Raw genomic sequence first — 128,879 nt, 5'->3', positions numbered from 1 at the left:
TTACTGTCTTTTCATTTGTGCTCTGTGTATGTTCATAAGTACTGGCTAGACAGCAGCTTGAACAAGTCTCTGCCAAATACATTCAAGATCTGGATTCATTTTCAGCATTTTCAGCATCGAAGCCATATTCACTACCTCCTACCTACTGTGACACAGGGTTGAGAAGACATAGAAGGCCAAGTAACTAAATTTCTGGACAAAGGTAACTGCTGAGGTATCTCCAGGGAACTACAAGCCTTCAGCCTGACCTTGATGCCAGGGAAGGGCATGGAGCAGAGCATCCTGAGTGCTGTCATGCAACATGCACAGGACAGCCAGGGAATCAGGCCCAGGCAACAGCAGCTAAGGAAAGGAAGGTCCTGCTTGAGCAACCTGAGCAAGTTTTGTGACAAGGTGGGTCACACTTGGTGGGTGGGGGAAAGACTGTGGATGTAATTTCCCTGGACTTCAGTAAAGCCTTTGAAACTGCCTCCCATGATGTTCTCCTGAAGAAACTGGCTTCCCATGGCTTGGACAGCTGCAGTCTTCACTGGGTTAAAACTGGCTGGATGCCCAGGCCCAGAGAATGGTGGTGAATGGAGTTACATCCAGTTAGCAACTGGGCACCAGTGGGGCTCTCCAGGGCTCAGTATTGGGGCCAGGTCTGTTTAATGTCTTCAGTGATTTGGACAAGAGGATTGATTGCACCCTCAGTAAGTTTTCAGGTGACACCAAGTTGGGAGGGAATGCTGATCTGCAGAGGCATCTGGACAGGCTGGATCCATGGGCTGAGTCTGGTGGTATTGAAGTTCAGTAAGGCCCAGGGCTCCATGTGGGTCACAATAACCCCACACAATGCTAAATATTGAGGGAAGAGTGGCTGGAAAGTGGCCTGGTGGAAAAGGACCTGGGGGTGCTGGTCAACAGCTGACTGAACGTGAGCCAGTGTGTGACCAGGTGTCCAAGAAGGCCAATGGCACCTGGCCTGTACCAGCAATAGTGTGGCCAGCAGGAGCAGGCAGTCATTGTCCCTCTGTACTGCACTGGTGAGGCTGCACCTTGACTGCTGTGTCCAGCTCCCCCTGAGAAGGAAGGAGCAGCAGAGATATTTGTGGAACTGACTACAGCCCCCATCTCCCGGTGCAGGGGCAGAGGAAAGGGAGAATTAGCCTTGAGGCTGGGAAGAAGAGAGGGGTTGGTGGAAGGTGTTTTTTAAGATATGGTTTTATTTCTCACTGCCCTACTCTGATTTCAATGATAAGGAATTAATTTTTCCACAGGTTGAGGCTGTTTTGTCCATGACACTAAATGAGTCAGTGATCTCTCCCTGTCCTTATCCTGACCTACAAACGTTACGTGCTATTTTCTCTCCTGTGTCCAGCTGAGGAGGGGAGTGATATGGGTTTTGGTGGGTACCTGCCATCCAGCCAGGGTCATTCTACTACACAAGGTTTAATGACAGTAGCCCTTCCTCACTATTTCCAGTCCTGACTTTTATAAGGAGATTTTGGGAGTGGTTTATGAGTGGATTAAATACTGGTTTTCTTTTGATGCTGTCAGGCATTTTCCCTGGGGCTGGATCCACTGAATTCAGAGCTTCCCCTGCCCTATGGCTCTCTGTGGCAGCTCTGCACACCCAGCACACCTTGTGCCCCACTCCTCTCCCCATTAATGTGGGGTGAACCTGCAGCATCCCCCAGTGCACCTGGCTCTGATGACAGTGCCCAGTGTGGGTGGCAGTCATGCTGCAGTGAGGCAGGGTGTCAGCACCAGCCCTGGGCTTAGGGGCTGCTGTGAAACCCCTGCCAATCATGGCTGTGGGTACTGAGGCTCTCTGGCTCCTAGCAACCTCAGGAAGAGACAGGAATGCCCACCAGATTCCTTCTCACAGTCCTGTTTATCTGGCCCATCATATGCTTGAGGGCATCCTTGTGGGATCTCACATGGCAACAGAGTTTTATTCTCAGCTGCTCCTTTTTCATCTGAAGATTTCAATAAAACACTGGGGGTTTTTCTTTTTGCCTCTGGAAGATGTAGCATTTACTGTAGCAGTCGTTATCAATGCCTATTTGGGTCTCTTACTGCTGGTCTGCTGGGTGTCAAGCCAGCTTGCTTTTTAACAGCTTTTACATTGGTATCTTGCTGCTTTGAATAGCAGGATTAATTTGCTTTGCATTTCAATAATGTAGTAGCTGAAAGTCACCTTTAGTATAGTCCTTAAAAGTAACTAACCTTTTGATACCCTAGGGCTTTGAATCAAGGGGTTTAAATGAATATTTTCTCTATAAAGTTACTCGTTTTGTTCACCCTGCACTCTATGGACTGAAAATTGCTGGGGTACATTTGGGAATTGTAGAGAACACGGGATAGGCAAAGCATTAGGTGTTGTGTTCTTTTGGGAAAAGCATGAAATTAAGAAAATTAAGTGGCACTCATCTCAATAAAACCTCTAGTATTATCATTGTTTTCATGCAGTTTTGTTCTTAAATATCTCTTGGGCACTCATTGAAAAGGAAACAGAATTTTATTTTCCAGGATGAGTGAAATCTCAAACAGCAATTAAAACACAGAGTGGTTTGGCAGTCTGTAATGTAATTGGTTCTGTGGACAGGAAGAGCTCACAAACTGCTTTGCATTTCCTTCACATTTGGTCTTAATTTTAAGAGACCATTACTGCTTACAGTCATCTAGGAGCCCTAGATTCAGCAGATTCTCAGGGGAAAGGGAGCACAACTGTGCAACTTTAATAGCATCAGATATATGTTTATTTCCAGCTTTTTAGTTTGCTTTCTAAATCTGTTATATTAGGAGCAGTACTACAAGCTGTGTACTACAAGCTATTCTTCATATGTATATTTTTGAGAGAAGTTACTTTGTGCAAAACTGAGTTTTCTAAGAAAAAACATTAATTTAAACATAACATTAGTTTTGGTTTTCTTGTGTGTGAATTCAAAACTTTCATGTGGTCTGGAGTAAAACAGAAAGAACATGGCCATGTTTTTGATGCCCAAAGCCTTTGTTTTGTTAAAGAAGGTTTTCATGATGGATTGTTTTTTGAAAACAGGAAACAGTTGCTGTAGACTTTCAACTGGTCACTCACTCCAGTGAAGTGATATAAACCCAGAAAAATGAAAAAAACCCCATGTAATTCAATAGGTATGACAAATAAGGTGTTTCTAAATCTCTTTAGCCTCTATAACTGCAGAATAAACTGAATGATACAATTTTGATTTTGTCACTTCAGCTGATGTAAAAAAAAAAATTTATCCAGATGTTTTCATCCCAGACTAGAGTGAAGGATCACAGTCCTGCATTTCTCCAAGGAAGGAGAATGAGTTTTCCTGTGCTCTCTCTTGGACTTCCTGAACCCTGTGTAAGTGCTCAGTGAAGGAGAAGAGACAGAGGAGTGCTGAAATTTTTTGTATTGAGGTCTCATTTTAGGCTGGAATCTGCCTACTTTTGGTGGTGTTCTATTTGTCTAGTTGTTTTCACCAGTCACGGACAGCTTAACTATTAAAGTAAAATCCAGTTGGTAGTCTCCCCTTGACTGCTACTCCTTTTAATCTCCTCTCTGGATTTATTCCCTTGTTCCCCTGACTGATGGGGGCTGCTGGCTGGGCCACTTCCACAACAGGCTGCTCTGCTTGGGACTTGTGGTGCTCCCCTGCCAGCATCCTCAGTTTGCTCCGCCTGCCTCACACCTTCACCCTACACCTGTGTGTCCCCCTGTGGTCTGTCCATGGCCTCCAGAGTCACCATTCCATCCTTAGGGTCACCCTGGTGGGAATGTTTCCACTGTTACTCAGCCTGTTTTCTCAGTGTGGGAGGCTGTGATGGAGGCTGCAAACCCACCTGTCCGCTCCCCTCTGCTTCTCATTTGTTTCAACCTCTCCTCATGTGCTGCCATCAGCCTAATCCACCAGTTCATGGCAAAAGACAGCTCTTTACTGCTTTATACAATTCCAGCTGCTGGGCATCAATTCTGACATAAACTAACCATCATATAAATGGTATCTTGACACAGCAGCAGCCCACAAAGTCCAAATGAAATGGCAATGACAAAAGCAGCTCTGTCCAAATTAGGATGATGATGATGGCAGCTCCATCCAGTTAAGGATTCCCTACAGACCAGACCGTGACTGCCCTTTCATTCTGGAGTCTTATCCAGGTGCTTTTGTAAACTGTACCAAACTGTGGATTATAGATCTCTGCAGGCTATTAACAGAGCTGTCTGCCTTGGTAATGATTGGTATGAAGTAAGTTATGCAAAGAACTCTGATTTCTTATTTACACAGGCCTGTAGAAGGGCAGTGACAGCGGCAAAGTACAGCTTTTTCCTCTAAGAGAAGGAGTCAGAAATGGCCTGTGTTTCTTCTGTCTGGTTGGTGCAATAAAATATCCTTACATATCATGGACATAATTTAGAGCTGAGGGGAAGAAATCAAAACATTTCTACTGCTCTTAAAAGTAGGCAAGGGTTGAATCAACCTTTTTTCTAATAGGTTTCACAGAAACCATGCTACATGGAGACTGAGGGGAGACCTCATTGCAGTCTGCAACTTCCTTGTGAAGGGAAGAGGAGGGACGGACACTGATCTCTGCTCTGTGGTGACAGGATTTGAGGGAGTGGCCTTAAGTTGTTTCAGGGAGGGTTATGTTGGATATCAGAAAAAGGTTCTTTACCCAGAGGCTGTTTGGGCACTGGAACAGGCTCCCCAGGAAAGTGGTCACAGCACCAGCCTGGCAGAGTACGAGAAGTGTGTGGACAATGCTCTCAGGCACATGGTGTGACTCTTGGGGATGGTTCTGTGCAGGGCCAGGAGATGGACTTGATTATATTTGTGGGTCCCTTCCAACTCAACATATTCTGTGATTGTGTGATTATTGCTGATTTGTATTGCTCACTGTTTAGTGGACAATTTAGAAGAGCCTTGGTGACTCTTCTGAGCCACTCCTAAAGGGAGATGATCATATCTTGGGATGTCAGGCTTATGAAGAGTCCCTCATTCCCTGCAGGACTGGGAAGGATCCATTACACACTTTATGTGCTCTTTCAGATGGTGATTTTGATGTCTATAGTCTGTAAAAGAGGCAGTTTTTCCTCATCTTCTATGTGAGATGGTCTTGATGTTGATTTGGGCATTTGGAAGTGTGAAATGTGAAGTTTCTTTCCTATTCATAGGACAGAAATCAATCACTTTCCATCACTCTTGTGCTGATCAATGGTTCATGTTGGACGTGTTGAAGACAGGTTACCCTCAGGCTTGCTGGGTGTTTCAGGAGTCACTGGCATCACTTTTCCTAATTCTCAGATCCTCTGCAACCTGTGATGTGCATGCCTAAGCCTGATCTGCTTTTTGAGATTCCCCCAAAGAACTTCAGCAAATAAGGGCCCCTCAAAAGGCTCATCTTCAAATGGCTACTGACCATGAGCAGGATTTGCGCAGAGATGTGGGCCCTGAGCATATAATTTTCCTTTTCCTGAGGTGTAGGCATACTAACACAACTTCTGAGTGGTTTATCATAGCAGTATTTTAGCCTGAGCTAGCAGGTCTGCCAGATGCCATGTCAATATAGTAGCATATAGATATACATATACAGGCTGTCAAATTCTCTACTTTTAAAAATCAGAGCCATGCTAGTCCCTCCAAAGAAATAATACTACATGCTTTTCTCTCCTTGCAGGTTTTGACAACCTGCTGTGAACCCTGGGTCTTCATGTGTCTCTCTAATTTTAGACTCTCCATCCAAAGCTCATGGTCATGTATTGTTGGATGACAATGACCTTCCATATATCCTATTTGGAAAACTTAAAGTAAAGATTTTTGCAAGGTTTTCTTGCAGCTTTTGTTCTGAAACATTTGCAGGGCTGTACAGCAGATGGTGCTCTGTTTCCCTTTCTGCTAGAAGCTGTGGTCATTCACTAAACTTTTCAAACTGGAGATTATTAATAATGTTTTCTGTACCGGCTGAGAAATTGGAGCCCCATATTTTCAGGGATGGTTTACTTAACCATGCACTGGTTTTGTTTTAAGGAGCAAGAGAGCATAAAATCTGTTTGTAGGTTAATTTACAACACTAATCTATCTTCCCAGTGCAGTTAGAGCAGAGAAGTGACTTACATTTATTAAGGTATTCTTTTCATGTTTGCAAAACCAGTACTTGTTTTAAATGGGTAATCATTCACTAAAATGAATGAATCACAAAGGCAAGTATAGATTGAATTTAAACACTGAATCACTAAAACTATCAGAATCTCTAAATCCAACAAAGAATTTCACAACTTAATTAACCAAAATATTTATCCAGCTACCTGAAGTTGAGTGAAATAAAAATGTGTTCTTTGTTTTTATGCTGAATAGTTGAATTCCTGCTCCAGCTCTTTCAGCAGAGTAAATTCAGTTTTCTGGCACTTGGCACAGTTGGCCCAGGCTTTCAGGGGCTTGTTTCACAAGTGATAGCTCTTAGATGACTAGAAGTGGTGTGGAAAGTCAAATCCTTTTTGAGGATTTGGTGAGATACAGCTCCATAATCTTTGAAATATTGCAGACTGCAGTAATACCATAGTAATCTTCAACAGCATTAACAGCTTAAACAGACAAGCTATATAAATTGGTTTAAAATCAATCAGGTAGAGAACTTCACTAATTCAAATTAATAACTCTATGGGCTGTACTGTGAATTATCAGATTTTACAAATTAGAAAGTAAAAGCATGATGCAAGGCTCATGGAAATCAAAGGAATTACTTCCATTAGCATTACCCTGCTGACATTATCCCCTTACTTGGATTTCCATAACAAAGACACCAAGAATACTGAAGCACCCTAGGTAACTTGCTCATATGGACAATTTTGCTCTATTTGCTATCATTTCATGATATTACCTATTTCACTCTGTGACAATGTACTTGATAAAAAAAGTATTGCTCTTTCTGTGGTGTTACAGCTGAGGACACCAGTCATTCCACTCACCTGAGCCAACGGTAGCTACTGTGTAAACATGAAGTGGAAGGACAGTGCCTGACCTCACTGCCCAGCATTTTGCCACTGGTAGGCTGTCTTGTGAACAGCCTATCAATCGGACATTTTTCTCTGAACTTCTGTGATTCTATATATAGTATTTCACACAGGGATCCCTACATTTGTAATTCTATCAGAAAGAACAGCCTTATAAATTTATTATTTGTCTTCTTCATTCAGAATCTTGGAGTCAGTCCACCTATGAAAAGATAAACAAAATTCCATTTCTGTTAGTTGATATCTACTCGTTAGCAGAATATATATCTCTTAAATAGATCCAAAGTGTCTGTTTCTCATAGAATATTTTATTTTCTAAAATGAAATTAATGGGTTTTGTCTTTTAAGAAGTGAGGAAGGGTAGTATGAACATCATCAATGAGAAAGGAATCAATATCTGTATTTGTCTTTTCAAGACAATAAAAAAATTATAAATTAATTTTTCTGACTTGGAGAGCATTTCCTCCAAGCTGTTACCTAAGAAATATGTCTTCAGATGGATAGAAAGTGAACTATTAAATATATATGTGGTTTGTCCCTGACTTAGAGACACGAGGAACAAGACATACAGAACAAAAAAATAAAAAGAGGAGATGAATTTATTTTCCATTTTAACATGGTTCCATGTAGACTTATAATTATCAGGTGATGCGTTACACCAGTGTATAATTTCCACACTTTGGGGAGCCAGGACAGCTGATTTAGACAACTCAGATTAAGGTAAAATTAATCCGGACTGGCAACAGATAGAACATGGGGAAAGAAACATGGAATTTCAGAGTGCAGGAGATGGTAGAAATTAATCAGGCATTGAGTTCATTGCATAGGGTTTAAGACTGGGACCAAAGGGGCCTGGATTTTCCCTAATGCTTGGCCTTCATTGAAACCAGCTGAAATACAGTAAAAGTGTCATATCTCATATACAAGCTGTACCATGGCCTTCAAAAAAAGCACTAAATGGATAAATTGCCTCTGTCACCCACAAAGGAAATCTTGTGGACAATGAGAAGGGAAATCTTATTCCCTTTGAGGCCCTTTGAATTCAATGCCAATACGTTTTAATCCAGCAGAAAATGGTGATAACTATATTCCTCCTTCCTCAGTTGATTTGATGGAAATTAACTTTCAACATCCACATCTGATCAAATCACAAGCTAAAATTATGTGCAAGCATGAAAAAGATGACGGCTTATTCCATAAATACACACTTGGTTGTAAGTTTCAAATTATGTTAACAGAGTTCACACAGTATTAGTCAAATCCCTGTCATTAAGAAATAAGAAAGGTGATAATAGGATACAAAGATCCTAAAATTATTAGATGATGACTTGTTAATGGGAATTACTTTTTGTCATAACCAGTGATTTTCAGTTTACTCTAAGATATCTCTCTGATGGGAGATGGTAGTATAATAAAAATCTGGAAATTGTGTAAAGAAAAGAAAGTAAAGATTGAATAATAGGTTCAATGATTTTGTAGAATGAGGATGATTCAGTTTTAAAGACATTGTTGGCAAAAATAAGGTAATTCTAGGGCAGAGCCTATGCCACTGCACAATGTATATCTGTCAAATCCCTCCTACTCTTTTCTCCTGTGGGCATGAAGTATCTCCCTTTCAAAGCATCACTGAAATCCAAAGAAGCTTTGTGCAGGAAGATTTCTGCCCCCTCTGGAGCAAGAGTTCTGGCTGGCAGTCTGACCACACTTCAGGCAATGGCAAAGGTCTCAGAGAAAGTTCTCTTACAGTTGATGAGAAAACTTTATTACAGTTATAAACTTTATTAGTATTACAATTTTTTCCAGGGATTGAAAGTCTATTTTTCACCAAGTCTAATTATTTGAGCTGACCAATATATCAGCATACCTCTCTCATCAACATTTTAATTTTAGCTTTGTAATTATAGGTCAAAATTTTCTGGTCTTACCTTTCTTTGTTTTGGGTATATTGCATTAACTAAATATCAGGAGGTCAGGTTTCATTGACAATTTTCATGTGCAACAAAATGTTTGTGAGGACAAAAGAAATGCACCTTCAGATTGACATAGGAATGCTCCCCACTCTCTGATGTCCCAGCAGCACCAGCTGAGGCTTGAGCTATGGGTTAAGGAAGGGCTTTTACTTTACAGCCTGCACACACAAATAGCATTGGTACCTCTGTCTTCCTCAGTGGAACCTACCTGCACTCCTTTCATTAATTGGCTTTAATGGAGGAGAAGGAATGTCATCTAAATGATTTTGGCTCCTGGGTGAAAACCTGTATGATTTCTGAAAGAAAAACACTGCAGTCACTGAATGTCAAAGCAGTGATTAAAAAGCAAAAAGCTGACATGCTGACATGGATACCACTGTAATAGGGTATGTCTCAGTGGGAACCCACTGCCACCATCAGCTTTTCACGGTTTTTGTATTGCTAATATGAAACGAAATGCACCACTAGGAATACTGTTGCATATCAAACTATCTTATTTCATAAATTATTACTATATTACCCTTTAAATGTCCCAGTGAGTATAGCAACATCAAAATATGATGTAAAAACAATAAAACCAAGCAAACAGCTATTATTGAAGTGTTAGGTATGTCCAGTAGTTTTTAAATTCCTTTATCTTTGTTTTTATCCAGAATAAATTAACAGTTTGCCACAGATAGGGTCATTCAACAACCTCTGTGGTACCCTTGTTTCTGAATTGGAGCAGGGTAGGTAATTACTACTGGGAATGTGTTGTGACAGGCTTTAAGAGTGGGTAAACTGGAGAATGACTTTTGATATTCAAATTTCCTCTCGTTTCCCTATTCTGCTGCTGGCACTTAGAAAGGAAGATGTATGATGTGTCTCATCATGCAGCTGGAAGGGCTGAGAACTCACACATCTTCTCCCTTCTCAGCTCTCTATCTATGAGCCAGTTGGAAAAAACTTTAAGCAAGAAAGATGAAGAAAAGTATATATGAAAAGTCATATTTTCTCATTTTCAGGAAATCATGGAGGATAGTTGTTCAGGAGCCATAATCTCCGTGGGAAGAAGGTTCATCAGTCAGTGGCCTCATAAAACCTACCTATTCTACTTCATGGGAAGCTCTGCAATTTGAAACAAATTCCTAATCAGAGCAAATATGTCAAATAAAAATTCTGGATAATTTAATTTTGACTTGTTTCTTACACAATTTTACTTCATGCTGGGTTATTAAGTCAAATACATTTTCAAATATTTAAGTATTTGAAAAGAAGTTCATTGAAAAATAAAGTTCTCCTCCAAAAGATTGAACATGTTCTGTTGTTCCTTATCAGAAAGTATTTCCAAGGGAAATTAGAGTCAGATATTGTTGAAATAATCAATTAGACCATTCACCAGTCATCATTTTCCAGAGGAGAAATACTGTATCATAAGATCTATGAGTGTATCATTCATTCAGAATAATCTCAATAAAAACAGGACAGTTAAGATTTATATGATTTGTTGGAAGGTGAGAAGTTCTATTTAAAACTGTGTCAAAGTTCATTTGGGAGATACTGTCTGATCTTTACATATAGACCAGAATATAAATAATGTTCTGGCAAACAGTATTAATAATGTCTTTGACAGAGATATCATTAATAATCATAGTTTATATGGCCAGAACTCCAAAATTAAAGGTTATCATGGTGCAATAAACCAAAGAAGTACACTCAACTAGTTTATGGCTTCATTAAAGTGGTAAGCTATAATTGCTACCTTGCAATCAGCAAATGCAAACGCTCTATTTGTAGTGCAGTCAGCTTTATTTAATGTGCAACTTTCTCTTCAGAAAAGGGAAGCTTATAATATTTTTCTTGGATTTCAGTGCACTGAAAGTTTATTCTTTGGCAATATAGTCAGAACCCAGAAATGAAAATGGAATTATGAAGTATCTGATGCCCTTTTTGTACATTTATGATGTGCCTCAAGCAAGAGCACTGCTTGTAAAATACAAAAGGGCTAAAAAGAATGTAGTTGTCATGACAGTATATGTGTCCAGATTGCAAGCCAGAAAACTGTCACTGATAGTTGGGATATAATTGACCACAGTATATGATAAGCACATTATTGATTGATTAATGTGACCCCGTTGTATTTGAAATGTCAAAGAGGAAAATTGAGTTGTCATTTTATATCATGTTCTTTTTTGAGTAGCAGATAAATACCATAATTAATGACTTTTCACTAAGGTTATCTAAAAAATTTAGGGAATATTAAGCATCACATTATTCACAGTCACCCTAGGTGAATATATCATTGATGAATATTGATAAATCTTTGCTTATGTGAAACAGGCATCAAAAGAAGTTCATGTACTTGAATACTGCTTTTTAATAAGACATCTTTTCTGATTACATTTTTTAGTCTTTTAACTAGGTGAATTGACTCAATTTACCAAATTACTTTTACAATTTAGTAAGGTTTTATTTGTCTGTGGCAAACTGGAATATTGAACTTGAAGGTTTAAGATTGCTTCTGTTGAAATCCATTGTAAACTCCTGTTGTCTAGAAAAGGATTGAGTGTTGACACATGCCTTGATACCCTTTTTCCCTATTTACACAAAAGAGCCCGTAATTTTCTCAGTTATTTTTAAAAAGTGTGCTTTTGCAAATGAATTTCCAAAAACTTTCTCAGCCTTGCAGTAGATCTCAGAGTCCTCTGAGCTATTATGGCTAAAACAAAGCCAAAAAGCATCTGCAGGAAAACACTGAAATGTTATCACTCACCATTTGCCTGAAGTATACCTATAAAGGGAACTCTGTGTCACTAGGGGACTTTTTTGCCAGAAAATGCAAAGTCTCCAGCATTTTGAAGGAAAATGAAAAAAAAAAGAAGAGTCAGACGTTTAACTGAATTGCTTCAAACTTCATATTTAATTTTGGCAAATTTGGATTTGTGTCATGTTTTTCAGGTCAGATATTGTTTGGACTTCATAGTAAGATAATAAATTCAGTTGATGGTGATATCTTATGATGTCCTGTGAAGTCCCTGGGTGTCCAAAATTCTTTCAATGTTTTGACTTTGTATCAGTTCAGCTGTGTAAAATGCAGGATTCGTGTGTGACTTCAAGTGGCCCCATCTTGGACGTGGAGTTACAGCTGTGACACCTGAACCCTGAGAGATATGCATCCTCCAGGATCAACACCCAAAAGGCAGCTGGGATCCCCCAGGGTTCCTCAGGTAGCTCTGAGCACCTGCATTCAGGTACAGACCTGAGCCCTAAAGTGGCTATAGTACACTGGGCTTAATCCTCCTTTTCTCATCTGGGTGTATTGACTGAAACTTCAGAGATAAAATGGAAGCTTGGCCACCTAGTTCACATGTAAATGTGTATTCATAGGCATGCAGATTCTCATGTTTTAATCTGGGGCTGAATTCTAACCTTTGTTATGTGGACAAGCATTTTTCAGACTTATATGAATCAGTGGAAGAGTGTTCTGGTTTTTCTGGGATAATTTAAAAAATATGGGGCTTGTCTCCTTTGTCAGTATCCTTGGGAATGAAGTGGGCTTCATTGGAAGAGTGAGTGCATCAGAGAATAAGCCAAATTTGCCACAATACATTTTAAATTTTCTTAGATTATCCATTTTCCAAAGCAAAAAATAGCAGGTGGAGGTTTGCTAACTTGTTCTCTAAAAAACAAAGCCCAATCAGTCTGCCTTCTCAAATAATTTCAGAATTTTGACGTGACAGGTCACACACTATCCTCAGGTACAATATTACACAGTCAACATAGTCTTGACTTGTGCATCTGGGAGAAGCTTAATTTTTCACCTGAGACTAAATGAGGAAGGACTGGGCAAAACCTCAGCCTCTCTCAACTAGTGCAGCAGGCATGGCATGCAGGGGCCAGGCTGTAAGCAGGAACCAGTTTACATTGAAACAGTTGCTGTTCTTATCCACTGTCACTCACCAAGGCAGGACACAAAAAGCATCATTATGGTCAAGGGGTTAATTGTCTGGTAGGAGAAGGCCATTCCTCATCAAAGTGATGCCTATAATACAGCCCAGCCCACAGTTTATGATGAAGATTGTGAGGATCACAGATAGTGCTGCACTGGAGTAGAGGGGCCACTGACAGAAACAAGGGAAAAGAACAAGGGTCAGGTCTGTTTCTCTTAGTCTGAATCACCTCATCATCACCCCCCAATTATCTGCAACTAAGTCAAAGGACTTGCCCCAGGATATTCTCCAAAATTGCTGATTGTGTTTTTACTTCTCTGTTTTTCCAGTAGTGGGATGTTTGCATGCAAGCATGTGTGCAGGAGTGGTCAGCAAACAGAGCACAGGACCCCTTGGGTGGGAAGGAAGATCAGAGGGAGACCTCACACAGCCTCCTCCCAAGTGAGCTGGTGAAAAGACTGGTGGGAGCAAACATGTGCTTGTTCTGCCCTGAACCTCATCACCAGGAGCCAACCTGCCATAAAGCTCCTTAATCTTCCAAAGAGTTGGAAAACAAAATCGTATCTTTCTAAAGGATAACCAGTTGTTTGACACAGTTATATACTCTGGGTAATGTTTTGAGCAAATGTTTAATTACAAAAGGATGGTACCTAAATTGCCATAATTAATCTGAACCTGTGCTAGAGTTCACAGCAGCCAAGACTTTTTACACTGCTGAATCACTCTCATTGCAATACTCAGTCCTTAAATAGCAGGAAAAGCTGCTATTAGAAATCTCTGTAATAGCTTTTATGAAAGCTATGGCTAATTTAGAGCCCAATTAAACCCAGAAATCCAATTATTTCTGAATAACATAATTGCAAAAATGTAACTAGCACTGTAAGTATGCACTAGCTATTATGGAAGATGCTTTAATAAAAGAAAATCAGCTCTGAGCCACTGAAAAGATATGTTCTTATCATAAGGATGGTCTGCAAATTTCAAAATTCTTCTATTTGCACTGCTTTGCATTGAGGGTATGTAAACCTTGGTTCTGTGTAACTGCTATTACATGCATTTTATGGGTCCAGCTGGAGAGCAGATAAAAGATGCTAGAGCAGAGCCATTTATACAGGCGCTTGAACCATCTCTGTTGAATGAGACAGTAATTATTAACTAATTGTGGGTGTGATTGTGAGTCTGGCCACCTACACACAGAAAGGTCAGAGAAATCAAGGCAGACCAAGCTCCTACCACAGTCTGACAGTTTTAGCTCCTGCTGGGAAGGAGAATCACTCTTAGGCTCCCCTGGCTTTGCTGCTGTCCTGGTGGGCAGTGGTGGAACTCAGCACTGAGCTCTGCCCCTGGAGCCCGTGGCTGCCCTGATGACCCCATGGGGCCACGGGCTCGTAGCACATTTACCTCAGCTCTGCAGTGCCTCGGCAAAGGCAGTGGTGTGACACCCTGCTGCTCCTCAAAAGCCCTCCCAGGCAGGCAGCACAGAGAACCTCTGCTTTCTCAGCACCGTGAGACACTACAATCAGTTTTGTGCGCTCAGGACTTTGCATGGATTATAGGCATGGACGAGTGAAGAGGAATTATGATGGCATTGGAAAATACTTCATTGTGGTGGATACCCCATGAGTGGAGACGCGAATCTTGACTCCATGTTTCAGAAGGCTGGTTTATTATATTAGGATATATATTATATTAAAATAATGTACTAAAAACTATACTAAAAGAATAGAGAGAAAAGAATTAATCAGAAGGCTAGAAAGAACAGGAATGGAATGCAATAACAAAGACTTGTGACTCTTGAGAGACCAAGCCAGCTGACGATTGGTCATTAATTAGAAACAACCAACATGCACCAATCACAGGTGCACCTGTTGCATTCCACAGCAACAGATAGTTATCGTTTACATTTCTTTCCTGAGTCTCCTCAGCTTCTCTGGAGAAAAAAATCATAGCAAAGGATTTTTCATAAAATACCATGGCTACACTTCATAAACGCAGGGACAGGCTTTTGCTTTGACATTTCCATGGAGGTAAGTGAAGCAGAGGTTCACCTAACCTATCTATTTGCAGTAACTGTACACTTTTTTACCTCCAAAGCAACATTTCAAATTTCAATTACTATTTAGGAGAAATTTCCCTCCTGAATCAACTGGTGTTTAGCTGGAGTGAATATTTTCCTTGTTAAAATTTAGCTTACTGATTTCATTGCAATCTGTGTTGTGAAAGACAGCATGAATAAAGCCCTGGCCCTAAAGGAAGGTGGAAGGAGGAGAAAGAATGGCTTGTTGAAGGAGTAAGGATTTTCAAGTTGTTATATATGTTAATCATCTCATCTGCTCAGTCATATGCAAGGAAAAAATATTTCATTAAATGATTGAGTTCTATTATAGAAATACCTGCTAAAAAACCAAATAACTTCAAATGAGTAGAGGGCTGGTGCAACAAGGTTATCAGCTCAACACTGTACATAAAACTTTACACACCATACCTCCTAGTTGATGGAGTTCAAGGTCATTCAAGATAAAATATTTAGGTTTTTTTAAAGACATCTGAGTCATGAGCATTTAAAAATTTATCTGAACAGAGCTGACAGAAGGAATTTGTTATTTCAAGTCTGGAAACACAATAAAAGAAATGAAATAGATTCTAACTCCAGAGTATAAGGTAAGAAAAGAAAGTGCTCATTTTCCATATAAGATCCTTTCAATTTGGCATGCTTAGACACAGTAACTTTGTTTAATATGTGTTGGAAAATAATTGCCTTAAAGGGAGTTTTAGAGGGTTAGTAGATGTTTAGTATTGAAAAAATAACTTCCTGTGTACTATTTAAGAACAGAGCTTGTGATCCCAATTTGAGACCATATTGGTGCGAGAAAAATACATTTTTGTTAATGATGCTTTTAGCATGAGGGAATCTTTGAAAGCTGCATTTTCAAATATCAAGGTTAGAAGAAGGATTTCTTCAAAAATTGTCAAATCAGTGATGAGGAAAAGATTGCACAAATAGAGTGCATTAGCATTGTTGCCTTGCAAAATCAACTAAAGAAATAATCTCAGAGAAATGGAACGTTTCTGCTACTGCAAAACGTAATGATTTGTGTGGTTGGACAAACTCAGCCAGAATCCAGTTTGAGTGAATTATCGGTCTTTATAACCAAGTACTTAGTCGAATTTTTTTTTAATTTGGTTTTGCCATCATGTCAAATTTACATGTTTGAGGTATAATTAGCCAGTCTGATTACAAAAAAAACCAAACAACTATAATTTAAAAATATAAATTAACATAAAATGACAAGCATTAAAAGTTAATATCAACTCAACGTTCATTCTTTTGCATTCAAATGAGTCTTATTAAGTTATTATGTCCATCTAAATATCAGTATAATTTTCAAGTAATAGACAATGTGCTTCATAATCTGCCTCTCTCCCTAGCCCTCTATTAGCTGTATTGTTTCTCTACAGTTTGTTACTCCAAGAAACCATTTTAGAATGACATACTTTCATTTTTCACATGAAGTGCATAACTTGAGCTTAAAAATACAATTTTGATGTGCCCTAGACCTTTAGTGACCATGTGTTGACTCTAAAAATACTGGTACAGGCAATGGCCTTTATTTGAAATGCACATAAAGAAGCAATAACTGAATTTTAACAAGCAAATCAACCCAATTGGTTTAGAATTATGATGCTTGGCTTTCTAATGCATATTCAGAGTGGTAGAAAAGAAAGTATGAAATTTAATTGTACCATAAAACTGTCATGAGAAAATATATACTGAATATCAAGCAGGATTACATTTCTTCAGTAGTGATCATCTGTGGAAAACTACTTAAAGAACTGCTGCATTTCTAATGCTGAATTTCTGGTCAGAGAACAGTTCTAAGTGCTACATCACTGAAAAAAGTGACAAAATATGATTCATTTGGTTCATCCTCTAAAGTTGAATGTTTCTGCACAAACTCTGGTACTAATGTCTGTTTGGTACAAAAGGCAGAATAGTGAAAAAAGTAAATGAGCTCCTATAGTGTTTTCTGGTTTTACAACACTAGCACAAGACCAATAGCAGTCTGGAAGGTACAAAACCAGAGAAGTATTGACTGATATCTACAAGGGCCCTTTGAACAATTTGTATTATTTATTTGCCACACAGCATAATCATAAAATTTATACTGTCCCTCATTACATGTGGAAACACACCGTATCATAATTTCTATTACACTGCAAGCAATTAATTTTATGCACATACATGAATTCAGCCATTGAAACTATTTTTTATCTTCACACCCTTTAAGAAAGTAAAATGAAAGGCTGATGTATACAAAATAGAATCATTGCATAGAACATGGCATGAGTACATGAGTATGTATGCATCAAGACATCTCTGAAAAACAAGGTTTCATATTTTAGTAAAGTGTTTTTACATCAATGGACATGCTGCATGAAACTGACTCAAATGTCTTGGAGTCCAAGGAAACAATCCTGAGCTGACTTGGGTGGCCTTTAAACTGAGTTCTGCCTGTTGCTACTGATTTCACCAAGATGAAGATAGAGATGAGCCAATTAGACAACCAGTAAATTAAATTTACTGATCATACTTCCAGTTATACATATTTAAGTGCACAACTAGTTAGTGCAATCTACTATGATGACAACTAATGATCCAAAACCATTAAAGAAAAATAATATTAATGATATTATGCCTTGTCACTTCACCAGAAGTAAGTTTAAAGAAAAGAAGATACTGTTGTCCTCATTTTTTCTCTAGGCATTATTTTATCAAGCAAGAAACTCTTGTGGAGTCAGTATTTGTAGCCTACTGGGGTTTTTATCTTTCTTTTCTTAAGAGACAGATAGCATTCCTCTATTATTTTTATATATGACAGTATTGTGAAGATGTTCTTTACTGCCAGTACCTTGATCTCAAAAGCACAGAACCCAGTTTGAAAATGTTCCTGAATAACCTGTTGTTAAGTGATACATTCCTCCTCTTCCCAATACGGAGACATGGCAGCGGAGAAGTTGCATTTGTTGTGCCCAACTCTGCTTCCAGAGCTGATTGAAAATAGGAGGTGTGGGGGTGCATAAAAGCATTCTCCGTGCTGTTCACAAAGAAGTAAAATCTGAATTGATCTTTGATCCAGCTGGTGCTGACACAGTTTCATCAGGCAGAAACAAAAATCCATAATGAAAAAAAATTGTTACGTGAATTTGCAGGAAGACACTTATGAGGGATTCTGTCATCTCTGTCCAGCTGAGAAGTCTTCTGATCACCTGCCAGTGACCTTGTCAATGAACCCTGTGAGCTGTGGAAGATATAGTGAGTATCCTGATAAGCAAAATTGTCTGACCAATAAAAAAAGAACAATTCAGTCAATGATGATCTTAACCTCACAGACAGAGATCAGTGTGTTCATAATAAGTGGCTTAACTTGCTGGCATAATTTTCTCCTTACAGTGATTTGCATCACTTGAATTGAAGGCTGCCGTGCCTAATCAAGTGCCTTAGGTCTTTGGACGCCTGTGGGATGTATTCAGTGGTGAAACTTCTCATACAGTCTTTGCTTTTCAGTATGCCAGACCAGAGCGCAGTCCCCCTGTCAAATCAATGAAAAATAACACCTAACACTAGGACACATGGGTGCTTCTACCCTCAGGCCACTGCTTCAAATCCAGCACAGTGTCCAGTCCTATTCTGCTCCAAAGACTGTTACCAAGCAACAGGTGTCTGGTGGTCTGGTTTCACTGAGGAAGTTGTATTGGCCTTTTTCTAGGGAAAATGTGCTTACATGGCTGCTGACATGCCCTTCTCACAGCAGAAATATGGAGTACCTGAGGGACTCCAGAGAGTAAATTGCCATTTCAGCCCCAAAGGTAGTCCTTCCATAGCATGTTTTGTTGGAGGCACAGGCCTGTATGCCCCAGTCTAGGTTGTCTTATGCCTTTTCTGAAGGATGATAGGACTCTCATCAGGGAATTTTGTGAGAACATGGAATAGATTTTGAAAGAAAATACTTCCATTTTTTCCAACACAAGGAAATGATATCACATCTATGATACCTATGCAATTCACCATTGATATTTCTGATGTCTTTTTGCCAATCTGCAGTCTCAGGGGTTTTGAGAAGACCTGTGATCTCCTCCAAGCACTTGAGAATCTGAGAGATGCAAGAGGCACTGTGAGAGAGATGAGACCAAAGTGAAATAATCCACTCACGGTAAGCTGTGTTTTGATCCCATGTTCTGTTTCTTACTGTGCACATGGTTTTGGGAATTTTTCTTAAACATGTAGACCATTAGAAAAAGCTTCTCTCATCTGACAGGTGGAGGCTGAATCAAGGAGACTGAGGAAGGGGATATATAGAAAAAAGCTTGCAATTACACTGTATGATGTAGTAACATACAAGGCTAACAGACGAGTGCATGAACTTCCTTAGTACCTCCCCAAAGAAGACAATTCCTGCGCACTACTTTCACACATTCCTTCACTTCCCTGTGGGAGAGGACACACACAAATACTCATTTTTCTTCCCACGGTTGGAGTTGGATGCCTGTTTTTTGAGCAAGTCTTCCCTGTGAGTTTCAGCAGACTCAGGACAATGTGGTGAGCCAACACCCTTGTTAGCTGGGAAAACACCCCTTAAGCTTCCTTAAGAGCAAGCTACAGACCATCACCAGCACACCAGAGCTGCAGAAACTGCCTTACTTGTTAAAAGTGTGGTAGTGTGCTTGATTACATTTACATTCATAGTTAATTGCTGGCATTGCTGAACATATGAAAAAATAATTATGACAATGGTGCTGGTTATTTTTAAATGGCTATATGAATATACATTTTTTAAATGAAAATGTTAGGCGCATGTCTTTATAAAATGAAAAATGTATGTCTGCTATTCATTCATTAGTGAAAAATTTGCATCCCCAGTAAAATATTTAGCTTTGATTAAAAGAAGATTCATTACTTTTCTTAAGCAAAAACACAGCATGAAGTGGAAATACTCCCTGAGTTTTTGTTGGCAGTGTGCTAGAACGGTGAGCAACACAGCTGGGAATGCTGAAGACCCCAAAGATTCCTAGTGCCTACGACCCAGATGTTGTTCATGCTTCTGCTACTCCCATCAGCAGAAGGTAAATGTGTTTGTGTAAGGAAAGGGCAAACAGACCACTCTGTGTGTATTGAATTTTTAGAAAATATATTATTGAAAATATACACTGAGACCTGTTTCAAAGGATACTAGCAGGACACTGAAAGTTATGTTCTGAGGCTCTCTTAAGATCCTTACTTCTTAATCTCCTGTCAAAAAGATTGCTGACTGTCCTTTCGGTGCAATGCAAGAGTTAGAAGGTTGAGTGATAAGAATCCTGATCTCTGTGTCACAGATGCAGACTTTGACCCAAAGGTGAAAGGTGTGTGAGTACCTAGCTTAGGAAAAGAACTTCATTGTCCAGCAAGAAATTAAGAAATCTGTGAATATGCAAAGAGTGTCATTGAATATTTGTGACTCTCAGGCAGGAAAATTGGCAAAATAGAGGAGATGAACAAGGAGTGTGTAGGGTGGGGGAGCATCATGCTGGAAAACATGATGGAAAGGATCTCCAGCAGTGTGATCTCTATTTGCAATGGTAATTTTCTACTCTGGAGACTCTGAGCAGCAGTAACTTAAAAAAGGTTCTTCAAAAATCTCTTTCTTCTTGTACACTGAACTGACATGGGGCAGGGAAAGTGAAAAACAGTTGCCCTTACGCAGTTACTGCCAGCATGCAACGCACTAGCATTATTGTCCTAGAACACATGCCCTTCAAACTTTCAGTTATTTCTTGGTTTTGAGTACTTCTATGAAAAATTGTATGCTGGGGGAACTTTTGGCAAATTCCAATTAAATATTTTTCTTCGTGATTTCTTTCTCCAGACAGTGCTGTGATGTACTTGGCGAGGCAGCAAGGCCCCAACATTGAAAATGTAGGTTTAATTAGTAACAGTGAACTTCTCCTACATGCTGTCACTAAGCTCTCTCTGTGGTGTTTTATTGGTGGTAGGACTGCTTTTATCACCACAAGGATATCTGCAAAGCCCATTGAAGTCAGGGCATATTAACAGGCACAGTGAAGGCAAAAATGACATCCCTTGAAATGGGAGCTAATAAGACACTTCTAAAGCTGTCATTCTGTTTTATTTGCTGAAAGCTGGAACTTCTTCAGACTAGGTGACAGTCCAGAGGGAACACATCTTTTTCATAAAGTTCTTCAAAATTCATTTCTGTATCATGTAATGATAACAAAAATAACCTTTCAGTGTATTCTGGCTAACAAGTCACTTGCAGTTTTGCTAGTGAAATTCAGTGGCAATTGGATCAGCCTCACAGTGAAGAAAACCTTACAATAGCAGCTAAGGGAAATAAGAGGAATGAACTCTTCTGGTCCCTAAAGACTTTAAATCTTCCAAGCATTTGCTTTATCCTTGTTCTCTTTTGGAGGTGAGTGGAATTCATCCTCGTTGCTGAAGTTGCAGTAGAGCTCTGCTCCCTGGGTGATTGCACGAGGGATTTAGAGATCAGGATCCAAACCAAGCCTCAGCATCTCAGTTCCTTTCTTCGGTAAGTGCTTCTTTTGTATGAAAAGACAGAAAGCTATATTGTTGAAATGAATGACAAAACTCCTGCTGCCTTCATAGAGGCTCATTTTCATTCTAAAAAGTATATTTAGTGCTATTAAGAAAAAAATTCAGTAGGAATCTCCTAGTAAACTAAATGTTGATTGATCCTGGCCATAATCTTAAATAAAAACTTATTTCATTATTCAGATCACAAAGAAAATCAGGTGAGATTAAAGATCCTGGGAACTTTAAAAGTAAATACTTATGTGCCTTAGAGGCAGTCATCTTCTGGTGCTGGAGCTATCCAGACTCACATAGTTACCTGCTGAGAATGCCCTCTCACTCAAGAGCACTATAAACTTGCTTATCCTACAGAAAAAAAAAAAAGGAATTTACTTTCCAGCAACAGACGGACAACTAACACTTTTAACCTAGAGATAAAATCGTGATGGCTGGCAGGTCACAAACCCACAGGTAACAAATTTAGCATGTGCTTTCAGTTGTGTTCCTGGGCACAGGAAGGGGAGTAGGAGCATTGCTTCTCTGCTCTCAGTGCTTGGCTCTGGGGAGGAGGAGGACTATGGGCTAGGATGGTGAGAACCAGGTCCTTCATGAGGAGCAGGTGCTGGAACAAAGTACCTGGACAAGCAGGACGTGCACATGAGATCCTGAAGGACAAGGATGACAGTGAATAAGTATAAGCTAGGGCCTGTGGATATCAGCAGGACAATGGGCTTGTGAGGTTTGGGGAAGCAAGGCCTGGAAATATATGGGACCCAAGGACCTGCTCTGAATATTACAAGACAATGAACACACAGATGGCAAACTCATCAGTTAAATGTGGGCTTCAGTAAATACAAGGGCAGCTGGGAGAAGAAGGAGGCAATCTGGCTGTGAAAGCAAGTACAAGCCTGAGCTGATTATTGTACATTCACATCCACCTGAAGTGTGAGAGGTAGCACTCGTGACAATCTGTGTTCCACTCACCATGCTGCCTGTGCACACACAGAGGCACTGCGGGCTGACCCTGGCCAGCAGCAAACCTCCCACAAAAATGCTCACCCACCCTCCTTTCCCAGGAGGGCAGGGGAGAGAACAGGAAGAGAAAAGGCAAGAAAACTCAGAGATGAAGATAAAGATGTTTAATAAGTGAAAAAACCCAGGCAAAACATAGTGATGCAAAGGCAATAATCACTCATCACCTCCCACCAGCAGGCCGATGCCCAGTCAGCCTCTGAGCAACATCAGCTTTGGAAGCCAAAGCCCTTCCACCTCTTTTTTACTCTAACTCATTGCTGAGCATGACCTTGTATAGCATGGAGCATCCCTTTGGCCAGTTGGGGTCAGCTGTCACAGCCACATCCCTTCCCAAATTCTTCAGCCTACCCACTGCAGGGTAATGAGAGGGCAGAGCAGGAGAGAGAAGGCCTTGATGCTGTGCAAGCACTCCTCAATAATAGTCTAAACATTGGTGAGTTCTGGACATTTTTTAGCTACAAATCCAAAGCTTAGCACCACAGACTAAGAAGAAAGTTAACTTTCCTTGGGGCAGACCTGTTACAGTATGACATGATGTTTAATTGTATTATGCTGGGAGTGTGAAAAGCCTTACTGAAGCCTTATTAATTCAGAAAAAAAAAATAGGAAAAATTATGCCTTCCTTTGTGGAATAAATAGAGGAGACAGTACTGTTGTACCCCAGAGCTCAATGCTACCTTCAAGTCTGGCAGACATTGAGCCAGAGCATCTCAAATGTGGCTGCTCTGTGTCTGAGGGATTTCATGGACTAAATCTGTGCATCATTACTCTGACACTTTCAGTTCACATCATACTTATTGTATGTACATGAACCATCTGTGTACCACACATGTCATTAATTTGGTAGGCCCTGGGGCTGCCACATTTCTGGCTAGTCAGATGAAGCTACTGTGTAGGTATTCCCATAAGCCGCCACATATTTGGAAGTCCAGCAAATGTAACAATCTATTTCTTTCCTCAAATTCTTCCCAGCTTAAATTTCCAGAAAATAACCAAATACAGCTGATCTGTACAATACAATCTGATATATGGTACCACACTTGCAAAAGCATTTTCTGTTTTGCAGTTTACCATTTCAGGGGAAGATATTTATGAGAGACGTGGAAAAATATGTGTACTTTATACACAGAAGCAGTGTTTACTGCAGTGTTTTTTAGTTGATGTCCTCAGTATTCTCAATATAAATTTTTGTAGCAGACTTTGGTGAATGTTGAGAACGCATAATGAAGGCTTGAGAGAACAATACAGTACAAAATAAGAACAGGACAGATTGCTCTCTAGAAAGATAAACTAAGGAAAGGAAACAAATTATGTGCTATGTCTTCAAACCAGAAAAAATGGCAATAATGTTGTGTAAAGCCTTCTAATTTTCTCTTGTGTGCTGCTTTGCAGGTGTTCTGTGGTTGTCTTTGTAAGCTTGAGTAACTAGTGAAACCTCTCCTATCAACTACTACCTGGACACACCGGAGCTCTTTTGCACATTTATCTACCTTGAGGGTCAATATGAAAGAGCTGTTTCATTCAGCTTTAGCATAAAGAAGAGTGAAAGCACACAATTGTACAAAATATTGCCATCACACACTTCACCAGCCTGAACACATGAGCACTGGGATTTTTTTCCTTTCCTCTTATGTACTGCTTTTACTGCCTGTGACAGTCTGAGAAACTTTGGGAACAGCTGGAAAGTCCTGCAGAGAACTGATGTGGAGATGTCATGTACTTCCAGCTCCTGTGGGGTGCAGTCAGAGTTGTCCCTGCTCAGTGCCAGGGACAAGGCTGCATCAGGAACAGGAATGGATGGACCCCACTATGCCTAGCTTAAGGAATGCCCCTACAAAGAAACAAAAAAGACAAGTTAGTCAGCCAGTAAAACACTGCATGACTCTGGTATAAAATTAGCAGTGATATTTAGGGAACACATTGCAGAGTGGAAAATATATTTGATCATGCATAAGACGAAATAGGACAAAAGTATTTTTTCTTTCTTGTTAGAGACACTTAGACAAATATCTTTTCCCTTCTTTAATTTCTTCTTCTCCTAAGAGAAACAATCCACCAAACCCTTGAAAACTTGCTAGCAGCTTAGGCTAACAATGGCACAGTCAGAGGCAGGGATTTTTTCCAGAAGGCCCTGAGTCCATGCAGTGCAGAGGATAATAGTGAATCAAGGCAAGAAAGAATATACATTTTGCCTGAAAGTGCTGTGGTTCATTTATTAGTCTGGTCATGCTAGACATCCTGTAATGCAGGTATGAGCCTTACTGTCAGCTTCAACACCTTGTCTGCACTTGCTGCTTGATTGATCTGTAAAACTCCTCTTGGCTTCCAGGAGTTGGAAAAAATCATAGAACAAGGACCTGCAATTGAAACTTGCAGCATGATACACAGGCAGGAGGAAGGATAAATGGATGTTGCACAGAAGTATCATAAATCTCTTGTTTTCTAATTTCTACAATTTTTTTGTTAACATTTTTGTAATGCTTTAACACCACTAAGGGAATGGCAGAGAAGGGGAGAAATGATAGATTAAGAGTATCCAAAAGTTTGGAAAGGTCATTTAGGAAAACTTTTACAAACGGAGTTTAACATCATTGGGAGAAGGCTGAGGGTCAACAGTTGACAACATTTTTTTTTTGAGGGCTTGAAAGTTAATAAACACTGCTCATGTAGCAATAGATGTCTGTATCTTTGTTTGTTTGCATGTATTCTTCATACTGTTCATGAAAGTTCCATTTGAAACCACTTTTCAAAAGGATTAAATTTCGTGCTCATGGATTGCTACTGTTTCATACCCAGTGAGACAGTGTTATTGATTCATAAAATTAGGGCTTTTGATTTAATTGAATGTGAATGTGTGTTGATTAATATTTACACACTCCTCTGAGGTGTATGGTGCTGTGCAGACTGTAGAGATTACAAGATCCCTGCCCTAGGATGCTTACAAAACAGACAACACAATGAATTACATTGGCTAAGAAGAGTCACAGCAGGGGTGAAAGAAGAAAGGAAACAACAGAAAGCGAAAGAAAGGGAATTTGTTTCATGAAATACTCATTATTTACAAAGCATGACCATCAGGTAATTTGATTCCATTTGGCTTTTATTTTGGATTTGTTTTTCACTTTGTTTTGTTAGGTTTAATGATCAGGCATGGGTGAGATAGCGTATAACACTAGAGCTGAGATTAATGATGAAAGGCCAAGAGAAAGCTGTGGCTCTTGAGGAGGGATTTCAGAAAGAAAAGCATTTGGTTTTGCACTCATTAGAAGCAGGCAGGCTCAGGCACAGAAGAGTTTCACACTTGCGTGAAACTTTAAATTAACCACATGTGTAAGTCTTTGTGGGAATAGGGGACTAATTGGGTAGATTAGAATACAATTAACTGTGAAGTCTGGCTAGCACTAACTGACAATGTTCAAAGAGTGGAAAAGCTGATAAAATCCTGCCTAGTTAAAAAAAAACTATGAAGACATCTGGGGAGGGAAGGGAACCCTTTGCCATTACAGGATGAGTGCCAGCAACACAAGTGAGATGAATTTGGTGCTCTCTACTGTTGCTATAGCCTTACTCAGCTACACTGGTTTTTCTTCCAACATCCATTTCAATTATCGTATAGCAACTAAGCCCACTGCTGACCTACAGAAACCTTCAGCATCCTCAGTCTTCACAAACAGGAAGATACTATGCTGCCCCAGAGCTGGCAGAGTTGGGATGGCTCATAAGCACCTCCTCCAAAATCGAGCACACTTCATCACAATATCTACTGAAAGGTACTAAATGATTTTTACTACTACTTTAGGACATGATCACAGTTATCCAAGTGTTAAAACTTTGTGGGTATATTTCCTGAGCATTCAGTCATCTAATGAAATATAGATAAAAAGTCCTGCCAGAACTTTCTAAGAGATACCAGGTAGTTTATTTGATTCATACATAAAATTTAGTAATACATTAAAATGGAGTATCTTTCTAAGGTACTCATATTACACCTGTCAAAGATGTTAAAACCGTTCTTCATAGTTTTGAATTGTCTTAAATTTTATGAGTTTTTAAATGAAAGGCTGACTTTCCTAAGGTCATCCATCAGATAATATGATTTATAAATAGAGTTTATGTGCCCAGTATCTGCAGAAACCTGGACTTCATGCTGTTAAGTCTTAAATAATTTGCAAAACACTTGAGAAAAGTGTTTAAGCATTTTATCTTTTGGAAAGATAGCATGGAAGAGTTGGACCCTGTATTTGAATCTGTTTGACCTTCAGTGCTTAATTGCCCTTTACAATGCAGTGTCTGAAGCCTTTTGTGTCTAAATGGGATCTCTGACTGAAGGGGTGTGCTGGGTTTGCTTAGCCAGGTTTTGGGGGGTGTGTGTGTATGTGTGTGTGTCTGTGTCTGTATGGGGTGGCTTCTGTTCTTCCCCCATGTCAGAGAGGGTCAATGGCAGTTGGCTCCAAATGGATCCACTGATGACCAAGACTGAGCCCATCAGCCATGGTGGTAGTGCCACTGGGATAACAGATTTAGGAAGGGGAGAAAGTTTCTGCACAAGAGTAGTTGCACCCAAAGAGAGTACTGAGAATATTTCGGAGAAATAATTGTGCAGACGCCAAGGTCAGTGGAGAAGGAGGGTGAGGAGATGCTCCAGGTGTCAGAGCAGCCCAAGGTGAAGACCACGGTGAGTCAGGCTGTCCTTCTGCAGCCTGTGGAGGCCCATGGGAGAGTAGTGATCCACCTGCAGCCCCTGGGGGGCCCCACACTAGAGCAGGTGGGTGCCCAGCAGAGGCTGTGACCCCATGGGAAGCCCACACAGGAGCAGGCTCCTGGCAAGACCTGTGGCTGTGTGGAAAGAGGACTCCATGCTGAAGCAGGTTATCTGGCAGGATTCGTGGTCCGGGGGGGCCATGCTGGAGTAGCCTGTTCCTGAAGGACTGCACTCTGCAGAAGGGACCCACAGTGCAGCAATTGATGAAGAACTGCAGACTGTAGGAAGGATTCACATTGGAAAAGTTTGTGGAAAGCTGTCTCCTGAACTGGGAAGTGTGAGGAGTCAAGGAGCAGCAGGGACAATGTGTGATGAACTGATCAACTGATCTCAGCCCTCATTCACTGTCTCCTTATGCCATTGAGGAGAGAAGGGAGAGCATTTGGGAGTGAAGACAGTAATCTTCCCCAAGAAGAAGGGATTGGTGTAGGGGAGATATTTTAAGATTTGCTTTTATTTCTCATTATTCCACTCTGATTTGATGGGCAATAAATTAAATTAATTTCCCAAAGTCAAGTCTCTTTTGCCTGTGATGCCAATTGCTGAGTGTTTCCTTATCCTGACCCACAAACCTTTCATTCTGTTCTCTCCCTGGTCCAGCTGAGGAGGGGAGTGATAAAGCACATTTGGCAGGCACTTTGCACGCAGCCAGTGTCAGTGCATTGCAAGGAGGAAGGCAAATGTTGTAATGTCTACAATGGTGGCAGTGATTGAACTGAGAATCTTTTCAGTTCAATATTGGTGAAAGTGTAGATGCTTGGAGTTGAAAAAGATATAAATAACCTACATGGATGTTACTTTGAGCACTGTATGTCAATGGCAACTTAGGTATTATTTTCAAGACAACTAAAAAAAACGAAAGTAATGCATATAAATGTCTGACCCAGACAACTTTTCTGCTTCTTATAGATAAATAATTAACCCTGTCTTTTTTGCTTTTCTTCCTAAATATGCATTCAGAAGGATATATGACCATACAGATGGTTGCATACACAAGTGTGTGGTCAGATATTATCAAAGACAACCATCTCCCATTCTTATATCCTGAGTCAAGGTCACGACTATCATGCATCTAAAGAGAGGACTATATGTTCCTGCACAGAACTGAGAACATGTTGAAAACAATAGTTACAACATGTTTTAATAAAGCACAAAAATTGTATCATCTGAAATACAGGGTCAAAATTACTTCTGTTGTTTCCTCTACCCTCACTGGAAAACTGACCAATCCATGAAGCATTTGAAAACTAGTCACTCCAGTTTCACTGTGGGTGTTGGAAAAATAATTTGAAAAAATATTTCCAACAGAGTTACTATTGTTTATGAAGATTTTTCAGAGACTCAAAACTTTGGCTTTGTTAAACTCCCCATTGGACAATAAAATATTTTGTAAAAGTGGAGCCCTGAGTGTTATGTATTAATGGTGCTTCACACTGACCTCATTGCATGCTGTCAGAAGGGTCAATTTCAAGAACTTCTTTGCCCTGTCAAGTACTTATCTGTTGAAGAAATGTAAGTGAAACCAGGGTGCTTCCTGCTTCAATACAGGCTGAGCAGTAAAAACAAGAGCTCCATGATCTAGTCCTGAAGACTAGTTAAAAAACAGAGAGGAAGCAAAGATTTCTTCTATGTTATCTGAATTTTATGATAATGTTCTTGTTTTGTACACCATCTCTGATGGTTAAAAATCACTTAAGAAGAGTCACCTCTGATTTTTTGTACAACATATAGAGAAACGTAGCATATGATTATGTTTGTATAACATAATATAAACATGTTCATGAAGGCAATATCCATAAATGTGAGCTGCTGTTGAAGTAAATGCTCTTATTTTAGTATGTTTCTGTTGCTGTGTGTTTTCTATTTCCTTACTCCCATTTGAGCCTGCCAATCTCCATCCTCTATGCTTTTCAAACTGAAGTAACTTCTTTTTGCCAGAATCTTTATTAATTACTTATCATTAAGCTGCCAGGTATTATATTGATTTAAAGAAACTCATGCAAAAGATTAATCTGATGTGACTTTGAATTATACTAATGGCCACAAAAGGCTTGAAAATATTGTGTATGCTCTAGAATATAAATCCCTATGTGCAAATATTTCACCACTGGATTCAGCTAGAGTAACTTATATACAACCTGGGAACATTCTCATTTTAAGCACAGCTTTTCCATTTCTGTCAACAAAGGGCAAGATGTTTGCAGTTGAAGTGAGTAAAATTCTTGTCCCTCAATTTTTCACTCATTTAAAATATACTGAAATTATTTTTTAAATACTCCTTTTCACAATAGGCATTAAAGAAATCCCCAAAATCTGACAGTCTTAAACAGGACATTTTTTTTTCTTTTTGCTGATATAAACATCACTTCTTAATGTGGATTCAAGCATTTGACTAATTTAAAATTTATTTTTAAACCGCTGTGAAGTTATATTTGCAAACAGCTGCTAAGCATGGCCCTGTAGCTACCTTTAGCAATGTTTTATTATCTTGACTAAGCTTGTAATGGTGATTCTCTGCTCTACCACTGACATCTTAATGGCTGCCTCACCAATACTGATGTTGTAGGAAGTATGTGGGACTGACTTTTACATCTGTAATGATATGGTAATGTGAATCATTACACTGTCAGTGGTGGTTTATTGGCATTATGGTTTAAGATTATGAGGGTATTACAATGTCAGTGCAAACAAATACTGCTGCTTTTAAAGTAAGCAGATGAAAGACAGAAAAGTGCTAAAATAGTTGTAATATTAAATTCACAATAGCAAGATAGTGTTTGCTTAAGGCAGCCCCTACCCTAAATTCATGTATTATCTGCATAATTCAGCAATACATACTGTGCAGCTGTCTCCTGGTGATTCCACAGCATCAGGCAGAAATAACAAATGACCCAGGGCAAATATGTTTGCCCATTTTGAGCATTATGAAATTCACTCTAATTTAGACCCTATCATCTGGAAGATCAGAGCCTGCAGATATGGGGAAGAATACCTCTGAATTTCCAAAGTCAACAGTGTATAAAATAGATTTGTTGTTGTTATTTTGTTCCTGACTTTTCAGTTCCAAAAGAAGGCAAGTTAGAAGAAATAGGAAACAGCAGAAATCAGCACTGTCTGATAAGAACATTTGTAGATCTAACATCAGATCTATGAACATGAACTCTGGTAAGACTTCAAACTGATCTGAAATTCATATATTGAGGTTTCCAGAGGAGGGTTTTGAAATGCAATTGAGAAAAGTCTGTTCCCATGGAATCCCTATTTGCATGCTCCATCAGGCTTTCTTATCTAAACTCTTCACACAAAATACAATTAAAGAGAACTTTACAATAGACTTGATAGTAAGTACTTTGATAATACTTTGCAGGATATTTGTAGTAGGCATAGTAAAGAACTGCTAAGAAAAGGACTAAAAAAATCAGTTTTATATAGATTTTGTGTTTTGAAGGATATGGTGATTTCTATCTGATAAGAATGAGCAGTTTTATCTACATATGCAATACTGTGGTACAACAGGAATAAATCTATAAAGCAAATCAGTTGGTTCTGTGGATCCAGCAGCCCAGACCCATTCTTCACATTTTGGAGATTTGCTGCAGATTAGTTTGTATCTGGCTCTTCTGGTCTCAAGGACTCAGCAATGGTTATGATGGGAGAAGATCCATGTACTTCTTGATTACATCCTCTGGTTTAGTTTTATCTGAAATGAATCCAATTCTTGACTGTATAGCTCTGCACAAAACACTTCTAAATTGGTGCAATCAGGAGGTTCACTTCATGGATGTGTTACTGATCTGTGCAAAACACTAAAAGAGATCACAGAATCACAGAATATTCTGAGCTGGAAGGGACCCAGAAGAATCATCAAGTCCAACTCTTTAGTGAATGGCCCATACAGAGATCAAACCCAAAACCTTGGTATTATTGACATGCTCTGACAAACGGAGCTAATATCAGAGGATGTGCATCAAGTGAATCCCATGCTCCTGATCCAGTCCTACCAATGTCAATTTCTTGTGTAGCTCTGATGATTCTTTTTCTCAGTGTCCTCCTATCTCCTCATCTCCTAATTCTCCAGAATACACGTGGTGTGGAAAATGAGAGCTGATGAAACTATCTCAGCCTTGAATTTGAGGACAGGATCACTTCTGCAGAGAGTTCCAAGTGCAACAGCACTGAAGGCAGCAGGAGGCAGTAATTGTAAGTATGTGTGGTGATGTATAGACCAAGGAGTAGAGGATACAGACAAACATTTGGTATTGAGCCTAATCCTATCTGATCACTGACTTTACAGAGCTCTGAATAATTCTGGTGCAGAACTGATCATTGCATCTTAAAAATAACGGAGGTGTTTATTATTTACCCTTCTTTCACTCAGAGGTGATCCCACTGTTAAGTCCACCAGGATAAATTTTCCTTACTGGAGCTTGACCCTGCTGGAAATACTGGTATATCCTCAGATTCCTCTGGAGTCTTTTATTGTCATAATATACTGGCACTTCACAGTCACCATGCACTCACCTAGTATAAGCAAGTTTATCTCTTTTCTCTTATTTCTAATAAGGGTGAACCCAGCTTTTAACAAAAACTTTTTCTGTAATAGAATATCTTTGCAGGCATGACCTTTCATGTCTTTTATTAGTTCTTGCCATTACTTAAGTCTTCAAGGTTACACAGCCCCTGTATGACACTCCACTCTGGATCTCCTCTGCAAAGAATGCCTCAGCAAATTTTAGCAGCTTACTTTTTTTTTCCCCCATACTTTGTTCATGCATAAAAATCCTTCCAGCCCAGGATTTAATTTTTCTATTACAAACAGGATCATCTCCCCTTCTGCTAGTTAGCTATGCAATGTAGACATCTCATATTAATGTCCATCTTTTACTCTTTAATAAATAATTCCTCATTTGACATTGAAGCTTATAATTTCTAAATACTCTCTGAATAGCTCTGTTTAATCTGTCTTGAAAATAACACACAATATCTAAGAGTTTAACATGTAAACTTGTAAGCAGATTATATTAACAAGTTGAGCTACTTTCAGCCAAGAAAAGTGCTCTGGAAAAACATGAAGCCCGTACATAAATCCCCAGTTCTAGCCATGTATCTGTTAGGAAATACATAGTCTTCCTCTCAATGAAGGCAATAGTGGACATTTTACTGAAATGTTTTGGGTACTCAGAAAACTTGAAGAATCTGGAGGCCCCCAAAACCAGAAGCAATTGATGAGCAATCTGGTCTGAGGATGAAGGAGATGCTGAAGATATTTTTGCATCATTCACCTGTGTTGTCAGGATCATTTCCGGTTCTGCTTATCTTCTAAACTGGATCTCTGATTTCCAGTGTTTGGTTTATAATATCAAAGGTATTTCCACATGACTTACTACAGTGAAAGTAACAACAGAAACAACAACAACCCCCCCAAAGAACTAATAACTCTACTGTTATATTAAGCTCACTGTTCTTATATTAAAGGTGGAACCGTTCTTTCAAGATCCAGAGTAAACATATGGCAAATAACTGCAGAATTTAAAGAGTTCTCTACAGCCTGAAGAACAGAACAGTTCAGCAGCTGCTTGTTGATCACTGGTAATGCACTCAGCAGTTGGTTATTTGCAGGCAACTGCCTTCAGAAATAGTTTGCCACCATCAGAAAGGTTTAATCAGTAAAGAATCAACAGTAGCGTTCAGTGTTGCCCAACAAAGTACACAGTGTTGCCCAACACAGTGCACAGTGTTGCCCAGTAGTGTTCAGAACTTTGCCCAAAGGCCAGTTAACTGTAATGACTGAGTTGGCGGCTTGAGTGATATCTGAGGAAGGCAGCTTCAGGATTGCTCTGCAGATTCTCTGCTTTGGTCTTTGCAGTCATATTTGAAAAGGATTTTAATTCTAGGTGGAAATCTGTGAGATGGTATGTGGTTAGATAAAAGGTAGGAGAATAGAGATAGTGGTGAAAGTAATCTCACCCCTAAAGAGTTACAGCTGTGCTAATTATCAAGCATGAAGAACAAGCCTGCCCTTAATAGGCCACAGCTGGATCCAATTAACGGGGTATTATAAAAGAGCAGGTTGGCTGGTTGAGGGGGGAGATGGAGTTTGTTGGCTGTGCTGAGAAGAAGGAGTCAGTGTTGTGAGGAGCTGCTCGTGAGATATCATCAAGAAGGTACGAAGCCTTTCCAATAGGACAGCAACAATGGTGCTGAATAGTTAATTTTCATTGTTAAAGTCTGGATGGAATATGATTGGAAATTAATCCTTGATGCTGGAGATATGGAAAATGTCTATGAAAAGGCATCTTTTGAACATCATGGTTTTCCTTTTGTCTCCTTTAGTGGCTCTCAACTCTTTAGAGGTGCAGACTGTCTAGGTGTGTGAACTTCCATAAACATTTCTCATATACAGCCCCTTCTACAGTATGTAGAGTTTAGCTTTTCTTAATCACTTTTTGCAAACTCTTCAGAAGCTGGGCACAACCTCCTACAGGTCTCTAATCACTGGTTGAGCTAACTGTGTTTGGTAATGAAGGTATTCTATGTTAAGGGATCCTGTTTTCAGCTTGGAAGGTAATTGATCCCATCATAGGCTGGACACTTATGTGGCATAGATAATTATGAAGATTGTGGTAGGAAAGGGAGACTGTTTGTGTTATTGCTCTGGAAGCAGGAAAAAATTGAGCCTGTGAGGACAGTGAAACTGGACTGGTACCCGCTCTGTGAGGATGGCAGAAATGCTGTTCCAGGTACCATGCATCCAAGAAAGGAAAGCTCAGGACAAGAGCAAATTATGAAAAGTAAGACTGTAGTTATTGTGAGGAATCAGACTAAAGGAGGAATGTGGAGAGGAGCATAAGGAGGTAGTGTGTCCTTTTTCAGAGATGTGGGAAACCAAGGATCTTCTTGTCAAGAGGTAGAAAACATATCTATAACAAAGCTTTGCAATATTTGATTAACATTTTTATATTTTTTAACAATTCATTTATGAAAAAAATTATATAGCAAACCTCCAGGCAATATCTATGGGAACAACAGAGGTGCCAGCAAAAGGGAAAAGAGAGGTTCAGAGGCTAGAATAGGAAACCTACAGAGTGGCATAATATGCCTGGCATGTAGATACATATGTATAGCTCATCAGGTCTTTCTCTTTGCCTCTGTCTCAGCAAGGAGTAGCTAGTTATCTCACCCACTGACCTGTGTCTATCAGCAGGCTGCTTGGCACAGGCAGCCAGGAAACTAAATCTTCACTGCAATGGGAGAGGTGGGAATGCTGTGAGGGACCGCGTGACACAGTCAAATAAAATGCACAAGTACAGTAAGAGCCTGTCTGCAGTGCCTAGAAAAATCTCCACCATTTTCTTCAGTCCTTGTATCCTGCTGAGAGCAAACAGCCCAAGCTCTGTCAGCTCAGCTGGGGGAAGTGTTCAGCAGAAATTGCAGCATAAAGTGCAAGGGACATGGAGAAGGGCACCAGCGGGCTCTAACGTGCCATGTGTGTCTGGCTGCCACAACACTGGACTCCTACTCATTTCTCAGAGAAACAAACTGAGCTTGGGAGCTTACAAAACCCTAAGTTTGTGTGGGGTTGAGTGTCCTTTCAAAACCCCAAGATGTCTGTAGCACACAAACACAGGTTTGCAGCATCACTTGCATCTGGAAGCATTGCTCTGCAAACCCATTGACATGATATCACAGCCAGCTTTAGGAGAAAATTAATTTTCCCTGAAAGACCCAGCTAGCATATCTATTTTTACACAGTGAGTTGAAGAAGAAGACATTAGTAATTTTCAGACCTCTACTGACTCTGAGCAGGTCAGACTGACAAAGGCTAAGCTACTTCCAAGGATCCACAAATCTCACCAACAGGATCTAGGCTGGGGAACCATCAGGTCATTTCATATACCAGGAGGCCACAGTAAAGCCATTGCACACCAACAGTTTTCAATAATTAACATGTTTGATTATATTTCAACAGTTGAACATAAGTTTAAGTGCTTTTGCACTCCTCAAGATGACCCTTGCTCTTATTGTTCTGGTGGACATTGTATGCATAACCATACTCTCACATGGATAGGCATGCACAAATAAATCAAGAGCTAATAGCACAGGGTCAGCATCATACTTAATCCAGCCGATGAAGCATCCCTCCATCTGAGACAGTTATCCTTGTCTGCCAGACCCTAACTCAACCCAAGGAGAGATGCAGAGGTCAGGCTGTGAGGGTACATTATTTGCTTGGGCACACTGATTAAAGAGGGAGCTGAGGATTTTCAATGTAAATCTTTCAAAGCCTTCCGGAGGTTAGGGTGCCTAATTCTATATAATTCTAATAAGGAGTGACTTTCCAAATCCCTCAAGATTACAGTGTTCCTAAACTTCAAAGGAAAATCCTTTTATAGTTTACTCCTGAAAGCCGTTGAGATGGAATTTTGACGTGAGTTGTCATTAGCTTAAGAGCATTCAGAAAAATTTACCAACTTCGTTGTAATATCAAGCAATTTGTCTTATGTTTTGCACACTCTTCTACTCATTGTTTCTAGTCTACCCCATAGCATTATTAGGGGCTTCCATTTGGGACTTTGGATATTTTTATTCCCTTGTATTTACCTTTGGTGCATTCATATACCTATAGTCTTTTAGTCTTTAGTTTGATTACAGAGTTTTAGTTTGACACAGAGTACTGAGAAATAATTTGTTGTCTTTGTGAGACAGATATTCCAGAAACAGCAGACCTAGAAGGACTAGAAGCTTTCTATAGTCCTATACCTTTGTTCTATGGACTAAGCAGTTATTCTATATTGCTCTTGATTGCTGGGAGCTTGACTCAATGATCTGTGTGATCTTTTGCAGACCTATGCTCCATATTCCCATAAATGCATGAAGCTTTTAAACATCTGCTTCTTGTCTGAAACAGCAAACGCTTCCCATCCCTCTCATTTTACCCTATGAATAACGAGTTTATCGAATACACCATCTTATAAGTCAAATGGCTCGAAGTTCAAGTTCTATATTTCAGTAACAATATTAACCATTAAGCTGGTGGTTAGTGTGGATAATGGCTGGCTAGTGAGATCATTACCAAGCTGTGGCAAATCTTCTTTGCTCTAAGTATCTTGACGAAAGATATTTTGTCATTACTGCTGATAATGACTGCTTTGTCAAGAATTACTGATAAAAGTATTTTTAAGGGATAAGAAAAGGGATGTGAATGAAGATGGTTCTTTTCTTCCATAGAAATATCAGTACTGTTGAAGATGATGGTGAAAAATTAGGAAGTGGGAAGCTGGCACTGACAATCAGTTTTAGGGTTACTGAGTAGAGCAGTTGGTATGTAAATGGTATGGAAGGTGGTCTGTGCTGTGTCACAACTCACAGCTACACAATACTCATCCTCTTCCTTCTTTTCTCTAACACAAAATTAAGAATGGTAAATTTTTGAAATGAGAAGTTCAAGTATTAAATGTTGAATTACTTGAAAGTTATGTTCCTTTTCATTGTAGCTGCATACATCAAGAAGCAACATTGGCAGAATCACAGATTAAGCTGAGATGGAAGGGACCCACAAGGATTATTGAGTCCAGCTCCTGGTCCAGCACAGGACCATCCCCAAGAGTCACACCATGGTGCCTGAGAGTGTTGTTCAAACACTGCTTGCACTCTGTCAGGCTGGTGCTGTGACCACTTCCCTGGGGAGCCTGTTCCAGTGCCCAGACACCCTCTGGGTGGAGAACCTTTTCCTGATATCCAATATAAACTTCCCTGACACTTCAGGCCACTCCCTCATGTCCTGTCACTGGGCACCACAGAGAAAAGATCACTGCCTGCCCCTCCTCTTCCCACAGAATACCTGTGCTGGCACCCAGAGAAGTCTGGTTGCTGATACACAAGTGTGTGTTTGTCCCTTGGGGTTTTCAGGAACAATGGTTAAATCAGAATAAAAAATCTGTCTCTAAAACTCAGCTGAAGGGAGCAGAATTGGCATCAAATCCAGATTTTTATTTTATTGATGTTTTCCAATTCTTTCTACATAGTTTACTCTTCTAGACAACTGTGATAATGTGTTTTTTACACAGAAAGATATAAGATGCTGTCATGAGCAAAAAACTACAGAAATGATCCTTGCAACTCTCCAGACAAATCCTTCAACCTGGAGGTGCTGGGGAGTTTTGACAGAAATATATTGCAGAGGGAAGGGAAGAAGAGCAAAGCTCCTCTGGTTGAAAGTTGTTTTCCATGACACAAGGACTACAAACAGACATTTGCAGGAAGATGTTGGCCACCCATTGATGCCATTTCAGTGGCCCAACACACCAAAGAGCAGTGCTAGGATTTGAAAAAATACTTTTTCCAAGAAATCAAAGTGATGATTACTCCTCTGTTTGGTCTCTGTGCTTTTCACACCGAGTAGGTTAGATTGCATTACAGGAAAATCATATTACACTACAAAAATAACATTTGTTACTTGAGTGAAATTACTATAGGTTGTTTAAATCTAGCAAAGGCCCAAGTAGAGCTTTGTAGCTGTTACTCACCACAGCAAGTTCTTGCTGTCTGAGAAATGAAGTTTGCATCCCTAATTTTTTTTTCACCTTTGATAAAGCGCTGGGCAGCAGTACTAGTGGGAATCCTTCTGTCAAGACATTTGTTCAGAATCTGTCAGCTGTAACAATCAAGTCCAGTGATTGAGTGGGACAGGGGAGCTGTGCTAAACAGTTAAATCTCTCTCACATCTGAATGACACTTGGCAAACACTGACACATTTTCTTATTGATGTGCTTACTAACTTCCTTGAATGTTATTGGAGAAGATATGTGCTCACTGAGGAATGAAAAAAGACATATCTCATTTAAGGCAGAACCCCATTCTTGTTGCATGTATTCTAACACATCTCACTTTGCAGCCAAGAGCCACAGGCTTGCCCATCTCTACTGTACTGACAAACTGTGATTGGGTTTCTCAGGTAACATGTTGCCTAAAGTAGTATCTCACTAGGTTTCCTTGCTTTTCCTTTTTCTGCACCATAGGTTAAATATTACTAATTCAGTTTTCATAAAATGAAAGGGCTTCAGTGCCCTTTCTTTTCATGAGGGTGTCTCAAAGACTGCTGTGTAATATCCTCTAGCAGTATGTAACAGCAGGGATTGACTGGACTGACTATCACAGAGGATTTGGAGGTGGCTTTCTTTGCTTTCAAAACGTTTAATTGTAGCCATGCTTTTTCACAAGACCTTTAATTTTGAGGCTAATGGTTTGGTATGCTGAGACACCAGACTACATTATAAAGTGGCAACACACTCATGGGAGTTACCCACCATCACACAGCCCTTTCTCCTGTTTGAGGCAGGCTGTGCTCTCTCCCCCATTCTGACTCAATAAGCCAAGCAGTCATGCCCATCAGTACCACGATTTATGGAGCATCTTTGTATTGTGGGTCCAGTAGGCCTAGATAAGCTTCAGGATTTGAAATGAGCCTCCTGTCTGGTGGCTGAAGTTCCTGTGGTCCTTGGGGTCTGCCTTCTTCCCTGCCACAGCTGGCAGGCGGGAGGAAAGGATTGGCAGCTTCATCTCCAGTCCTTCATCCAGCTGCTTGGGGTGATGGAGGAATGCAAGAACCACCAGAGTTTGCTGACATTGCCACAGAGACAAAGAGAGGTGTGGGGAGGTTGGGTGACCTAGAGCCTTGTCAGGAATGCATTGTCCCCCCAGGCAGGGCAACTCTGGAAGCCACAGCTTCCTCCAAGCCATGGGTAGGTCTCAGTCTCCCCCCACAGGTTGCGTGAGACATGGGAGAGGCACGTTCCCAGGTTCTAAGTCTCAGAATGCAAATTTTCAGTCTAAAAATGGACGCAAATGAGGTAAAAATAAACGAGGTAAAAACAAATAGAGTGAGTGCACGGGTGAGTCATGGCATCAGACTGTCTTTGGGAACCTGTGTTCTTGCAGAGCTAATTCCTCTCCCTAATATTAAGGGCCCCAAATCTTATCTGTATATTGACTTATTCATTAACAGTTTGTGTCTATGAATAATTCAGCATCTACATACTATAGCTCCACTTTAAATGCATTGCAAAGCATATATTAGACAGAGATTGACCTCTACTGTGGTTAACATCATGATTTATTGTTCGAGGAAGCTTCAGATATATTGACTTGAATCAAAGCCTGAAGGTTCAATTAAAGTTGATACTGTATTAACAAAAGGCCACAAGTCACATTTCTTCTGTACTCTGTGAAAGATGTCAGCTCTCTTTCTTTAATTTTTTTTCTACTGGGGCTGGAGTATAGCTGTGATCATAAGCTGCTTGCCTAGCTCAGTCTGGCCTTCCTGTTTTATTTAGCTGCCTCTGGGATCCTTGCTAGAACATTATTAATGGGATGTCTTGCTCTAGCCTGAAAATAGTATTTGTGTTTTCATCTATGCTAGTAAATGTTTTTCTTTCTAAAGCCATTATTTCAGTGTAATGTGGCAGATTCTCTGCCTTTTTCACTTTAACCCAGGAGCAAGCCTACATTGAAAAAAACACAAAGAAGTTCTATTCCAGTGTGCTAAAATGGAATGGGATTGCTAACAGTAAGGCAGGACTGGGAAGAAAACACTTTGAATTTGCCTCTGCTTTTGTCCCTCAGAGTTGGAGGTAAATGAGGAAAGAATATTTCACAGACAGGCTAGGGAGTATGACCTCCTCTCTAGCTGCTGCATCTGATAATGTTCCCATTTCTCTCATGATTATTAGTGTGACCTTTTTATCCCTTTCCTTTTTCCTTTTCAAAAAATGCTCTGGTATCTTTGCACCATCACTGTGTGCTGCACATTTCATTGCTAAGCAACAATCAGCAGTGTACAGCCTGGGCACCACACATGAACTTTTACTTTCATCTCCAAAGCAGAAAAAAACTTTCACTCTGTATTGCTGAAGCTCATCCTTGAAGGATGTGCTCCTGAGGTGGGGGTGTGTGGGGAGCCAGCACTAAAGGGTTGGTTGTGTGTGCACTCCAGGTCCACAATGGTGCTCTTGCAGGGAAGTCTTCCTTAATTAGACAGGAACACACACGCTCCCACCCATGCTTCATTTTAGAAAGGATATTAAGGGCTAGAGTCACATCCCAAGCACCCAGATAACCCAGATTTGAGGATGGGAACTGTCATGAAAAGAATAATTATTAAAACCAAGGAAGAGATAAAAGTAAAGGCGCTTCAATTTATTTCAATTTAAAGCCCTCCTAAAGGTGCCAACTCGGATTTTGCATGAGACCTTCCTGTACTTTCAGCAGTACAGAGCTAAAACAGGAAGGAGAAACCAAAGAGTGTTCAATAAGAAATAAATCGAGCAGGATCTTGAAATTATGCAAGGTAATTATGAGATTTACAGTTGTTAAGGAGAATAGATGTTTTTTTACTGCATATTCATGCACTAAAATCTCCTCAGATACCACTTACTCCTAGACACAAAACACACAAAAGGGGGTAAGGAGTAGCATTTTCATGGCAAATACTTGTTCTCCTTGAAGAATCTACTGAGAAAGCCCCCAAACTACAGACTGGTGTCTTCTTACAATGTTATGCATATGTTATGCAGTGACATGGTATTAAAAATATTGTCCAAGTAAAAGGTAGCTAGAAGTTGATTCCAGCTAATAGGAATGGGAGAGTTGCTGTAAGCAGTAGTTATCTACATGAGGTCACTCACCATTACACTTAGCTAGAGTGCCTGAACATATCCATAAATCTTACTCAAAGTTCAGATCCTGGTCTCACAGTGGATGCTTATGAGTCTCAGTGGGAACTGGTGTAAGATCTTTTGTATGGCACTATAGGGAAAAATTCACCTTCTTGCCCAATATAAAGCAAGAAGGAGAAATTCCAGTACCTGCAGGACAGATTCCTGATAATGAAGGGTGTCTGATATATTGCTTGTTGTAATGGATGGCTCCAAGCAAAGTGTACTTAGGCTGCTTTTAAGTATCTGCTTTAATTGCTTCATCTTGCACTCAGCTTGTGGCATATGTGGCATCCCCCTGATTGTACAAAACTAGGAGTAGATAACTGCAAACCACAGGCCATTATCTATAGCTTTTCTTCATGTTGAGGGCACATGGGGAACTTCTGAATCCATTCCTTCTCTTCTGGCCATGACATGTCCTTGGAGAGCAGGTGTTTGCACTGTCTCAGCTAGAATTTAAGGGCGTGCTAATGGTTCTTGCTTAGTACACCCACGTGAGGTGTTCTAAAAACCTGCCCTTCTGAAGGCAATGCCCCTTAGCACAGGTGGAACTGGTGGATACTCTTGCTAGCAGAAAAGGCTGCACAGCAACTGTTCTGTTCCTGTCCCTTGAAAAAGGGAATGCTTTGGTACTTGGCTCATTCTTTAAAATATGAATTCCCATCTTCTGTGGGTGTGCCAGTACTTTAGATTTGTTCACAAATATCCCGGAAAGCATGGCTTTTTGAGTGGCATGATGCTGGGTTTACAAGAGCCTATTAGCACAGTGATGGTATTTTTTCTATTCCTAGTAACAATTTGGGCTAATGCTTTTGTGAGAAAGAAGGCATATAAAGGATAAAATCCTGTTTTGTTACTTCAAACAGGCAGCTGTCACAGCAGTTTCAAAGTCACCACCACAGTCATATCTGGGCAAAGAACACTGTTAGGTTCTTCCCTGTTCACTTTCAGATGTAAAGAAAGATTGCTATCACTAAAATCAAGGCACAGGCATAATCTGAGTTACCTGTTATCTTTGGTTCAAGTGGCACACACCAATAATCATCCTTTTATCATGAACAATTAATTGTGCTTTGCAAGCCTAACAGGCTTTGGCACAGCAGACACTGGAGGCTACCTAAGTCCCAGGGCTCCAGTGGGGGGGAGACCCTGGCACAGGGTCTGATGTGCTGGCGTGGGCCTGAGGCCACGGTGGCTCACTCAGAGAATGCTGATTTTATCAGAAACAGCCCAGGACTTAAACATCTGTTTGTCTATAGCTGTGTGGGCATTGCAGAATCTCAGTTTAACATGCTGTTGATAGGAAGGTAGCTTGTTGACCTCTGAAGCCAAAATAAAGTTTGTCTATCAGGATTGTCTGACAGGTGCATTAACCTTTCCCAGTCCTTTCCAGAAAGTGTGAGCCATAACCTCCTGCTCCAAATGTGCAGCTGTGCTTTGTGATTTCTGTATAAGATGAAAACCAAGGGCAGAGGGTGTAAGGATGTCACAGCTCTTCATGGGTTGAACACGCAGATGAAAAAATGTGTACTACCTCCAGAACTGCCAGCAAAAAAAAGCTTTAAAAACAATATTACAGGCTATTTTGTTCCACCGGCTCTGAAAAAATTGAGGTTGGATGATCTCTGAACTAAAATTGTCTGATAACATTCTTTGTCAAGCTTTTCTCTACACATCTGTTTTTTTGCATTTTTTACTTAGACTTCTGAAACAAGAAAGCTATTAGAGCCTTGACTTTGTTTATATAGACCCTTGACTGCAGAGGTGCTCTTGCACTGCTGCAGTAAATGCCAGGCACATCTAACATATGTGCAATCCAGGAATGCTCTGGCTCCTTGCCAACAGTCTACTTTGTGCCTGGTTTCTAATACTGCTATGGCTAAAACAGTTGGGGAATTGGATATATTGTGAGCAGTTTTTCTCTTTAGTGGGCATGTGTGTATCTGGAATGCTATTGTCTCTACATTTTAATTGTTCCAAATAAGTGAGAGTAATATATTAACTTAGCTATTTTTTATTTTTATTTGTCTTTCTAAAGCTTTTTAGTACTATTCTGTTCTCCCCTAGAAATTAGCAGGAAATCTTTCTCAAGATGTGGCAAAGAACATCTGGGAGCTTCTGTCTCCAGTGAAGCTGGTGGGAATTCTGCCATTGTCTTTCATGGAGACAGATTTCTCTATGGGACTTTTCTGCCCAGTTTGATAAGCTTTTCAAATCACTGTAGCTTAATACTTCTTTCTGGCTGTGTGTAATGGTGTATCACTTAGGGTGAGCTGATCTAAATGGTTGCTGTCTCTCCATCCCCATTTCCTGGTTTCAGGTTGTGCTCTCCTATGGATTCCCAAATAAATAGACCAGAAAAGAGACAATACCCCCTGCTCTTCAGGTTTCTGTCAATTTAGTGAGCTGAATGCTTATAGAGGCATCTAAAAAGTGCAAGACACAAGGTCAGGAGTTGGAGAGTAAGTAAGCGGGGTATTAAGGATGCTCTCTGAGCGGCACCTAGCCATCATGGCAGCTCCATTGACACATGAAGCAACACCCTTCAATACATACAAATAAAGGCATTTTCACTGCTCTTAACTCATTTGTTTGTATAAGGAGTATCTGGATGTCCTTAACTACGTGTCCTTTTTTAATTGGGTGCTTGAGACCTGAGGTCTGTGCTCTGGCTGCTTTGCTGCTCTCAGGTCTCTTCTGACCCACAATCCTGCATGTGGTGGGCAGCTCCTGAGCTGGTGTGAGTGCTGCCCCTCCTCAGCACTCAAGAGTTCTCATCCTGTCTCTCATTTGTGTGGCAGAGCTGTGCAATGCCAGAAATGCATAGTGTGTAAACTACATATGGGTCTAGAAGCTGGTAAGTGGCCTGTGCACTCAGTACCATCAAGATACATCTGGGACTTCAAGAAGAGCTAGATGCTGGATCTGGGTGAATTTCACCCCTTTTAGTGTCTATATGCACCTCACATTCCTTCTCCTACCTGGTGCTTATATATTGTGTCTGGGCTCATACATACAAGGGTCTTTGATTCTAAGGGAGAAACCTGGATTGATTCTCAAGGGTTTTTAATGAAAATTTTAGAAGTACCTCCTTGATTTTGTGACTGCTTTACAAATGCTAAGCACATTTTCAACCTGGCTGTGAATTTTCTGATACGTTGACATTTTCAGTCTTTTCCTTTGAGATGAAGAAGGGTTGTTGGTTTTTACCAGCGTTTAGAGTTCTGTAGTTTCTTTACCCTACCCAATCTGTAGCTTTGATCTACAAAAGTACAGATTAAATACTGTTCAATCAGCATATATAAAAATACCTCCCCCCCCTAGAATTTGTAACTGTCGTAATGACCTCAGCCTTGGACCTCTCTTGAAGTTTAATGGCCAGTTGGGTTTAATGGCCCAAAGTTCCACCTCAGGCTATTAACACTGTCAGCAGTCGTTAATTCTCACAAAATGCCCAGGGTCTTTATTGCTGTTGCTTAAGTGATGCTCAAATGACTGTGAATATTTACACCCCTGCTGTAGGTGTAAGAAATAGGCCCAGTGCACTGTATTTCAAATTTCTCACTGCTGAGGAAGGTCTGAGTACCTGCTAGTAATCTCTTGCACATCTGAGGTTAATAAAGTAACTGTCAACTGGCCATCAACAGTAGTAATCTAAAATTGTGGTTGCTCTATAGATGTGTACTTTGCTTTAAAAAAGATAAATGTACAGGCAGACTCCTTTCCCTGAACAGTTTACATGCCAAAGTCTGTGTAAACATATGATTATCTTTGTTCAGAATACTTTCAAGGGCTTGCAGACATGTTCATGTTGTTATACAGATGCTTCTAAATATAAGTCACAACACCTTACATTTAAAGCTTTTTCTGAGATGAGATGCAGGACTGAGCTGATCAAGCTCCTCACCCCTCTGCTAAGAAGAAATCATAGCACTGCTTGACAAGTTGTTTAAGCAGTCAGTTTTTGAAGAGAAAATGTTGATTTATTAATAGATATTATTATTTAGGAAGAAACATAGGACTGGAACCAACCTTGTGGGAAGAGTCAAGTTTTTGTTCTCCTGAACAGTGATGTTAGATCACTGTTAATAAATGGACTGATTTCAGTTTGAAGAGACTCAAAGGTTTTCATTCAAACAGCTTTCTCAGAGTCTGTTTCAGATACTCAATGCTTTGGGGATTGGAGATTTTCTTAAAATGCCCAGTAAAAATGTATTCATAGCCAGTTTGGGTCTATTTGTACTTGTGCCAGCACTGGCTTTTAGACTAAAGAGCTTTTCCTTTCCCTGGTGCTTATATATTGGATGTGCTTACAGAGAGGCATGATATCCTCTGTCAGCTTGTATTTTCCCAGCATTAAAAGACACATTTTTGGCTTTCTGTTCCCCTGATTATGATCTGCTCATGCTCCTAGCTGACACCTCCAAAACAGTACACAACAGGCTGGGGAGCTCTTTCCAATGCTCTGGGTAGGGAAGCTACAAAACCAGAGGAAGGGAGAGAGGCAACAAAGCTACCTGAACACAAAGATGGAAGAAGTAAGGCTTATTGATGCATGACATGAAACAGGATATCAGAGGGATAGCAGAAGCAGGATAGAATACTAATTGCAACTGGAGTGCAAGTACTACAGGGTGCACACTGTGAAAGGAATGCAGGAGGAATTATAAAGATAATGTGGTAGCATTATATATTAAGAATATGGCTGGCAGTAAAGAAATGTTAATAGTATGGATAAGACAGGATCAATTTATGTCAAAGCGTGTTGGGAAAGGGTTCTGTAGTGGGAATGGGTATGGGTTCTACAATGGATGTTGAACTTGGGTTACTTTAGCATCATGGGAGAAATAAAGCTACCTGGTGATTGCATCATTACAGGAGAGTTTAAATCCACATTTACAGACCGGAGAACAGATGTTACATCAACAGAAGAACCTAGTAATTTTTCTGAGTGGAGATTAGAAACCTATTTGAAGAAATTAATGGAACTGCTAAGACTTTATAGTATTTTAAGTTGGTGCTGGGCAAGTTGCAAAGTTATTATGCAGAAAGTAATAGAGAAATTAATGCACTATCAGGTGATGACAATACTGACCCAATTGCAATTTAAATGAAATAGCAGTATTCACAAAGACAAGTTGGTAGTTGTGGTGTTAAGGTGTAAAGGCTCTAAAACTATATTATAGTAATTCAGTCTGAACAGCAAAGACTCTGAATTGGGGTAGAGTGCTGGTCTGAAATTTGTGTTCTCAGGCAATAGAACTCCAGGCCTCTCTAGAAAAATAATTCTGAATTGGCTGCTGAAATTTGTCAAAAAGTGTTTGAGATCAGAGTCAGAAGAAATTAGCTCAGGAAAAGAAACCAGAACTTGGAGGACTGAAAGTGGAAGACCAGAATGTGAACTGTGGACTGCAGGGATAATTTAGACCTTGAGAAATCGAAAGTAAAAGATTCTTCAGTTGTAATAGATAAAGAGCTAGGGGAAAAAAGCAAGGACGCTATCTAAGGCTAGTGTATGGATGGTCTCCAAACACATAGTACTTTTTATCTACCTCTGATGCCAAGCAGGTGGAGCAGAAATGTGACAGCAGGACTCCTTATGGGAAATGATAATGAAAGTGGAAATGGCTCCACAAATATTGGCTCAGAACTCCCCAAGTTGATATGCCCAACTGAATGGAAGCCAGCAAGAGTCAGTTACAAAAACTAAAGGGCAAACTTAGCAGCCACAGAGCAACTATTCTGCTGTGCAATATTTTAGGGAAAATGAAAGCCATGGGGAGTAATAGACTAGTAATAGTAATTTCCTAAAATACAATATCAGCTTACTAATGGGGACCAAGTTTTAGGTTTCTTTAAAGACTGCGTTTTTTTCTTTCCCCCTAAGGAAAAAACAGCAACAGAGTAGCTGTAGACTACCTGTTCTTCAGTAAAATATTTCATATAGTGGTTCAGTATTCCTTGGCATGAGAATTAGTACGAAGAACTCCTCAAAGGGCAGACAGTGATGGATTATGCTGAAAGAGAAACTAGCACTCTAAAACAAGATTCCAAAAGATGTTCCTTAATTACTTTTATTAGTGATGAAGTCAATGTTCAATAATTAAATTTGTTGAAGGTACAAAGCATATCAACAGGACCAATTCAGTAGAAATCTGGTTAACTTGATGCCAGCAATTATAGACTGGAATTAAAAACCAAGGTGATTTTTTAAAGAAGGAATAACAAGAACTCTTCTACCCACTGAGAATGGGTAGGAAAAAAGAAAAAAAATAGATGGGTTTGAATTTTTCAGCCACAGGATGACTCTGAGCCACTGGTGTGACAAAAAAAAATTAAAAAAAAAAATCCTACACTAGGCAGTATCAGGAGAAGTATTTCCAGCAGGGGGGGGGAAAGCACCCATAAACTATCATATGTCATTTGGAATCACTATGCGCATTTATGTTCACCAACATTCAAGAAAGAAAAATTCAAAGAAAGACATACAGAAAGGTGCTGCATCACAATATAATCAGAAAAGAATTCACCATACAGGTGTAAGGGGCTTTTGTTGGGTTTGGTTAGTCTAACAAAAACGGAGTTAGAGGAGATAAGACTACTGCCTATAAATGCATTGATGTGGTAAAAAAAGGACAAGAAAGCTGTTTAGCTGGAACAAAAATGTTCACAACACCCAGCCCCCAAAAAATCTATAAATAAATTTATGCTACACATTGAAAGAGGGATACTGTTTACCAGAGGAATTTGTGGTGTGCAAAATCCTGTCCATTTTTTTTTTTTTTAATGGAGCATGATAAATGTAAGGAGGTGACTAGGTAGGTAGCCAGAAATATCGAAGGACTGGATATACCCAGGAGTTCCCTCCCAGCTTATCCCTGGATTTTCTAAATTTCTGTAATGAATAAATTCTGTACTTGGAATCTGCACCAGGTCTTTTGACCTGGGGGAAAAAGTTATTAAGGGCTTCATTTAGCTGAGCTTGGTCTTAGCCACAATATATGCAACCAGGACTAAAACTTGCTTGTGTTGTTCTGGGGAAACCATACAATGATATTCCTCTGTGCAAGGCTGAAGCCTGAAGAATGACTCCATTAGAAACCACAGTTTCTAGCTGCACATCCCCTCATGTGCAGATGGAGTGCAGAGCACTGTTTCCTAGCAACCACTAAGGACCACTGGCTTTATAAAATCAATCTCTGCCAGGATATCACAGAAACCACGAAAAATAGGAAACATTTAGTAGTCAGAAAGCTTTCTACTTTCTCCACTTTCTGGTCTGCACAGAAGAGTCTTTTCAAGAAGTAGATAATATCAGCATTTCTTCATAAGTGGACTGAATTCAAATCCTTGTTCAGGTGACTTGTTTTTCAGCTCCCCTGGGGTACACATTCTCATGTCTATGAATGGTTCTTCCTTAAAAAGCCAGTTGCTGCTCCAAGACAAAATTACACGAAACTTCATTTGGGAAAAAAAAAGAGAAGAAAATGAAATGCAGATAAGGAAGGAATGAATAGCAGTAGGAAAAACTCCAGAGCCCTGGGAAGATGGGGTGTGACAACAGTCAGTCAAAGGCTGCAGGTGCAACTTTTCCCTTCTGTACAATAAATAAACTTTCAGTGTCACATTCATCTATAAAATTCAAGTAATATCTGATTGACTGCAACATCCAGTTAACTTGATTTTTTTTCACAAGTAAGAATTTCTACTGATTTCTCTGTTTGTTTATCCTCCTCATTTTTCAAGTTTCCAGCATCCTCTGATGCAGCTAACAGTGTGAACTGGAATGTTCTAGGTTGTTACTACATTGGAAAATCCCGTTAGCTTTTTGTGTAAAGCACAGGGGAGGGATGGCTTTGTGTTCAGCAACTTTCACTAGGGTTTTGTATCAGAAATACAACACTCTGGTAAAACCAGGGTTACAAAGTCCTAAGAAGCTCACAACAATATGTAAGGGGAGAAAAAAATCTCTTCTAGTACATTTAGAAAAGAAACATTACTGAAGGGGTCATTAGATAAGCAATTAATATTTTAGTCTATAGTTTGCTTTATGTTTTAACAGCCTGTTGTGCCAATCTCACTTCCAGTTGGGGAACAGTATTGATTATTTAATTTCTAGCATAGGGTGGTGTCCATTGTGAAATCATAGCATCAATCTGAAAATGCTCTGTATGTCATCTTTTTCCATGAGCACTAACACAAACAGGAGCAGTAGGTGACTTAAAGATCAGTTTCAGAAAAGGAGTACTCAGGATACCAAACTTTGTGACTGATGGTATCATTGGAGAAATCTGATGCTTGCACTGTGAGTTCTTTAAAGTCAAAAATTGCTTTTATATCACAGAAAAGAAGCTATGCACTTTTGTTATGTCATACAAATAGTGTGCACTCTTTCTACTTCTGAGTTGGAACTAAATTTAAGAAGGACTGACATTCTGTGTTTCAACTTTTTTTTCTTCTGTTTTTAGAAACCTTTTAGAAGTTTCACTGAATTATTTATGCTTTGTTATTATTAGTTATATATTGTTGTAATCACAGAAGTTATTTCTTCTTTTACTTGTACTGTTTATAACTTCGGCTGAATCACTCTATTCAGAGATGGGTTTGTGTTATACTACCATCTCAGATTATTCTTTGCCTTTTTGAGTTCTTTTGAAGAAGATATGCTTATATCCCCACTGTTCAATCAACAAAGTATGCAATTACACATTTTTTGTCTTCTGATGTGTTTAGCAAATCTTTTCAGTGTATGATTTGCCACCTGTGGCTTTTTTTCATCTCTCGAAAATGCTATTATCTTAAATGGCCTATTTCTAATTGCAGTGGGTTTAATTGCTTGGATACACAAGGGTCTCTGTTGGCTACTGCTGCTTTCTGGACATGTTGAGAAAAAATGGGTGTCTGTGTACAGATGTTTCCAGAAGGGGAAACAATTTTAATGCATGTTTCCCCTTAATAGGAATGGATGTCAGCAGGTTTACAACAACATTCCATGGAATTATTGCCCTCCTGAGAAGAATTTCTATTCCAGACCATCTCTGTTGGAGATCTCTATAAAGATGCTGCCCTGGCCATATTTCTTGTGCTTGGTACTCTCTTTGAAAAGTGTGGTGGCACTGGAAACTTTGTCTTGAGCCAAGAGTGCTGCTGCTGTTTTCAGGAATATGTTTGACAGTGGCATATGTGGTAGTATTTATTTTAAGAAGTGAGATGAAAAAATCATTCAAAAGGGAGAAGGTTTGTTAGCAGAAAGCACCTGGACACATGTAAAATTGAACAGTGCGTCTATATATTCTAATTTTTTTCCAGAAATGTATGGTGTCATCTTTATTTGTAGAGTTATGTTGCTAATTTGCAAACATTTGGAGAACTGTCAAATGTTTTTGTGAATATTTATGAGTCCTCAGTGTTTCAATGCTTTTAGCACAGGTGGTCATTTGCCCAAAAATTCCTCTAGGAAATGTACTGTTTGCTGTTCACCATTCATCTTTCTATTGCTTAAAAGGTTTGTCATCCAGTTAGGGAACAAAATAAGTGGCCTGTGAGGCAGGACACAGGGACAGGACCTTTGCAGTGGACAGCTGAAATAAATAGCTTGAAACAAGCCATACACAAGTGCAGAATATTGTTTATTTAAACAACTAAGCAAATATTTATCAACTGTAAGGCCTCCAGGGCACATATTATCATTTTATTTTCCTACTTATCCACCATCTACTACAATAGAATTTCAAACCTTGTAAAGGTTTTAGGCATATAATAATATAATAAAAATATACAATGACAAAGATAACAAATGCTATTTAAGAAATCTATATTGGATAGTTGACAATTCAGAAATAAAGCTAGATTAGAAACAAATTTCCAGCAAGTAGACTTACTTCAAAATAAAAATGCCAAATCTTTCTTGCTTTATTCACGAGTCCTCAAGCTGAAGAAAGTCTTCTAAGGCAGATTATAAGATTTCACTCCATAGACTTGGAATTTGTATTTTAACAAACCAGAACGAAGTTTTCAGGACTGTGAGCTGTGTGAAATTAACTCCAGGAAGTATTTTTAATGATCAGGAAAAAGAGAAAATATTTCAGAACACAGACTAAAAATTGAAATTTATTTTGGTGTAGTATTTTAATTCTAAGTTTTGATTTTCATCCAGCCATTAACATTTAATGACTACAAAGAGAAGGAGAAAACTGTCTAAAATATTTTTTTCTGGATAAACTTAACGCAGGGGAGTCTAGTGCATAAATTGTGCTTGCATTGTAACTACTCACACACCCTATGATGACAACCAGAGATTAGGTATCCCTATATGTTACATCCTGTTGTTTCAAATGTTAATACTTAGCAATATTTACTGAATTAGTTACCTCCTGCAGTTTATGAATTGTCATAGTTCTTTTAGATTTATCCACATGTTTTTGCAGCAAGTTAAAAAAATTAATTTTATTTTTCATTTTGCTGTTAAAATTCCAAGCCCTTGTTACCCCAGGTTGATTTAAAACTGTGGAGAAATTTTGTAATCACACATTGCAAGAGTGATCAATCAGGCTTTTATTAATCTTCCTGAGAACCAGATCCCCCAGACAAAGACACTTAAATCACTTAAAAGACAACCAACTTCAACCTTTGCCTTGGCAATCCCCCACGCTTCCAAAGGAACATATGGTATGCAAGCCTTGTCCTAACTCCATTCAGAGGAGCTAATGTTCAGAGATCTTTGCTTCCTTTCTTTCAGATGTTTGACTGGATGACAGATAGTACCTTTGATAAGGTCAAGACCTTGAGGCCTCCGGGGTCTGGTAGATGTCTGGTTTTTAGGCTTTCCCCACTCCATCCAATTGTGAGGTGATGTCCCAAGGGATTTCAGTTTTTGTAAATGAGCTGGGTTTGTGATCTGCGTGCTGCCCCTACAGAGACAATGTTAGTTGCACAGAGTTCTTTTCTGGTATGTACCTGGGACTAGCACTGAATAAAAGCCCTTATGAAATGCTGCATCCATGTTTTTTTTTTTTTTTTTTTCTAGGGATCCTCTAAAACATTAGTCAATTCAATCATGTGATCATAGACATCTTCTTGAGACGCCCTGGGGTGCCACAGGCCTTTGCTCAGGATGGCACCTCTGACAGAGTGCCTGCTGGGGACACACCCTTCTGGGGAACAGGGATAACCCAGGCCATGTCAGGCACCACCAGACACTATGGACAGGTAACTCAGACAGTCCTCATCAGCACAAGGAAGGGAACTAGAGAAGCTTTCTTGGGTTGGGTTTCTGACAAACAGTCCCTACACCTACTGGGTGTCTATAGCAAATTGAATCCGTCTCCAGACTCCCAGTGTCTCCTGGCTATTCCTCAGTGGGAATTTACATGTCTAGGGCACAAACAAACGCTCCTTATGCCTTTCCCCAGAACCTGTTCTTTGCTCATTTGACCACTTATAGTGTACTTCTTTGAGATGATAGAATCATTAAGGCTGAAGAAGACCTCCAAGACCATGAAGTCCAACCTGCAACCACTATGTCCACTAAACTGTACTGTAAAGTGCCACATGCACTCAGTTTTTGAACACTTTCAGGAATGGGGGCTCCACCACTTCACTAGGCAGCCTGTTCCATTTAATTCTTAACCACTATTTCACTGCAGGATTTTTTCCTAATATCCAAACTGAGTCTGTTTTAGTACAACTTGAGGCCCCTTGTCCTATTGCTTGTTATCTGGGTGAAGAGACTGAGCCCCACCTTGCCACAGCATTCTTTCAGGTAATATGGTAGTACAACTATCCATGTCCTCACAGACATACATACACAAGATTTATGAGTTTGTTAGGCCTGTAACTGTGTTACTGTTGTGCCTACAGTAAATTCTATAAAAACTTCATTTAAATTTAAATTAAGCCATTGATTAAATGTTTAGTATAAGTGCTGTTAAACCCTGGCAAGTCCAAGGATACTTTTGGTAAGAAGGTTCACACTGAATCTTGTGACTCAACAGGAGGGTCTCCCTTATTCCTTTTTATCCTTACTCTTTTTTTCATATTGTTATCCTTTTCCATCCCCAGACTCCATGTATATAATTTTTGATTGATTTTAGTTCTAGATTGATTGATTTTAGATTTTAGTCCAACTTTTCTCTGTATCTTTGACCACCTAGTAATTAGAAAAATGAACTTTGCCAAGAAACCTTGTCACACTTTCACTTTTATATTAAGCCTGCTGTTGCCGATACTTTTGTTGGTGATTCTTTGAGCAACCTAAAAATTCATTTATGACAGGTGGTTGTAGAAAGAAAGAAGGTATCCCCCGAGCTTCCTTCTCTCCAGACTAAACAAGCTGAGTTCCCTCAGACATTCATAGTCCTGGATGCAATTGGTCACTTGGGCACTCTGCTGGCTCATGTTCAGCTTTACTGAAGTACAGTAAAGACAATACCCACAGCTTTTCCTTCACTCACTAGGTGGATCACCTGGTCATGAAAGGAGAACAAGTTAAGTCAAGCAGGAGATACTAACAAAGGGCACAATTTTACCTCAAAAGCATAACATTTCTGCATTCAGTTTAGATGTACAAATTGGTCCATCAATATGTATTGCGTGCAAATGTCTTATAAGACAATTTGTCCTTCATGGCTTCAATTCTTCCACATCCAGTTCCATATCCATCCAGCACTGTAAGTGTCTTATGAGTACCAACATCAGCAATAACCTTGCTATTACTTAACACAGGGTTCTACTCTCCTCCCTGTTCCAGGTGTCTGCCTTAGGCTGAGGCCAGTTGGGAAGGCTGCAGGAGCACGCTGGGTACTAAAATATGCATGCGGGATGTGCAGGTTCTTCATTCAACAATACTGTTGTTCACTAAGAAAAAGGACATTGTCTAGGGGTGGGATGGCATCCTTAGCAATGCTGATCTAACTGCTCCGAATGCTGTCAGGAGATGCACATCAGCTGTGTGAGATACTGTAATGCTTCCAGAATAGCTGCTGCTTCTGTGCAGCCTGGGTAAAATGCCACCTTTCTCACTAACTTTCTCACACTTCAACATACAGAGCCAGCATGAGTTATTTTTGTTGGAGCTTCTAAATCCTACTTTGGTTTCATGTAGCCAGACTGAGAGTAGCCATTTTATCCACACTTCTTGACAGTTTCAGAGACTATTGCACACCGCATTGTGGTTTTGCACAGAAGTGGTAAAATTCAAATGTATTGCTTTTTTTAAGGGCGGGGGTGAAAAGGCAATGCAAGGATAAATTTGGAACACATTTCAAATTCAGTTGATGGCTGCACAGAGGCAGGGATGGAAAGTGGAAAGAGAAAAGATGTAAGGTATTTCTTACATCTCAAGTGTGATCTCAGTCCCACTGAAACTGATGGAAATCTGACTGTCTTCAAGGCTCATTGAACCAGGACATACTGAAGAGCAATTAAAGCTCAATATTTTTTACAGAAGAGGATCCTGCCCTCAAGCCAGCAAACAAACCAAAGAGAGGCTAGTAAATCCTCTCCTGTATAACAATGGCTCTCTGCTTATCATCCCTTCAGAATTCCTGTTTATCAGCACCAGGTTGCTGCTGGACTTTTTCGATTTTGCTTGTTAGTGTCTGATCAGAGTCTGCCTTTGTCCAGCTTTAATTATGCATGAAACCCAAACAAGCATACCATAATGGGTAGAATTTCTTTCATTGTTTTAAAAAGGTTTGTATAATCTTGCAGAACAAGAGAAAACCACAATTACTGCCTTACATCAAACATAAGAAATAAAACCAGGTTTGGCTGTAAAAGCAGATGTCTTTCCATCTTTTAAATTTTTTTTTCATGTCGTTGCAGCTTCTGTTTTTAACAATCTCCTGGTGAGACAGATAAGCTCCTAATTCTATTCATGTTGTCATCAAAATTTGTAAGGCAAGTGATGCTTACAATTTAGTGGTTTATGATCCTAAGAAATGTTGGTAGAATATGTCTTTTATGTTCTATAATCAGCACTAGAAGACATTATACTCTTAAGGGGAAAACTTTCTATTTACCATATCTACTTGCACGAAACTCTTGATCAAACAAGCGAAATATTTCTCTTTGGCTGAGATCACTTTTAAATAATAAAGAATCTAAGTAAAAAATTACATAAACATGGACTCCAGTGATGTCCTCTTGTGTTGATGCAAGGGCCTGTACTTTTCTGAGAAGTCAGAAATGCATCAGATCTAGAAAATACTGCTAATGCTTCAAATTCAGTCACATCACATTTTCAAGCTCCCCAGTCTGAAGTAGGATTAGAAGAACCAAGTCCAAATCTCCTTTGTACATGCTTTTCAATCCTCTCACATCAGGCATTTGTTAATATAACTCCACTGGTTTTACAGACATACATTAGTGATATTATAGGAAATGGGGGAGTGTTCTTAATGAATACCTCTACTGGGCACTCCTGAGGGACTAAATAAACTCCAGGAGCTTTAAAAATCTTTTATTTAAATGTCAGTTATATGGATAGAGAATGCTAAGGCCTAAAGATTCTCACAGACCTTGTGATATAGGCATCATAGTCTGCAAGAAAGGACTTTGGTTTGAATATTTCAGTTATGCATGGCCAGGTGTGTGATCAGGTCAGCCACAGAATCATCACAGAATCATTAAGGTTGGAAAAGACCTCCAAGACCATCAAGTCCAGCCTGTGACCAAAGACCAGCATGTCAATTAAATCACAGCACGAAGAGCCACGTCCAGTCAATTCTTAAATACTTGCAGGGATGGTGACTCCACCGTTTCCTTGGGCAGCCGGTTCCAATGCTTGACAACCCTTTCAGTGAAGATTTTCTTCCTGATGTCCAACTTGAACCTTCTGTGTCACAGTTTCCTCTTGTCCTGTTGCTACTTACTTGTGAGAAGAGGTTGACCCCCACCTTGTTGCCAGCTCCTTTCAGGATGTTCCCTGAGCTTGCTCTTCTCCAGGCTAAATAACCTCAGCACCTCCAGATACTCATAAAATAGCTTGCCCTCTAGACCCTTCACCAGCTCCATTGCCTTTCTCTGGACATGCTCCAGCACCTCAATTTCCTTCTTTTAGTGAGGCAGTCCAGAACTGGACACAGAACTCAAGGTGTGGCCACACCAGTGCCAAGGTCAGAGGGACAATCCCTCCTCTGGCCCTGCTGGCAACATCATTTTAGTACAGGCCAGGGGCTATTGGCCTTCTTGACCACCTGCGCATTCTGCTGGCTCATGTTCAGCTGCTGTTGACCAGAACCCCCAGGTCCTTTTCTGCTGATCACGTGGAGACTAGTCAGATAAAACTGTTATTTTTAAAGGATTTACAGTGCCTGCCAGATTACAAGAAACAAGCCCTGATGGTAAATTCTAAACTCATAAATTGGATGTTATCGATACTTGACATTTTCTCTGGATTATTGTAAAGTTCAGGAATATTTGTTGAGATCCTAGTGCAGTTGCAAATATAATCACAGACGTTGCCTCTAGATATTGATTATCTGCAGAATCGTCTCTTTTTTTAAATGCTTTTGTTGTGTGATGAAGCTGTACAAAATCCAGCCAAATTCGTACTGGTGCTTCCTGCACATGTTGGTGTATGTGTTTGTTGACCAAGTTACTCAAAATGCACATGGACACACTAAATCTTTGTTTGTCATCGAGGACTAAATTAAAAAATCAGATTTTATAGGGTTATTTCTCTGTATAGAAGGATGATATTGGCTGATTTTATTTATGTCTATAATTCATACAAGGGATGCCTTAGCGGATATTTTTTATATGCAGGAATCCAACCTATGTCAATTGGAGTAGATGTAAAATATGATCCCCACTATTTGTGGTCACCAAAGGACCATTTTTTATAAATCTGCTGATGTAAGTTTCTCCTTGGCTTTACAAGCGGCCTGCCTTAACTATACCTTTCAGGATCACAATTTTCTAAATTATTTACCAACATTCTCTTTAAAAAAAATCTATGGCCATATTTTTGTTAAAATTCTCCCAAATATTTTAATAATAATCAGAAGATGTCTGTACATATAGCAGTTTGAGACCTGTCAGATGGGAGGTACTTCAATAACAAAAGGCAGTATTTTTATAACTGTTTATGTTTTTTTAGGGGAGTGGTATTACCATTTCAGAAAGTTCTGTCTTTTGACATCCTATATGATCACCTTCTGTTGGTATATTATATTAAATAAAACCACTTTCAAGTCTATAATGCATTCTCTTTTTAATGGGATCCACATCAAAATAGAAAATGAACACTTTAAGAACAGAGAGAGGTAGTAGTACTTATGAAATTGTTCTCATAATTCTTATGACATTTTTTTCTGTGTCTCAGTGAGGTGAATGCAAAGATGAAATTATCTTTTACAATCAACATTACTTAGAATCTTGAGGTCTCTGCTATATTTATTCCACTGTACCACCAATATACAATGATTTAAACATTTGTTTTGGCTTTTAATCTTTGCTCATATATATACACCTGCAAAATAAAAACCAGTGGAGTATGCATACCCATAAATCTGTCCAACCTTCCACTCTTCTGAGATATTTCACTAAAGGCTTGACGCTTGTAATCAGAACTAGGTTTGGATACTGCCTTCAATTCATTTAACAAACACCCTTCCCCCTTTTCTCCATATTCCAGCCTCCCTCTTTGTTTCATTTTTAAACCTGAAGGTTTCAGGGAGCAGAGAACTCCTTTGAAGGTGTCTGAGGAAGAAGACTGGCAACAGTAAGAGGTGCATTCTTAGACTAAACATCAGTTATTTTATTTTGCACCATAAACATGCTGATTTAATATGTTTAATGTACTTGTACTGTAGCAAACATTGCATAGTTTTACTCCTCAGAGCTTCCTATCTGTAAATACTGTGTGATGCCTACTCCATCTTTTCAGCTACTGCTACCCCACAGTGCCTTCTTAGCTCTGCCTGGGAGGCTCTGCTGGGCTGGTCAAGTCTGGTGAGGTCCTGGGACAATCCAGCAGCTGCCCTGTGAATACTTAAAGCCAGTTTCAAAGATGGTGATGAGTTCCTCATGAAATGGTTAATGACGCAATACGGGGCAGTGGCCACAGACCACAGCTCACGAGGTCTGGTCTGGACATTGTGAGAAACATCAGGAGAACATTGCAGCACTGAACACATCACCCAGAGAGACCATGGAACTTCTACACCTTGCCTCTTTGTAGGGAGCAGAAGTATGAACCAGTACCTTAGCACAGCACTCAGCTCTGCAGGCAGGAGGAGACCACCAATGTCTCCCAGGCCAGCTGGAGACACACAGCCATGCCAGGACAGTGTGGGTAGTGGCAGAAAGGGCAGTCATGGGCTCATGGGGATCATTCAGACAGGTGGGATTTTGAAAGCTGTTGGATGATTCAAACATGTATTTATCTGGGAAGGATGGGAAAGCATGTACAGGGTTTATTTTTTCACAGGACTCTTCCTTGCAGTCTCACTTCCTTGTATTTAAATAGCATTGAAACCAAAATAGGAAAAAACTTGTATTCCACACAAAAAAGGACAGCATTTAAAACAGTAGAGCAATTGGTCTGGCTAGGCAAATGCTCAGTTAAGCAAATGTTATGTGTTGTGTTCAGTAAAGAGAGTTCATGGATTGAAACATGAAACTGACCTCTGTGTAATCTGTTTGTGCAGCTCCATTGGTCAATAATTTCTATTTAACCCAGAGAAAATGCCTCAATTGAAAGGAATTTTTTCAGTTTAGTTACTCTGGATTTGAACAGTGTATCTGAGATCAAAACCTGGCCCAGAGGCTATAGGAATAAATGGGATTGGGAAGATATATTGTTTTGAAAAGGAAAAGGTAATTTGATATACTGGGCAGCAGGAGAACTATTACTGTGATTAAAGGCATTTTTCCTTCTAAGTTTGTGTTTGCAGGATATATTATTTATTGCTGGGATATGGCAGATTATTAGATCTTTCAAATCATTTTGGTATTTGATTATGGAGTCAAGTTTCCCTTTTGAGATTTTATAGTGCTTTTTTGTTCAGCACAAGATTGTCATTGGTTTGTGCTCTTTGAAAAATAAATAAATGCTTTTCTGTTATTATTTCTAATATTGAAGAATGAAACTTATATCGTATTGGGAAATGTTTCCTTCTTCTAGGATGACATGTTCTTACTCTTTGAAAGGTGAAGGTAAAAAATAAGACCAGATAGCATTTTTTTTAGTTCCCAAAAAATTTAAGCACTAATTAATGATCAAGCGTTAAAAACTTTTTTCCTTTCATGTGTCAAAGTTGTAATTTATTGTCTCATAATTTTTTCAGATTACTTATTCCATACCTCATATTTTTCTTGGAATTCAGTCATACCGCAGAAGATTCTGCTGTAATGGACTAAATTTAAATGACAGCTTAAGAATATCACTAGATTTTAGTTGCCATCACACAATAAGCCTTTTAAGTTCTTGCCACATGGAGCAAGTAAATTAGAAGTTATCTGACAAGCACCACTGTCAGAGCACCATGGATTTGTCTCTTTCATTTCCCTTTGGGTAAAAAAAAATCCCATAGAACTTTTTCTGTCAAAGCCTGCTTTGACAAAACTGGACAAAACCATGTTGATGAACAGTATTTTCTCAGAGATCAGTTCCATTCCCACTGAAACACTCTGTGACAACTCATCCATTTCTAATGTTTCTTTTTTGTGGGAAAATTTTAAAATTATGACGTTTGATTTCACCATTTCATTTTGTGGGGATTTTAAGCTCATACATTTTACACTGCAGATGAAGTGGCCTGAGAGTGTGCATCCAGTCACGTACCATTTCTCATTGGACACACAGCACCTGGTTAGGCAAAAGGAACTTGATTGTGTGTAGTGATCTCAGAGGCTTTGTCTGTGGGTTTGGAGGACAAGGGCTTGAACTGGTCTCTTCAGAGCTCACAGCACTGACTGTCCATCAATCAGTGTTCAAGACTTGAAGTGTTCTCTTTCAAGGAGAGGAGACGGGCAAATCCTATGAATGTGGGAAAGGAGCTTGGCCATTTGCCTTGTTTAATGTCATACTGCTGCTTGGTGCTGGAGCCACTCTCTTCCCCTATTTGAGAAAAGCTTTACTAGTGCATGTTCCTCAGTTTTATCTTGATGAAATCACCAGGACACAATTTGGGACTTTAATTACTTCCACAGAAGAAAAAACCTCCTAAACCCCAGTATTTGAAGGGCAGCGGTTAAAGCTGACACTGAATTAGTTGTACCAGCCCCAAGCTGCCTGTGGTGCCGAGGGAGGCAGGAGAATGATACTGGCAAGCTGTCCCAGGCAGCAAGCCGGTGGCAGACTGAGACTGTGGGGCAGCTGTGAACAAACAGACCTGAAGGGATCCCACATGGTGCACTCTGGAGAGCCCCTGTGATGCTCCTGTCACTAGATGCAATGGACTGAGCTGCTTATGTGGTTAGGCACAGCCCTGAGCCTAAGTCCCTAAATCCCTTGCAAGGCCTGGGAGCCTCTAGCTAGACGGTTTTCTCCCCAAAAGCAGACTTTGCAATCTGTTCCATGTTCTGTGTGTGTGTTTGGAGAGAAAATGGAGAGAGCAAGATAAAGGAAAGCAATTAGATTGGGCTAAGGTGCTACTTGAATGCAATGCTAAAGAGTCCTGCTATCTCTTTATCTATTTCTAACCATCCACAAATTCATGCAATATTTAAAAGAGAACTCCTAACCTTTGATACAACAATAATTTAATTTCTCAAATATATTTATAATGCAAGTTTAATCTGCCAATAGATCTTTTCCAAGAGGCAGAAGGCAGGGAGAGAAAAGGAGAGATAAAGTCATTGGAAAAAGATCACAAGGTTGATAACAGAAAAAGCTGCAGTCAAACTTATGTGTTTACACACGAAAAAAACAGGAGTGGCATTTGTTCCCTATGCTTCAGAGATCCTCACTGTGTCTTTGTCATTTCAAAAAAGAAGTCTGTGTCACTTCTCTCAAGGCACATCTGCAGCTCTTTCACTGCAGAACATGAAATCACACCAGCATAGAGCAAAAGAGTAAAGGGAAGCTGAAAACTTGGAAAGAAAACATGGAAGAGGTGAGCTGAAAGAAAACAACTTCAGTATTTTCCTGATTCTCTGATCCACAGTTTTCTGCTCCTCCAAGCCCCCAAACAGACCTGTGCCCAGCTTAGCTGTGGTGGTTAATCACCTTCTGCTTTATTTTTCCCTTTATTGGACCCACCTGTTGGGTGCCTGAGGTACTAATCTAGTTGCTAATGCTGGTGTTGTGTCAGGGTGCTGGGGAAGGGGACAGAGGGTAAACAAAACAAAGCTGTGCTTGTGCCTGCATCTGCCTCTATATCTATATATGTATTTGTCTATGCTTATTTCTATATGTATTCAGACATCTATTATCTATGTCTATGCCTACATCTCTATCATCTATATCAACATACCTAAATTTTTATGTATATCCCGATGAGATTTGCCCTGTTTGTTATAAAAATAAAAATGGATTTGCCAGCCAATGCAGAGAAAAAATGACAAAGGCAGGAACTGGTTTTGGTGGCCTGAGAGGTGGGACATTTTTCATTCACCTCTCTGAGTACCTGGTGGCAGTACTGCACTCTCTACAGTTTCCCTAATCCAAGACTCAGCTCTCCTCTGAGTATGGCAGAGTAAAACTTTCTGTGTCCAAACAAGTGATAGGAGAATTTGTTCTAGTAGCACAACATCACTCTGGGGCCTTACCTCGCTCTGTATGACAAAAACAGACCCCGCATAGGCACGACCTCGGTTACTGACCCATCACAGCACATTTTTATAGGATATTCCATTATACATCTCCACAGAAAAAAGTTTCCCTTTCCTATGCTTAGTCTTTTCTCCTTATTGAAAGAAGATACACATGGAAATGTTATTCTTCATTATTATTTCCCCTGAAAGTAGTGTACAGGAACTCTTTATTGGTGCATCACCAGCAATTTTGTATTGAGTAGTGACTGACCTGTGACCTGATTTGCACTTGGTGTTCTGCAACAACATAAGATTTGCAAGTTATGTTTACCAAAAGGCACATTTCATACCCATTAAAATTCCAAGTGTTTCAAAATTGTAATATAACCAGTACAGAGATTATACAGGCAATACAACATCATATGTTTTACAGTAGACTATAGGTCCAATGACAGCCACACAAATTAAGAAATTTCAGTCAGAGGTTAGCACAATAGTCACTGAGTAATTTTTCCCAAAAAATGCCCAGTAATTTTTAATTAAAATATGCACATTTCAAAGTTTCCTGCACGAATTTATACTTAAGTTAGAAGAACAGGTTTTACTGAAGTAGAGCAGTGCCAGTATCAAAGCAGGCTCTGTTTGCTTATGAGCTGCAGGCACTAGATTTAACCTCTCCTACATGTAAAAGAACTGTGTAGGAGATCTATACAGGGACTGTTTCCAAGCATAAGAAACCTCAGATGAAAGGGCAGGTAATGGATGAATAATTCAGGTGTACATGATGTACAGAACTGAGTGCTTCTGACTAGGCTGTGAAAACTAAATTTCTCATATGTCTTATACCATTTATATGACACTGGTCATTTAATATCTACTTTTTAGTAGGAAAATCCCTTGCACAAAAAGCAGCTTTATTTTGCATTTTTCCCCACATGAAAATGAATGAATGAATTATTCCTCTGTATAATTTCAGCTATGCAGGTGAACACTGCAGAAAAAAAATATAGCTGTTCAAGGAAATATACAGACTCTTTTGAAAATACCTTTTCTAACCTGAATTTTATCTCCATGGTCCCATGTCTCTTCTACATGAAAGTATCTCTTCAGAAAAAAAATACATTTTTGAAAAATATATTGCATCAATCAGTCTTGAGTTTTAAAGTTTCTAGACCTTGACACCAACCCTTGCAAAGAGGAAGGCAGGGAGGGAGGAAGAGAGAAGTAAGAGAAGGAATGGCAAGAGAAAGAAGCTTGGTAAACTGAGAAGGAATGGTAAGAGAAAGAATCTTGGTAAGCCAGAGCTTCTCTGAAATCTTGCTTCAAGGCTTGATAAATATTTTCTTCACTCTTTTGCCTGGGCTGGATCAAAGCAGCCTTTTGGGATGGGGTGGGAGGTGAGCACAATAATTTTGTGTATCCCCAATGCCTAGAGCCTGATAATATTTTTATATCTAAAAACATCTGAGTAGGAGAGCAAAAACATCCTCTTCTTTTTGCCTGTCCCTGGATCTATTAAAAACAGAGCAATTTGGTACATGTTACATCCTGACCTACACTGGTCTGAGAAGTGATATATTGCTTCATAAATCATTTGACTTATGTACATACTAACCAACTTTATTCTATATATAAAAGAAGACTGATAACAAAGACTGTGTATTACAGAAACATTGCTCTACACTTGATCACTTTTAGATCCCATTAAAACAAGCTGTGTTTTTCCTGTATGTAGAATAACTCTCTCAGAAGACTCTATTTTGTTCATTGTATTTGGCAGTCACAGCCACATAGTAAATGATCACATTATATGCAGCATCCTAATGTGCAGAATGTAAATGCTGAGGAGGATAATGAATAGGGCAATTGGAGAACAAAATTACATTTCCTGCTCACGGCTCTGATCAGCCCTAGTTAACATGCTCATAAGTAAAGAGTTAGTTATGGGAAGGTGGTTGGTGATTAAATGAGTGAAAAAACACATCCATTTTTACTAGCAGAAGACTGCTAAATAGATGTGTGTGCATCAGAGCTCCCAGTGGATGGGCTGTACAGGTGAATGTCATCTGGGCTACAGAATAGCTGTAGTTCATTGGAAGGTCTTTCCATTGTCAGAGTGGTTTCTGCATACCACTCAACATATTTATTCCCATACATCTCCAACAGAATTCAAATCTCTCACTTGACCTCCACAGAGATTCTTTGTAAGAGTCTGTTTAATCCCATTTCTTTGTGATACTTAACTTCTGAGCTAATGTAGAGAATCAAGAAGTGTCAATGCTGTTTGAGGAGAAAAAATTAAACTGACTCCTGTGTTAATTTGGTACTGTTATCTCCCATAGTGAATAAAAATGTCACTGATTTCAATCTACAGTATGTGTGTGTGTGTGTGTGTGTGTGTATGTGTGTATTTGGGTTCTGGTTGTTCTCCACACTTATGAATTCTTCCTGTTCAAAAATGTTCACATTTTTGGCCAAGAACTAGAAAGTCAGACATAAGGTAGATCTTTGAAAGGGGATGAGAGGCATGGTTCATAAGCCAGTTTCATGTCCTCATCAACAGCTACTGTACTGCTACAGCAACAAATGGCACATTCTCTAAGATGTGACAGAGTTTGTACAACAAGAAGCTGCCTTTGTGTGGGTTGGGATGAGGGAAGGAGACTGAGGAAACCCTGAAGAGTAGTTGTAACTGTTTTGCATCCCAACTCCAGCAACAACAGCTAGTTGTGGCACTGCAGTGAATGTGATGGAAGGTTTATATTGCATAGTCATCTCCTACACAAACTTGCTCCTCTCAAATACCAAAGGACTGCCTTACAGATCCAATGAAATATGTGTTATAGATGTGTAACAGTGGTGCTGCAGACCCCGACGTGCACCATTCATCTGGAAGAGTAGCCACCCTTCAGGCACTGATGATGTCTAAAATGTGTTTTCATGATGTACCATTCCCTGAGAGCTCCTCTGTGTAAGAAGAGCTAGAAAAGTACATTTGAATTAAATGATAGTATTGGTTAAAATAGGTTTGTTAAACTGCATTGATCCTCATTATAGACATTCTCATTCAACATTAAAACAGCTCTAATTCAATTTAGTTTGATCCATTTTGGCAGTGAAGTAGAGAAAACTGACTTGCACTTGTTAAGTGCTCAGACACTGCCAAATTCAGGCACTGAGTCTGTGCAGACATCCTAGATATTACCTGCACATATCTAGATTCCCCTCCCAGGCTGGATATATATCCCTTAGATCAGCTTGGGCCATTTCGGTTTGAAGTGTCTGCTGGGGTTTCACATGAGAATGTCTTTGATGAATTTCTGTTTACATCAGAAAAGATTAACCAGTTGAACTGCTATGGCTATGTTATTTATCTTACAGACTGTTTTAGCCTCATTCTCTTGTGAAGTATGCACCACAGAATATTTTTTTCTATGATTATTATAAGAAGATTAGAGTATTCATAGAGATGTTTATACTTAAATGGATCAAATCCAAGCAGATTATTCTGGCAGAATTTAAGACACAAACAGACATCAAGAAGGATCATGAAGCCTTCAAACATCTTCATTCTGCTAAGACATTTTGGTTTACCATGGGGCAGTTCTATCCCTTTACAAACACACTACTGTGAGACAACTCATCTTACAGTGCAGGATGTTGTGTTAGAACACTCAGATGACCATTTGTCCAGCACTGAATTTTCTCATCCATTTTTCTTAGACCCCTACATCATATGGATCATGTCTGGGAGGTAGTGCTGCTCTTCTCCCTCACGTTATTGCAAAGGACATAGAGTTATCTTGGCTGGAGGAAATAACCCCAGGAAACTAGATGTAATCACTTCCAGCTCCTTCCTTTCCCGAGAGATGGAGCAGAAACAAATAGGCAGCAGCATCCCTGCTATTGGTAGAGGTTCTGGGGTGTAATAAAGGCAAAAGTACAGGAAGAGAAAGGCCAAGTGAAGTGAGGGCAATGGGTTGGGTTACAGAAGATGATGCAGGATGAACCATAAAACTAACAGTTATGATATTCCAGTGGTATTGATGTTAATTACTCTGGCTACTGTTGGGATTCTAGGAATTTAGAACTGCTAAATTTAGAACTACTGGAAATATTTTATAACCGTTTGAATAAAAATGCCTACTCCCTTTCTGAAACACCTAAACAAATAAATTCAAATCACACAAGCATGAGGAGATGCTATTTTCAACTGAAGCTAGCAGCTCTGAAGCAGTGTGCTTTTGCTGGTAAATTAGTAGCTGCTAATGTCAAAGCTTTTATGGTCTCCAATATTCCTTATGTTTTGTAACAGTAACCATGCTGCAGATGACAGGTAGTGCCAAGATGTTAACTACTTGTTCTTTCTCCTTCTGATTTGTGTAAATTAAATTAGGCACATCAATTTATATTAATTTTTCTGCAGAATTCTTTCCTCTTTCTAAAATGCACAAGCTGTGCTCATTTCTGCTGCTGAGATCTGCCAGTTACCCCTTTCATGGTGCCTTTGGATTACTGTTTTCTCGCCAGTGAGGGGGGCTGCTACTGTTAGATTATCTGTGTTCATAGAAACTGGATTCACACTTCAACAGATAATGCTCTGTATTACCATTTCTTGGATGACCAAATGGGAAAAACAAGATAATCTAACTGCAAAAACAGTTGCACATTTAATACATTTCTGTAAAGGAACACAACACAATTAAACCTCATGGGCCCAATCCTGCCTCTAGAAAAGTCAATGGAATCCTGGTGATTATGAATCCAAATTGACTCCTACTCCCTGCCCTTCTTTCTGTGCCACAATGAGAAGTCTGAACTCATTTGACTATACCTGTACTGTCTCTTCTGACTAGAAAGAAACTTTTATATCTCCTGTGCCTACAGCAGCTCCCTTCAGCCTGAGTCCAGTCAGGGAGCTTCCCAAAATCACTTTTTGGCCTTTGCTCTCAAACTTGTTCATAAGTCTCTTAGCCACTAATGGGACAACAAAATGACTAATAATACTGTCTTTGCATTTCTCTGTTTTTGTAAATACATTTTTCCATTTTTCAAGTAAGTTTCAAGTGGATATGTATCTTTTATCTTTTAGAGTTTCTTGTACTAAAGTGATGGAAAATATAATCCCAGAAACTGTTTTCAAATGTATGGAGGACTAGAAGCTGATTGTGAATAATGAGCATGAATTTATGAAGGAGAAATCATGCCTGATTAACCTGATAGATTTCTGTTACGAGATGACTCGCTTGGTTTTTTATCTTGACTTTAGCAAAGCTTTCTGCACTGTCTCCCATAACATCTTTATAGAAAAGCAGGTTAAATGGACAGTGAGCTGGGTTGAAAACTGGCTGACTGCCATGCTCAAAGAACTGTGTTCAGCTGTACGTGTCCAGCTGGAGAACAGTCACTAGTCTGAGACCCTAGGGGTGGCTATTGGGATCAGTACTCTTTAACAGCTTCATTAATGATCTGGGTGATGGAGCAGAGTTCCCCTTCGATATATTAGCTGGTGATACAAAGCTCAGAGGAGTGGTAGATAGACCAGATGTCTGTGCTGACATTCAGAGGGCCACAGACAGGCTAAAGAAATGTGACAACAGGAATCTCCTGAAGTACAGAAAAGAGAAATGCAAAGTCCCGCATGTGGTGAGGAATAACCCCAGCTGCCAGTACAGACTGGCTGGAAAGTAGGTTGGCCAAAAATCACCTGGGGGTCTGGTGCACACCAGTTTGAATGTGCTATATTCAGCAATGTAGTCTTGCAGTAAGGAAATGTAAGGGTATTCTGGGCTACAACTCTTTTCCCCCCAACTAATATATAACTATTGTTGCCTAGTTGTTAGATGTATAGTAAATTATTTTGAAGAAAACAGTGACTAAATGAAATATGAATTATTGTTCCAAAGAAATACCTTATTTACATTATGATAATTTTCTTAATTTTCTAATATTGCAGGAGTCTCTGATAGAATGTACAATGTTCTGCAGAAATATGAGTTTAATATAAGGTATGCTTGTGATAGACTGGCTACAGAAGACAGTGGTATATTTAACAGCATTGTCACATTTTACGTTAGTACCTCAACATATGTGAATGCTGTTAGGGTCATCAGCTTTTAAGTTGGACAATCTCAGGTGTTGTTGATAAGTCTTTAAGCTTCTCTCTGTATAACCAAATCACTTTACTCCATTCATTCTAGGAAGTCTCTCTTAATAATTTACACTTTAGAATCTTTCTACACATATTCAAGCCATCTTGGCTACAGTCACCCCTTTCTGCCTCTCCTGCAGTATTTTGTGAAAGCTTGTAAGCAGAACAGTTTCTTAGTTCAGCATGTCTTACTTGACTTAAGTAATGTCCATTACTTAACATTACTTTCCCTGATCAGGGAGCTGGGAAATGTGATGAGAACAACTTGCTCCACTGAGCCAAGGTACTGCACTGTTAAGATTTAAGTGGTTGTTTCTGGGGGACTTCCAAAGACCAGCCAGAGATAAGCTGCCATGTTGGAATCGACTAAACTGGTACCCAGGAATGAATAAACAAATGGCACTAAAAATTCCTTCTCACTACACTACCTGAATTAAATTATATTGTCAGTTTATTTGTCTGCTGGTTGCTCTTCTAATCCAATTAAGGCTTTTGTTATGAATTTAAAAGAAAGGATCACCTTATTGAATTTGAGACTTTTTTTACCTGGGTTATTAATAATTCCTTACATTATTAAATCTGGATGAAATTTTATAAACTAATTCACTATCACCATGGATGCTGCAGTTCATCTGTTTCATCAGTAAATGAAAATAGATAATTTCTTCCTGAGCTTGATTCTCTCTTGAACTGCTCCTTTGGGCCCAGTCTATCTGATTCAAAAATCAGGTTAAAAGTTCTGTTGTTCTGAATGGATCCTGATCAGGCCAATGGGACAACTTAAGTCAGTATGCAGTTGCAGGATTAGTCTCTTTCTGGCTTGTATCCATTGGTGCAGCACTGCTCTTTCTTCACCAAATGCTGTAGTGCATCCTAACAACCTTATTTTCTGTGTAATTTATACTTATTCCCAAGAAACTGAGAAAAAAAAAATCACACAAATTAATTTTTCTCCTAACAAAATTTCCAGAATAAAATAGCTCTGTCCAAATACTTTAGTTGTGGATTTAATGATATCTTTCACCTTCTTCCAAACTGTTTTTCCCTTCTTCTCAATTTTTGTTTAAAGTACAACACAGTTAATTTTTAAAAGATGTGGGAAATTAATGTGAATTTAAAGTCATTTGGGGAAAATCTGAAATTATAAAGTAACTTTAAAGCATAATCCAAAAAAACCAAACATTGATCGGAGAAGGAAAATATTAATAAGCCTTTATGAAGAATGTATTTCTTTCGTTTCCAAGCTAAATCACAGGCCTACCTAGTTGAAAGGTGAAGATGGCTCATCTGTTAAATAGCTATTAGAGCTATCTGATATATGATGATTAATTATAATATGCAAAGTTTGTCCCAGGTGTACAGACCTCATAAAGCTGAAGACAACACAAGTGCATTATTAGCTCCAATCACAGTGGTAAAATAAGCCAACTTGACCTAATTATAATTTTTTAAAATATATATGTGATTATAATGAGTGTTCTGACAGCATGTAAAGAGAGAATTTAAGTATTCATGGCTTTTTCCTGTAGTCCTTTATTTGATTTAGTTGGAAAATGCTTGATTTGCCAGAAAATCTGGAAAATATGGTTCCAGACTCAGATAATTTTTACTGTATTACATACTGAGGCTGCCCCTGGGAAGGTATTTATTTCTTTTCTCCTTGTCAATAATGAATGACCCTACAAAGCAGAAACCTTATTAGAGTCTATGTTTAATGATTGCCCTAGTGATATGAGTGGTCTGGTAACAAATTGAAATGTCAGACACTCTATGACCCTCTAATAATATTGAAATCTGCCAGCCCCTATTAAACTGCCTTCAAACTGTATTATCCTGCGGTAATAGATCAGCTACTTACCCTAACTAATACAGTTATCACGTGGGACACTGCAGAACAATCCTTTTAATCAAAAGAGTCAAAAAAGGAGTGGAACAGTGGTTAAAAATGAAGTATTGTCATAACAAGTCATGATGAACCCACTTCATTAAGGTGGAAAACTACCCGTAAAGAAGGCTGTGATTGATCTTCATTCTGGTGTGTCATTCTGCAAAAAGAAAGAAGTAACTTTCAAATTTGAATGAGCAGGATTTTCTTTCTCTCATCCTCTCCCTCCCGCTGTCCCTGTTTTAATGGATTATCTTACTTCTTAAGCTCCTTTTATAGGTCCAAGTGCAATCCAATGTGTCCCAGTATTGCCACAGGAAAACACCCAAGAAAAAGAAACACTATTTTGTCATTATATCCAACAACTCCTCTGCATTTTTACATGGAGAGCATGACATTAATTTTTTCCTGTGTCCAAATCATAAAATAAAGAGTATTAATAAAAAAAGGTAATCTTTATAATTTAAAAAAAATTAAAAAGAGAAAGCAAAAGAAACAGCAATTTAAACTATTGAAAAAACAGTATCACATCTTCCTTCTTTAGGACTTGTCCCTCCCTTGCTGAATTATGTTAATGCATAGAGGTCATATTTACATGGCATCATTAATTGCATTTGGAGATTTGTGCACAGATTTATCCATAAGAGTAGAATGATTAAGAGAGCTCTTAGTAATCTCAGAGTGTACTAAGGCATTTGATTCTCTTGAAGATAATGAGAACCTCTCTTTCTGTTGTTGATGGCTCTGAATTATGCTTGCCCTTGGGATTCTTTGTCCCCTTCCTTATTATGGAAAAGAAGATAGGTTTAGATAGGAAGTCTGTCAAGTTACAGTTTCCAGGTCCTCCACTTTTTAAAGGGATATCTTTCTGAACTGGGGCATTGCTGGCCCAAGGTCATCTTTCAAAACTTATGACTTTCCAGCTGAAATAACTTTGATTCTGACTCTCTAGCCACTTTTCTGAAATGCCTTGGAACATTCACAGGTTGTCCTTCATAACATAGCCAAGGGCACACTTATGTGCCAGCAGACTCCTCCTGTTACCTTCTGTCTTTCTCCTGCCCATTTCCAAATACCATATCAGCTGATGTGAGGCAAAGCAAATACTTCAGTGTTCTTCCCAGGGGAGTCCTGAGCAGAGAAAGAGAGATCTTAAGGAGATCTATGCAGAGTCTGAGTTCAGGTTTGCACACAGCTGAGTATGGCAGCATATTGGGCTTCAGCACCCTACTTCTGAGCTCTAAAAGTCTCTATACCATAAGCCCCTAGATGAACAATCAGGATTTATATATTTTATGTATATGGATATGACATGTACCACGTGTGTGGAGAGGAACATCAGCCTGTTTCTATGTCTTCTTCCTTGTCCTGCTGCAACTTTCTCTAACAGTACCTCCTTCTATGTGTTTTCTACCCTGACCAGTGTCTCATTGTGTACCTCTCTGTTAAAGTTTTGGATGATGCTGTAATCAAACTACTGAATCATAAATCTCAGTTATCTTTTCTCTAGAAACCATTTAAAATCACATCCTGGTGCAGTAGCAGTGGGGTATATAAAGCTCTTAGTTATAACTGACCCTGATTTATGGCTATAACAGGAAAGATCAAAGTTGCAGCCTGGCTTCAGAAAGATTCCCTGCAGGAGCAGAAAGCTGGGAGATTTTGCAAGGAGTTTTGTGTGAGATATAGCTAAATTCACCTCTCTTCTGAAAAAAAAGTGACTTTGTAAAAATAGCTCCATGTTTATTGTCTTTTCATCAAACAGGCACAGCTTACAAATGAAAAGATGGCTTTTGTATCTACCACTCCTACAAAGTCACCGTGGGCTTTTACTGTCAGCCTTAGCTTCCCCCCATTTTGCCTACCATCAGCAGCAATAAAGACCTGCAGGCCAAATTAGTCCCCCTGAGATGGCTGTGTAACACACTGACTTATAATTGTGCTCTCATTGACACCCCTGCAGCTCCCTTAATGTCAGTGGTTTTCTGCCTGATCTTAGCAAATATTTCACTGAGGATATACAAAAGGTATGGTAGCTTGCAGCTCTTTGCTGCCTTATTGTGTAGAGAAAACAGTAGGGGAAATGAAGTAAGCTCTAGAAATCAGTTAAGTTTTCATTATCATGTAATGTATTTCATATTTGATGAATTCTACAGAAATTCTTTCCATTGTTTAACAAGCCTGAACTGCTTCTAACTATCTGAAAAATACATAAAAGCTTAATTTGTTTCCCCCCAGAGGCAGCTTTTGATTGTGAACTGCATTTGGAAAGGCCCTACCCTACAGTGAAATGTGCCCGAGGACCAGGAGGGCCAGCATGGTCTCACTGTGGGCTGGGACCTACGCTGGCCTGACAGGGAACGTTCCTCAGCTCTGTTCCACCCACCGCCAGGAGCTCCAGTGAGTTCCCTTGTGAGCTGAAGGCAAAGGCACCACTTGCCAGGCATGAAGTTAAGTACATGCACAGCACAGGATCAACCTCAAGGTTCACATACCTATTCCACCGAGAGCAGATATGCTACTGGCTTGGATTTTCAAATTAAAATTTCAAATCTACCATCCAAGATTGTTTGAGACAAAATGCTTATAAGTTTTACCAGCTGAGATTTGCTTGGGGACATTTTCTCCATAACATGGGATGTGCTTTCATTCAGTTCTGAATGCAGAAATAGTTAAGCAAGGCATAAATAATGTCAGAAAAATCAAGAACACACTCACTCATGGATACAATTTTTTTTACACTGTTCAACTTCACTGGAACTCTTAACCTGAGTAAAATTGAGAGCCCCAGAAAAAAAAAAAAAATCTTACTGTTTTGTCATGTACCTGATTAGCTTGGTTAGAAACCAAAGGATTTCATAAACATTCTTGTTTATTTTTGTATTTAGCATTCTGTAGTAACCCATGTTGTTGACCTGAAAATATATTGTCTTCCAGATTTTATCATACAGTTTTTCATACAGCATAATTTATAATTCTGAATGTCCTTCTGTTTTAGTAATTTCCTTTTATCCCCAGTGGCCATTTTCACTCTTGCTGTATCTATTGTGAGATGGCATATGCAACCTTTGGGCATGCAGGATATTAATCCATCTTTGATCACATTCCCCTGTGTATCCTCTCCACAGCTTCCTGATTTTCATCCAGAATGAACTCTGAAGCAATTCAACATCTTTATTTTTATTATTATGATTGGTTGTCTTTAGTTGTAGTTGACAACATCTCATAGGTTTTTTTTTTAGTTTAGTGGTTTTTTTATTCTTTTAAACATTGCTCCTGTACTTCGATGCTGATTCCATAGAAGTTTCTTCTTCTTTTATTGATTTTGTTTTTATTTTCCTGAATCTCTGTTTACTTCACAGAAGTAAATATCAGAACACACAGCTGTTACACAGATCTTCTAAACTTAATGTAGGTATCAAAGAAGGAAAAGGTTTTTTCTGTCATCACCATCCTATCAATGCAGGGCTGCTTCTCCAAAGTTATCTTGCTCATCACCCCTACTCAAAAAACATTCCACAAGCAAGGTTTCCCAGATATTATGACTAGTTTATGCTAGTGAATATTAATTTTTTTGTTCTTGCATCTTAAAGATAACAGGACTACATGTGATTCTTTTTCAGGATTTAACTGCCCTTTTTTCAGGCATTTGTAGGACTTTCCTTTGCTGTGTCATACATAGTTAGGTTATGGAAGCGTCCTTTATCACTTTCTACCATCCTTGAAACAGTGTTGTTGTTTTCTCTGAGTGCACACTACTTTGCCTGATTTCAGATTCTGTATCCCAAATGCCAGAGACAATTTATACACCAGAAGCTATCTGTAGAAATTTCACCTCACAAATACATCTGAGTTAGGAGGTTGTCACGTATATTTGTCTTAGAGCTAAATTGCTATCCCACATAAAACCTGATGGCTTAAATCTCTGTGACTATGAGCCGGTGCCTCTGCATTTGCAGCCCACAACTGTGCTACCCTTTGCATCCATCCTGTTGGGAATGCTCCTATGTCATCTGTTGCCCACTGTTACCTTGAGGCTTTTGCCTTCTATTGAATTTGTGGCTTCCCCCAGCCCAAGTTATTTTTCCCTTGTGGCATGCATTAGCTTTCTTTTTAACCAGCTGAATCTCATTTTGGTATTCTCAGCCTGTATTTCTCTGAGCTGCTTTACATTACACTTCTCGATCCTGACTTGTATAATGTTTTCCAATTTAGCATCATCTGCAAATTTAATGAATGTGGTTTTATTTTGCAATCTTCTTGAATGTCAATAAAGGTGGTAAAGTAAATATTGGTCCTACTTTAGGTCTCTGTGGCTCTGCACTTCCCCCTTCACATCCATGCCCGATTCCCCTCCCCCTCAAACTCTCTGGATTGCAGTGCCTGGCAGTACTCTCTCCTTTTTGGACTTCCACATAAATCTAGTCTTTATGTTAATTTGTTGTATAACAGGTTCATCAAAATCTGTATCTGCAGTGTAGACTGTACTTCAGACACGCAGAGATTTAGGAAACATCACAGAATGCAGTGATGAGTTAAATCTCATAGGTCTGCTACCCAGCTCTCATGTAATACTTGCATTAGATCATGGTAGTGCACCTCTTGTCTTGATCCCAGTGGCAATTAACCAAGTTATGACTTCTTACTGGTTTTGATAAGCATGTGAGGGATTTTCCCCTTACATATAGAGGGCAGTTTTTAGTATGGATTCAAGTAGACCACATCATCTGTAAGGCTGTTACCTTAAGGGTACCCCACATCATCACTCAATGTACACTCATTCTTCCAGAACAGGCCTCTTGATATTGCTCCACAGCAAGAGGTGAACAGGCAGTAGAAATCCCTTGTTTGCATGTGACTTTGCTTACATGGTTGCTATCATGACTGAAAAGCCATCTCACTAAGCAGCACAGAATCCAAACATACATGGAAATTCACTGGCAGAGTAAACTGGTTTTATAGAAATTGTCTTCAGAGAGTTCAGAGAGGTTATGGCAGAAGACTGAAGGGGAAAAAGTTTTTTGGTTTCTTTCTCCTTTTACATAAGACATGTCTTTCAAAGAAGGCTTTATTCAAGGTTAATAGGTAATTAGTAACTTTTTATCTCAACAGATATATACCAGATATTTAGGTTAATAACAGAAGGAAGAGAGAGAATGAGTAATAAATATATGGTGATATAAGTACTTATCAGCAATGAGAGCTTCTTCTGGTCCAGTTACCAGTAGTAGGATCATACCATTTTAAAGCTGAGAAAAGCACAAAATAAAGAAGAAATTTGGATAAAAACCAGAAAAAAGGGCCAGGTGATCTAGAACATGGGTCACTAGTTTACATCTTCCAATTTTCTGCAAAGCCCCAACCTACGCCCATACCCTCTGCACATCACACAATCTCCTCTACAAAATGGATCTATGTCACAAAATCATAAAATCATAGAATCATGGATTGGAAGGGACCTTGAAGATACCATCTAGTCCCAATCTCCCCCACCATAGGGGGTGCCAACACCTAGATCAGGTTGCTCATAATCACAGACTAATTTGAGGCCTGCAGATAGCAGCATGATCAGGCAGTACTTTTAACTTGAAGCTATCTGCTAGATCTACCAAAGATAAACATAGTGGAAGTATTTAGTAACTAAAGTCTACCCTTTCCCAGTAAGTGAAATTTTAAGAAAGGCAATTTACTGAGAGATTACATTCTAATTATGCACAGGTAGATTTCTAGGTACTATCCACAAAATAATCAGTCCCCATTCACCCTCTAAAGGGTGGTGCAGACTTCTGCATCAACGAAATAGTCATGACTGGTAGAAAGTATAAAAAGCCTGCAAAATTTTATGCCTGTGTAGCTCTTCAGCTTTCCTACCTATTATTTTGTTGTGAAAAATAGATTAAACCTCAGCAGTATATTTCAGTCTCTAGACAGTCTCTAGGCATTTTTGTGCCTGGTTATTTTTAAAACATCTTTTTCTATTTTGCTTTCTTTCCCTCTTCTTTTTTTTTAATTGACATATTTATAAATGTTCTTTTCTTTTCTTCTGTACCTGTAGCTGGCATTTACCCCAACTTTTTTTGTTCTCAGCTGTGGCTGAATAGTCTTGCTTCATTGCCTCCTTCCTTCTTCATTTCCAGTTGACAGCATCATTGTAAAGATGAGCTAAAAAGAAAATTGGAAACACTGCTTACTTCACTACTATGCACCAAGTGCACCAGCTGTGCAGTCTCTCAGAGAAGCTCACAATGAGAACAGGCTGCACCACAGACAGGTCTTTTCTCTGCAGATCTCAACATATCTTGCAGGGACAGCTGGTGTTTAGCATTGCTGTTGTGCTGCTGTGCAAAGGTGGCCTTGAGCAGATTGATACAGGACAAAATTCACTGTATCACATATGCATTTCAAATCTTATTTCTTATTCATCCCTACTTACCACCCTTTTTATTCCTGAGGTAAGTCCTGATCCTTTCCCATCAAACATGTAATGCTTTTTCTGACTAGGTGAGCTGAAAGTGGTTTCTGGAGGATGGACCTCAGAGTGGGTTGCAAGTGTTTGTCATAGAGTTATGTCCAGTTTCCAGGGGTCTGATCATGGGAGACTGCAAATCTAAGGGTGTGTCTGATGGAGGTCAGGTATAAATCATCACAAAAATATCTCTGCTTTAATGTCCTGCTTCCATTTTGGGAGTATTTCTGGAGAAGGAGGCAGAAAGCGAGTAAATAACAGAAGGAATGACTTCATTTTTGCCTGATCTGTAAGATCTGTATCTTTCTGAGCAGTGAGAGTTATTTTTAGTGATTTGCATCACTGGTTCTTGGCAGCCATGGCAACTAAAATCCTCTTCTACCCAGCAAAAACAAGCATAGGAGAGAAGACAACTTCACTCTTACCCTGGTATCACTTTCCTGGTTTCTGTCCTCCCCACTGCAAGAGGTTTAAATTTAGTACAATTGCATTTGGAGCCTAACACATTTCCCCATATATTCCCAGCTTCACCATAACCTGGAGGAATGAACTCTTGCAGTGAGGCTTCCCCATTCTGAATTTTGTTGTGTTTGCTGTGTTGCCGTCTGTATTTTATATGATGATGGCTGTCTCAGTCTTGGATTAGCATTTCAATGAGACATACACAGGACCATGAAGTGAAACCACGGCCTGTCCTATGACAAGTGTCAAGCCCAGACTTCTACTTACTCATCCAGAAACAATGGCTTCTTTTCATTGATAAAGTTTCTAGGTTGAAATCAAAGGTTTTTTGCCATAACGTACTTCCTTTTAAAAGAGCAGAAAACTAGATGCATATGAATGGGATGTGCTTTGGTATTTCCTAGCAGAAGAGAGAAGAATGAAGAAATTCTTCTGTATTTTTTCCACTTCTGTGTGTGTAAATCTGCCACTGACTGTCTGTCAACACTTCCTCACAAGCCACTAAACAACTTGTCCAAACAAGACAAAGTAATATCCTCCAGTCTCTACTGACTTGGAAAAACCATACCTATCAGACCTGAAGCGAGATTCCTTGTTGTATTACCAGTACCCTCCCCCAGTGCCATAATTACCAGACTGCTATCAGTTAATTTATAGACCTCTCATACATTGTTATCTGTGAATGTCTTTCTAGGAATGATTTTTTTTTCTATATGAAAATGGAACTATTTTCTTGATGTCTTGAGAGCTTACCTAGAACAGAGGCTAGACAGTGTTAAAGGAATAAAGTAGGTGTTTATTAAAAGGCCTCCAAAGGATACACCTTGGGCAGCGCAAGAGCCTGGCCATGGCTGCACCCAAGATGGACCCTGGGTCTCACCTTTTCACACTTTTGTAAGTTTTGGTCCATTTACATATTGGGGTTAATTGTCCAATTACATCTTCAGGTTATGAAGTCCCACCCTCCCAGATTGCTCTCCTCCATTCCCTTTTGTTTACACTTTTTGGGCCTGGAGCTGCAAGGGTGTCCTTGGCTCTTGGTCTGGAAAAGGATTGTTTTGTCTGACTAAGCTGTGAGGAGAACTTGCTAACACTCTGTATGAAGTTCAGAATTATAAACTAATGCAATACAGAATCTGGAAAATATGAAAGCTAAAACTTAAGGCATCAATCTTTGCAAAAAGCTTTCTTAAAAAGAACAGCTAGAGAAGGAATTGGAGAAAGGCATTCTATGGTAATTGGGAATAAATGGAGAGATTTGGAACAGTCTGAACCTGTAAGATCTGTGTTACTGATGCAAGAAGCAAAGCATCAAAGCCTTGACACAGAAAAATTGTGGATTTTCTGGCAGACATTGCAATAACCTGGGCTTCTGAGGAATCACAAAAAGGGCCAGTGGAAATATTTGTATTGTTTGTGTTCCATGTAAATTCTGTCTCAAAAGATCAAATATACTGGTTCATTCATACTTTATTTTCTTTGATAGTACATTCATAATGCACACGAGCATTGCTTTGAGGGGCAGATGGTGCCAATTGATTGTATATTCATTATTTGTGGGAGACTTCATGCATTCTCACATTTTTGTGTGAAATCATCCCCTATGAGATGCTGAAGTGACTGAGATTATTTGACTAACTCCTCAGCAGAATCCCTCTCACAGTGCTGCTGGGTTGTGTTTGACAGCATTTCTACCCTCAGGAGCTGCCAGGCCCAACACAGGAGACATCTACTGCTGAAACATTGTGGGATGGAGCCTCAATAGAACATCTGCCCACCAGAAGATTTAATGTTCTTGACAATGCAAAATAATTGTCAAGTAGGTATTGTTACATCTCTAGAAACAGAAAACTGTTACAAATACTTAACTTCTTTATATATCTTGGCTAAAATGGACATTTTTAAAGCCAGACTATAATTTAATGAGGGTGAGAAAATGAAAATAGGAAAATATGAGAAAATCTGATATTCTGTGCATTGATGCTATCTACCTGCTCCTGGATCTGCTTTCTGGGCAGTGTTAGATCCTGTTACTCTTGACTATTACACAAGTAGAGAGAGCAAGATTTTGTCTGTAATTTTTTTTATATCTTTGTTGAGTCAAGGAAAAGGTTGACTGCTTAAAAAGCTGTATTTCCAGTAGAGGTTTAGAGATGGGAACTTGGGAGTGTCATAAAACCGATACCATTTCCTTCCTGGCTAGCCCGATAGGATCAAAGTTGGGAAATACTGTCTCCTGTGGGAAAGTGATCTCTGCTTTCCAGAGGAGTAAGAGGCTCTTTATGTCTTATCTTTCTTATCTGTCTTTCCTATCTCTAGCTATATTTGTATGAACGTGATATAGGCCTGGGACCATTCTCATGAAATATACATTTTTGTGTCAACTTATTTCTCCAGAGTTATATGATTTAACCTTGCTGGGGAGATACCTGTAAAATAAATTCCAGTATTCTAATAGATATAGAGGGAGAGAGTCTAAATATTAGGCTTACTCTGTGTACAGGCACAAAAATAATGTTGCCTGGAGTAAACTATATTTTTTTGCCCCTCAGAAGCTCATCTGAGAGTAACTGTACATACCCAGCTAAATCAAAAGAGAGCCACAGTTTGATGCAAGAGATTGGATTAGAGGCTATGACTGAAGTATTTCAGGCCTCCCTGATCAAGGCAAGCTATACAGCAGTCACCAGAAAATAAAGAAGGCATGACTGACTATCAACATCACAGATACAATAATACAGGCAGGAGAGACCTTTTGCTGTACACCTTGTGAATGAATTCCACACAAGATTGTGTTATGCACTCATAGAAATCCTTCTATTTCACTGTGAATAGAAATAGCTCTTCCTACACAGGCATTACAAAGGATCAAAATTTAAAGTTAAGGCAGACCAAGCTATTCAGAATATTTAAAATCATTAAAATAGTTTATTCAAGCAATAATCTCTTTAGAATTGGTTATTACCACTATTAATGACTTGCTAGTTAAAATATTAATGGATCATAACTGAAAACTGCTGGCAATGTCTGATTTCAAGGGGTATTATCTCTTAATTAATGATACTTCACCTATCTGTAGTCAGTTTTGTAGGTATCTATTTTACTGTCTGTTGCAGGATACTAAAACCAGTTATTACAAATGAAGAAGACATTACAAAGAGAGTTAATAGGTGCTTATTTTCTTGGTGTTTTGCATTTTGTGGCCTGTCAGCTCGTTTGTATCTGAATTTACTTGTCTCTTATTAGTATATGGCTTCTTATTAGTAATTTTATATGCTTTGAAATTTCATGCTGGAACTGCATACTGAAAAGCAATGGGAGAGGTTAGTAGATGGAAATTGAAAATATTTATTTTAAATCAATGTTTTATAAATCGTTTCTTTTTGATCTATGATCTGAATGACTATCTCTTTCAGAATATTCCATTTTCACCAATTGTTTTGTCATATCCTGTTTAGGAGTCTTGTTTCACATGTTGATACCAGGTTTTTTTAAGCTTATAATTTGTACACCATATTGCTCACAAAGGACCTAAGAGTATAACTGGTGGAAATGACGTAAGCTGAAAGGCTAGGTGGCAGGAAGTGTGGAGGGTGTGATAAACATTTGATATGATTACTAAATATCCTCAGACTTCAATTTTTTTAGAGTTTCTGGGTGTCCATTGCTCTCTGTGCTTGCAGCTCTTTTGCTTAAGAATAGCAGACAAAGCAACTTCTCTGTAAGAGGCACTTTCAATACCATCACCTAATTCTTTATTGTCCCTGTACTGCCTCACACACTGAGTAACAGAAGTGAGAAATCACTTTCATACAGGTTTTTACTGAAGTAAAAAATTACCTGTCTTTGCATCGTGTGGCTTGGATATCTTCAATTCTTCTATGACTATGGTTTCTCAGGAGCCCGTCCTATAAACCCTTACAAGGTTAATCTTCTTGTCCTGAATGCTTCCAGGTCACAGGGGCAGAACTGTTCTGGGGAGTGAAAAGATGATCATTCCCTTGATCATAAATCTGACTGTAAGCTCAAGCTTTTAGATAATCAGTAGTGCTTCCAGTGAGCCACATTCTTCTCTAAAAATTCTTGGAATTACTGACAACTTTTCTAGTGTACTTTTGTTATTAATTCTTCTTTAATGGAATATTTCAGAAAATAGAAGAATTGAGTGTATACACTTCACATTTAATAGCTCTGTAACTTTCCAGGTATTAAAAGTTTCTTTTTAAGTCAATTTTGATAAGTTCTGTGGAACATCTCTCCAGCCTGCCTTATTTCTAGATCCTAAGTCAAGAAACTGAGAACCTTACTAAGAGCACAGGGAGGAGTTCAGTAGACACACAGATGGTAAAATCTCAGATGAAATTAAAATTTAAAGAATATTTTAATCAAAGATAATCTTTCATTTTCTAAAAAAAAAATAGGGTAGACATACTACAATAAGGTTGTTCCTTGCACTCTTGTGGGCTTGATTGCTTTCATTTAAGCAAATTTCGGGCTACCAAAAGATGATAATTTTAATTTGAGATGAAGGACTACCATCTGTGAATGTAGTGAACTCCTTTCCCTTATGTATTATCTACGCAAATAACACCCATTTTATTGTTTGGGGAATGTGATGAAGATAATAAAAGTGAATAGAGACAGGTGCTGATCAAACAGATGTTATTTTAGTCTGATTTCTTCTATCTGTCTCATCAGTGTTCATCAACACAGACATGCATCACTGCTAATATTTTAAATCTGAACTAGTCCTACTGGCTTGCATTGTGATTTACTGGGTGAACACAAAGGACTAAACAGACAGAATCAAACTCCAGTGGTTTTTGTTACAGATACCTAGAGGTGAAAATCAGGCCACTTTACATTTGTCTCTTGTAACAATCAGCCTTCCATGCTGATTTTCCATCCTTTAATTTTTTTGTCTATACTGATATTTTCAAATGAGTGAAGTGAGAGGAATGGCATACAGGTATTGAGGAATGTTTTCACAAGCAACTCTGCTCTACAAAGCCAGTGTTACTGCATAGTCTATATCTGAACTTCTTCAGATACAGGATAAATTATCTCAATATAACCCATGTGGAATGTAGGCTAAAGCTGATTTTAATGCTAAATTAAAACTGTTTTGGATCCATTTCAGTGATATGGTTTAATTAACCAGACCACTTCTTCTAACCCCACATACTCAATGCAAATTAATGGCACTCAGAATATCCATTCTCTCAGTGTCTTGCCTGCTGTTTGCTGCCTGTGAATCCTATCTCGCATCCCACACCTTGCACTTGCACAGGTAGTGATTAACTACCTCCAGAACTCATTTTCTCCTAAGTGACTTCATAATATTTTTCTTCCACGGAAGGCAAATATGGTGAGTGAGCCAGCACAAAACCATTTTCGAAGGTGTCAGCACTACCGTACCAGAGTATCATTTCTCATATCTTGTGTTATAATGTAGAACACAAAAGAAATACTACATTATTTACTTCATACTGTATCACTTACCTAAGACCCTAGCTGAGGGGTGTGTTTTGTATTAGAAATATGCTGCTTGTGCTAGAAGGTGATGGTAGAAGTTTTATGCAGACTCAGAATTCAACCTTTAAAAAAAATATGTCGTCTAGGTAAAAGCCTGAGAAATTACACAACTTTCCTGCAGAGGAGCATGAGCAGCCAAACCATGTTGAGGCTATGATATGGACTTAGTCACTCTAGTGTCCTCTATAACCACGAGGGAATGCCATTTAAAAGCTGGATTTTCTGCTTCATGAGATTCTTACATGTAAAACTTTCCTTGCCAGAAGGGAATAAATAAGAAATGGAACTGCTGAAAATCCTTTCAAGTCAAGTTCTGACAAAATCCAGTCTTCTCAGTTCTTACTTGAAGAGCACTGTCAAAACATCAGGTTGAGATGAAGCCCTGACAGGTCACTTTGGCAGAGGCTATAGAGAGAGACCTTGGAAAAGCTGTCTTTGTTTCCATGTGCTCTTAAGCTTTAGTATTCCTGGAGGCCCCCAGCAGGCAGTGCAGCTCTGTCAACCAGGTGCCTTATTAAATCTCTGTAACAAAGACTACTGCCCAAAAGGACCTCACATTAAAAGGCCAACGGGACATAGGAGGTGATGTGAAAAGATGTGCTGTACTTACTGTGACTGAAATAAGACCTGTCTAGATGCTTTCTTCTACCAACAGCAGCAGGTAGAGGCTCTGATATAAACACATGAGGCCTTAGCAGATCAAAAAATTGGCAAGGTCCAATGTAGGTGATCTGCAGTCAGGCAGCTAAGTCAGAAATGCCACAGCATCACTACCTGGAACAGTAGGGCTCCAGGTTCGCTAAAAGATACATCAGCCTGGCAGCCTTGACAGTGCTAAGGGGAAACTGCTGTTTCCAGTACCATAAAAACAGGAGCTGCAGGTTGGTATCCTATGCTTCACATCTACTCTCAGATCTGAATCCTCAGAGGAGCTGGTGGAGAAACTGAACCTGATGGTAATTCACTACTGGAAACACTGGCCTACTGTAGTCTGCCTTTCATAACACCTGGGCTTCTCAAATGTTGGTGCTATATTGAAAAATTAATCTGCAACTTGAGACTTTTTCAGAAAGTTTTGGTTGAAAAGATAATAATGCTTTTTTGTCCTACTTTGCATCATTTTCCAGATGTGATCCTTGTGGAAAGACAGTGTTTTGACTCTACGTTTGGAAGCTTCCTTCTCACATAAGTCACAAACAGTCATCACTCCTATTGTTGAAATGTTTACATGAAGTGCTGTTTGAACTGTCTGATAGAGAAAAGCATTGTTTTAAACATGACAGTGAACCTCACACTTGAAAAAAATGGGCTCCTTTTGATTCATTCTACATCCCAGCCATGACCACCTGGGTGCTTTCCATGCCCACTTGACTGCACTGTGGATCCCAGGGCTGGCTTCAGTTCTTTTGAGAGGAGAACTCAACTGTTCCCTGGTAAGGTTGTGGGATTTCCCATATAACTGCCTTCAGCTTCTACAAGAAAAAATAGCAGTTTATATCATCAGAGTTGCTAAAGAAGGTATAAATTGACCTCTAAATGTTATTCATATTTACCCATTGCACAGTGGATACACAGAATAATCCAAGGCTCATTGACATCTGATGTTTTCCAGGGACATACTGCTGAATCATTCACTTAAGCCAGTATGGCATACTTATTATTACTAGTTAAAGTAACAATTTATGTGGTGTTTTATATATTACTAACATGTCTGATTTCCATGAAATTAAAAAAAAACAAAAACAAAACAGCAGTGAAGACAAACAAAGCTAGCTGAACAAGTACACTTTATTAATTTTTAATTTTTTTTTCTTAAATAGGAGGGTGGCTTAACCATCTGTTGGAAAGACAGTGTAAATCAGTTCACATCACACCTTGTAGAAGAAGAGAAAAGATGTGTCTCTAGAAGGAAAAGCAATCAACAGAAGGGGTGGAGAAAAAGTATAAATCAGGATGGTTTATGTTTCCTTCCACCTTGTAGATTGCTTTTCCTCCTGTAACCTCCCTCCCTCCTTCTCCCCCTTCCTCTGTCCTTCAGTAACAATTTAGCTTACCTCCACATATACCTTAACACAACATTTAAATGTGTTATAAAAGCAAAAGCATAGTTTATAGAATGTTCTGAGTGTTGTCCTAAGTCTGTCTTCGTTCTAGACAGGGAAATGTCAAATTCAGGGGAAATTTTTGATCAATAATAACTCACATTGAAATTATGCTTTGCTACTGGTCTATGGACGAGAGCTAGATGATCTTTGTTTCTAAACTGCCTGAATCCCAGTGAGGTGGATGTACTGCTGTGTGAGTGCAAGACCACACTGATGGTGTCTTCTGAAGGACTTTGTCATGGACAGGATCCCAGTCTAAGCCATAACCAGTGAAAGATTGCATTGCACATTGTAACTGCTCATATGACTTCTCATGGGACTGGGACAAAAAGTGGGCAAGGACTGCTTTTGTTTTTCTGGGCTGTATGTTCAATTGTGTCCATTGGGATTAGGTGTAGGACCCTCATCCTTTTACAAAGTGTTGAAAAACCTGTTTTGAAGAGAATTGTCACAGAGATTGTATTCTTCATTTTTGCAATCTTCATTTGAAGCGATAATCTTAGTAGGGTTCCAAGTCTTAGTTCTGTCTCTGATTTTTTAACAATGCATGACAGCTGCAGTCCTTCTGTTCTAGTAAACAGTTTCATTTCAATTTTGAGGAGACAAATGCAATATTCACTCATGTTCCTTGGTGTCAAACTATAATAAAAAAACTTTTACTCTGTCTTCATAATCCTGTTACAGAAAGTAGTGTATCATAGCTTCCATCCAGCCATACATTATTGGTCAGAGGTGCATGTTGGTGTTGCTGTGGGGAAGGATCTAGGGCTGCATTAGAGTGCAAAGTTAAGGCCAATAGTGATGGATGAACTTGTGCTAATACATCTGATAGAAACACAAGACTTGTTTCAGAGGGGTGAGTGCAGCCAATGAAAATAAAAAATGTAGTCTGTAGAAATTTAGAAAGAGGATGTCAGTCAGACTTCTGGTTTCCTGAAAATCATGATTAGGTTTGCCTTGCTGAAATGATGCAATGAAAAAATTTCTGATAAAATTTTATAAACTTTCAGGGACCATCCTAACAGATACAATATGTTGGATGATAAAGTCTGAAAAGGGAGTCCAAGCTTCCTTAAGAATGTTTTGTTCTTTAATTCATATAACAGCTTCACTTTTCAGTCCTGTTTATTGAGAACATATTTCACAAAGCTGCTTAGGTGATATCAGGGTTTTATGTTGAAATGTGAACATAGCTGCTGTACAGTGGCCTGATTTACTGAATGTCCATGAGGACAAGCAAAAACAACATCACATTTCATGGATTTTTTTTCATGGATTTTTTTTCCTGTGAGGTAATAAAATGATATACAGTGAAGCCACACACAGGATTGCAGAGTTTTGTCCTTTGTTATAAAGCCTGAAGAGTTCTTTTACTCCAGGGTGAAGATTTCTAGGTGGCTGATGATATTGGTGCAGAATGATGTATTAATCTTTGCTCTTAGAATAGATTTCAAGAGCTCCATCAGGGGAAAATCTGTTAGCTGGCTGTTATCAGTGACAATTGTTTGTGTTTCCTCTGGGGCTCGGCTTCTGGCATTGTCATCCTAATCATATGGGTTAAATCTCTGAATTTATTGAAACTAATTTGTACACTTGTGCCCTATTTTATCTTCTCTTCAAGTTCTTAAAACATTTCCAAATAAGGCTGAATTTAACTTAGAAGGAGACAAGTGTTTCTATTCTCATTTACACATGGACTAATTATGACATGAATAAGTTTCCTGATGTATGTAAGGATGACAGAAGAAGTTTTGACAGAAATAGGGAAAGATTGCAGATAAACAGGAAAAGAACAGTTTCCATGTTACAGACACCTGAAATATTCATTTCTTTGACTTTCTCTTGCAGAAAAGAGCAATATGTTTAAAAGAAAATATGAAGGAATACATCACAAATATATTTTTTTTCCATTTGGCACCCAGAACACCCATATGGTTCAACTGTTTTTTTAAACTTTTTAAAATTTATATCGAAAAAATAAGATCCACTAGAAGGCAATCAATATTTCCATTATGTTAAATTGTTAAAAAGTTTAATGATTATGTGAGTTTTTCAATAAGTATTTAACCCTTTCTATCACAAGAACTTATGCAGATAAGTACAGGGAAAGAGACACCAGACAACAAAGGAATATTTCTTTTATTTTTTCTTTATATGCTTTCAGAGATAAGATATAAATTACAGTAAAGTTTACAAAGACCAAGACCCTCTGACATTTGACACAAGAGCCTTTTCTCTTTAATTTGGCATCCTGATAATGCTTGGAATCCCTCTGTTCAAGCAAGTCAGTGGCAGATGCTTTATTGTGTCTCTTGTTTCTCCTCTGGGGCTGTACATTAGGTTAAAGTATCACAAATAGCTGCTACTAAAGTGCAAGTCACAGTAGCTATAATTTTTCATGACAGCCAAAGAAAATGTGACATGTTTAGGAAACTCTGTCACTGATGCTAACACTCAAGTCTTCAGGCAAATGTTTAATGACATACTCAACATACTGTGCAAACTCTGCTATCTACCAAACAAAAGGTTACTACCAGAGAACTATAAATATTTGGAAATGTCATTAAACAATAGGAGTTCTCTTTTTTCTGATCACTGAAGGCAAGATAGAAATCAGACTAATATGTGAACTGGAAAAAAACCAGTCTTTTTACATATAAAATTATTTTAGTTTGGCTGCTGTAAATACTCTGTTTTAACATATCTACCATCTGTGGAGATGTGCAGAAGCATGGCTTTCCTATTTTGATTTGATTTAAGAAGTTTTCTGGCATTGAGCACCCAGTTCAACTTTTTATTCTACTCTAAAAAGTAGTAGGAAGTAACTAACACAAACATGAATCCACCCTCTGAGACTGCAGGGCACAAAGCAAGAAGTCCTTTCTGCAAGCAGAGCAGTGCTACCTGTAACATTCCTAGTGAGATTTCATGGGCTCATGGCTCACCATCACTTACCTAACTAAAATAGACACTATGTAGTTATTCAATCCTTATGATTACTGTTAGAAATGGGGCTGTTTTAGGAATACCCAAATCACAACTACTGCATGGGGAAGACCTATGACTTGGGAATATCAGCAGTGTGAAGGAGATTATTATTCTGTTTCATCCACAAAGACCAGCAAGGCTGTGAACAGTAGAAGTTCAGAATACACCTGGCCAGGGAACTGGGCTATAGTGCTGTAAATGGCTGTGTAAAATACCCACTTGGCTTCCCTCTGTTTCCTGTGGGGTGCTATTGATTTTGCCTTTCACTGGAGGGTGAGAATGGCTGGTGAAGAAGCAGACATGGCTTTCAAACTGTTCAAATGTATGACGGGTCTTAATCATGGTATTACGACAGGTTAAGGGTTTAAGCCTGCACAGCTTGGAGATGATGAAGCCGCCTGGGGATTGGAACTCACTGCAGCATATTAGCACCTAAATCAGGGTTATGAGATTTTGGACCAGGACAAAACTGGGAAAAAAAAAAAAAAAAAAGGCAGCAGAATGCCCTAATGCCCTGTAGATTAAAGTAAACAGTGATATACATTTCTGCTCTTGGAGGTTGAGGATTGCTGATTGATTTCTTCATCTCCAGAGAAAAAGATAAGGGGTTTCCATGTTTTAATTTAGAAAGGAATAATATCACCTGTGCAGAATTCTCTCCTTTAGGCCGTGTCTACAGTTCCTGTGATGGGGAACACAGCAGCTCTGGGATTCATTGCAGTACTCTTATAAGCACAGTCCCAGGGGAAAGCAAGGGCCTCCACGGCAATAATCAGGGCTGGGATGAAGCACATGGTGTTTCCACCAGGTCAAAGTGGGCCTGCTTAGACTGTTGTCTGGTTTGCTGTGTTTTCAGTCAGCACACTAAGCTGTTAAGCCACCCAAAAAGCTGCGTGAGCTGAGATCTGTATGTGAGTTTGGGCTCTCGCACAAAGCACAGGGTGGGGAGCTATTCGTGTTTCAAGTTTCTCTGCCCTACCTGGGTGCCTTCCTGGGCTTCGTATCTGTGGTGTCAGAGCTGCTTCAGTGCAAGGGGTGCTGGTTACCAAAGGGCAAATTTATAGCAGATAACTGTGATATTTTTCAGCATGGTTTTAGCAGTAGGTCCTGTGGTGTCCTCTTGTACACTGTGGATATCTATTTCCAGATAAGCGTTTTGGGAAATTATCCCCTCTGAGCTCTGTGTAGCTCACACAAAGGCATGAGATGACCAGAGGAAGATAGTGTTTAGGATTTTTCTGTCTCCTCAGAATTTCCTATTTACTCATTTTATAGCGTGTTTTCCTGAGCAGTGGATAACTAAATGTACACTTTTTCACTTGGCCAGGGAGAGCACATCAGGCAGCCTCATCACTGGATGGAGTATTTGATTTCAGTCTGGACAGGTACTGGCTGTAAAAGTAGCTGAGAAGACAATAATTTTAGGCTGAGCAAAACTACTTCAAGGAGAAAACAAATGACTTTTGCAGTGGTAGAACACAGTGTAGAAAGGGGAGGGAAGAAAAAGAAATTGTCTCTTCCTCTCAGCATTAGTATCATGACAACTAGGAAGAAGGAAGAAGGCACAGACCATCTTCAAATAAATGCAGCATTCAGGTTTTGACCCTTTGCCATATTCATATGGCAAGAAAGGCAGCAGTGAGTAATATGCTTAATCACAGAAATTTGCTTTTTGGCAAAAGGAGAAGCTTGAACCTGTAGATCTGAGGCTGGGCAACCACTTCTACATGGAAAATGGGTTTGGGACTTATGATACATTTTCCTAACTAATTCTATATTTTCTGCATGTGAAAGGTGCAGTCATGAGTGATATGTCCCAAAGTGAATCAGAGAGGCTAATCTTACCCTTTGCTACAGTATGAAAATGTGCGGGAATCTAAGAGAAAAAGCGGATAGCAGAGGCTATTCGGAGCAATGGGCATGTCTTGAAGGCTATAGCAGTTATTCAAAGCAGCCATCAGTATGTCATTTTCAATTATTTTGAGAAAATGGAAACTACCTCAAAGCCCCTCCTAAAATATTTGGTGATCCGTTATGCACACTTGTGCAGAGGTGCACTTCTGGCATTAAGGATGCCTTTGCAGGCAGCCAAAGAGGGGCACTGGGAGCCCAGGAGGTCCCTGAGGCCCAACGTTGTGCTGCAAACAAAGTACAACAGAGGAAGATTGGCAGACATTAGAGAATTACTGTCTGAGCTAACATCAATGGAAGCTTTGATGCAAGCCTCTTTCAGGGAATTACAATAAAAGGTGGAGTGACTGAAGTTGAGGCAGGCTTAAACAGGCATTCAGATACAGTTACCGATAGAGATAAGAGACTTCAGGATCTTGAAAGCAAAGACCTGAAAAATAGATAATTTGGAGATTTGAGGAAGAAGAAATAACACTGGGTTGAAAGAAATCCCAGACCTGACTGACATAAAGAAGGAGGAACTCTTCAAAAAAGTGTTAAATTCCTGCAAAAGGAACTTTGGAGCAAGAGAGAGAGAGATTCTGGATATATGTGGGTGGAATACCTCTTTTCCATTGTAGAGAACTATGGGCTTTTGCTCTATTACCCATGGCTTTTGCACAGTGCTGTATACCAGACCATGCCAGTGAAAAGATAACAATTAACAGGAACAATTAAACTGTGAAAAATTATAATCCCACTTAGATTCTATGATAAATGAGCACAGAGTTCAGCAGAGTAAGAGGGGAAGCATTGATTAGAGATGCTCAGGACTTAAGTGACACTAAGTGGCAAGTCCAAAGAGCCAGGACACTGAGCTTGAAGCTTCCTATGGAGATAAGGGAGCTGAGTGTCATGGTGCAGTACTGGGCCATGAGTTCCCTAGCTCTGTTTTACCTGGGAGCTTGCTGCCAGCTCTTCAGGACAGAGACACACTTGCTCTTGTACCAAGCATGACTCATTTCTTCCTGCAAAATTATGACAGCTGAGAGTAGAGAAAGAGGAAGAGATCATGTCCAACCATATCTGCCTACAAATGAGGAGACCTGAGGTATTTCAACCTCCTTTTCCCAACCCAGAAGCACCATTCCCAGCACTGCTTTTCAATTTTCTATTAAAAAGTCATGGTCCCAGAAGCAGTGATTAAAATGTCAGCCTCTTCACTCCTGAAGAAGTGCAGATAATTTTAGGATACAGGTGTGTTCCTCCTTCATCCTTTTCTCTGGCCCAATTAATCCTGAGATTTGAAGGAGAACTGAGTCCCCTTGGACAGAAGGAAAAGTTGTGCAGTAGGTTTACATTTTCCAATGAGAGTGTGACAACCATTAGGTCAATACACACTAAGATCTCCTATTGCATTTCTGACAGAAAAGGTTTGGAACATTTCTCTTTTATGAACCATGTCATTCTGTTGCTAAGTTTCAGGTGTGGTCTGAGAATATCTGCTTCTAAGGGTCTGGGCAGTGAGACATCTGGCTTATATGCCAATAATAATTTACACCAATGTAAATAATTAAAAAAATACTTTAATTAATCCAAGGTATACTTACACAGAGACTACTAGAATTGCAGTATTGTGTTGTTTTCAGTAAGTTCTTTCTAGGTTTAGGAAGATTTTTGGATTTTAGCAGCTTAAAATCCTTCCTTGGTCCTAACGGTTCCATTACCACCCTCGGTCTTCAGCAAAACCAAAGAAATCACAACTTCCTACACTTCAAAATGTATTTTGATGGGTATTAAACAGGGTATTAAACCTCAGAGGTGTAAGCACAAAGTGTATTTAATTTGCAATTAGTTATTCCTATCTAGGCAAAACTAATGGATATAGTAGTTTTAAGAGCTCAGACTGCACACTAAAATTAAGAGTTGATAATGAAGTAGTTCAGACCCTGGGTGAAAAACAGCTAGGAAAGCTGAACAGAAATAAGTGTGAACTAATATGTGAGGAAATCGTACATGACTAAAAAGAGCAGGACAAAAAGCAGCATTGCTTACGGAAGCATTAAGCAGAGTAAGGGGTTGACTTGCAGCTCTGTTAAGTTTCCTGGCATCCCAGCAAATTTCAAAATCAATAGAAGCCTATCTTTAAGTGACTTGAAACCTAACGAAGACAAATTTGATTTTGCCTCTCATAGCCCTGTCTGCTTGTTCTATATTGACATTGAGGTATTCACCAACGCACTGGCTAATAGGCTGGACTCTGCCTGATTAGTCAGCGGAAGCAGAGAAACTGTTTCCAAGGGCATTAATTAGTAGGTAATATACGAAGAGGTGCAACTGTATGAAAGGCATGCCATTGCTCAGTGATGTAAAGGAAGTCTTAAAAGGACCTGAATTAAGTGATTTAGAGAGGAGTCTTGGATTGCATGGATAATGGGAAAGCATCACAAATATTAGATCAATAGGCATGGTTCCATTATAAAGCTCCTTTGACTAAAGTCAAAGTTAACCACAATTCTTTGTGCTTTCAGCATATACTCCTTTTCTGTGATAGTCTTGTCACTTCTGCCAAAGTTAGCACAAAATTTCCATCTTGCAGGTACAATATATAGCAGGTTAGGAGAATGAAGTTACACAAAATATAAATTAACTTTTAATGATGATTGCTGACCCACTTCTTTGCAGGCCACTGTAATGAAAGAAATGAGGAAAGAATTCATGAAGTTTGTAGAAAATCCAGGGCTTAGTCAATGAAGTCAAACTTCTAGCATTAGTATTTCAAACAAGTCAGGCTACTCACAAATCATTATATGACAAATGTGAACTCTGTGAGAAAAATCTTAATCAGCTCCTAAGGAATTTCTACCATCTGCCTCCTGAGAAAAAAGATATGATGCAAATTACATTTCTATATCAGAAAAAAATGTAGAAAATATTTAATACAAAGGCACAAGCCAATAATACTGTGAACTGCTAGAAAGAAGTAAATTAATCTTCTTGCCATGGGTATTATTTCAGACATTTCTACTGTCTCTCCTTATTCACTTGCAGAGGACTTGTAGTCCTCCATTTCAGCTATCATTTAAGCAGAGGAGTATGCCATCTTCAAGACAAGTATTTAATGTAGGGCAGAACTGAGAAGAACAAAAGTATTTGGAGCATTAATTCTCACCAACTGTGAGTGCAGCTGGATCATAACAGGTCCCTGTGGAAAAGGCCCCAGTACCAGACAGCCCAGGCAATTTATACATCTGTTCCTGTATCAGCTAATACTTCAGCAGAATAAGAGTGCTAGAAGGCAGTCTTAAACATGACAATCCTTTTTTCTATTTATGTCATTGATGCCAGTAAATTAAGTAGGGATGTAGCTGGGCTCTAAACATCTCAGTGAGTCCTGGAGGGCAGGTCAAAAAACAGCACGGAAGTGTTTGGACTATTTTGCATGTAAGCAATAAAATCAAGACCAGAACAAAACAACAAAAAAGACAAATATTTATGATTTTGTAAAGAGGGAAATGTTTTCCAAGCAGGGACACTGCTGTACCTCCAAAATTCAGCATGCTCTTCTGCACCCTGAGAGGCAGATGGGCACAAAGCCAAGCTGTCCATGCAGCACCTCTAAAGGTAGCATGCCTCATGCCTGCAGTCTGACCCATGAGCTCATGAGCTCACCAATTATCAGGTCTCACAAAAACAAGCAGAGAAGCAAGCAGCATTGCCTTGGATTATGAGCTCTCCCTGGATACCACTGTTCCTATTGTCATGTGTAGTTTGGACACACATGGCTCCAGAAACATTTTGGCTGGGGGGGTACACAGCCCCGTGTGCTTCACACTTGTCTTTTCCTTGTCCTAACCAATTGAATATTTATTGTTCCCATCAGCATGATAGGAAGAGGAGAGCTGAATCACAAGAGGCATTTCACTTCATCTGGCAGCAAGGGTGGTGGGCTGCTGGTTTCAGCTACAAAGTTATTTGATGTGGGCTGAAAACAGAACCTCACACTTTTGTGATGGGAGTCAGCTGCCGAGTGCTGCTACCCCAGAGAGGACAGTATTTCTTCCTCCCTTCCATCCTGAGGCTGCCTGATGACAGGAGCAGTGGCTTTGGGAAAGCAGTTGAGGTGGGAACCCCAGTCCCTTAGGCAAAAGCACTAGCTGGCCCTGGGAGTTGGATCAGAGATCTTGATCCATCTCTGTCCTTGTGTGACTGGAAGGGAAAATGTCACCTTTAAGACACACTCTTTCATCACTCTTTCCTCTTAACTATTTGAGACACATGCTTCCATCCTAAAATTGAGGCTATGCAACATTTACAGTCCGCATGTGGATCTGGCTGTAAAACTGTTGCTTTCTGGATAGTGAAATTCTCCCAAGTCTTTAGCACAAGTACAAGCAACTCAGCATTGTTTTCCCATTTACAGACAGGCTGAAGCTGCACTTCTTTCATGCCATTTAAGATATTAACCAAATAAGCTTTTTAGTGGCTTATCTTTAAAGCCAAAGTATTCACAACAAGTTCTGAATCCTGAATCTCAAATAATTTCCCAGGGCTTCCTTTATGCCCCAAATCTCAAATTATCTTCTAGCCAGCATAACTGCTGTCACTGAGCCTGATAATTTTTTCCCTCTCAGCTCTTCATTTCCCTTACATTTCAGAAGCAGTGCAGAAATGCAGGTGTGGAGTAAAACAAGCTTAATTTACTGTGGCAAATAATGCAAGGGATTTCTTTCATGGATTATTCATTTTATACATTTATTATTGCAGTTGAATGCAATAATAATCTCATTCTTTAAAATTCACCTGAAGCTGCAGTATTTGCAGTTTGCTGCGTTAGGAAGTCAGAGAATCCAGGGCACTTACTGCATAATTTAAGCCTCTTTGTCGCAGATTGGACAGGTTCTTACCCATTGGAATTATGGGGAAACAGATAATTAGCAAGATCTATGGTAACTTCAAGGTGGTTACTGGATGGGAGCTAACTTCTAGCATACGCTAAAGAGAGGGGCAGTGAAACCTAATTAGTATTCAAGATACTTTAACCAAGGGATGTCACAGACAGTCTGGGCAAGAAGGGGATACTTACTCTTCCATCTAACTGTGAAGCTACATAAAATACCCATATAAATGATAATAAGCTATATTCCACACCAAAGAAGACAGCCATTGAATAAAGAAGACTCTTAATTGTACATGCATTTTCAGTGTTGGAGAGTATCTCTTTAACTTATATGCATCCCATAAGCCTGTTTTGGGGACTGAAATTATGATGAGTTAATGGATCAGTTTTATTCATATCAAAGCCAGAAAACAGCAGACAATTAAGTTTTATCCAGACACAGATACAGGAGAAATGGTATCATGTTTAAAGTGATGCTTAATGCAACATGGCAATGAATGCAATACCTAAATATAACAAAAGAAGGATTTCTGATGTTACAATGTGAAGTCAGAGCAGAAGAAAATCCCACAGGAATAAACATTAGAGACCTGGATGACTCTTTTCTTTTCTCATGGCTACCCCAAGGTACCCTCTTTTATTTGCTTTGATATAATAACATTATGTGAGATAGATTATTTGGGTTAACAGTTACAGACTGGTACACTGTTTAAGACAATAATTATCTGACATTTTGCTACCAGTAGAGGAGGAATGCAAGGTTAGACTCAGCTTGACCATTAGTATGGTAATATTTGTATCAGCAGATAGTCCAAGGCATAGAGTGCTATTACAAGTTAGATAAAGTATGTGACTGGGAAAAGCCAGCTTGGATTCACCATGGGCAAATCATACTTAACTAACCTGGTTGCCTTCTAGGGCAAAGTAACCTGCTTGGTCAATGTGGAACAAGTGGTGAATATTGCCAGTAAAGAGTAATTAAGTATGGATGTCTACCTGGATTTTTCTGACGCTTTTGATACTGTTTCCTGCAGTCTCCTCCTGAAGACACCGATACATGAGGCTGTAGATAAGCAGTCCGTCCAGTGGATGGGGAACTGTACCCAGAGGACAGTGCTAAATATTTTAAACTGGCAACCTGCCACAAGGTCTCATTTGCACCCTAATTTGGGCAGAGGCATTTTTTTTAAAGAACTGGACTGTAACAGCACAAGAGGAGCATTTTTCACAATGAGGATAAACAGCCATTGGAATAACCTCCCCGAGGAAAGTGGTAAATTCAGCTGGACAGACTGTTGGGCCATCTTGTCTAGACTGTGTTTTTTGCCAAGAAAGGTTGGGCCAGACGGTCCTTGAGGTCCCTTCCAAGCTGGTAGTCTATAATTCTATGAAGCACCATGCCTGCTCTGCACTTTCTGTAATCAGGGTCCAGGATCCATGAGGAGCTGCTAAAACATCAGAGGCTGAATGGTCTTCATTTTCTTGCTCCTACAAGAATGCTTCAAAATGAAACTGTTTCTAGCAACAGGCAACACCTAAAAATGCAGGATTATATTAAATCCAAATTTATAGCCAGCTGAATATCAGTGTGGCATATTTTTTCAAGCAATGGAGCTATAAGGGAAAAATGAATGGGCTATGTTCCCATACCACTGCCCATACTGTCACATACTAATCTTAACTTGCATGTTACAATTTGTTTACTCAACATCATCAAAATTCTGATTTAGATTACAGTAATGTCATTTTGGACTCCAAGATCATGATGTTCCCCTGCTTTAGGCCAAAGGCAAAGAACATTTGGTTCCATATCACTAATAGCTTTTGCTCAAAGGTCTGGCATAAAACAAATAAATATGTCAGAATGGCATTTATTTCCTGCTTATATACAACAAATAAAGCCTCACTTGTTTAAAAGGAAATTTCATATTATTTTGACATAAAAAAAATCTTCTAAAACTTTCTTGTGAAGCTACACATAGTGACCTCAGGTAAAGGTAGACCAACCAGATCTTGCAACAGAAAGACCTCCCAATTTTTTAATGTTTTCAGGTTAATTGCATTATTTGCTCATTAGGAGTGGTTTGTATTTACAGAGCTCACCATTCTGTGTGCACACAGCTCATGGGGAACAATGAAGATCCCCCCTTTGGAGGCAGCTCTGCACCCCAGTGCTCCCACAGGAGCAGGGTTGGGTGGGGAATGGGGGCAGAGGAGAGAACACGACACTACTGCTACACTGGCATTGCTCAATCCTCCGTCTGCACTTCAGCTTTGCCATCACTGTCCACCAATAATGTAATAAATCCTACATCTGTGAGGGAGTTTATTTTTATATAAGGACTACATGGCACAAGCAAGAGAGCACTGAAGTGAAGTAGCATGAGGAAAGCTGGTAGGTGATAGAGACTGCTGACACGGGGACATGGACTCTAAGGGTTTCCTTCTATCAGTTGTGCAAGATCACCAAAGTTACTAAAGCCCCCAAATTTAAAATTTTCTAATTCAGAAGACATTAAAAAGTGATTTTATTTTCAGTTTTATTGTGGAATGTGAAGATAAATAAATCACTGGGCTGGAAGAAAATGCTTGTATAGAGACCAAAATTATGACGATTACATTTGTTGTGGCCAAAGCGTAGGGCAATCTGGACTATACAGATCTGGTACTTTTGAAGGAGTCAAAAGACAACAGAGTCAACTAGGAAAAAAATTTAGATTTCAAGAAGGTTTGTTATATAGCAAGATATCAATGAGTTCACAGTCAAGAGAGAAGAAATTTTCTCTCTAGATGTTTTTTTTCGCAGATGTGAATTGAAAGAAGCTACCACAAATGGGAGCAATCTAACTAAATGGAACAAAAGAGAAAACAAATAAATAGATAATAGCCAATATATTTTGTGAAGTGAACATAATTGATAAGAGAGGCTAATAACATCATGTCTCTGGGCAACATATAATGAGAAGCTTTTAAAAAGTAAAGTAGGAACAAATGAAATCCCAGCAATAATACAAGTTCATAACTAGAAAAGATAATGCCATTAATAATGAGACAGGAAATGCAGGAGTGTACAATAAATAAACCCCTGTTCTGTTTTTGAAATTAAACTAGAGGAAGTTCTTCTTTCACATGAAGATGATGAAGTACTCAGTTAAAAGCTGAGAAAGATATTTTTAAAAATCAATGCTTGTATGGGGGATAATTGCTTCAAATCAGCAGGTCTGAGTAACTTATACCTAAAAACTCCAGCAAACTGATCTTAAAAGAGTTGTGAGATTATCCAGGTGTCTCTAGCATAGGTAGTCTTTAGGCAGTCAGACCTAGACAAAATAGTACTAAACCAAGACAGGATTCAGTTAATTGTGACAAAAATATGTTTTTCTAATAATCTCAACTACATGTGTGGGAATAATTAATTTTGTTGGTCTGGTTAAGCAGGGTTTTGTAAGGTATTTCTCTTATTACTGCCTGCCACAATTAATGTCACCACACAACATCAATGAAGTATGCATTAAATGGATTAAAGTCACGCTAGTAGACAGACCTGTGCAACTTGGCACCAATAATCACCTATGAATGCAGATGTTTTACAGAATCTTGTGTCATTCATTGGCACAGAAGTAAATAAAAATGCCACCACTGACAAAATGTTGACTAATGTAACAATTGGGTTGACCACTCCCAAAACAAACTGAGGTGCAATACAGAAAATATGAAATTACAAAAAAAAAAAAAAACCAAAACCCAAAAAAACCCAAAGGCATATTTCAAGACGGTTAGAGGTACCTCAGTAACTGTGACTGTTTTTAAATTTACAATCTCCTTGGTTTTCTCATGTGCCTATCCCAAAGCACTGCTCAGAATATATCATCTTCCCTCCTAAGCAATGAACAAATTGTAAAAATGCTCCTTGTGTGCCCTCTGCTCCCTTTCCCGGGATAGACAAAACAAAAAATGAAAAGGCAGCAGCCTGCTCTTTTTGAAGGACTTCTGATGTGGGAGGGTGGAGTGCTGCTCTTTAAACCATTATCAGGATTCATTCCATCAATCAAGATGAGAGATGCAGGTACCCTGTCTTCCAGAGAGGAAGACTCAATTCTGTAATTTATCATTTAATTTCTTAGGCACTACTTAAACACCAACAAGCGAATGTGGGATATGTAAAAGGTATATTCAAACTCTGTTGATTAAACTATCACATCATTTGGTGAAGACTGCCAAAATTCCAGGGTTGGAAATGCAGGATAGCTGCATTTTGGGGGGCTCCTTTGCTAACTTGATTGGTGGGAAATGCAAGCTATGGCCAGCCGCTAGGAAAAATGGATGGGCATTACAGATCAAGAATTGGAGCCCAGGACTGGCACATAGCACATCTTGAGTAAACTTGGGGCTTTTATCTTTCTCCCACATTTTGAAGGTGTTTGTGTGTGTTTTTTTTTTGGTTAGTTTTGTTTGTTTGTTTGTTTTTTGTTCTTTGTTCATTCATTTGTTTTGGTTTGTTTTGGTTTGTGGTTTTTTGTTTGGGTCAGTTGGTTTATTTTTTTTTGGTTTTTGTTTATTTGTTTAGTAGGTTTTTGTTTGTTTTGGTTTGGGGGTTTATTTTTTTTTAATTTGATTTTTTTTGTTGGTTGTTTTGGTTTTGGCTTTTTTTGCAGATGGAGGAGTTTCTTAAGGATGCTGGAATGGAGGATTTCTGTAGACATTGAGGGGCAGGGAGCTGTAGGTCTAAATGGGACACAGCAAGAAGGAGTTTAGCCCCATCTCCCACAGCCTAGTTTAGGCTGAGTTGCAGGTCCCCATGAGAAAGGGAAGATGCCATCAGCTGCTGTGTTCTTATTCCAGCTGTACTGGAAAAGAAAACCAGCTGAGATGACCCTGGCTGGATGCCAGGCACCCACCAAAGCCTCTCTATCACTCCTCTCCACTGCTGGACAGGGGAGAGTAAATATACCAAAGAGTTCATGGGTTGAGAGGAGTACAGGGAGAGATCACTCACTGTCAAGGGCAAAACAGACTCAAATAAGAGCTATTCATTGAATATACTACCAACAGAATCAGGATAAACAGGATAATGAAAAATAAAATAACATCTCAAACCCACATTTTTTTCTGCCCTGCCCCCCTTCCCAACTCCACCTCTTACCCCAGCCTTGCAGGGAGACAGGGAGTAAGGGTTATGATCAGATTATCACTCAGTGCCATGGTTTATTTGAGGTGCTAGGGCATGGGTTGGATTCTATGATCTTGAATCACTTCCAACCTAGTGATTCTGTGAATTGTGTGATTTTGTGAATTCTCTATTCCAGTAAGATCTTTGACTAAGCCATACTGAACATGGGCAGCTATAAAATTCAAATGAGAGGTAGAAGGCATAAAACGTTCTGGCACATCTCTAATACTAAAAGTATGTTGAACAAAGGTACTGGAAACTCAGAAAAGTATAGGTGGTAGCTTAGTATTTCTACAAGCTTAACTTCTAATAGAAAAATACAGTTTATGTAAAAATTTAAAGCAATAATCTTTCACAAATTCTCTCTCTCTACTAATATGCAGAATTTATCAATGGCTGTTAGAAATTAGCCAGCAAGGGGAAATGTTTTGCATGCAGTAGCATGTACAAAAAGCTCATGCAAATCTAGCTGTCATGAACAAGTTCTAAATTAAAAAGAAAATCAAGAAATGAATAACACCTTACCTAAATGTCATCAGTTCAGATTAACACATGCTATTGAATCAACAAGTCTCACTAACAAATGTTAATAAAACTAACTGTTAAATGACTCATACCAGTGAGACAGATGAGTGAGTGTCAACATATAAATTTTGAGGAAGGGGAAAGCAAAATCACAGGAAGTCTAAGGATCCAATTCAGAAAAGTTCAAATTTTCTCTAAGTTTGCAGTCATTAAAGAGAAATGAAGATGTTAATTTCTTGGCTAAAATTAATTGCCACAAAATGTAGCAGATGCCAAAATATCAATGGGTTTTCAAAGCAATTGAAAACATTAATGAAAGAGACCATTAATTAACCAAAGACCTGTCTCTGCTGTTGAGGCTCTGGAAATTCAAGAAACTGAGGAAGCATCACTGGACTATTCCCTTACTGTTATATTCCTGCTTATCCCAGATACAGGGAGAAATGAACACTCAGTCTGATCTAATAGAAGCAATCTGAAGTTCTTGTTATGTTTCCTATCTCCTCAGAATATCTATGTAATATTTCAATGAATTTTACTTTTAAAAAAAGAAATGTAGATCAGGTGGCACCTGAGATACCACAAGCTGTTTTCTGCTTTGCAGAGGGACAGGGCTTTCTTCAGAACTAATTGCACTCCAAGCATGCAGCAAAGTAAGCTTCTTGGGAAGTAAACGATCCAAGAAGAGTTTAACCATATCAGGATTACATACTCCAGGGATTTAGCTGAAGCAGAAGGATTTGCATGGTATGAAACTCCTGAGAAATCTCTCAACAAAAACATTTTTTCTTTCTTTCACGTGGTGTGTGGTCCAGCAGCTGCTACTCAGTGTTTGGATTTTATTCAACAATCCAAATTATTGAAAGACACTTAGTATTCTGAAAGCCAGATACATTCTTCACAAGCTCTGAATAATTTTTTTAAAGTGTAGTCTCTGAGGAAATAGTTATTCAGAAGGGTTAGGCAGTGGTCTTTTTCTGTGTTGAAAATCCAAGAACTCATGCACAGATGAAGATGAAACTTCTGTTTTCAAAAAGTGATTCAAGTATATATATTTGCTGAGAATATTTATGCAGGATAACATGAAGGGAGCTTTGTCCACACACCTTCAATGGCATTTTATTACTTATTCTAAAATCTGTAGGCATGCAAAAGTTGGTCAATAGTGCTTGTTGCATTGGCATTCTTTGGCAGGTCTGGATAACCAGTATAATGTGGGCATCATTCACCTCCATTTGCTTTAGGCCATGTGTTATTCTCCAGTTCATAGCTTCATAAAACTGTGGAACAGCCTTTCTCTAGAACTTTCGAAAAAAGAACATAGTAAAAAGGATTAGATGTAGCCATAAATATGATAAATGGCTTGCTAGAAACTGCATTAAATAGCAGTGATATCAGTCCAGAGATGAGTTCTGCAACAGTCTTTTTGCAAACCTGAGTGGATAAATGATTCACTATGTGCTTGCTTTTCATGGACATCATTTAACAGAACATCCTATGTCACTAGTCATTTGCACTCCAAATACAGAAGACTTGTGTGTTGCTGCTTACCATTTGATCACGCTTACCTCATTCTCCAGACTTCCATTAAATGATGGGGAAAGAAATAAAATTGTGCCTCCCACTCTTTTCTCTAGGACTTTTTCCATAATCTTTTGACTTGTCACTCTGGTTTGTTTTTTTTTTTTCCCCTTTTGTGGTTGCTGTTAGGTTTGTTTATTTGTTTTCTTTTGTCTAGTCTGGTCCAAGTTTTGCCCACTGTGCTTCTCTGCACCACAATCTCCCAGAGGGCAATTCTGAGTACTCAGGGTAGTGTTGAGTCCTTCAGCAATATCCTAAGTGCTCAAGCACAAGGTTTGTCCACATTTTGTGCAGTGGCTCTGTTTTCACAGTACTCCAGGGACTCTCATTGAAAACCTACCCAGCAGGTAGGTTCATGAATGAACTGCTCCTTGTCTGCACAGAGTCACACTATATGGACTCAGCTTTTGTTAGAACTCAGCCCACAACTGGATGCAAACTACACACAAAACTTAAAAATGTCCAGGTTCCATCAGACATGACTCTTGTTATATTTTTTCCAAAGTATGTGTCTTCTAAATAAAAACATAAAATAGTGGTATACCATAGCTAAAGAAGTGGTTTTTTTTAAAGATCATTTGCCTGGCAATAAGTATTCCAGAGAAGAAAGAACGAAATAGGAGAGCAAGCCCCAATGATGAAACCTAACAAAACCTACCAATTTCAGGTGCTTCTGGAAAAAAAAAAGTTGTAGCAGGAAAAATATAGCACTTTCTTTGACAGTGACAGCAAAGATTTGAAAATAGGAACAGAACATCTACTGACAGGATGACTCTATTATAGACTATGCGGGGATTTTTATCACTAAGTTGCTTGCAGAAATACGTCTCATTCAGCTCCTCAGCCTCACTGATGCACCAAGCTTGACCCTGTGTCTTGGAAATGTACTCGCTATCAGTCAAGCTTGTTTGCATTAATGTAGCCCACTTTTATTTATCGTAGTAATATACTTCATTTATATTTATTGCATGCTGCCTCCTTGACTTGAGCTTTGACCTGAGATTGACCCAGTTGTTTGTCTATTGTACACAGGTACTGTTGCTTTTCTGGCTAATATTGACTGAAAAGCAGACCTGCGAGGAGACCTGGGGCCAGGCTACATGCAAAAAACCCCAGTAGAACAGACATATCAAATTGCACTTAAATCCAGCCAAATTATTTGCAACATCTCAAAAATATATTTAAACCTCAAGGCATTTATAGCAATTATTCAATGCAGAATGTGTATTTTTTCAACTGCTGCTTATAACAGATCTTACAGTTTGCATTGTAGCATGGAAATCATCACTAAAGCTATCTTGCCTCAGTGTTTAGAAGACAATTGAGAAAGCTTCAACCAGTAATGACAGTCTATACAACCAGCAGGTTTTAGTTGGCTCTGAAGATTTATTTGGCTTTATTTGGCACCTAGCATACCTTCACTGATGTATAAATAAAGAAACCAGACATACTTTTGTGTTTATGGCATGAAGCTACATGTGATCAAGCCGTGTTGGTGCTGGCTGACCCCTCTTGCTTGGCATGTGATTCATTCCCTTTTGTGAGAGCACTGGGCTGGAAAGATGTGTCACATTAAAGAAGAGCAAGAAGTGCTCACTGCCCACTCTCTCTTTTTGGAGAGGTTTCATAGCATTTAGCCTCTGGGAAGCCTCCTTCTTCTTTCAAACTATAGATATACAAGGACTATTGCAAGCAACCAAGTCACTGAGACATAAGGAGTTACCAGCTGGCAGATAAGCTGTGCTATCTCTTTGCATGAATATTCCTTGTCTGTTACAAGTGAGAAGTAAAATGTGTTAGCAAAAATATTGGAGGTGGTTTGTACTAGAAAGAAATACTTTATTTCATCAACCCTCATCTCAGTGCTACTTAACAAAATGGCAACTGTGACGTTTGCAAGGTTTTAACCTAATGCTTTTTTGTTCCACCTATGAGATTAAGTAACATGTACACATACATCAAGTCATTCCAGCTCAATGACAAGTAGAAACCTATGGAAATTAACTAGAGACTCAGTTGCTGGTGGCAATCTTTTCATATCTGATTGGTTCAGTTTGTGTAAAAAGTCACAAGAAAGAGGTAGGCTTTGAAATTAGGAGAATTGATGTAATTTGATAATTTAAATAGGATTTCCATGTCTGTAAACTGAATTGTTTATGGATTCAGGGACATGGGCAGTATAGCAGAGACTGGAGAACACAAACATGAGGTCATTTATTAAGCTCATTCTCATAAACTACAATGAGCATCAGCTTTTTTCCCCCTTTGTTTTGAGTTCTTTATCTTGGCCTTATCTGAGCCTAGGAGGTTTGCTACTATAGGCTTGAAGATCGCTATTAGTAGATCTAAAGTGATTGCATTATTTGATTTTCCACTCCTGTGTATTTATCACTTTAATGTATATGTTTGCAAAATCCTTTAAGAAACCAGTGCTTGGAAATATTAGTCAAAACAGGCTTGAGACTTCTTCCTTTGCACAATGACTGATGTACTATATGACTACAGCTACTGCAAGGACTTTAGGATTTCACAAATGGACAGGATCTATAAAAGAAGTGAAAATAAAAAGGAAAAGAGTGAACACATTCAACTACTACAGCACTTTTCTTTAGTGAAATCCTAAGGGCCAGATTCTATGTCACTCCACATTGTGTGCACTTAAGTTACACCACTGGAAATTGCAAAGCAGATGTAATTTGCTGCCAGCTCACAGTACAGCAACACTTTACCAGATACTGCTCTTAGGGGCCACTGAAAAATCTGCAGGAGGGGTTATCCTGTAAAGATGTAAAATGGTCTCCTGAAAGAAATGGTACAAGTGTTATTGAGTGGACTTTCTCTCATTAAATGAGCACTGGAAAAGGCTTGAAAATATATAGCAGTCTGGTGACCGGGGAGTCTCCTCCAGCTCTAATTTCTGTGATCAAGTAGACAAAGGATAGAGAAGGAATTGAATTATGCCTGAGGCACAAGGATTCCTGGAGCTGATCACCTCTCCCAGGAAAATGTCAGTCTAAAAGGTTTTCCAATACTTCTCACTAGCAGTTTTGACATGTGAAATTCAGGTGTTTCTCTGAACTCTAGCTGATGTTATTGATAATATTTATTATCACAAATGTCAAGATACTGTCCCAGTTGCTTCATTATTGAACATTTCTTACATGACCTTCCGCACGATTATTCATTTGCTGTGATTTGTGAAACTTCAGAGGGCCCAGCATGAGCTTCCTGTGGTGACAGGACAGTAAATGATTAGAAATCCTCTATCTCCACCAGCCATATGGTCAGCAATACAGGGACCTTTAATACAACACTTTTGGAGCTGCTTTTACCCTGTTTTTGCTCTTTAATTTTTGACCCAAGCAGTTCAGGTTGAATGCTTGGAATGCCTTGCTCATAGGCTGTGGGGAATTATATTCAGGTGTGTGCAACCTAGGGAACTCAGATACAGAAGGTTAGAAACCCACCTCTTCAGAAAGCCCTTTCAAGCCAAAGGAGAAATACAATCTCTTTCATTGCCCCCTTGACTCCAGACAATGCTACTGGTATAGGGGTTGATTCCACTTTCTAAAGATTCAGATACCCACTGTGCACTTTGAAAATTCTGAGCAAACAACAAAGAAGGGGAAGGGAAAATGCTTCTTTCCATGTCTTAAAATAGTATTTAACATTGTGGTAAAGAACTTGAGAACTCATCTTTTCTTTGAGATGGTCATGTGCACTTCAAAGCTGGTGCTGAAACCACTGTCCACCTCACTAGCATTTAGCTTAGTTTTGCTTCATTTGGGTTTCCAAAACAAAACAAAACAAAACAAAACAAAACAGGAGGCTTGGAGGACAAATATATTTTGTGTATTTTAGAAAACCACCCTTAGTAATCTGAAAAATTTTAATCTTTATTTGCTTTCCTCATGTCCCAGCTTTCCTCGCGTCCCAGCAATCTGCTCTACTGTTGCTAACACTGGTTGTAAGAGATATTTTCACCTGTCTTTTATGGGTTTTTCTCAGATCTGACAAATATCTTAGAATCAGGAAAAGCACAAAGAGACATCTATTACTTTATGGTACTTCCTTAATTTTATCTATTTTCAAAGCTTCACTAACTATGCCTATATCTTTTTTGACAAACTAATACAATCAACCCTGCTACTTCAGCTCATCTACTATCAGGATGGGAATATCATGTTCCAATGAAATTGTTAACCATTAATAGGCACAGTGCTGAAATATTAATCCATTTTGTCTCTCCAGGGCATTATAATCAACAGATCGAGTGGGACTTAAAATGTATGTGTGGAGGTTGCCACAGTACACAGCACATCACACTATGACTTAAAACGTACTCTGAAGAGATGTCTTCTTTTCATATGGAACTGGAATGAGAATTAGAGGCAGAATGTTTATCGATCATTCCCAAGAAGATGAAAAAAAGATGCCTACTGCTACACCATCAACTGTTTTATTCTGCTACTCTGTAAGAAAAATAAGTCTTAAAGGAAATACCATAATGAACTTCCCACACAGATGAGTTAAATTGAAAAAAACTCCCACCAGCATGCATTATGCAGATTGCCTTATTCATGTCTGTCATATGCTTCTGCACAAACACCAGTCTTCTTGCCCTCAACTATCTTGCCATTTGCTACCCCAGTCAGTAAAATAAATTCTAGTGTAATGCATGAACCTTCAGTGAGCTTCCACATTTCACAAAATTATAACAGCAGCTATGAAAAAGGACGTCTTTTATTAAAAAACCAAAAATACACTCTTCCTACAGCCCAAAGGTGCTAGCTCTATCTCAAATATTGTGTGTCTGCCATTAACTTTCACTTTAGAAGGCCCCTGCTAAAGTATAAGCCAGAATCAGAATACCTGCTATGTTAGTTACATTATCGTGCTGGTAGCTTTTGGTTTTTTATAGAGGACAGTGGCTATTAACACATAGCTGTGGCAATCTCTGTGTACCTCTAAGCTGATTTTTGTTTGATTCTTTGCAAAAAGTGGATGAGGTGAACATCATAGGGATGATAAACCAGAGATAAGAAAAGACTCTTTCTTTCCAGCTTTCATTTGTGCAAATTATAAGGCAGCCAGATAATTCTGTAAAAAATTAGGTAAATCATGAAGAACATCACAGTTTTAATAGTTTTTTGTCTTTCCTTTACCTGACAATGCCTTAGATGTGTTCAGATATCATTATTTCTGGAATGTCCACATACACAGCTTTGATAATTAAAAGAGATTTCTTGCCCTTAACTGTTCATTTTCACAGTGAGTGTGTTAACATGAAGCATTACCCAATTGTTAAGTCTAGGTATTGATTATTTCAAGCTGTACATGGACTAATATTGTTTGCCTTGTGGACAGACTAATGTATTTGTCCACAACAAAGGACAAACAGATGTACATCTTTTCTTCAGAGCTCAGAGATTAATTTTCAGAAGGGAACTAGACAAAATGATTTGCACTGCTGTTAAGCAGTTTCTTTCTCTCTTTTCTTTCTTCTCCCACTGAGGGGACCAGTGATAACACAATACTTCCTTTTTTTTGCCACAAGAAAAGTAGGGAGCAGCTGTTTCCATGCTGGAGGAAACAGGAGCTTTATAGAATAAAGAAAGCTTGTGCGCTTTTTATTAAAAACTGCACTTTACAACTGAAACATAATCTAAGGATGAAACCAGCTGATATGGCTATTTTGCTGGTTGTTAAAGAGTTTATACTACATTAAATTGACTCCCATGGGTTTAATTTTTCAGTGCTGTTACAATCACCAACCTCTCTTATTGAGAGGGTCAATAGGCACAATGTGAAATCTTGTAAATCATTGCCTTACTATTTTTGTAATATATAATGTGACATTTTCACACACACCTTAAAAATTATAAACCAGATACACACTGTATATCAAACAAATAAATCATCTGCTATACATACAGTCTTTCTTTTGGTTTTGGAAAGATTAATTCTATTGCATTTCATATGTTTTAAATTGTTTTTGGCTTCAGAGGCAAAATCTGCTTTTGTACTCAGAAAGCAAAGACCCTGGATGTAATCTATTTTAAAAGCTTAATAGAGAAAAAGTGACCCTGAAAGCATATTTAAAACCATTCCACTAAAAGCCTTAGAACTATAAACATTAAATAAATTAAGTCATTATACTTTAAAAAAAAATCTGGTCAGTTGATAGAAACTTTTACCTGAAATTTTGAAAAGGGAAAGAACAAATTGGAATTAAACATTACAGTGACCTGATAGCCTATTTAGTGCTCCAGGGATGTTTTTCTCCTACAGGCGTATTTACCAGCCATGTTTCCCATGCAAACTGAAATTCCTGATGTGACATCTGGGGAAACTGAGTCACTGAAGAATATGTTTTATAACGGAAAACTGTAGTGTTATGAGGAAAAACTTATTTTAAGCAGGAGACTGATTACTCAGCTGCACAGAAAAACTAGATGCTTTTCCCTCATATTCTTGTGCAGTTTCCTTCATGCCTTTTACCACCTGCATTAAAAGATATTGGTTCATGCCTACAGTCTTCTGCATCAGCCAGTAGTGAGAAATAAATGTCTTTGGTCATGCTTAGTATCCCAGTCCTAAATGTCCCACTTTCCCTAGTCCACACAGTTTCTGTCTCTGCCGTTGGAGAAAAAAGCATTGATCAGAGGCATTTAAATATGTAAGAAAGGGGAAATATCAGAACTAAGGTAATACAGCTTTTTAGAAGAAAGAGCTACAAAAGTTCTGAGACCTGTGAGGTGTTTCTGCTGTGTCAACTCCAACCAGCAGAAGACATTTCTCAAACACCCCTCAGTCACAGTCCACAGTGAAGTGACTTTGGTTTTGGACACAGGCAATTTGGATGGAGGAAAGCAGGGAATGGATTCATTGAACATATGTCCTTCACAGAGCTAGCAAATTCCATGTTGTGGAGCTGAACCAATGATGAGATGTCCCTTGAATTTCAGCTTTGTGAGTGTTCCACAAAGGCTTCATAGCTGTGTTCCTGTGATGAACAGACCATCCTGCTATTGACTTTGCTGAATTTGAGAATTTGGTTGCTTCTTATTTACAGGTTTTTATCTACTCTATCATGTCTTTATCAGCTTATTGTCCTGATGACCCTTTTATTCTTCATTCCTCTATTTCCTCAAGCCAAGATTTGTAGAGTATTCATTGTTAAAATAAACATTCATGGTTCATGCTTACTGCAGTCTTCAAGGACTTGGAGCGACATTGCTCTGACTGAAAGTCCAGCAAGAATCTAGTGCATGGTGTTGTCTTACGTGGTCCAAGACTGCTGGGAAGTGCTGTTTATTGGTGAAGTACTCTTTTACCTAGCTCCATGAAAGAAATTAAATTTGAAGTACAGTGCTTCCTGCATTGTACATTTATCCTTGTACAAGGCCAGACAAAATTTGACATGACATAAAATACTTTCCCTTGAGAAGAATTGGATATATCTATAGATTAGGTCTAGGCTGACAGCCAAGTTGTGATCTGTTCAGTTCCCTGATACAGGCTTTCATTCTTTTTTTAGCGAATACTTTTTTGTATGTGGCAAGTTATAACTGACACTGTTCTACAAAAAATTGTGATCAAGTTAAGCTGGAACTGTAATTAGAGAAAAGGTGCTGCTTGTTCTTTGTGGTTCATCTAATGTAAGGGTCAAAAGGGTTTCAATTCAATGATCTCATGATCAAATCAGGTCTGCTTGCATTGAATATTTTAGACATTTTAATTCATGAAAATAATCTGTATGCTCACATCCACTTTTTTTTTCAAGTAGAAAAATCTCTTTGATTTGAACATCTAAAAGTTTTCCTCTTCCTTTTCCTTCACCTCTTCAGGGAGCTTCCCCAAAAGAGTTGTCAGATTTGCCATTCAATTCCTCCCTTTTCTCTATAGTTCTTCTGAATGGACACAGCTGAAAAATAAGGCATACCCCCAAATATTCTTCTATCTCATCATCTCATCTCATCTCATCTCATCTCATCATCTCATCTCATCTCATCTCATCCTAAAAATTATTGACATTTAAATGCACATATAATAATTTCATTACAAAACTCACTTTTTAGTTTTTTTTTTTAATTTTTTTTTTTTTTGGCCTGTGGCAATTAGACTTATTAGGCAAAAGGCAGAAACTGACACACAGGAAGTTCCCCCTAAATATGAAGAAGAACTTTACTGTGCACTGGAACAGATTGCCCAGAGAGGTTGTGGAGTCTCTGACTGGAGATATTCAAGAATTGCCTGGACACAACCCTGTGCAATGTGCTTGGGGATGACCCTGCTTGAGAAGAGAGGTTGGACCAGATGATCCAATGTGGGCCCTTCCAAACTTATCCATTCAATGATTCTGTAATATAAATGGGATGGGAAATGGCCTTTTATGTCCATACTCACTGAACCTGCAAAAACTGAACTCAGCTTCATTGTCTTATCTCTGCTTCTTTTCTTTATTTTAGAACACCCCACTCCCAAACAAACAAACAAGCAAACAAAAACCTAGCCCAAACCTAATTCCGTAATCCTGAGACCTTTTACTATTTTACACCAAAAAAGTTAGTCTGACATATTTCACTTTCACAGAAAAACAGTACCTCAGTCAATGACATAACCTACTAATTTCAAATGTAAGACTAGTTGTGGGGGACTTGGACTAAAATACATTTGTAAATGTAACTGTGATAGGCTACAATAGTAAAAGAATTTTACATGCTAGAGTTTTTCATGAAACTTTTTGTGAAAATATATGGCAGTGTCTTATCAGTATAATATCTACCACATTGCAGTAAGCACAACATTTTAATTGCCACATAAGAAAAATAAAATAAAAAGTTAAATATGTGAACAGTTAATACAGTAACAAAACCCAACATAAGCTTTAAGGCAATTTAAACAAGGAAAATCAAGACCGGATAATTTATTAACTATTTGCCTTCATAAAATTTCCTTTAGAAAAGTGTTTGATATAATGAAATATACATGTTTCATGGGATAGAAAAATATTTTATTAACAATAAAAGGTCCACAATCTAGCAATAAATACAGTCACATAAGTAGCTATGCTTTTGCCTGCCTTATCTTCAAGAGTTTTAGATCTTATTAATAATTACATGGTGTATTCATTTATTTTCCTATGTTAAAGAATATGCAATTTACTTTGAATGACATTAACAAGGTTGAAAGCTTGTTTAAGCTTTCAAAATATTTCAAAATACTAAAATAATAAATTCTTACAAGTTTTAAAACAGAATTTCAAGAACATTGGGGTTTTTCATTGAAAATAGGTGTTCTAATATATACAGTGATATTACTAGATAATTATGTAATTTAAAATGTAGTTCAGTATCTGAACCAACCTGCCCTCTCTAATCCACAATTCAAAGGATGTTGGATGTTAAAAGAATTTCATTAGTTGAAGCAATGTCATATTGATTGAGTGTAATAGTCTTCTGGGAAATTTCTCAGACGTTTAATCAACATGGGAGTGCCCAAGGGCACAGGAAGTTCCTGCTCTGCCCTGTTGGTCATGGAGACCATGGCAAGATCTATTCACTGATCCTGGCAGTCATTCATGATATGTGTTTTGTGTGGGTGTCTGAAACAGTATAGTGCTGAAAAGGTCCTATTCCTCATGCTTTGATTTCCACTCCAGGGTTTTATAGGTATCAATGGCGTGGAGCCCAGAGCACCTGTGGCAAGGTGTGGGGCCAAGGGAATTGCAGACATGGGTCTCTGCCCCTTCATGCTTTAAACCCCTCTGCTTCTATTGCTTGCACTCCTAAAGATACACGTGGCACACTGACAGAGCGCTTGGTTGTGTCACATTGTACTTTCTCGTCCTACAAGGAAATTGGTTTTCCCATGGACTTCTGTCTTGCATTTGCAGCTGCATGACCCAGAGCTTATGGGCTGTGGAGCTGAGGACTCGTCCCTCTTGTAGTCAGTTACCCTTTTTAAGGTGTCTGCTGTGCCCATCAGTCTTTCTCCAACAGGACATTTTCTTTATTGAATTCTGCACTGCAAAGTCAGGATGATGCTACAGAGAGGGCAGCAGGGCTCTCAATGACCCTCCGTGGGGAACACGGGGAGGAGAGACCAGCAGAGCTGCACCAGGGGCAACCCGGCTGCTCTGACTGCCAAACAAGTGCTGTGTTAAGGGGTTTCCCTCTCTCATCTCTGAGAAGATTCAAATCAGTACTGCAAAATTTCAAGCAAAATAGTATTTGGGATCAGATCTATGTTTGGCTGGAGTTCTGACAGCCTCTTCAAAGCAAGTTTTATTTTATTTATTTTTAGATCCACCAAAGGTGCTCTATTGACTTCCTTCAGTGCAACTTAATAAAATGCACAAAGATCTGTCTCCTTTCAATTGCAAAAGACAGAAAGATGATTGGAATGGAGATCCCTGCCAACTCCCCCTCCCCATCTCAGAGAACAGAATTACCCCACATCCCATGTGCTGAAAAGGTGTCTGAATTGAGGTTGCCTCTAAATACATGGAGGCTTCTTTTGCAGAGGAGCCACTGAAATATGAGGATTGCTAGTGCCAGCACTCTGCACAACACCAGTTGCCACTGATGAGCATGAGGTGGAAGGTGGAATCCAAGACATGCAGGCCACAGGGTATATTTTCCTTTATCATGAATAGAGGCCACAATTGGCATGGAAATAAAGTGTCAATAGGAAGCCAATATTTTTTGTGAAAACTTGACTTTGTATGTTCAGCTGGATGGTGGCAGCTACCAGCAGGGCAGTGCCATTATGATGTAGGTCTCTGGAAGTGAGGGCAGCCCCTGGAAAAACTGGCACCAAGGGACCCTTTGCCTCATAGGCTGCTGTGCATGCCCTAGGTCAGTGGCTAAAGAAGTGGCCTTGCTGCTCCTGACTTGTTCAGTCACTCCCTTGGAAAATTTTAAAAACTTAATTTAAAACAAAAGGTTTGAATTTGATTCCCTAAAGGGTGAATCAGGAAATTTTGGTTTTCAGAGATGCTGAACATCTACAGGCTCTGCTGAACTCAAAAGGCAAAGACAGCAGCAACCACATGCTGAGCTACAGAAGAATATTTTACTTGAAGCCCAGCTACACATTTACTGCACTGGGCTTGGATTTGGATGCTTCATTTAGGAAACAAGAGACAAATCATTATGGCCTTTCACCATGAACTCCATGTTTCAGTTTTATCCTCCAGGAGGCAGTAATAAAATTACCTACAGTGTCTTGAATACAATCAGGAAAAAGCAGTGAAATACACGATGAGCTTCATTAGTGTATAATTGTACATTTTCATTGCATATATAATCAGAAATAATATACCATGCAATTAAAGAACACTTCATCTTTTAAATCCCTGTGATACTGATTTCTTTGGTTTTTTTCTGTTGGTAAGCTGTGAGAGTGTATGCATATGTTTAGCAAAATGCCCTTGAGAAATAAAGTAACATGTGAAACTCATTTTTTATTTTGTGGGAAACTTCATAACACTTTCTCAGATTCCATCCATGGGATGGATTTCCAGCTTATCTTATGTATGAGAAAAGACCTTATAACCTCTGTGTGACAGTTGTTTAGATTTTATAAAGTGTCCTGCTCACTGTGGCGTTACTCACAGATATTTGTGTGCTACTTCAGAAAGCAAAGGAAAATTATGATTCTTCTGTATTTAAATGCAGTGTGTTCCTTTAGTCCCATGTCACTTAGAAAAATCCTGCACCAGGATAGGTCTGCTTTTAAATTGGAACAATAAAATAGGTTGGTTTTTTTTTTTCTTTGTATTTGGCTCTGGTTTTCAGTGCTTTGAAACCCACAGCTTTCTTTTCTGAAAACAGTTTGCCAGACCTTTAATTGGCTTTTGTTTAAAGGAATATTTCTATGTAGAAGCTGCCACCTGTATGAATATTGAGGAGGTAAATTGATTTCTGTGTAGAGTTGAAGGAAAGCTGTCAGAAGAGGAGGAAATATATAGCATGTGTTAGCCTTCTAAAGAATTCCTCTGCTGGGAACCAGGGAAAGACTAAACCTAAATGAGTTTACTAATAAGGTTAATTTAAAAATTATTCTAAAGCATTGTTATTACTACTATTATGAGAGGTTTATTATAACTTTTCCTATTTTCAATCTCAAATGTCAGCAATAATGACATCTTCCATGAGAATGACATTCATTATAGTGCCCTGGGGCTGTGCACTCTCCTCACCCTTTTTATCTCTGACTCTTTCTGGTGGTTTTAATTCAGCATTAGGTACAATATGAATGTCCTTGCAGGGCACACAAGCCACTGCACACATACCAGCTTTTCTGAAAGCAGTTGAGATTCTGCATCTGAAAATGCACCTTTGGTTAAACTAGTGTCCACAGCAATCAAACTGCCAACTATTTCATAGGCACCACTGATGTAAGAATACTGGGGAAGCTACTGCTCTAAATCACAAATGGGAGCTTTCGCTGAAGACAATATGAAGAGAAACATTAGTATCTCTGGAAAAAATGGATAAAACAACAAATTCTGCAATAGTTGTTCCATATTATTAAAAGGTGTTGCGATAAGGTTTCTTCTGCAAACACAAAATTATGCAGAGCAGGGTTTTAATATAATTTATTTTCCATGCCTTTTATTGAAAAAGAGCTAATGAAAATTACTCATATTTTCACTTTATCTTATCAAGCCTTGTTAATGAAAAGCTCCACTGTTTTGCATGGATGTTTCAAATTTTCAGCAGCCTATGACTTAGTAAATAAAGTTGTCACTCAAACCTCATTTCCTGTACAACTGCAACAAATCAAAATGAACTCTGAATTAATGCTGAATATTTTCTGCATTTGATGTCTCTGTCACCAAAGAGATAGCTATCTCATTCTTTTTATGCTGTTTCTGAAATGGGTCTGCATTACGGATGATATTTATTTATTTATTTGTCTGTTTGTTTAGTGATTAGCAATGCAAGGACATTTAAAAACAAATACAGTGAAACTCTTCCAGCTCATGGTGCCATGTCGTTATTCCCATCTTCCCTGAACAGTCATGAAGCACAAGATCTATCCTACCCACATAATTTCAAACATGTTAAAAACATAGTGAACTAAGCACAGAATTCATATGGCTCTGCATGATTTGGATTAGATATAAGTGCAGTATTAGGTTAGGATTTTGTTTTACTTGGAGACAATGCAATACAAATCACAGATTGAGCTCTCAGTTACAGCTGCATTATAGAGTGTAGGCAGTCTCAACTAACAATAAAATTATTTGATGTCATAGGGCTTGTTGGATAATATTCACAAGGGGGTTCATTAACCATCCTGAGTTGTGCTTCAAGCTGTGTAAGTGCCTTGCAGAAGATATTAATTTTGTATGTTTATGTTTGTGTCATAATATGTTTTTATTTATAGATTGGACCATGTTAATTTTCTGACTATGTTTAGAAGTATATTTCTCTGTGTTTCTTGCATTAAACATACAGTCATCTTACTTCCACTTGAGAAGCCGTCTCCATAAGTAGTGTTTGGTCACTTTTATTTCGACAAAGTTCATAACTGGTCACTGCTTTGTTGGGGAAATCTGTCTGTATTCAACATACTGTGATGGTGATGATTCCTGTAGCGCCTGTGGATATAAAGTGAGACATCTTCTCATTTCAGGTGAATGTCCTCCTCAAACACCCTCAGAAGAGCTCAGCCAGGACTCCTCAGGACTGGTTATACGAGAGACCTTAGGTGGAAGGGGGGCCTGAAGCTAGAGCGAAGTGGTGCTCTTGAGTAACTAGAGGAAGAGCTCAGTAAAGAAGCATGTTTTAAAACCCTGGTGTGTATATGTGTTCCTGTGCCTAAGCTGCTTTTGTCTTCCTTCCTGAAGTAGAAAATGGTAGTTCCAGAGAGCTACCATATGGTCAGCCTTGTTGACTCCACTGAAGAGCCCAGAATTCCTCAGATGTTGCACTGCATGCCTGAAAATTAATCCACAACTGCTGAATCAGAACAAACAACGTAGGTCTGTTGAGATGCAAACCTGGACACAGATCAGAGGATAATGTGTGCCAGAGTCCTCACCCCAATAAGCGCACACAGATGTGTGCAAATGAAAACTAATAGACAAGACTTAAATGGGGACTAATATGGACATATTTTGCAGAGAGTTGCACTCAAGTTAATTGGCGAGTAAGAAAATAGACATTGGTTCTGAGGGTGAAAAGTGTAGGGAAAGGCAACCAGTAACAAAGCAGTGCTACAGTCTATTAAAGCAGAGGACACAGGGAAGGAGAACTGAATCCTCTGACTGGTGAGGGAGCTCTCTGCCTAGGCTTCAGATCTGCATGTGCGTGTACAATGTGATAGGATGCCAAGAACACTGCAGCACATATTTTAAAAGAAGCCTTTTGCAAGAAGCTAAAGAAACTCTGGGGTACAGGGCTCCAATGGGCTGGCTCCTAACATAGCAATGTGTCCAGCTAAACTGGAAATAACTATCAGGTAGATCATTCTCAATCAAACAAAGACCGAGCATGCAGCTCTTCTGATCCATTCTTGGCTATTGCCTTATACTTTTCAAGTGATGCTTATTTATTGCTGTTAAAACAACTACCTGTTAAGAAAGTGACTAGTAATAAAGCACCTTACCTTGATTTGTACCTCTTCTGCTGCATCCCCTAGAAGCTCTAAACATAGTCTGGAGATGTCTGCTTCCAGCAAATAAAACAAGATCCACATGTGATTTGATTTTCATGCAGCCTCTGAGGCAAAACTTGATCTGTGTTTGATGCATTTCTCACAAAAAAATGAGAAAATTAGTATGCAGCAAAATGCAGGCACACAGAGAACTGGACACTGTTCAGATTTAATGTTTGTCTGTTTCTGATTTATTAACCCAGTACAGATGCAATTATTTCTTTCAGCAATGTCCTATTCTCTCCACAGTTTTCCACTTGCACTGCCAAAGCCACAGCAAGAATTGCTGGCTTGCCAAAATGTGCACGGTCTGGCTTGCTGGCTGGGGAAGGATAAGGTTCTCAAGTAGTCACAACCTCATTTAAACACAGGTTTACACTGTTATTACTGCATCCTTTAGCAGCAACTAAAAGCATCACACTTTATTTCAACACAGAGTTTCAGTAGAAAAGACAAAAATTGTTATTGAAGCAGAAGACAAGTAATCATAAGACACTAATTCTTCATGATTCTTCCATATGTTCTCTGTGTAACCTCAGTGAAATCACATGAAGCATGTTTTGCAACCCTGGATTCATATTCTCCCCGAATCACCAATGGCTTGGCTTTACCCTTGACCCTACACTGGGTCTGGAGCATCCAAAATGCAGCTCAACACTCTGCAGCTGTAGTGGTTGAGTATGGGTAGGCCAACACACTCACCTCATCTCATCACCCATGCAAACACATCCTATTGCCTAGGACTACTTGGGAAGAGAATTAAAATAATATTTCTACTGGCAAGGAGCAATACAACAGCTGACTTACAGAACAAATTGTTTCTCTCTGTGTTGTTACTAATCACAGATCAGGGATCTCTCCTTTACATCTATCTACTGTGTGGTCAACACACTAAACCCAAGCTCTTTTAAGATTTTATTTTAATGAATCCCCTCCCTGCAGTGCATCTGTAATTTAGCTGGAATTGCCAGCTTCCCTGGTTTCAAGTCTGAACAATAAAGTTTGGCATGGATTGCTGCTCATTAACATTTAGAAAATGCTTTTCTTCTTTAAAGCATTGCACAGCTTGTGAGGACACTTTCTGGAGATGGACTGCATACCCAGATACCACATCTGAGGATGAAGGAATATGTGAGGAGGGCACTAAATATATATATATGAGAATATATGAGAATATATGAGAGCCACTAAACCTTTCAAGAGATTTCATTCAGTTAACATCCTTCCAATGTTTCAAACAACAGCAAGAAAAATTCGGTGTGTTGGCCAGGGTCTTGTGGGCAGGCACAATCCCATCAGGGGGCAACCAGGGCTACTGGACCCCCAGCTTCCACCTTCCTTGTAACTCCTTCCACTTTCTCCAGGCTGGTGAGCAGCACCTGCCTCCTGCACCAAATAAACCAGGGTCACAGCCAGGGCTGACTGTGAGCAATGCAAGGCAACAGTGTGGAACACATGCTTTGTGCTTCCCCATTTGTCAGATACTGCTCATGCTAATGGAACTGTAATTCTCTCTGAGTGGGGATATGATCAGTAAGCACTCTTACTACAAAAATCAGTTTAAATATTTAGTTACTTTGGTTATTGAAATAAGAACTCTGAACAATTTTTGAATATACATAATATTCTTGGAGAGAAAATACTCAGTCTCTGGAATATATAGATACTCTGGGCTGTTGTGGAATAAGTACATTTTTCCTCTAACATTTTAACTAAAGATTTTCTGAAAAAAATATCAGAATAAACTATATTAAAAATACCTTTACCCCAGGCTACTATAAAGAAGAAAAAATGTTCCAAATGTGAACTAATGAAGTACAAAGTAATGAATATTTAATTTACATAATTTACCAAAGTGAAGTTAGGAACCCAAGCAAAATTCTTCATAAACAAAGTGTTCATTAGGCATTTACTGTAGCTTTTATGCAATCATTACATTTTTTTCCCCTGTATTGCTATTACTATGGTATTACACAAAGGTGAATGAACATCTCATGAGAGTGTCTAGAAGGTTCAAAGGAAAAAACCGAAACGAGGAAGGCAGTGGTGTCTATTAAATTTAAATAAGCTACCTGTTTACAGTGAAGAAGATAAAAGACTAAGCACAGCAGAAGAGCAACTGAGAAAAGGAATGGAAAAGGTAATTGAGTTTTACATTACGGGCTTCTTCACTTGGCAGTGTGAATATTATTGAATTAGCCCTATTACTATAAAGATTACACAAAAGCAGAGCAGTGTGAAGGCTTGCTATGAAACTTTAACAATATCAATGGAGGTAAGTGCTACCCAAACTGCACACAGGAATGTATCAGAGAAAGAATACAGTGGGATTTTTTTCTCAATAGAACTGAACCATGGTGTGATGTGAATTTTAATAAGAGCATACAGAAAAAATGAAAATGGGAACTGCAAAAAATGTCCATGCACAAAGGGAAAGATTTCACAGCCACAACGTGAACAGTAAATATCAAGAGGTGAAATATTTGTATTAAAGGTAATGTCCTTCATACCATAGCTTTATTTAATGGACTATTCCTTGCCACATCCCCTTAGTGTCTAGCTTACCAAGCTTCCTCTAGAACAAGGTCACATATTTACCTGAAATATGGATTTCACATTGTTTTATAGATTCTAAGTGAGAATTAAAGGTCAGCAGATTTAAATTACTGAATGTGAATCTAAAAACTGCTTTTGTTTGACTGTAGAAGATTGACCTAAAGTGGTGCTGCATTGCCTCACCCCCTTTTCCAACTTTTCCTTCCTCACTACAGCCCAAATTTATATCTGCTCCCTACACATTATTTATTTAGCTGCTGACACAGGTTTTTCTGTAAAGCTTTTCCATAGGGTGTTTGAATAATCTCTAAAATCATGGCATAACATACTCAGTATTTCACAGATTTCTTCCAGAAGGTACCAAGGATATCCTGTAAAAATAACTGACTCAAAATCAAGCTTTTTTTCCCTACCTCATTGAAGTGGGAGAACGTGGCTGCCATACAGGAGAGCTTACCCTGGCAACAGGGGTCTTGATTAACCATAAGAACTACTAGTGCCTCAGGCTGATAAGAAAGTCTAATTGGGTATTAAAAGAACATTATTTTGACAAATTATACATTCTAGGAGTGAATATAGACAGCATGCTGTGTTGTGCATTTTGTCTTCCTCATCTCTGAGTGAAAGAGTGAATTGCCCTTGCCATGGGTCACCCCCATCTACTCCCACACCTTACTCTGCCCTGTAAGTTAGCAACACATCCCAACTGGAAGGAGTTTTGGACAGCTGGCAAGCACAGTCCAGGGGGATCTCCTGCCTGTTTGATGCAGCTCCTGCTCCCTTGAAGACAGAGCAAGCAGGTACTTGCACAGACTCCCAGGAGCTCAGCCCTGGCAACTTCAGGCGTTGGCAGGGAAAGAGCCCAGCAGGGTGCTGGACCCACACCCCTCCATTTAGCAAGCTGTTTGCAGACCATGGGAATGCAGCAAATGATGATCCGTGGCAGACTAATGACAGAAGGTGAAGCAATTAAAAAAATAAAATCAGAGGAGAGATGTAAACATCAAAAAACATAACCAGTGATAGGTCCTGAACACAACTGTTCACAATTGTTCACAACTGTGTGAATGGACAATTTTCAGGTTTTATCACAGATACTACTCTTGCAATCTTAGGGTAATTTAACACAAAAGTGAAGAATTCTCATATTTTTGTTCCTCTGAGAGACCAATACTGATGTGACCCTAAGGAAGCTGCAATGAGGCTCTAGGGTATGGAAAGCAGATTCCACAGTAACTGCTATAGTACAGGGAAATGACATCACTGACATCACTGCTCGGGAGCCTATTAGCCCAATGCAAAAAGCCCAGTTTAACACACTGCCTCAATTTGCAGTGCACTCCATTTCCATGTACCTTAGCTGGGCATATCGGTATTTCCCCTGTGAGGACAGTGCTGTTTTGCTTGAGTAGCCAGCTGGAGAGGACAGTCCCTGTTTAGAGCAGGTGTTACACCAGAGGAGTATGTATGATTTTTTGGAAGCCAAAAATGATTTTTATTTTATGATCTATGACATAATCATACATAAACATTGCCCAGATTTTTTCTGTGTCATTGAATAATTTTTAGAAAGATGGAGGCTGGAAGGTGGCCTCCCTGAAAATCCATGGACTAGGTTAATCTGAGAGGAGTGCTCTTTCACCACCCACAGGTGCATTGTGCAATGGGAAGGTTTAGCTGTGACACCCTGTAGGTGCCAAATGCCTTATAAACTGCAGCAATCCAAACTGCAGCCCTACAATCTTCTGTTCCTCCTCCTCCGTTGCTGTGTCCAACTTGTTCCTTTCCTTTTTTTCTATCCCTGTGGTAATGGCTACTCGCCCATGTACATTTGCCTCCAACCCATCCCAGCTTTGTGTATGCATTGGTGAGGAAGTAACAGCTCTGATCATCAAGTTAACAGTACAAGGGTTTAATTGGGACCTGTGATGATGACAGTTGTTTCATACTCTTGGCCTCATCTACAATCCAACATGTAAACACTATGAAACAAGTTATAGCAAGGATTAAGCACTCAGTCATGACTGTACCAAATGAGACTCAGGAAGACCGGGCTTTGTGTTCTTCAGGCTGTTACCATGTAAGAGACACAGGAAAGTTAGTGACATGGGTGTGAACAGGCATGAACCAGGTGTGGTGCAGAGGGGAGCGCTGTGGCCAGGCCAGCTGGTGCCAGGTCAGACAGCAGCTACCCCATTCTGAGCATTCACCTTTCAGTCAGCACTGAAATGGGTTTCAGCCAAAGCCAAATGACAAAACTGCAGCTGAAGTGTGGCCAAGTGTCTAAAAGTAGCCTTTTTCCTGCTGGAATAACAACTGTGTGTTGATGAGTGGAACAGCAGATGGACATTTTGGAAGAAAACTTAGCACAAAATGACAAATTTCTATGCTGGCTTCAGACACAGTTAAGTATGATCCAGCCGTCAGAATCTGAAATAGTGGCAAAGAGAGGTGGATAGCTGTGATGTGAGCTGTGGATCCAGAATATCCCAGCTCTTAGAGGTTTTCTGCAGCACTGCACCACGAGCAAGAGCTGTGAATTGAACCATTCTGTAGCAAACTGTTTTCTTCTGGTTTCCCAAAAATGACCTAATAGTGATGCTGGTACTAAAACAACTGATGTCTCGATCTGCTTGGCAGGAAGTGGGACATTATATTTTATTGTTAAACTGTGGATGAAATGTAAATATTTTCACTGTGTCTAGCGGATCTTTGATGCAGCTGTGCAGTGCTCCTCAGGTAAGAATTGCCTGAGAGCAGTTTTTTGCTGCTTGGGCCTTGGGACTTTTCAGGGTCATGCTGGCAGCATGGGTCTCTCCCTCAAGGTGGCATTCTGATTAGAGATGCTTCCCTACTACAGCTCCAGAAATAAAATGAATTAGATTGGGGAGTAAGTAATTTGTATTGATGCCTTTCCAGCCCCAAGAGTGGGACATCCTCTAATGTCCTGTCTGCTCCCTCCTTCAGAAACTGGGAGGAGTTCCCACAAAAGAAATTGGGTAAGAGTGCAGACTGGAAGGTAAGCCTGGCTCAGATGGGAAGATTAAAGGCAATGCATTACTCACATTGAAAGGATTTTGAGCAATATTCTATAAATATTAGAAATTTCATCAGTTTATTTTTATCATATGTAAACATATTCCTTCTCCTTCCTGAACATAAATGAACTGGCTTAATCGGACTCCTTTTCATTTAATAGAATTATTATTCCTTTTGCATCTCCCCTGCTGCTTCATATCACTGTTGAGTATTTATTAAGAACTAGTAAAATTCATGGATTTTTCTTGCTTGCCAGGTAAAGAAAAATACAGAAAGTAGGCAAAGGGCAATCTTTTGTGCTTACTTGGCAGAGAAGGCTATGGCTATAACACACTATTAGATTATATAAAGAAAAACAGTAAAATTGTTGAAATGAAATAACAATTTTCCCATCTTGTGACCCTATCTTACAAAGGGCTGATGCTGCAGTTTTCACAAAAAACCCGGGATGATAAACAGGAAGACTGTGGCAGATTCAGTTGCACAATACTACTTTATGGGAAACACTCAGCACCAGAAAACACAGTTTTTCAATCTGGTTCAGTCTGGGGATAAGACTAATATGTTTTCTCTGGAACACAGACTTTGCATTGCAAATTGAAGCCCCTAGTCAGAATGCTGTCCTTAATCTTCCTTATGCCCAACACCAATTTCTTTTTATCTATTTCCCCCCTATTTCTTGTCTTCCCCCATTTTTATTTTTTCCCCAATTTCTCGTGATTCCTCCAAGATATTTCATTTTCTCCAGGGACCTGCTTGTTAAAACTCTGTTCTCCAGAAGAGAAAATAAAAACCCTACTTCTCAAACAAATCTGTGCATTTAATTCTCACCAAAAAGATGTAGGCTCATGTTAGCATGTTTGATATTTGCAAATTCAAAATGTATCTCTCTAAACTCCATTGAAAAGGAATTATATTCATTATGCACTGAATATTCTTAGCTCATATTAATAATAAACATTTCTTGCAAGCCAGTAAGTTATTTTGATAATTTTTTTCAAGTTTATGACCACATTTCAATTATGACAACCAACCAATATAAAATCTTTAGCATGTTAAAAAATATTTTTCAAATACTTGATAATATGTAGGAGTCATCCAAACAGTGACAAATTTGCAGGCAGACTTTCAGAAAGAATTAAGAATGTTTTATTCAGGTGTTAATAACCCAAGGGAGCTAAAAGTGTAAAACGTTTTTCAGTTTGGCTTTGTACTGAGATCATATTTTCAGACCTAGTCACTGGGTCGATAAGAAAGCAAACTTTGTTTCCCACAAAAATGTGAAAACTGCCATATCAGCAAAGATAACATCTACATAGATTACTTGAAAGATTTCTCATTGCTTACAAAAATGATAATATTCCTGTGTGCACTGTGAGCATCTTCTAAAGAGAAAGGCACTGGGTTCCTTATTCTACCTGATTCCAGCAGAACTAAGGCTGCAAAAATGAACACAGAATACTTAATGTTTGAAGAAAGACATTATCGTATCATTAAGAAATTATATCCTGTTGGCTTAGGAGAAAGCCTCCAAAATTACAAAAATTACAAAAGTAGAGTGAAACTCTCTAATAATAGGACTTATGTCTCTACCTTTTCTTCCATGTGTGTATTTTAGACTTATAAACAAGAAAATGAGCATTTTATACTTCAAAGTGTCCCTTTGCATCCATAATGTAGGATTATTTAAAGATTCCTGAATGTATTCTTGGCCTGTGTGTTTGTGTTTCTGTGAATGTGAAGGGCCTTGAGGGAAAGCCATTGAGGAGCAGCTGAGGTCACTTGGTCTGTTCAGCCTAGAGGAGGCTGAGGGGAGACCTCATATTGTAGTTACAACTTCCTCATAAGAGGAAGAGGAGGGGCAGACACTGATCTCCACTCTCATGACCAGTGACAGGACCCAAGGGAATGGCCTGAAGCAAGTCAGGGGAAGTTTAGGTTGGATATAGGAAAAGGTTCTTCACCCAGAGGGTGGTCAGGCACTGGAACAGCATCAGCCTGGACAGTTTTAGAAAGATCATTAAAAGGTATTGGAAAGAAAAAGGTATTGGAGGAAAATAAGAAGGGGAAGCTGAAATGACCCTCATTTGCTCATCACTTGCACAGGATATATAAAAAATCATATGTGGATCATATGGATCCCGGCCTACAACCTTCTGGAAGAGCAGAGCCTGAGCACTGTGAACTTCTCAGTTAGACTGGATTTGTCTCACTAAATTCACACTATGGATGATTTGATCAGGAGCAGCAGCTGAAATACCCTTTCACAAGGTAAAGGAAAAGAGTGCAGGTCATGGCTGGTGCTGTGCTTATGTTCTACCCTACTCTTCATCCTACTGAATAATCACTGCCACAGGTGAGCTTAAAGAAAGCAAATAAATTTTAGAATACCTAATCCATCCCCTCTCATGAATAAAATTCAACTATATTTTAAATGAATAATCACATTAAGAAATGCCCCTGGAAGTAGGAAAGGGGGTATGAACGATGTTTTTGAGCAACTATAAAAGTAGAAAATTCATATAGAGACTTGAAAGCAAGGATTCTGCATTTTGTATACTCATGGGACCTGAAGAAGAGACTCAGAGGTGAGGCAAGAGGAAAATGTGACAGCAACAATTTGGCTCATCTGGAAGAATAGGTGGCAGAGGTTAATGAGTGATGTCCCATACAGGTGAGAGAAAGTCATGCCACTGACAGTGCTGGAGGTGAGGGGAGCAGAGATGACTTCAAGGGCAGTCTTGAAAAACCAGCTCTGGAGGTAGTGGGTTTGATATGGGATGGCAGCCAATCCAAGGTGAAACATCCAAGAGAAGGAGGCAAGAGCCTCAGAGTATGCGTATGCAGCAGAAGAAAAACTAAATTTGAGATTTATAAGTAAAGCCAAATGAATGAATCCACTCAGCACTAAGGAGAACACTAGAGGAAGATTAGAGGCACAGACAAGAAACTTGCACTATCATTCATAATTGGATATAACTTTAGTTCCCATTTATCAATGCTTCATTTACCCAGTGAGCAGGTTCACAGGCAGTTAACATAATGAGGAGCATCCTGGAAATTACAAAACAGAGTGTGAATGTATGGGTCTACAGGGGAGACGCAGGCAAATAGTTGAAATGACCTTCACTGTCCCAAGCACCATAAAAACAAGGCACTTCTCACTGTGTGAGTTTAGAAGCTGGCTGCAAACTTTCATGCGGACAGAAATATGACACCTGTACAGAAAATGAATGTGGAAGCACACCTGGCTGTAACAAAACCTTGATACTGAAGTTACTGCTTTCCGCATTTTCTCAGCACTGATTCTTTGAAGCAGTGTCATTTTACCTTCCTATTTCAACCAGGTATTTAAGAGCAAACAATTCACCGCAGGATCTCTGATGAATATCAAAGACTCATTTGTAATGAAATAAACTAAAACTGCCAAAAGTTAAAAAAGCAAATGTGTAAAACAAACCTTTGCCTTTGAAATTAATGAGTTTTGAAATATCTCTTACACCAAAGCAGAGCTAAGCAGAAAGCAAAGCAAACAAGGAACCTGGAGAGACAAGAGAGGATGGAACCAGACCAAATGACAGATCACAAACCTGGGGAATCAAGTAATATGCAAATAGTGGTAATCAACAAGGATAACAGGAAAAGCATGATCAAAGCTAAACTCTTCTGATAGAAATGACTCCTATGACATGCTGGAAGTGCATTAGCACCCTGTAACCAAAATAAAAGAGCCAAACTAAATAATTTGTATCAAAGAGCAGCATGCAGAAAGAAAGAATTCATTAAAATGTAACATATGGTAAGCAGGTTCCACCTCTTACGTGCAATTAACTCAAGAAAGTGAGAAATGGTCTCACTGAGATGTATGATATTAAAACAAAAAATTAAGGAGGAAAAAGCCCCCAAACCCCAATAACAACAACTGGGAAAAACCAAACTAGTAGTGAAGATTCTGCATAAAGGTGTAGAAAATATTTGAAGAACTGAAAACATGCTGAAATATAGGAAGCCTCTCAGGACCATGGGACTAATCAAGACACATTTCCTGGAGATTCTCTGTATTCCTCATCTTCTCTGGTAATATATCCTTCTGGTTCTTGTGAATCCCACCTCCACCATCTGTTACATACCCCTTTCAGTACTTCAAGTTCCATACACACTGCTAACCCCATGGTCTTATGGGGACTCTTATCATCCTTCTTACAGCCCCACAGTACCCTAACAACTCCCTGACAACAGCCTCATTTCCCCACCCTTCTTCCATGTCCCTTATGGCCTTCAATGACACCCTTCAGCATTCCATGTTTCTGGCATGCCTGCTTAATAGGCTGTCCTCATCACTTGGTAGGTGGTCCTCATCGCTTCCATGAGCCTTCTGCTTCACCAAATCACAGAATTACAGAGATTGGAAGAACATCTGGGTGTTTCCAGTCTAACCCACCTTGCCCAAGCAGAGAGTAAGGTAGAAGAGGTTGCTCAGGGTCAGGGTGGTTAGGGTTTGAATATCTCCAGGGGGAGAACTCCACAATCCCTCTGGCCAGCCTGTGTCCACCCTCACAGTAAAACAGCTTTCCTTATTTTTAAGAGGAATTAACCATGCAATAGCTTTCCTCACGGACCCCAATATATTTCCCAGTATGATCAGCTCTGAGCTGGTCATATACATTCACCTGCTCAAAGCACTTTTAGCATTGAATCTACATGTCTTGCACCTCCACACAGAGGTTGTAATCTCCCATGCCTTCTACCATATGTGCTTTGCTTGCTGGTTAGGCAGAGGCTGTGACCTTGGCCAGGATGTGATTGGCCATGTGCATGAACAGCTGGCAGCCTTTTGGCTGCTAGGCAAACCAAATAAAACCATCAGGGCTGAACTCATTCTGTTTACCCTTGGTATTTGTCTTAATAAGCTTCTTTCCTCTACACAATCATCACTTAAGATCTCTCTGACAATGTAATTGTCCCTTCACTTTTCTCAAAACAGGCAGTGGCTTTGAAAACTTTTGACAGGTGCTAACAAGGAATGTCCAAACTTAAATGATGGTGCTTATTCTTTCCTACTGACAATGCATTTAAGTTAGACTCTGAAGATACTTTTGTGTGTCCAAAGGTGGGAGGAATTAGGCCTACAAATAACATAAGCATTGAGAATAAAGGAGATGAGACTGGATATGGTGATATGACCCAAAGAGACATTTCAGATACATTTGTGATGGATATTATTACCACATCTCTTCAGTCAGGGAAAATACTTGAGAGCCAATAATAAGACAATTTCTGAAAAAAACAGCATACTTTAAAACTCTTTAACTACACAAAGTATTCCATAAAAATCACAGGTACTATGTTTCCTGGGTATTGGTCTTTTTAACAAAGCTTTCAGGGATCAACATAAGAGTTGAGCAAAAGAAAAAAAAGTATCATGCCAAATTCACATGATAAATCAGTGAACAGCAGGCACTGAGCACACCTTAAGCTCAGAGACCATTTTTCTTTCTTCCAAGAAATCTGCAGAACAAGATTCATATAAAAATAGCTTGTAATAAAAAAAACCAGGTTGCCTGGGGAAAAAGAGTAAAACTGTTCTAAAATAGCATCTGAATCTGTGAATAGAATGAACTAATTTAATAATACTGAAAAATATTGCAGAGACCAACTTCCAGCTGAGACAGGTTTAGTAAAGCACCTCCTGGCTTAGTATTTTGGCTTAGTATTTTGGCTCACCTGGTGGAAATGCACAGAGGGTCTCAGCTGGAAGCTCAGCTGTGCTAATGTGCAGGACATACATTGGAAGTCCAGATACCAGATGGGGGATTTTGCTAACTGCTTAAATCGGCTCTCATGGCGGGCCACCAGTTGGCAAGCACGGGATCATTTTAGGCTTGTATTATGCTAAAAAGCACAATAGTGATGGGGGGAAATGAAGAGCATGAAAACAAAGGTAATCCTATTCTCGAGCAAGCAGAGAGTTGGCTGCCTTCTGTGAGATTGTAAGAGTCTTGTATTTGCCATTGAAGTCTGGAATGTAAGGATTCTTGTGTTAAAAGACAATTAATTAAAGCTAAAGAAAATAAAAAAATGCAGTGTGCATGCTATGTGTACACACGTATATGCTTCAATATAATACAGCTGATGTCTTGATCCCTTTGTGACCGTTGAAATAGGAATGACGAACATCAGCGCCTGAGGCTACGATGGCATGTGGACTGCAGGTGATTCCTGATCAGAACACCAAGCTCAAGGTTTTTAGAGCTATCTGGGGACATCTATCTCATTTGCAACCTTTTGCTAAACAGAGACTTCTTGTATTCTTTCAACCAAGTTACCTTTTCAGAGAAATGAAAGGACTTTAAATTTTTAAGTTTAAGAGCTTTTATGCTCCTCTGAGATGGATGAAACCATTAGCCTGTGGTAAAGAATACATAAATTTGGGTAAATTTGAGATGAAAACCAGCCATTCTCTATAAATTACAGAAGAAAGGTATTCAAGACTAGTGTCTCAACACAAGATCTCAAAAGAAAACTCTCTCTTTAAGAGAAATTAGTAATTTTTGCTGATAACCAGTTTTGATTTGCGAGCCAAAAAGATATAATCATGAGGATAAGAGGCAAATAATCCTCAAGTGGAACAATTAAATTCCTATCAACTGTGATATAATAAGAGAACAGTCTTCTAAAGCTCTGGAGATGCCTAACCTTTCTTTTTATTAAGTAAAGATAATCTACAATTACACTGCTTAATTATTTGCAAAGATTCTCAATATTTTCTGTGCTGTAAAAATTGCTTTTCTAAATTGGTTTGTTTTTAGCATGGTTATTTTTCAGTTCTCAAAAGTAAATAATTTCGTTTCCCTGTTCTTACGGGGTATTGAGCACTTTGGTTGTTTTTCCCCTTATCTCATAATATTGGGCACAATTTTGTAGCCTGGGTTGGATCCCCATCACAGCCATATGAAGTGTTTTTATTCTTGGGGTGATGTTTGAGTTTGTCTTTCTACTCAGCAAGCCACTTTGCAAAGGACAAATGCCACACCACTGCTTTTTGTCTGAACAGCCAAGGACGTGTCTCCTGCACGGGTGTCAATGCGAGGAGCTTCCAGTTCCATGTCCTGAGGACTTTACAGTGATGATCAAGGACATGCTTTGCTGGTGAGGGTATGTAGATGGGTGAAGCCTAGACCTAGATCTGGAGCTAAAACTGATCTTAGATACCCTTGCTCTGACTTAGAGAAACTATACCCCACAGCCTTGT

The 128,879-nt window shown here is 39.1% G+C and overlaps 3 long non-coding RNA genes across 8 annotated transcripts; 2 read left to right on the top strand and 1 right to left on the bottom strand.

Moving 5' to 3' along the window:
* The first annotated feature begins 261 nt into the window (after positions 1-261).
* Positions 262-10,138, top strand: LOC135301909 (uncharacterized). Its single transcript, XR_010363649.1, has 2 exons — positions 262-393; positions 9,972-10,138. It is a non-coding gene; the product is annotated as an uncharacterized LOC135301909 (long non-coding RNA).
* A 4,639-nt stretch (positions 10,139-14,777) lies between these two features.
* LOC135301298 (uncharacterized) lies at positions 14,778-28,726 on the top strand. Of its 4 annotated transcripts, none has more exons than XR_010363042.1 (7): positions 14,778-14,923; positions 15,478-15,557; positions 18,108-18,210; positions 19,000-19,108; positions 19,911-20,018; positions 21,365-21,484; positions 23,914-28,726. It is a non-coding gene; the product is annotated as an uncharacterized LOC135301298 (long non-coding RNA). The 4 variants fall into 4 exon arrangements; XR_010363041.1 differs by having other exon boundaries at positions 19,863-20,018; XR_010363039.1 differs by lacking the exon at positions 19,911-20,018.
* A 37,099-nt stretch (positions 28,727-65,825) lies between these two features.
* On the bottom strand, positions 65,826-116,345 carry LOC135301907 (uncharacterized). Of its 3 annotated transcripts, XR_010363647.1 has the most exons (5): positions 115,985-116,345; positions 80,506-80,639; positions 75,787-75,899; positions 74,925-74,986; positions 65,826-70,868 (listed from the first exon to the last, which is right to left on the bottom strand). It is a non-coding gene; the product is annotated as an uncharacterized LOC135301907 (long non-coding RNA). The 3 variants fall into 3 exon arrangements; XR_010363646.1 differs by having other exon boundaries at positions 65,826-74,986; XR_010363648.1 differs by lacking the exon at positions 80,506-80,639 and having other exon boundaries at positions 65,826-74,986.
* Positions 116,346-128,879: the final 12,534 nt, after the last annotated feature.

The sequence above is a fragment of the Passer domesticus genome, chromosome 5, assembly GCF_036417665.1.
Source record: "Passer domesticus isolate bPasDom1 chromosome 5, bPasDom1.hap1, whole genome shotgun sequence".
NCBI classification, from domain to species: Eukaryota; Metazoa; Chordata; class Aves; order Passeriformes; family Passeridae; genus Passer; species Passer domesticus.
This window is presented reverse-complemented; position numbering and strand designations above follow the sequence as displayed.